The 142,768-nt window shown below is 49.1% G+C and overlaps 5 protein-coding genes, 1 long non-coding RNA gene and 2 pseudogenes across 8 annotated transcripts; 5 read left to right on the forward strand and 3 right to left on the reverse strand.

Annotated features, from left to right (window-relative positions):
* Positions 1-1,922: 1,922 nt before the first annotated feature.
* Positions 1,923-13,701, reverse strand: LOC149366472 (BTB/POZ domain-containing protein 6-like). The gene is made up of 5 exons (XM_089559780.1): positions 13,593-13,701; positions 7,791-7,970; positions 5,249-5,337; positions 3,494-3,711; positions 1,923-2,711 (listed from the first exon to the last, which is right to left on the reverse strand). The coding sequence occupies exons 2-5, from the start codon at positions 7,927-7,929 to the stop codon at positions 2,018-2,020; spliced, it is 1,140 nt and encodes a 379-aa protein (XP_089415906.1). The 5' UTR covers positions 7,930-7,970; positions 13,593-13,701; the 3' UTR covers positions 1,923-2,017.
* Positions 13,702-25,435: 11,734 nt separating this feature from the next.
* LOC149366473 (uncharacterized) lies at positions 25,436-26,209 on the forward strand. The gene is made up of 2 exons (XR_016285503.1): positions 25,436-25,686; positions 26,082-26,209. It is a non-coding gene; the product is annotated as an uncharacterized LOC149366473 (long non-coding RNA).
* A 7,176-nt stretch (positions 26,210-33,385) lies between these two features.
* Positions 33,386-49,534, forward strand: LOC149366474 (uncharacterized). Its single transcript, XM_089570973.1, has 9 exons — positions 33,386-33,764; positions 35,924-36,270; positions 37,206-38,204; positions 39,397-39,816; positions 40,800-41,059; positions 41,730-42,128; positions 43,973-44,249; positions 47,850-48,124; positions 49,141-49,534. Exons 1-9 carry the CDS (start codon positions 33,386-33,388, stop codon positions 49,532-49,534), a joined length of 3,750 nt encoding a protein of 1,249 aa, XP_089427099.1.
* A 6,989-nt stretch (positions 49,535-56,523) lies between these two features.
* LOC149366475 (uncharacterized) lies at positions 56,524-58,038 on the forward strand (annotated as a pseudogene).
* A 2,202-nt stretch (positions 58,039-60,240) lies between these two features.
* LOC149366476 (BTB/POZ domain-containing protein 6-B-like) lies at positions 60,241-72,945 on the reverse strand. Of its 2 annotated transcripts, none has more exons than XM_089560018.1 (4): positions 72,898-72,945; positions 63,562-63,650; positions 61,812-62,029; positions 60,241-61,027 (listed from the first exon to the last, which is right to left on the reverse strand). In XM_089560018.1, the coding sequence occupies exons 2-4, from the start codon at positions 63,571-63,573 to the stop codon at positions 60,334-60,336; spliced, it is 924 nt and encodes a 307-aa protein (XP_089416144.1). In that variant the 5' UTR covers positions 63,574-63,650; positions 72,898-72,945; the 3' UTR covers positions 60,241-60,333. The 2 variants fall into 2 exon arrangements, with proteins under 2 accessions (XP_089416144.1, XP_089416079.1); XM_089559953.1 differs by lacking the exon at positions 72,898-72,945 and adding an exon at positions 66,105-66,243.
* Positions 72,946-93,066: 20,121 nt separating this feature from the next.
* On the forward strand, positions 93,067-116,895 carry LOC149366477 (uncharacterized). The gene is made up of 9 exons (XM_089570997.1): positions 93,067-93,445; positions 96,217-96,563; positions 98,037-99,035; positions 100,659-101,078; positions 107,581-107,837; positions 108,574-108,972; positions 112,446-112,722; positions 114,254-114,528; positions 116,502-116,895. Exons 1-9 carry the CDS (start codon positions 93,067-93,069, stop codon positions 116,893-116,895), a joined length of 3,747 nt encoding a protein of 1,248 aa, XP_089427123.1.
* Positions 116,896-125,280: 8,385 nt separating this feature from the next.
* Positions 125,281-126,760, forward strand: LOC149366478 (uncharacterized; annotated as a pseudogene).
* Positions 126,761-128,597: 1,837 nt separating this feature from the next.
* Positions 128,598-141,605, reverse strand: LOC149366479 (BTB/POZ domain-containing protein 6-like). 2 transcript variants are annotated; one of them, XM_089560114.1, is made up of 5 exons: positions 141,552-141,605; positions 134,756-134,935; positions 132,213-132,301; positions 130,466-130,683; positions 128,598-129,683 (listed from the first exon to the last, which is right to left on the reverse strand). In XM_089560114.1, the coding sequence occupies exons 2-5, from the start codon at positions 134,892-134,894 to the stop codon at positions 128,990-128,992; spliced, it is 1,140 nt and encodes a 379-aa protein (XP_089416240.1). In that variant the 5' UTR covers positions 134,895-134,935; positions 141,552-141,605; the 3' UTR covers positions 128,598-128,989. The 2 variants fall into 2 exon arrangements, with proteins under 2 accessions (XP_089416240.1, XP_089416306.1); XM_089560180.1 differs by lacking the exon at positions 141,552-141,605 and adding an exon at positions 140,555-140,639.
* Between the last annotated feature and the right edge of the window lie 1,163 nt (positions 141,606-142,768).

A 142,768-nucleotide genomic window follows, 5' to 3' on the forward strand; every position in this document is an offset into this window, starting at 1 on the left:
ATTTTCACTCCCTTTGAGCGTGTAAGAGCTCCATTTTCGGTGAACAGAACTGCTTTGGAATTAAAATGGAGTAATCCATCAAGGTCAACTGCAACAATTTTTCTTCAGTTTTACAGTATGTTGCTGATGTGTGCACCACGGCATTTCAGCTGAGCTTTGAGAAATAAACTCTGCGACGTGCAGCATTAGCATGAGCAGCTTTTTCGATTGCAACTTGCTAGCGTCGGACTTATTTCTTCCTGTTTAAGTATCTTGCTTTGCTGTTGGTTCGTGGCATTTAAATGTGCGCTAAAGAAGTCAACTGTACGAAATGTCAATGCAGTTGAAAATGCTGTTCCTTTGTTACCAGGACAATCCAAGGAACTTGCTTTTTACTGCTGTTTAGTGCCACACTTAATAGAAAATGCATTGCAGTCTCTGTTGTACAACAGAACTGCAGAACACATTAAATGGTACTGAATGGCTCCATACAACCTCTGCACGTAAGAAGAAAAAAAAAACCGACAGATGCACATAGTTGGGCATGCTGGATGAGTGGTTTGGAATCATTGTGCCCTAAATACAGATTATATAAGCACACCTGATTACAATAGCAATGTATCTGTTAATGGAACAAGCCCCTGATATGCTATTATGCAAGATTGGTAGTTTCTTAGGCTGCTTGTGTTTTAAGTATATTGATTTTTAGCGTTTAGACGTGTAGTCGGATGAAAGTGCTCTGTTACTTATTGTGGCAGGCAGAATCTGAAGTGTGAAGGGTTATCGAGTGACCCGAGGGACGTTGCGATGCTCAAATTTCAGTTTTGGAAAAATTTCAACAGGAAAAATCAGCATTTACAGCAGTTGCTCTTGCATCATGCTCTGCAGTAATTTAGACCATAGTGCAGTTTTAGCAAATTTAATAGCTGGTTTAGTGCAACTGTTTAGTAATAAACAGGCAGCTAGCACAGATGGAATCATGCCCGCAGAGGAAGGGAATGGTGTGTAGCGTGGTGTTTTGAATGACTTGTGAGAAAAGCTGAACTATAAGCAGTGACAGCACAGGTGTATGACAGTTCATGAAGCAATGACAAACTGTCAAAAAGGAATGTGTTGTGATTTGTGCAGTATTAGCATGATTTTGTAGATCTTTGTAGAGGTGTTCCATTTCGTAGTGGCATGCTAGGTTACTATATTATTATGTAATCATCATCATCAGCCTGACTACGCTCACTGCAAGGCAAAGGCCTCTCCCATGTCTCTCCAATTAACCCTGTCCTTTGCCAGTTGCAGCCACCATATCCCCGGGAACTTCTTAATCTCATCCGCCCACCGAACTTTCTGCCGCCCACTGCCTGGAACCAGTCAGAAGGTCACGACACATACAGCCTCCTGACTGGTCAGTCAGTCAGTCATGAAAAATCGGCATTTTCAGCTGTTGATCTTGAAACGCCATTTTGTGCAAAAAATGTACGTTGAAGCGGCCAGCTGGTGCGCTCTTCGTACTCAGACATCGACGTGCACCCTCCGTCCACAGAGCCGCCATTTTCCTGTTTTCTTGTGTTTCATGGCACGCATGGCTGTCATACTTCGCAAAACTGCGCGTAGCCACCTAAACTACGCACCTGGTTTGCAGCCTTTTTAAATCCGTTCAAATTTACCATATTTAACTTGTAATTCCGTGTCTAACACTGCCAGACGGAGGACAAACACAGTGAAGGAAAGGAACACACACTACAGTGAATATTGTACGTGCTAATAAACGGCAATCTTAACGCTCACTTCACTTCTGTCAGGATTGAACGCTGTCTGAGCAAGTGTTTCTTTTGTTGCCTTTTTTTCCGCCGATGTAAAGTGCAAATAACCTAGCATCAATCTAACTTGGAGGTAAGTATCAACATCACCATCAGGTCCACCTTGAACCATTGTTTTGAACTCCACAGTTAGTTACAAAACTTTACCACATGTTTAATGCACACTGGATTGAGCCTTGTTTCACAAAATGCTTTCTCATCCTGTGCGGTAATAACTAGGGTAATCATTGCTTTTTGTCTCCACTTTCTTCTAAAGCCCGGCCTGCTGTTTCCACCTCCTTCGACAGTGAACCGGTCGTCGGAAGCGGCTTCAACGCAACAAGCTGCCGGAACTGGCCGCGAGCAGTGTCATCAGTGCACACCCACGACGGCAGGGGCACCGAACCGCGCACGATGATGTTCCTGAGTATGGCAAAGTCTTCGTTACTCTTGAGCAGGTTCCAGGAACCGGGTCCTTTCACGTACTCCAGCGGCGTCAGCGCGAGGAACCGCAGCTTGGGCAGGAACGGCCGCAGAACAGCATCCACCTCCACGGGCGTTTCGCCACTGGACAGAGACTTGCGGCACTTCTCCTCCGCCCACCTCCGGATGGCCAGGAAGACGCAGCTCTCGGGCACTCCGCAAACGACGTTTAGGACGGCCTCCACGGTGGTGTCGTGTGAGTCGACGAACGACTCCGCGTTGAGCACTGCTAGGGCGTCGTTCCTGAGCATGCGCAGTGCGGCGGCGTCAATCCTCTCCGTGTCCGTGGTCGCCAGGCAGTCGATGAGCGGGCACACCCGGTCGGGAGTCAAGTGTTCCGCGATGTACTTGGAGCACACCGTTACCAGCTCCGGCACGAGGTACTTGTCTGCGGCTTCGCGGATGTAAATGGCCTCTTCGAAAGAGTCGGGCAAGCAGGCTCCACAGTAGATGTATCTGCGGGAGAACAGGCGAGGAATAAAGAAAACACCATCTTGTATTAGCAGAAAAATGCATCTTGACAACTGATTTCACATCTGCGTCCTCCTGAGCTTCAAAAGGCAGTAAGCACAATATGAACTGGACGATACGTAAGGTGAAAGCCATAAAAGCATCAAAAGCCAATCCTAATGACATCTATGTATGTATAGCCCCTCTTTCAATGGTGACATAAAGACTACAGCATCAGACAATACGTTGGTATTCTCTATGTTAATGCTGCCAGCACCAGCTCAATGCAGCTTAGTGCAAACACTGCTTAGACATTCACTAGTTATTCAATATGTCAGGCTGGGAAAAACCATCAGGCCATTGCAGAGAACAGGCATGTAGTTCTAAGCTGCAGCTGCAATGCACTTCAAATTAGGCTGTCTTAATACCCGGCATTACCATCCAGGATTGAGACATACCGTTTTGGGGCAGAAACTATGTTATTACACCGCAATATCACTCTGGAAAGCAGTATTTCAGCTCTTTGGGATAAGAGACAATGCACTACTGCTGCTACACATTGTAGTTTTGTTCAGGTAGGAATTTGGGGTCGATTTTACGTCCACAGCAGAAGCTCATGCAATCTTTGCGACCCTGGCCCAAAGTTACGACAAATGATAGAAAATTTAGCACCACACCCCCCCTGAATGGCAGTAAAGGCATCGAGAAATTTTACTTCAGCCCACATTCTACTTACTTCCAAAGCCATTATTGAAATTATTTATAGACACACATGGACAGATACTCACTTGAGTAGTCCAAAAAAGCCACACGGATGCAGGTCTGTGATATGGACCTTGTCCTTTTCAGGCAGGCTGCCAAAGAACATTGTGCCAAAAACTTCGTTCCTCATGGCCAGAAACTGCTTGTGAGCTCTGAAGCTCCTTGACACCGAGTACTTCTCCGACTGAACCACAAACTCCACATTCGAAAACACAGCACTGTCCAGGTACTTCTCCAGGTTGATCTGCAGATTCAGTTGTGCGCAACAAAAAATGTGTATTTGCCCTGTTAGCAACCTTTGCAACAGAGGAGAGCAGCGAGAGGAGAACAGTGAGGCTGCAGCAACTAACCAGGCTGTGATAGTTGAGGGTAAAGCAATAGGGGATATTCAAAATTCCGCAAGTGCGCTTTCCCGCATAACAATGTTGCCCCAAACAAGATGGCCGACTTCGCTATAAAGGAACTACGTGGGCTTCAGGACAGGCGCTAAAGGTGTGGATAGAATGTAAAAAACGTATTTTGGAAGAATCAAACAAAACATCAGTCTTTCTTGCTTTTTTTCAACTGGAAACGCATTGTCAGCCATCTTGTTTGGGGCAACATTGTTATGCGGGAAAGCGCACTTGCGGAATTTTGAATATCCCTTATTCACCTCCCACTTGACACATTAATTCCCTCACTAGAACACAGATTCAGCTCCTACTTTGCTACCCTTGCACTCGCCTTGTCGTTTACATGAAAAGGAGTTACTACATAATGTTAAAGTAGATACTCAAGCATGACAGGTGAAGCAGTGTCATATACAGGGTGTGTCAACTATGAGAACAAATAATAACTGCGCAAAAAGGACAGGACAAAAGAAAAAGAACCACACGGGACAAACGCATGCGTTTGTCCCATGTGGTTGTCTTTCTCTTGTCCTGTCCTTTTTGCGCAGTTATTATTTGTTCTCATAATGTCGTACCAACTAGCCCCTCACCGCACTCTTCTAGATGTGTCAACTAACTCGTGCAAGCATTCTTGCACACAAAAATAAACCAAAATCCGAAATGCGTGAATAACCATTGAAGTGTCACATGCATTTCACTCACAAATATGATAGCATTTTTATTTATTAATCAACTAATTAGTCCAGATGGCTCATTAAAAATCTTGACTACATCAAAGAGTATACATGGGAAAGCTGCCATCCTGATGCCAACAACATTGATGCATTTGTGCTACTTCGCACCTCCTTAGATAATTCTAGGGCGTAAATCCCTTAACATGTCTTGTGTTACATGCAGGAAACCATTAATGAAAACTACAGCATGCAACAGTGAGGGTACAACTCTGAAAACAAAAAAGAAAACCACGAGCCTTTTTTGTGAGCAACAAGATCCTTTCTTTGCTATCCGTTTCTTCACTATCAAAATTTCTACAGAGACCGCATACTGAGGCCTGCTCAGCGAAGAAATGAATTTTGTACCAGTACACACACGGTTTGTGCGCAGGGAATTAAAGCTTCTTAGTGGCTATGAACCACTGAAAGACCAATGAAGAAAAGTAGCAAAAGTAGACCGATGTTTTCATCTGTCAGAAAAATTTGCCCTATACTACGTCCATTCTATTCCCGCTGCAATGACAACCATTGTACAACCCAATTATACTCTAATCCTCGTGAAGACTATTCCTGATTCAGGACACAGCTCCCGAACCCTGCAGGTGACTAAATGCATTGTCTACTGTAACCAACAGAAGTAAAGCACAGTAGACCAAGAATTTACAGCATATTTTCTTACCAACTGAGGCATAGGAGGTGGCTTTGGTGGACTGGTACTCTCGGAAGGCGGCGCATTAAACCTGAAAGGCACTTTGGGATCAAGAGATCCTGGGTGAGAAAATGAGAGAGGAAGAACATTGGAAAACTAGAATTTATACTTTAACTCCACAAGTAGGTTGTGCTATTCCTAGACCAATGAGCATCTGAGTAAGAAGTGTGCACTACATTCACCTAAACACAAACTCTTCTCCGGCCGCGGCGGTCGAATTTCTATGGAGGCGAAATTCTAGAGGCCCGTGTACTGTGTGATGTCAGTGCACGTTAAAGAACCCCCGATGGTTTAAATTTCCAGAGCCCTCCACTACGGTGGCTCTCATAGCCTGAGTCGCTTTGGGACGTTAAACCCCATAAACCAAACCGAACCATTTTCCTACTCCACTTCACATGGTAAAAAATAAGGAGGGGGATCCTTGGAACTAAGTCACTCTCAGCAACAATACTGTCCAATAAGAAAAGCAGTAAGTGGGGCAAACTGCCATCATAATGAGAAACGCACAACCAATGAGCATGGAAGACAAGGACACCGCAAGCACAAAGTCACGAATGAGGTTTCAGTGAAATCCAGTCAATCAGTGCTAACAAATATGAATGCACACGCCACGTAAACTTTCTCACTGGGGTGGCAATGATATGCCAAAGTAGTACAGCACTCAGAAATTGAAGGTCTTTTGCGTCAACAGCTAAGGCTGGTGACCTAATAAAAGAGCCATTCACTTCATGAATCTAAAAAGCATCGACAGCTCAGGTTACACTCATGACAACCACTTCATAGTGTGCAGAACTGTACATGATGCGACTCAGTGCGGCTCCGGTTAGCTTAGCTCAACGCATTTGTGTAACACAATAAATGCTGCCGCACACAACCACTGACGTTGCAGGTTCTGGAATGCCCGATGAGCAAAACACCAGCAGGGGCATCAAGCGTGCTTCATTACTTTGCCTGCCAAGCAAGGAGTGGCAGGAGCATGATGCATGGTTAACAAGCATGGGAGAAAGCAGTCTCCATCTTGCACTTTCCCATCATGCCTGCACTGGGCACGAGTCGAAAAACCTGCCAGCCTCCCGGGCAGTCCTGCTCATAAGCTCACAAGTGTGTAGCCATTTGGCTCAGACCCAACAAAGAGCTAATGCTGAATCCTGTGCTTGGGCTTGGCCTCTACAAGAAAACACTGACAAGAAATAACCTACCAGTGCAGCCTGACTACACGTTTCCATTCATGTCCCTTTAAAGGGCCCGTGAAACAGTTTTGAACTAGCTATAAAATGAGTGCATTACGTAGAGTAAAGACCACTGAGTACTAATACACAGGTCCTCAAAAGCACAGCAAGAATTTACAATTAAATTTTGTAAGTTCTAATCCCCGTGCCTTGTGCTGACGTCCGCTGACAATCTTTTGCACAAATCCTGCAATGCGACATCGTGAGAGAGGTGGTCATTGGCTAGCCAAAAAATTTGCTGGTGGTTTAGCTCCGTTAAACCTAGAGTGTACACAATAGCTTCATACACATACACTTCGCACCCTTTGTTTATAAAGTGGCCAAGCAACGATGTGCACCTGCAGCTACTGCGCATGCGTAATGCGTGCAGCAAGGCTGCACAGTCGGCAGCCGTGCAGCGGAGAAGCCGGCGGCAGAAGACCTGTTGTGGGTCGCATGCGCAGTAGTGGCTTCAGCTCGGCCCGGTGATTTTGGCTTTACATGACGCAGTGAAGCTGTCGCTTCAATACCGCGATGATGTTCATATACGAAGCAGGCAAACCATGCGTTCAGCAGTAGCTGCTGTAGACGGCAGCCTGTCACTCCTTTCCAGGCTTGTACCGCGACAGGGAAGCGAGTGGCCAGAAAAAGTAAACCACCAAGCCAGGCAACGCTTTCGTGGGCAGAACGTGATCCCCACCCGTTAATTTTTTTTTTCTGGCTTGCTCGGGTATATGAGTTCAGAGGGGAAAAAAAAGCAGGGTTATTGTTAATCACTATCGTCCTTAGTCGCCGACATCTCTGGAGCTACATAAGCTAGGCTGAAAAATTTTGCAAGATGATAATGGCCAATCACACATCTATCAGTGTTTCGCTTTTCTTGCTCCTGATGCCAAGTGTTTCAAGGGTCATTTAAAACCCACCAGCCTTGTTCAGTTTGCACTCTCACACTTCAAAAGGCACAAACTGGTAACATCAATGCACAGTACCTAAAGTAAGCGGCCAAAAAAGGTTCATCAGCATGAACCCCCAACCCTACATGCAGGTTCAACTGTACCCACGATTTCATCTACTTTATGAATCAACCTCATGGCAGACCCCTGTGACAGCTTGTCTTTAATGCCTCGAGCTTCATCAATTTATCACACGCTTTTTGTTTTTCTCTTCCAGTGAAATTTATCGCTTGAAACCTGAAAGCAGGAGAACGGGCTGCTTCCGGAAGAAATGGCAGCTGGCCAAAAGACACCTGTCGTGACAGCCTGGCAAAAAAAACAAGCCCCCATTCCAACCCCACTTCGTCTTACCTGAGGATGCAAAGTGAAAGTTCGCAGATACGAATGAGGGCAATGCAATGATACGGCCACTATCCCTTGCGTTCGGCTTAGTAGGTGGCATTTCAGAAGCAGGATGTCGTGCTTTCAAAACGAAGTGTTCCCGAGTCATTCAAATCTTGCTCTTGTGCTTGGCTGCTAACGCAGATGGACCTGCACATAAAGTATCAACACAAAATATTAAACTGCATTGTCTCACCTGATAGGATCTGGCATGCGGCTTGGCCCCTTCCGCTTCAGGCTACATCAATTTCCGGCCTCAAACTGGCTTTGCCAGATCCCTCCCAGGCTGACCCATCGACGCCTCGGGGCTCCCAACACCCCACCCGCTTCACTTTGATGCCCTTTTGATGGTTTATGGGGGTTTAACGTCCCAAAGCGACTGAGGCTATGAGGGATGCCGTAGCGGAGGGCTCCGGAAATTTCGATCGCCAGGGGTTCTTTAATGTGCACTGACATCGCACAGTACACGGGCCTCTAGAAATCCGCCTCCATCGAAATTCGACCGCCGCGGTCGGGATCGAAACCACATCTTTCGGGTCAGCAGCCGAGCACCATAACCACCGAGCCACCGCAGCGGGTCTGACGCACTTTTGAGGTTACGTGAGTCTTTCTAAGGCACTGTCACATCTCGGTCTATCCCCTGCTTGTGCAGCGACTCTGCTGCGACTCCCAAGCGAAGTAAGTCGTTTACACGGCTTTGACAAGAGATAAAATTAGCAGACAAGTATGTTTCTCGGTAATGCGATTATTGAGGGCAGCTACTGAGGTACTCGAACTGTAAGCGAACGCGTACGAAACATGCAGTGCCGAACGAGGGCGGCTCTGGGTTTCAACTTGCTCAGCGCGCACAGCATTTTGCTGCCGATGAGACTCGACTTGGGCGAACGGCCGGCGCGCTTGCAGCGTCCGTTACTCTGGCGCCATCTCTGGCGAAAGATGCATACCTTACCGAATCGGCGAATAGACTACGTCACGCTCTGTTTGGTGCCGCGGGTCGACATCTCATCGCAAAGAGGGCGCATAAATTGCAGTTGCGTCGGAGAGAGCAGCACAAGAAAGAGGCACCAGCACTGTAGAGAAAGGCGGAACGCCTGTGTCCTCTGAGACGACCACAGTAGCGGCTGCAGCACCGGGTATGTCCAAGGGTCCGTCACTGAAGGGCGATAACTCAAGCTGAGCACAGGCGCAGTCAATGACGGCGTGATGTGTGGAGAGGCAAGACATATCGGTCTAACGCTATCAGTTAGGTCGGCTCTTGAGGACCACATAAGATGCTGCGAGGGATTCGTTTTTGTAAGCGCGTCAATCCCCCCCCCCCCACCACCACTACCTCCCCCTTCCTCTGACCTCCTCTTGTCCGTCAAGAGCGGCTACCAACGATGGAAAGCGCTCGGGCTTGAAGAAGCACGCGTGCCAAAGTAAATAGCGAGATGGCGGAGCGCCCGCTGTTGGTTGCACGCCCCAGTGACCACGCTGCGGCTCAAGCACATGGCGACAGGAAAAAGTCTTAACCAGGGATGACGTCGCGAGATGAGCGGGCGACGACGATGAACGTCTGGAACGTGTATGGAACGTCCTCGATAAGCGGGCGGGTGGTGCAGGCGGCTAATGGTCGAATGTCCTGAGCGCTGGCGGTGCGAACAGAAACGGCAGGAAGGGGCGTCGTCACTTTTTTGAGTCTGTGACAGAGGGTGTGACTGAGAACGGAAACGGCTAGTATCAACAAGTGCTTTGATGGCGACTCCCTCAACGAACACGGTAATGGCGGGCACGGAAACAGGCAGGTCTTGAGTCGCTGGCGGTGCAGTTCTTGCCTCCGGAACTGCGGCCGTTAGTTTTCCGCGTGGAAGGCGGGTTGGCGGCGGAGCATCGGAGAGCGGGAACGGAGGCCAGGAGACGGAGAGCGGTGGAAGCAGAGACGGTAACTAGGAGAAGAGGAATCCGGAGGCGGCCCATGTGACGCAAGCAAGCGGGAATGCTTCCCCCAGACTCGTCCCGTCCGGCCTCAGGAGTTTCTCCCCTGCCCTAGAGTGGGCGAACATTCGCTCGTAACCCTGCTGGTGAGTTGGGTTACGGCTCCCCAGCAGTACCAGCGGCAATAAATGCCTTTTGGTGCCAGCCAGTGTCGCTCCTTTGTTCCCATAGAGCACGGCCCGCCGTGCTCCGCTCCGTAGCACGCGCGATCACGGGGTGGGGTCGGCAATTTGAATGGCCAGCCGCCAATAAGCGGGAAAAACGCATTTATCCCCGTATCGCAATCCTACAGCTTATACAAATTGTTTGGCAAGTCATCAGAACCCCAAGCCTTGGCAACATTCCGATTCTGCAACAAAGACAGTATACTACTGGTGCTTCCATAACGCTAAACTCGGCCTGGAAATCTAAGCTATTCATACATCCTGTAACACTGCAGAGTTTAAAACAGAACTAACAATCATTAAAGAGCCGAGTTTTTTCGGCAACATCATCAACAAAACTAATGCAAGACACAAGGGGTGGTATAGCTACTGTTTTTGGTGTAGCTACTTCTGTTTTACATGCTTCCAGAATTCCTTTAGATCATCTTTTAACCTCTACTTCACTGAAACACTGCATGACTGTTTCACTGCTGTCACAGATACTTTCATTTTGTCTGATTTCTTAAAGCTCCAACTAATTTTCCTTTCTCCGTCTGTTTTCATTTAAATGCACCTTAAACTCAGTGCCTTTTGCACGGAAGACTACAAGCTCCCGAGTAAACTAAGGTTTGCTTTTACTTCTCCTTTTTGTCAATATCCATGACAGAGCAAGGTGTTGCTTCAGTTCAAACATCTTTTCCTCGAATATAAAGTTGCTCTGGGCATATGTTTCAAAAACCATTAGGTACTCACTCATTCACCTCCTCATTTATCAAGCTCACAGGTGCTCTCTTGCAGTTATATACTTATCTGCTTATGGTTCTGATGCTTCTCAAGTGTTCAACCTTCATTTCAGAAAGTACTGCATTGTGATCGCTTATTCCAGGGAGCACAAGTGAAGCGGACGAATTCAGGTTGATCAGTGAAAAACAAATCTGAAATCCAATTTCCACGTGTCAGCTCCAAGGAGGTTTGACACAACGCAAAAAGTTCAGCCAAGCTGATCAATTCTTGGCTTTACTGGCCCATGGTAGAAAAAAACGAAGTCCAATCAATACGAGGCAGACTGAAGTCCCCTCCAATCACCATGACGTCTGTTTCGCATTGCGTCAACTGTCACTGCCAACTGCATCAGCACATCAACAGATGAATCAGTTGTACAACATGAACTGGTGGGCGAGTTGGTCTGACATACCTATTGAAGCAGCGCAATGGCACAGGGCCAAGAGTTATTATTCAGCATCGGTCTACGTCATACAACTTCACACTGGCTGGCGTCAGCATTTATCTTTTAAGAAGAAATCCTAGTATTCTCAAGAGTGAATATACCTCCAGGCAAGTATCTATTCTTACTGCAACTTTTAAAGTGGTCTCAGAATACCTCACCACTGACAACATCATTAGCTAAGTATGGTAAGGTACCAAGAATAATGGACAGCTTACCATTATCAACTAGCGCTCCAAACTCATCAACCTTGTTTGTGATGCTACATCAACTCCAGACAGCCCCTGCAGCAGATACATTAGAGTTTTCTATTCTTCAACAAATCGGGAGATACCCTCTTGGAAGTACGGCCGCACAGATCTTGTGTCCGGATCACAACGGAAACTGACCATGCAGGACCACCATAAACAGTGGAGGCCGGTCAGCATAATAAAGTCAAATGGAAGCCTATAGTCATTTCAATCACTAAGTCCTGTCCTGTTATTTGTTACTGCCTTTGAATATAAGGGGCTTTACTTGAAAATTAATTATAGTGCCACTTGGCACGACACTGCAAAATCAAAAAGGTGCGGCGACTACTGCGTTTGGCACAGTGGGGCGCTGCTCGCACCGAAGCACAGCACACTGTCAACTGCGTTCGCCTGTTGCAATCGTAGACGCTCCTCTAATGGTGGTTCGTACTTTATCATCATGACACTTTAGTGCGTTTCAACCAGGTTTCAAGGAACATCCAGAGAGAGGTTTCAAGGAACAGCCAGATAAAACTAACTAACAAAGCGGCAAACATCCATCAAAGGAGGCCCTTCAGCCAGTGGTGTCGATTGGTTGTCATGACTCATGACAAAGCAGTTAGTCCTATTTCACGAAGGCGCCTGCCATTCACCTGCGATGTGCTAGCAGATTAACTGCGATGTCATGACAAACTGTCATGACAGGCAGTTCACTGCTTTGTTCTTGAGCTGTATCTAACTACTGCTAACAGAGAGTTAGCCTAGCAAGCTCATTTATTAAGGTGAATTGCCATTACACCTATATGTTACATGGAGTTCACAAATACACATGCTTCAATGGAGGCCAACATTTGAAACTGGTTTGCTTTGGTTTGGTTTATGGGGTTTAACGTCCCAAAGCGACTAAGGCTATGAGAGACACCGTAGTGGAGTGCTCCGGAAATTTCGACCACCTGGGGTTCTTTAACGTGCACTGACATCGCACAGTACACGGGCCTCTAGAATTTCTCCTCCAAAGAAATTCTAGAGGCCCGTGTACTGTGCGATGTCAGTGCACGTTAAAGAACCCCAGTGAACTCCATAATATCACAGAATTGCACTTTAGAAAGTCTTGTAAGTTGCATTAGTCTCGAATCAACACACGTCTTCAAAACTGCAACTGCAACATGCAGTATAAAGTGAATAATTAACAAATTTTGGTTAATTAGTCACATTACCCCAACCATTATCTCGTTTTCTTGTGTCCACCGAGCCCAAAACATACTCAGTGAAGGCAGCTGCATCCATACGACAATAAACATAATTTTATAAAGCTGTAAAGATTTTAAAAAATCACCCTGTATATACTAAAGAGCCCCTCATCAAAGCTTGTCAAAGCGATGTTGCCCAGCATAGAAATCTTGTCAACTTCCACCTCAAAATAAAATAACGAATTAAAATTTAAAATCACTGCGCTCATCAAGTACTGTGTCCACAAATGTGTAGTACATTAAGTTGGCACTCACAATTCATGTGCTGACATTCCGGAAACACTTCACATGCACTGACCACATTTACAGATGCCACTTATGAAACCTGTGGTCCACTCTCTATGTGGTCCACGGTGAATAATCCTAAAAAATGCGCATAAGATATACAGTGTTTGCCAAAAATATACAGCCCACAGGATTTGCTTCTGAGCAGAGTAGCGGGCCTCTCTCGCACATTTGGCACTCCTCAGCTTTGGAGGTGTGAAGATGAGTTCCCCTCACAATGCAAAAGGAGAAACACAACAAAGCTCCGAAGCAAACATGGTGGGCTGTGTATTTTGGGCAAAGATTGTATGTGTCGATGTTTTATGGAGCGGCCAATTACTTTTGTCATTCTCTGTGAACAATGCTATGCAGGTTTCTACAATGCATGTATTTGTCTGCATTCGGCGTTCAACACCCTGCAAGCACTGCAGTGGATTTCAATGTCCTTGCTGGCACAAAAGCATATTACTGAGGCATGCCAATTCCTGCATTGCATAAGGTGTGAAATTGAGTTCATTGCTTGATTCCTGAAAAAAATAAAATAAACAAAACAGCCCGCTTTCTCTCTTGGGGGGGGGGGGATGACTCGCGAGGATACACCGGCACTGGCGTCGTGCACTTTCTCGGGGCCACGTACGTTTGTTACCGCATTTTGGGGCAAGCTTTTAGAGCGAACTTCCACTCACCACTTTTCCCAGCTGTGAAGCAGCATGTAAGGTAACAATGAAGACGCCCAAGGACTCTGGTTACGAGTTGCAAACAGCGGTGTTTCACACGTGGGCTTCTTATGACGTTGAATCCAACAACTTCGGTGCGGAAACGCAGTAATACAGAACTTTTATTCCCTCTTTAGGGTCAAATAACTTCACAGTAGTCATGTTGATTTCTGACAGTAACATCGTCCACCCACGGCGACAGCTCTACAAGTTGAAAGCGTACCATTTTGAAAGCCTTTGCATAATCGGTCAGTCAACAAGTACAGTTCATATGTTAAACAAGCCCGGGTTTGGTTTGGTTTATTAGGGTTTAACGTCCCAAACGACTCAGGCTATGAGGGGCGCCGTAGTGAAGGGCTCCGGAAATTTCGACCACCTGGGGTTCTTCAACGTGCATTGACATCGCACAGCACACGGACCTCTAGAATTTCACCTTCATCGAAATTCAGCCACCGCGGCCGGGATCGAACCCGCGTCTTTCGAGTCAGCAGCCCAGCGCCGTAACCACTGAGCCACCGCGGCGGGGCTAAACAAGCCCGTGTGAACGATTGCTACACAGTACAAAGGCAGGCCTAATGCAAGGAGGATAAAGAAGTTTTGAACTAGTTGATAATCCATTTCTATTTCTAAAAGATCAAGACCACAAAACACGGTAAAATCGCAAGAAAGTTGGCAGACAAACGAAATATCCGCAGCGTTTGCATTCGTCTGCATTCTCGCGTTTCCGACCTTGTTTAGCGCAGTATACCGTTCGTAAAAAAAAAAAAAAAAAAAACGAGAAAAAAAAAGCTGACATTCCGTAGTTTGACTTACAACAACAAACCTAGCGCCTAGACTTATTTTGGAGCGCCCTCATGGAAGGCAGTTTTCCTTATTTTGTGCGAGTTGCTAGGAGCAGCGCTTTCGAAAGATAGCGGAGCCTCTATTTTAACTCCGGTAAAAGGCACTAAACTCTTACCAGCTGCTGACAGCGTCTGGACCTTCAGGACCTCGTGCACGAGAATTCCCTTTGAACGAAACACGGCCTATGTCAACAACAACGCGCGCTTCTATCGGATTTGGCTTTTTCAAGTTTTGGCTACCGGCGACTTCGTGCATTCTACTGATGTCTACACCGATCAATTTTCTTGCTCTACAATGACGGTTAACTTTCGGTTTCGGCATTAACCACACCGTTATATTCGCAAGAATTTGTTTTGCACAAGTAGGCGAAGCGTACGTATTCACCACAACAGATACGATTACTTGCAGAGGCAAGCACCACAAAAAGACGTTTTAGAGTTTTTCATGTTTCTTTCGTTCCGTAGCCGCAACGTTTTTACAGCTGCACATGTGAACTTTCTATTCATCCGACAAACAAATGTGAAACTCTACACGGCTTTAGCAAGGAAATGTGCTATAATTAATTCAAGATACGTCTGTAAGAGCGCCAGCCATATTTCGCTCATAATAGTTTATATATTAAAAACCTGTGCGTCCTGTGCGTCTAAAACACGGATCATGATCTATTTCACTCATTTGTTGACACACGTTTACACTGGTAGCACCAAAACGATATAATAATGCCACTTTTTGTTTTGGTAAAACGTTAATGCATTGTTATTTGACGTTGAATTAACGTGATCGTAACTTTATTTAGAGGTTTAATAATGCAACTTTCGATAACTCTGCAGGACTGCGCCCGTCAGTTGTCAGAGCACAGAACTTCACTCAACGCATCGCAAGGAGCAAGTGCTGCAATACAGCACGACACATGCAACTCTTGCACTCACCTTCGACAGGGTACCACGGTCTCAAGCTCATATATACCCAGTCGTGAAGTGTATTCCGTAATTAATGATTACGGTGAATGGGTAATAATTATAAGAAAAGTCTTCAACTAAATTTTGCAGCTGTGCAAGCAAGCTGCGGCAGGCACCGTCTAAGATAATTAAAGAAAACCGTCATAACTGTACGAACAGTGGGAAAAGTTCCTGGACCCAATGCTTTCATTTGAATGTAACATAACACTTGAATATTGCATATCCTCTCACAACTGGTAGCTCTTGCTTTGTACTACAGTAACGTCACTTCAACATTGAAATATTTAATAGTTTCTTGAATGCTCCAGTAATGTTAGAAAACCGCTGCATAAACATTTATGTGCAACATTTCATAAATGCTAAAAACGACATTAAGAATGTTGTACTAATACGTCCCAAACAAAAGTTAGACTGCTTCGGTGCTAGCTGGGAAACAAATGGACCGCAACAGAACTTGCATATTCCGACACATGTGTAATTTTTGTTGTTCTGAAAATTGTGCATATGATGCCGATGTTAAATTAAAAAAAAAACTGGCGGGGGCTTGGCTTTGGTTAAGCCTGGTAGGTTGCGAAAGCAAAAGCGCAGCGCCTCCAACTGAAGGAACGCAGTGCGCCGCGTCTACAAGTCACGCGTGGCTACCAGCCGCCGTTGCGCGACGACTCAAAGCGTGTTCAGTAATTTTTGTTATATATGTTGTTTTTGATGTTGTTTGCGACTGAAAGAAAACAATCTACAGCTGGTATGACGTCACAGCGCCAGTAGCGCCACCGGTGCGCAGCGCGGCAAACACACACCGTAACTGCAGCCGGGCTCTCTGAAGGAGCGACTTGGTCGCCCATAATCTACAGCCATAATCTACAGCAGTAGCGCCACAGGTGCGCGGCGTAACTGCAGCCGGGCTATCTGAAGGAGCGAGTTGGTCGCCCATATTCACTCCGCTAAAGGTTAAACGTAACTGCGGCCGGGTCACGCGAAGGCTTGAAAGTGCGAGTAGTATTGCTTTCGCAATAAAAAAATTATGGGGGCACTTTGGCAGCCCAAAGTGCCTTTCGCCGGCGCTACTTCGACTGCCTGTTTGTTACGGCTGCACCGCTCGGGAGCCATCCTCCTCCACTAGCTGCCGCACACCGACTGACGACGGAGCAGCGCTCGACGCCGCCGCGCCGACAGCTCCACCTGTCGACGAAGATGACGTCACCTTTTGGCAGCTGCGCTCGTCGATGAGTCACCCCACGCGCTGGATGTAACGCCTGACGGTAGAATGAGCCATTAAAGGCTTTCACCTTAAAACTGCCATAGCTGTTGAGCTCAAGGTTGCAGGTTCAACCTCCACCGGGCAGCAGCACTTCGATGGAAGTGAAATGAAAAAATACCAGAGTTCCAATATTTTTGAACGCCCTACCTGCAGCCTAGATAGAGTAAAAAGGGAGTGCCTCTAGCAGAATGCGCTAGAAGACAGCTTGCTCCCATGTGGGCGTATTAGTGTTTAGAGAATATATGTTATGGCTTAAAGTGCTGCTTTGGCATACAAGACTGTTCAATATAGTACAACAGCTGCCCAGTAAAAGCTTGGCCACCAGTATAGCCAGGTTTATTCATAGTTTTGATGCTTTACTCTGCTCACTGTGATTGGCTAAGCGTGGAGGGGAAGTCTTGTGACAAAAGAAAGAACCAGTAGAAGCTGTGGACTGCATTTGTGACCTTTATTCGGATATTCAGTTTACATATCACAACACTATGGATGTTTTTTTTTTTTTGCTTTAAGTCTAGTACACCGTTCTCAAGACGTGTCACTTTCAATTGTTCCATTTTTCACGTTTTCCTTTTTGCTCTTTTTTTTTTACCTGCAGGTTTGAAAAAACCTGATCGCAACAAAGAAACGTGTGGTGAGAGATTTCTCTTCTGGTAAAAAAAAACACGAAGTACAAAAGTAAAACAAAGATGGTTTACACAAGAAATAAAGCACATAAATCAGAGGCAGTTTTTGTTTACTAACACTATCATCGTTCGTCAAACGAAGATGACACACCATGCGCACCAGTTTTCCCAAGTCCCAGCCAAGTCCTGTTTTTGGATGACTAGCATTGCAATGGGTTTGCAGAGACAAGCCCAACTTGATACAAGAAAAAACCTTTTCGTGCCTGTTTTCTTTCTTACTTGTTTTCAGGGGAAAAAAAGAACCTAGCAACACACACGCATACAAAACACGGAGACACTGTTAAAAGTGAGAAAAAAAAAACAAGATCACAGTTGGAAAATGTGCAGGTCATGAAAAATGCTGTGAAGGTTTCGGAGGACAACAACGCACAAGACTCAGAGATGACTGTTCAGTTTTGTTGTTTTTTCCCCTCTTTTGCTTGATTCATGTTCGACGAGACAGACAGTTTTGTTGCCCAAGGGGGAACACGCGTGATAAAAAAAAAAATGAGGTATTGGTAACAGGGTACCAGCTTTCTCAACCGTTTGCAGCAACATCTCAATCTCAACAACAAATGCCTCGTTATACACAGCTGCCCACTTGCTCAGATTAAAAACGAAAACTAGCTGCACCACTGAGATTTGATAGAAACAATGGCACCAAATGCCTTTGCATGAGCTGGCAACTGGGGCTGGCTACTCTGTTGGCTTGACCAATGTGAGCGTCACATGGGCTTGGCCAATGTGACGCTCACAATGGCCAAGCCAATGTCACATGACAGCTTTCCCGTGCTTCACGCAATCAAGAGAACAGGCTTTCACAAAGCTTTACCGACAGTCTTCATGGCAAAGATGGAGCCAGTGTTTCCAAACAGACCCCAGTGACAATCCACACAGTGCCCCCAGAAAGCTTTTAGTGGGAAACATGACTCACGGTGCTACAATGTGCTGCCCATCATTAGGCATTTGCTGCAGTCATAATTCCTGCACTCCTTGAGAAACAATGTCCCGCAGGAGGACTCCATTATCGAACGTACAGGAAAGCAACCAACCTTGATGGGTCAGAGTGATGGCCACAGCCGAGGCATGAGACCAACGTGGGTGTCAGCACAAGTTTGTTTGGTTAACAGCTGATTGGCCACGCATTTAGAGCATCCCAGCTAAGTCGCCACTTTTGCTCACAAGCTCAGCTTCACACTGGAATTCGAAGCTAAAAAACAGTTGCCCAAAATCCAGAACATTTCCTCGGCATCAACACAACTGCGCAGCCCATTACGAATCATGCAACCTACTGGCAAGACAACCCTTAACAACCTGCTTTCAGAACAAGACAAGCCGGTGGCTCTTTTTAAAACTCTGATGCCACCTTTTCTTGCAATTTTATGAACGGTAAGCGGGTGCTCTTGGCCTGCGCCACCCACATAATTCATGATTAATTCCGATACGAAAAAACAGCACACACTCTTGCTGGTCACATGCCTCACCTATGAAACAAGTCCTCCGCACGCATCCGCGTCAATGCGAGCACGCCGGAGACCTCACCCACAATGTTAGTCCCCACGCGACAACACCATGTCGAGTGCTGGTCACGGTGATGGATAAAAAGAACTACCAAAAAAGGAAACGGAGGGGTGAGCCAATAGATGGGAAGGGGGGTACTGCCATTGGGACGGTTGTCAGAGTCTCTGCTCTCAAAAACAGGTAAGGATGCTCACGAAATATCTTACTCGAAACACGAGGAGTGAACGCACGAGAACAGAAAAACCGGGTGGACACAAAAAGCACGACAGGACTGACAAATAATAATAATAATAATAATAACCATAAGAAACAAAGGGAGAGAACAAAACTCCACCCCTTTTTCCCATCTGCTCGCATATATACATATATATACATATGGCTATGTACAGTCTTTGTCAAAAGTTTAGAGCCCAGGGGGTTTGCTTCTAAGCCTTGTAGTGGGACTCCTGAAGTATTCGTGGCAGCCCTACCCATTGGAGGGGGCAGGACCAGAAATGTTCTTACCTTCAGGAAACTTGGAGCGCTGGAGATGCATTACGAACCACAGAGTGTGGCTCAGAAGCAAACCCCCTGGGCTCCAAACTTTTGACAAAGGCTGTACATATATATATGTATATATACAGAGAATGACCCCCCTGCAAAAGGGAGGGGCCACAGATAGCTTGCCGGGACGGACGTTTTGAAACAAAATGCTGTCTAAAAATGAGAACAAAGCGACTACAGAGAGTGTCAGCGGAAAAGAAACAGCCAAGACGGATCAAAAGACGAAAAGCGAAGGCTCTGCCACCACCCACCCACAGGACCGGGCGAGACAGAATGGGACGTCGTCCGGCGAGCATGCACCAGAAGCATGAATTGGTTATGGAATGTGCTTTCCCCCTGTCTTGCCCCGTCAGGCTGTGGCGGTGGTGAAGGAAGGGTATGTTGCACTGCCAACCGACCCTAGAACGGACTGCAGAAGGCATGGTGGAATACTAACCTCACAAAGAGAGCAGAATTCATGAAGAGTCATGAATCACGTTACCAACGCAACAGAAAGGGAAAGGAACGAGACAGCAGGAGGCTACACACAACGCTTTTCGGTGTGTATACCGCACCCTGAGAGAACGACCTCTCTCCAAGAGGGTGCCACCAACAAGAACCAATACGAGGTGGGGGGTAACGTCGGTTAGGGCAGTGGAGGGTATAAGAGACAACCTCAATTAAAAAAAAAAAAGGCGGACACACGACGACGGGAGAGGAAACTTCACAGCATCTTACATCGTCTGCATTTTTTTTTCTTTTTCATGTTGTCGGTCACGCCCGGGCCGGCTCCCGAATCGTACATGCCTCTGAAGTGGTGCAGTAGGTCGAGAAGTAGTTGCAAAGCCCAAACACATCCTTCCACTGCTTCGCACCAAAGAAGCATGCAGGATGTGAAATGAAGTCGTCCGTAACGGATACGGAGGGGCCGTCCGTAACGGATACGGAGGGGCCCTGAGTGCCGACAACAGCGTGTGCAGTGGTGTGCCCGCCACGGAATGTGGACTGCATATACCAGTGTCTCGCGAGAGAGAAAAAAAAGCAGAGTTTGGTTCCGACCACGCCTACACGACTCCTGTTGGGAAGATATGTAAACGGGGAGGTCGGCAGCACGGTTCGGACGCGGGCACTGTGTCTCGTGAGTCGGGCAGTAGGCAGTCGTCTTTGGACGTGCTCCGATTCTCCGAATGAAAGGCAGAGAGAGCTATGTCGACACTAGCTGGCATGAAATTGCGAACCTACATTACCCCACATGAGCAGCTGATGACACTACGACGACTGTCAACTAGTAAACCTGAGAGATCAGGCGGCAGAAGGAACATTACGACAAGAGATGCCAATACTGAAGACAGTGATTTCAATTACAAACAAGCGAAATTTCCACTTTCCACTAGCTAAGCCTACTTTCCTGAGCTATCTGCAGCATAACCTCAGCTCAGCTTGGACGATGTTCCAAATGAGAGGGTTCAATGCGGTCTACAACTTATTAATAACACAAGTCTGCCTTTCACTCAAGAAAGAATTGGAGCACGACATCCCGGCGCCGCTTGTTGTGGCTGCCGACGGCTTCTCGAAGTCGGGAAGGTGTGACTCCGTTCCTTCACTCACTCTTGGCGCACATGTCGCCACTGCACAGCACAATGACAGCTGTGCAGCGTGCATGTGCAGCAAGTGTGCGCGCGTGCGCTACTTCACGCCTCTTCGTGTTCTTGATTCGCCAGGTCGACTGCGGGTAACAAGAAAAAAAAATGGCATGCCGGAGACTGCCAAGGGTGCCCGACTGCCCCTGCGTGCGGACCCGTCTCCCAACCTTCCGCTGCTCAAAAACCAAGAAGAAGCAGAGACAGCTGTAGAAAGACTGCGAAATGGGTGAAGGGAACGAATGCCGCAGAAGGCAGCACGACGAAACGAAAGCTAGCGGCGGAAAATGCGGACGCCGGAAGGAAACCAAGGAAAAACAATACCAACCAAACGTTTAGACGACGATGCCGAAACCAAGTTCTTCGTTTTACGCTTTCAGTGGTTTTGTCTCCCTTTTTCGTAATTTTTTCTTTCTCTTCCGAGCAAGAGTGTACACGCGCAGTAAGACGCACAAAAGCACAGACAAGACGAGAAGACAGTGAACCTTGTTTCCTAAATCGCGCTTTCGCTAGGTTACAACGACGCGACGATCTACCGCCGGTGTCCGCAACTACACGGGGGTCGCGGACGTCGGCCCTAGGTCGGCTTAGGTTCGAGCACTAACACTCACGAGATTGGATTACTTCACAAGCTACAATGAAAAATGACGGAACTACCAAGAAAGATACATAGAGTGAGAACAAGTTAAGTTAGGAGGGGCAAGAATAAAGAGTCCCCAAACCAGCAGCAGGCCACTACCGGGCTTCGCACGAGGGAAAGCCCTGCCAGACCCCCGGAAACTGCAAAGCAACGCACTGCCCTGGCCTGAGCCAAACCAAGGGCAGCAGCTCCGCTGTTTGCGCTACATGCCTGGCACCCCGCAAGCAGACAGTGCGGGGCAAAGCGCCGACAGTTCTCACAGAAGGGAAACGGCGCCCCTTCGTGTGTGACGAAGCACGGAGGCCACAATCAGAGAAATCCAAGATGGCAACGCCCACCACTGCAGAACAGCAATGGCAGCGTGCCCGGGCAGGGCTAACGAACCAGCAGCTGCTTGCTCAAAAAAATATATATATACAAATTAAACAAACTGGTAGAAAGATATCGGAAGTAGAATACAGTGAGGGGCACTACAAGCTTACGTTGGTGCGTTATTATGCCTACGAAGTGGGCCCCAGTAGAAGGGGGGGGCCGCACACTACACATGCAACTAACGAGCAGGTTAAATAGAGCCAAAGCATGCATGTGTGCCTGCCTAAGCGCACACGTACCAGCAACACGAGAGCGGCGTTCACAAACATCACGTGCACATGACACAGAAGAGACGGGGAACAGAGAGAGAGAGAGAAAGAGAGATGCTCGAGCCTTCCAGCAGAGATGGCTGCTGCCTCGGAGAAGGGGCTGCGCTACGCTGTTTAAATATGTCCGCTCCAGACCCGCCTGCGCTCCGCACCGACGACTCAGTCACAGCCAATCCGCTGCTGTCCGACCGTTTTCATGTGCACGGGGTGCATGCGACGGAAAAAAAGAAAGGCGCGTGTGCAGTGGGGCAGACGCCCCGACGTGCGTGCTATGCTCGTACGATCGCTCGTACCTTCGGCTTACGCGCCCGGCCGGACGACCATGCCACGCGAGTGGACCGCGGCGCTGGTGGTCCGGCGGCCTCGGTTCTCGATCTCTGCGATCCACCGGACACGGCAGCGGAGGAGGAGAGGGTGCAGGGAGGGGAGGGGGGGGGGGGGGCTGCCAGCAACCGTCCGAGACAAGCGGCACACACGACCGCGCGCCATGTGCCATTCCCCGCTTGCACATGTGACGTCGCGGCGGTGCGCCGTTCTTCCGCGTGGGCGACGATAGCGGCCCACAGGTCGTCCGCCATCAAAGACACCCGTGACTCGACAGAGCGAGTGAGTGAGTGAGTGAAGAAACTTTATTTCCGCCAGAAGAAGACCCGTGCCCCTCCGGGTCCGCACGCAGGCGTCCGGGGAGGGGCGGCGTCGCAGCTGGAAGACTAGCAACGGTATAGTCGCGCAGCTTCTGCTGCCAGGCGGGTAGCCTATCGTTGTATGCTAAGGTCGGCACTTCTGAGTATGGTCTCCCATTCCTCTGCATTATTGATTCTGCCATATCCTGGGGCACTGGGGCATCTCCATAGTATGTGTTCGAGTGTAGCGGTATGCCCGCAGAACTCGCACACCTCCGCATCCTCCCTCGTGTCACCTTCTGTCCAGCTCCTCCAGAGCGGGGATGCGAAGTTTCTAGCTTGGAGTCTTCTCCAGTCATAGGCCTCAGCCGAGCTAAGCGATCTATCCGGAGGAGGATAGATCCTTTTGTTCTTTTTCTGAATGTCTGTGATGCTATTAAAGGTATTGGTTTCCTCTTTAGTGCTGAATTCGTATGAGGTGTCCACCCACTAATCCACGCACGCGCACACGCCTCCCTCCCCCTGGTCCGCTCCGGTGGTGCACGCGACTGAAACGAAGGAGACGCGCCGTGACCCTGCAGGTCACCTCCCCCATTCCTCCTTTCTCCTCCCCTTCTTCGCGCACCCAGGTATGAGAAACACTATCATGAAATGTAAGAGCTCTAGCAACTCTGCTCGTGGTAGTGACGGCAGCTTTTTCATGTGGTCGCCACCAGGTGCAGTCTTCCGGCTGCAGTCATCGAGCGCTAGATAAGAAGGCAGCATTTGCATTTGAGAAGGGCGAACTCTTTCAGCGCACAGTATGCCAAGTTATCGGGTCAACTTGTAATTAACCAGTATTAAATAATCCCAGTTAAGCTTCGAGCGCAGCTACTACGCGTTCATTGAAGGCTATGCATCAAACACGGCGGTTCTGATCAAGGGGTGTCTGACGTTCACAGGAAAACGGAAGACCAACTCGGTGTAGCTGCAGTCGGAATGCGAAGTACTTACGTAGTAAAGGCTGAATATTAGAATGACGTCACTCAGTGCATTCGTGGAGTGGGCTATGTCCAGGATTACCCTCATGGCCAAGTGATCTAAAAAAAACAAAGAGAAAGTTCTTTTGAGAAGAGTCAAATAACTTTCGGAAGCGATGATGAAGGGAGAGGGGGGTGCCTATAGGTGCGTAACTACCCAGCAAACCACAAACCTCCCATAGATGTCCAGATTAAGTCTGAACGTCTATGTACGAAACCAAAATCTCTCAGACGTCTTATCTACCAACCTTTTTTCGTGGAAAAGCTGCAGACGTACCCACGACATCATATCTGCCTTAACCTAGACTTCTCGTAGATATTACTTGTCACGTCCTGGGTATGTAAGCGAGATATATAATTTAAGAATTCCATATTTTTCAATCGTTCGATATTTCGTGTTGCCTTACTGCATTTAAAGTTTGAAATCGCTGTTGACTACAAATTGGAGGCATGACCAGCGCTGCCTGTGTTTTTGTGCTTTTTCGTGCTCGCTTCACGGCAACATTATCCTGCCTAGAAAGAAGAAAAATACGGGAAGTAGTAAAGACAAATCTGAATGCACACGCATCAGGTTTCTGACTCAACTGTACGCAGTTGGTTTGAAATGCCAGTCACTTTGGTCAGGATTCGCATTGTTATTTCATTACTATTCTTACATTCAATTTATACCTTGTGCTAAAGCCTGCAAGCTATCTCAACCACACTGAAAAGTGAGGACACACTAAAAAACTTGTTTGTTATTTAGCAGCCAGGACTATATAATAACCATTTTTTCTGATTAAGCATATGTTTTATTCAACTTATCCAACTATTTAAAATACAAGAATTGGTTCAGTTCAATTTTTGGGAGTTATTTTTTTTTTCAAAAATGTCTTAAATCTGCTAATCGCGCTAGCAATGATAACTATTGGAATGTTGAGCTGAGGAAAGCTTAGGCATTTGTGTTGCTGAATGTGTGACCTCATATTTCTTGAGAATAAACTTCTTGAGTCCCGCTTTTTATCATCTTGTCAACACTGTAATCATGTCCACTGCCGGCCAAAAATTTCTCCAGTTAACCCTGTGCCAGCGGCGGCCCCCTTATCCCAGCAAACTTCCGAACCTCATCTGCCCACCTGCCCTGATCCTCTCTGCTGTGTTTGCATTCTCTCTGAATCCAGCCCGTTACCCTAATGATAATTGGTCATCTTGCCTTCATGCTACATGCGCTGCCCATATGCCTGTTCTATGCTGCGGACAGGCGGCGGCGGCGGCGGGGAAAGTGCGGTGAATTGTCTAAGCCGCCATCGCGTTGTAGTTCGTATCGTATTTTATCAATAATAGCGCAAACTGCGCATGGCGATTGCAGCTGTGAAAAAAGTGATATGCTACAATTTAAAAATAATTAACTTATTTTTCATGCCACACCAAGCCTGCTACTAAGTACAAAAAAAGACGATACAAAATATGTGACAGTTTCGCACATCCGCACGAGGCTAGGTTCAGCCATGGCGGCAGTGGTAGAGCGCAGCGCGTGTGTGATTTCAATCGTGTTCCGTGGGAACATTGTGTTTGAAGAACCTCGACACAGAATTAATTATTCCCTTATTATTGCTGGCGAGATTGTTCAACCGTTCTTTCCTTGATGGAGCTGAAGGAAGACAGTTTGCTTGCTTTTACTACTCGGCGAAGTGGACCCGTCAGTACGAATTAGGACTACAAGTCGTTTTCACCGGCTGGGATCGTTACCTTTCTTGGTGCGTACTCAGTCTCAGTTTACTCATTGAAGTGTATTTTATGCTATTTTTGCGTTCGTAATGAAGAAATTCTAACGCATTTATCGGCACGTTATATTTTTACGCTCACTCGTTTGGCTGTTTTGCCAAACTCGCTGTGTATTGAAACAAAGGCTGGTGATGTATGCAACTGGCCTCTACTACCGAAATGTGGGCATGCGTTCGGATGGTGGCCGAAGTGCGTGTGCAAGCACACTCCGCTCGGCACGACTGCCTTTTGTGCTGCAAGGGCAACCTTTCACGCTTCATAGACTTGCGTCGGTAAAAGTGGCGTAAATTACTGGGTTTGTTTGTTGTGGTTGCTGTGCCATTCTCTTGTCACCTGTAAAAGTGAACAATTATGCTTTCTTTTGCAGCAACCCTGGCCTATTGGGCTCGGCTGAAGAGTATTGATGCCACCGCAGCTGTTAACCTGACGGTTATGCTCAACGAGAAGATTCAGTGAAAGCGCCGAGCGCAATAAAATACTGACGCACTAGGAAGTCATCTGCAGTGTTTTGGGCTCCCATGATGGCCATGTACTCGCTTACTCAACTGTATTTGAGCTAGCTGGAGTGCTTGGACGTCCCGACGACTCCATAGGGAAGTCTGTGGCTGGGCTGCAGTAGGTCTCCATTCCATCTGGAATTGTAACAGGTGTCAGCTGCATCTCGTATTGCAGCTGGTTCCAGTCTGGAAATGTGTCTCTTAAAACAGTAGGACTGGAACCAGTTAGAAATTTTCACCTGGATATTGATCTATGTATAGTCATATTCTCTTTATATAGACGTCTAGGCCACGTAGACTGGGCGTACTTACATGTTCACAAATATCTGATAAATGTAGAGCGTGATGTCTGCAGTACGTACCTACAACGTGAACTGGACCCCAATTTTCATGTTGTAGGTACGTAGATTTTTCGTAAACGGTACTAATATGGATGTCTAATGGAGGTGTCTAATGTCCAGCGTAAATATCTTGCTGATGTCTATGGTACGTTTTATGGTTTACTGGGTAGAGGCACCGGTTGGGAAACTGACGCTTGGCCCATGTCCTTGGCTGTGCTTGACAGTAATAGCTGCTCCACCTTGGTTTATTTGGCATTTTAGAGTGTGTAATTAATTATTTACTTGCCCGCTCTGGGACATTCTAATTCTTCAAACTGGCTGCATCTTGTTATGATATAATTTCATGGCATCGACGCTATCTTTTTTTATTTACTCCTGGCGTCTGAATATAACTTCTGCTAAATTCTGGTGTGCACGGTAGACTGATCGATTGAACCCAGTCTGCACACCTAACTGGTCCCATACACTGCCATGAACCTTCTTGATTTGTGTGACTTACGACCTCTGTGACGACAGGACACGCCCGAATCTTTTTCCACTGTGCTGTTGAAACTCCATACGGCCTTGAGAATTTTTGCATATGGCCGGCCCTCTGCAGAGTAACTTGAGCACGAATGCTGCACAAGGCTTCGATATACAGGAATCACTACGTGGAATTTGCACTCCGGGATAAATAACTATTATTTGAAAATTTTTTCTCATGTTGTTTCGGTTTATGTTTGAACAGCCGATGGGTGGCTTACCAAAACGTTCGAATTCTATTCCTGTGAGGGATAAAAACCGCCAGTTAACTGCTGCGTTTTATTTCAATCCTAATCTTAAGTGAATGCCCGGCAAGATACGAAATAACAAATTAGCAAGCTAAAAATATATTTCATTGTTATGAATCCAGTGAACTGAAATTAAAATGTACTTTATAGCCACCAATAGGCTGTTGAAATCGAAACCGAAGCTGTATGAGAAAAGGAATTCAATTACAAAGTATTTACCAGAGGAAAACAAAATCCATGGCAATTTAGGTTAATAATGTCTTGTGCACAATTAGATGACAGGGCACACAACAAAAATGGCTTCTCTGAAAACATCTAGCGCAAGAAGCGGGACGCCAGAAAGAGCTACAGCTCGTGGTGTATCCTTCTTTTTCTGTCATGTCGTTTCTTGCAATGGCTGCATGTTTTCATATAATGACCAACAGGCCCAGATTCACGCCTTAACGAATGGCTCCTCTCTTTGAGAAGAAACAACTTAAGTCACAAAAACACCTTACGTGACATATGTAAGGCAAACCACTGCAGGACCATTCTCTGGGAATAAGAACACAAACTGTTTCTTTATCTCTCCGAAGGTGGGCATGTACTGGCAGTCACGCATTGATACGGTGAAAAACCATTCAACGAAACTACATTCATGCATTGATGTCAAACTTCACCCGGTAGTGAAAACCCACAAGGTGATGTAGCTCTTCAAATCAGTTCTGCCGCTGCGGTTGCTCGGTGGCTACGGTGTTCGGCAGCTGACCCGAAAGACCCGCGTTCGATTCTGGCCGCGGTGGTCGAATTTCGATGGAGGCGAAATTCTATCGGCCCGTGTACTGTGCGGTTTTAGTGCACGTTCAAAGAACCCCAGGTGCCGGAAATTTCCGGAGCCTTTCACCACGGCGTCCACCATAGCCTGGGTCGCTTTGTGACGTTAAACACCCATAAACTGCAAACTAAACTCATATCTGTTCTGTTGATATTTCATGGCACTAAAAGGATGCAACTGCGGAGTATATGCGCAAACAGCAAAAATCTCGCAGTCTACGCAGCCTTTTTGTTGTTGTTGTTTTTGGACATTGACGACACGCGTCTGTCTGCACTAGGTCCTCTCACTTACGTGACGGTCCTGGCAAGCCTAGGAGCCTCGAAAGCCACGAGTCCGACGACCTTGCAAGCACCGAGGCGCAGTTCCAACCCTGCAAGGAGAGTCAGCGGATCTCGCGTGCGTCGTCCACAGCCAGTACAAAGACGCAGACAAATGGCACTGGCAAGCCGGCAAAAACATTCTCGACATTTGACAAGGCATACGGGGCTAATTACTCATTGGCATCCAAACAAGCATCGCCATACGGCTACAAAGAAAAGCAGAAGCAGGACGAATTTTTCTTTAACTACGAATTTTAACTACGGCTACGAGCTAAGCTGCATTACTTTGCTCTGTAGCCGTACGTCTTTGTCACGCTTCAACCCCGGTAAGTAGGGTCGTAACCAGGTTCATCTGTATAATGTAGCCTTTTCCACGGAGCCCAGTGGACGCATCGCCTGTAATCCGGCTGAACATACTCTCTGATTAGATTAAAAAAGAACAGAAAAGATTAAAAAAGTAGTAAAGCTGTCCCTTTAAAAAAGTGAGTGCTCTAGACAACATCTTACTCCCTTAATACTCCCATATAGGTGTATTTGTGTTTGGAGTGCACAGTATTATCGGTGCGGGCCGATGTTAAATGGGGTGGTTCCCCGTAAGATCGAACAAATGTTGGGTGGCCGACCTATTAAACTTGTTTGAAATTTTCATACATTGCTGCCTTATAGAATAGAATAGATCCGCAATTGGTTTTGCGACAAACTTTTCTCGAATCATCGAGAATTATAAATTAAGAAGATGTGGAATTACCCGCTAATATGGTCTGCTGTTATGGTCAAATTTGGCTGTGAATTACATGAAGTATATTAAAAGATTGTATAAGTAAACATATAGATGCTTTATTTGTGCTCAGTTATTTTCGTCGCTCCGGCAGGTCGCTCTGGGAGTCCTCACACCACCCCTTGCGTAATAGTGCAGCAATTAAGGAATTCGAGACTGCCCAGAGATGGCAAGTGCTGCCACCGGTCGGGCTTGCGCTACATAGATTGCTCTTTTCCACAGACCAATCATTAGCTGCCGCCTGCCACGGTGGGCAGTTTACTCACTTCCGATGGGCAGGTTTCTCTCGGGACCACCTGCCAGAGCCGTGCTCGTGATTTTGTAGCGAAAGCTACATTGGCCACGAACGAATTGGCCACGAGTAGGGACAGAGACCGACCTAGAGCCACCGCCTAGCAACAGCTGGCGGACTCCGCGCGCTAGCCGCGCCATCTGGCATGACGTCACACCGCGCGCCTCGCCGCGGAGCCGCCGCCGCCGTTTGGTATGACGTCACACCGCTTGCCTCGCCGTTGCGCTCGCTTACGCTGCGTATATCCTGGCATAGCCGAGCTAAGTTCCTGCCAACTTTTTCGCTCACTGCGCAGACACCGGGAACGGGGCCTTTAACGCTGTCGACTTAATAGAATAATTTAGCATACCGGAAACGTACCAGCGGAAAAGTATACAAGTATACCCAGCCACGCCCCTCCACTGCACATGCCCTGCTCCCGTACTAAAACCGGTATACGCCTCCGTTAGTACTTCTGCGGTATGCTAAGCCTATTATTCCGTTCAGCCTGGACTACAGGAGATGTGTGCGCGCCCTCTATATCTCGGATAGCTTGGAAACTATACAAGTAGTAAACAGGAGAAAGCAAAACTTTTCGGTTCAAGTATCTAGGGCGCCATAATCCTGGAAGAAGACCCAAATCAGACGCCATTAATGCCGGTAATCCCGGATTAATCCCCATTTATCCCTCATGGACCTATCGCAGTAGGAAAGAAGCAAGGACTGCAAATTCGGCACTCACGAAGCAGGCTGTGGTCACCAGGGCAACCTTGAGCTGCTCGCGGAAGTGTTCCAGCATCTCACGGCGCGCCTCGTCCGATGGCCGTCTGATGCGGTCGCCGGAACGCCGGTGGTGCCTCCGGGCGACGTCGGTCAACGTCGAGGTCGACTGGTCCGGTCCGGGCATGCGTTGCTGCTGGCCGGACTGCAGGCTGCCCAGCTGGTCTCGGTGGCGGCCGGATTTCCACATGATTGAGACGCAGAATTCAAGGCTTTTCGGGGCGTAATCTGCAGGTCGTGTAGCCTCTGCTGCCGTTCTTCTTCCTCTTCTTCTTCTTATGCTCCGCACGTGGTCCCCGTGGACCAGGATTCTTTTTCTCTTTCGTCGCCTTATTGAAATGGTTTCATGGAAATGGAACAAATATTTGAATACATAACACAATATTGTTCCTGTTGCTTGTATTCACCCACATACTTTAGTTAATAGGCAGGACCGTACTTGTTTCCTTCATGAAAGTTGCCTGTATGTAATTTTTTTTAGCCATAACTAGCCAACGGTGGTGGTAGCGGTGATAAAAATTTTATTCTCCTAGAGAATTCTACGCACGCAGGCCCCCTGGAGTCCCCGCACGACCCCATTCACGGTCTAAATGTCACGTGGTGTTGGTCCTTGACGTATGCCGCCCGATGGACGGCGATCTTCTGCCAGGCCAGGGCCACTGACCGCAGTGAGGTCTCCCAGTCCTCCTAAGTTTGGAGAGGCACCATCACCGACTACGTTTCAGTGGTGTCCGCGCATTGCACAACGATGACTGCGGTGCCCTCCAGCTCGCGTTGGCGCGATCGCATGAAGGGTCAAGAGTGGCGAAGTTGCGAAGAGGTAGTGGTGGTACACCAATTTACCACGACGCCAGGTCTTATTAAATGGGTAATTCAGCACCGTCTTGGGCACCGTGCAAGACTCGTTAAGAGCGGAAGAGTACTAGTCCGTTGTCCCATCCATCTCGTTCGCAACACGATACACAAACTTGACGGCACACTTAAGCATCGCATTAAGTGTATTACAAGATATTGTTAAAGGAACCCTTCAGTGGCCCGTATCACTTCGCTGAGGCTGACACTGTCCTTTCTTTCACCGTAAAATAATATTAAATCTAATAATATTAAATCTGCCCATATGTACAGTCTGCGTCACCCTTAAGTAGAGCTCTGGAGCGGTACAATTACCTCCACAAAACTCGACATCTCATCCTCGTTTCTAGATTTTACAGCCTACAGTTGAGCGCAAGTAGAGCCACATAGGCATGCAAGCAAGATGGGAGGAGCACTTTGCCTGGAAACAATGAGCTGCTTTCTAATTTATTTCATGCTGCACACTGCTTGGGCGCTCTACGCAAGGGTGACGTATACTGTACATACATGCGTAATTGACCATTACCTACTTTACATTCATATATCCCAGGAAGTCCTCATACCACTTGGCGCAGTGGTGGGGCGGTTAAACGATGCTCCACTGCCCGGGGAATTGGTTCTTTCAAATACAGCCACAATTGAGGCTTGTGAGCCTCAGGTTGCTCTTCTCAAGCAACCTTTCACGCCCAATCATTAATTTGACTGCTACCTGACACAGTAAGCAGGATGTAATGAAGTGGCAAGATCACGAAACCTAGGTGACAGGTGGGCCATTTACTTTTCTTGAACCGCCGACGACGCCCAGGTTCCCACTGAATGGGACATTTAACGTTATCTCATTAAGCGACAGATCGGGTTCTGCTGGAGGAGATCTCGGAGCCAACCTCGTGTTCTCTAACTCTAAGCTTGTGGCCGGGATTCGGTATGCAGCCACCTCAAGCATGTCGCAAGTAGGCGACAACTGAGTCCTCCAGTACAGCGGTCCATCAGACCCGTTTAGATCTTCATCTGTGGATTGAAGATCTGTGGTGTCCGCACAGGCATCACTAACAGATAGCATGAAAATGCAGCTTGGTTCGCACCTAATCTTCGTCATATTAACGATGAGACAAAACATTTCTAGAATCAAGCAGTCAAGACCGATCTCCTGATCGTCTAGCCGGTGACACGAACAGAATAACTTATGATGGTTCCGACGTAATCTTCATGGAACTGGCTCCTTTTTATCTTTCGGTGCGTGAATAAGATGGCCCGGCCGAAACTGAGCAGCTGTTTTAATCAAAATTACCGTGGACAATTGAGGAACTTACGTGCCAGTAAAGTGAAAGCTTTGAAATTCTATAACAATTTCATTTAATTTATATTGCAATTGCATTCCAGTTCTCTTCTAATCACATTCTCTTTTTTTGTAGTCAGTCGTGCTGTAAGTACTAGTGCTGACTATTACTGGTCAACATTTCGTGTCTTCCCACCTTTAATGACGTCACATCGATTCTACAATTAGTGAGTTTGTAATGCCGCCAAATTATAGGCGACGCCGGTTTTTAGTGTTGATGAGCCGCCTAATGCTTCCGAATCAAAAAATGCGCGAGTTTTAACGTATCGAAGCGACACATTGGCTTTGCGAAACGCCGTACAGGACGTATGCAGAACACTTTATTCAATCTACGTTCTTCTATATGCCGTAAGGCTGCGCAGCACATGAATGCCTTTTGCCTTTCGCCTTCATAGAAACGCTGCCACCGCGGTCGGAGTTGAACCCGTGTCTTAAATCTTAACCCTAGCGCGCCAACCACTGCAACAGGGCAGCTTTTTTTTTTTAAGCGAATAGAGTGTTGATGATTCTGAGAAAACTCCTCAAACCTATTTCCTTCTCCAGGTGAGAATAAGCAACACTGACAGCTACAACGCGTCCTACATCATGCGCAGTGTGTCCGCCTCCATTGCCCTACGCTAATGGTCGCCAATAACGCGTCTGGTAATCCTATTACAAATCATTTGAGGCAGTTGGCGACGGTTCCAGCCACTGCAGCGCCACCACTGGCAGCCGTCAGCAGCTTTGAAAGTGCGACCATATGCGCTGAAGACGTGTGGACCCGTAGCATGTGCCCTGCGTGGAAAATGCGTATGTTGCGGACCTTTAGCCTTAGCTTGCATTGCCCTTGTCCTTGACATGCTGAGGCACGCGGCTACTAAGAATTCAAGCAGTGAAGAAGAAGCCCACGTGAGGCGCGTTCTTCTGCGAACGATGCGCACGCGCCTCGCGCTTGCGCAGAAGAAGAAAGACACCGAACTTTGCGGACGCCCGATGGCCTCGAAGAAGGAACGCGGCTCACCCAGCGAGACCTCCGAGGCCTCCCTCGCGGAGAGCCCCTCCGTCAGCACCGCTGTGACGGCGCCTCCTGCAGGGGAGGTCGACAACCATCAGGGCTCCAGGAAAGCGCCGGTGGATGCGGCTGATTTGAAACTTGGCGGCAGTGCAGTGAACGCCACCGTGCGAGAAGGTCCAGGACCCACTCCTGCCAAAGGCCCCGTCCAGGGCGTCGAAGACACCGAAGGGCAGACAACGTCGGACGGGGAGAGTAGCGAAGAGAGCCTTCAACAGGATTCGCCGACTGGTGGTCAAGGTAAGTACGGCTCGATTCGAGACTCATAGCTTTCTTCAGTCTTGGAGGACTGGCTCTCCGGTTAGCAGGAAGAACAGGACGAACTGCATAAGAAACACTGCTCTCCCTGGTGACGTAAACGCCTTTCAAGAGATTTGCACGCAGATGTAACATGGACATGGAGCTCCAAACGTTTACCTTATCCTAACCTTATATCGCAGGTCCCGTGGCCTATAAAGCCTAGCATGCAGCTTAAAGAGCAGTACGCCATGAGCGGTTAGACGCAGTTTTGCCTAAAATGTCGTGTATATCAGGATTAAGTGCCGCATCTAAATACGGAGGAAGCTTGGCTTGAATTCTCCTTCCCTACCATTTATCGCATTTTCTCATGCTGTCCGTGGCGAGAAGGCACACTCCACGCACTTCAATTCTGCTCATGGCCTCTATTGACCCGTCGGGAACCGTCAGTGGCTGTTGTAACCTAATGGCGAGCCGAAGTGCACAGAACAAAAACTTGCCCAAGATGACCGCATTTCAACGCCCATGACTGTCATGGAGAGAAATAAAGTTGTGCGCCGGTAGAAACCAGTGCACCTAAGCACGCCATCAAAGGAGTCCATATGTGGGCATAAATGACTTCTTTGGTTGGGATCTCAGTGTTGCCACTCGCCGTAGGTATGTACAGTTAAGACGCCCCTTCCATGTAATGTGTTGTCATGCTTTGTCTAACGTAGGGCAATGGAAGCATTTCGGGCGCTACATAGTTACGACAGACACGGGTTGAGAAATGACAAAAAAGGACTAGTTACACGGTTAATCACACTCTACCAAATGAAGGTTTATTCCTGATTTGAGAAAAAATGAAAAATGGGGAGGACACTTGATCTACACCTTAAGGGTATGACGGGATAACTTTAATGGGTTAGCGCCCATGTAGGCAGAGTTGGTCATTCGCTACTTCGCTAGCAAGCGTCAGCCTCGGATCTGTCCTTACTTGCAAAGCATCGCACGCGTTCTCGTGCTTCGTTTGCCACTCGTAAAATCAGCTCTCTGACTGCGCGACGTATGAAATTCCGCTTGAAAGGACCGTCTTGTTAACCGCATCCACAAATCTTGTCTCATATCGCACGCCTCACCCTTCCTTTGGCTTAATCGTTGCGTTGATCTTCCGGCACAGGCCCTGGCGCTTATTCTGGGCTGACAACATGACATGCTCATTTAATTTGTTGACGATTCTAATGAACATATGTGAGATCCCATCAATGTGAGGCAGCGCAACGAACGGTCGCTTCTTTCCTACCTTGGTCGTTCCCTCGCTCCTTTGAGGACGCAGGCTAATCAGTTTTCGGCTGCACACACTGGAAGGCCCCTTAGGAATCCACATTTGCGCAGATTTACTATCTGCATGATTGAGGTCTCGCAGTCAGAAGCTCGCACCAGTTTTTCAAGCGCCTGTTTTGTGCACAAATTGTGAAGTGTGCGGCAGCTGGTCTGGGCACAGACACGAGACATTCCAATGTCATAGTCATGTATGAAGTCATCACAATGCGATCAATGTGCTTTTAGTTTCGCCGATGTTTGTCTCTCCGAAGCTTCTCTTCGTGACCTTGAGGTTAGCAACCTTGGTCTCACAAGCCCCAGCGGTGGCAGAACCTACCATCGCAGAAATGTTGGGAATCGCCTAACCGCTGCACCACTGCGCCACACGTGGTATGAGAACTCTCAGCGGTCTATGAATGTGAAGTAGAGGATTACTAATTCCTCATATATGGACATCGTCCCATTGACGCTTTCGCTTAAGTCTGATTTCACCGATCTTTGTCTGAACCCTGCTTGGTCTCAAAAACAGAGCCTCGAACTAAAGCCAAAGTGAAAACCGAAGTCAAGCAAATTCGCTTTTGGCCAAACACGCCCAATCGTCCGCCAATATTTGCCTTCCGAATCTACCACTGCTTATGTATGTGCTCTTATACCTTCTTTCTTTCTACTGAAGAATAATTCTCCACTTGGTAGTGTGCGCTTAAACGTGTGATATATGTGTTTTTCCAGTCGCTCCTTAACCTGTGTTTGTCGTAGCTTCGCAGCCCGCTCAAATGCTACCATTCGTGAATCAACCTGCTGCCCGAACACAAGCAATGCTAAGACAGATATCAAGTATCGTGGATGCCATGCAAACGCAGGTTCATCAGGAGATGAACGGAAGCGAGTTCAACCCCACACCGAACTCGACCTCCCGAAGACAGCGACCAATCCTGCCCCGTCAACGACCGAGCAACGACCCGACTCTTCTGAGCGGGCAGTTCCAAGACGATCCGCAAAGGACCACGACAACATCGTCAGCATTCTCGAAAATAATGCTCGCCCGACCGTTCTTGGAACCACGCGCCCTGGGCAGTCGCCACTTCCACCTGGAAATGATGGACGCAGTGTGAACGAAGGGGAAGCCCGGGGCATGCCGTCATCAAAGCGACTCGAATCATACCACACCGCGACGCCGCCTTCGGAGCAACGCAGGCCTGAATTGAAGGTTGGTGTTATCCGCTTGGTTGAGTTAGTGCACGAATGCAAAGTAGAGTTACAAAAGATAGCACAGTTAGACACAAAGAGCCTTCACACCCCAAGCGGCACAGGAAATCGGCCCAATATTGGAAATGTATGGCGTCACTGTGTTCCTTTGTAGGACCAGCGTTTGTCAATACGTTGCCAATATTGGGCCCATTACCTGTGCTGATTACGACGGTACCTTAGAAGGGGCATTAGCAAAACGATATTCAATGCCTAGTGTAAAAAAATGCGTTAAATGAGCTAAGAAAAACTGGTTCATGGGAGTAAAATATAGAACTTAACGCACCACCACAGACACCTACGTGTATTTATCTATTCATCTACGAAGAACATATCGATAGTTCTGCTTTGTAATCAAGAACGAACTCCCGAAAGAAAGTTCAGTTGGCATCTCTTCCTTCAGAAGCGGGCTTTTCTCTTCCTCAGTGTTCCTCTGATTAATGGTTAGGCTTTGTCTCTGTCTTTCTTAGTTGCCCATTGTCTCTCTTTTTTTGTGTTTAGAACTAAAGGAACGGCTCAAACTATTCTTCATCTTGTGTAAGAAAAAAAGCTTTGAGAATTTTAATCTATACGTACTATCGCGGACAAAAGTGGTATACTCCACGCGGCGGGAGCCGGAGAAACGGGAAAATGCGTTGCAACGCCATCTACAGACGGCATCTTTGATCCAGACAGCCAATGCGTGACCTTTATTATCAGCAGGCATGTAGCTTGGCTCGTTTCAATGTTTCATGCTTTAGCTCGCCAAAATGCTGCAGTTTTCCGTTGCTCCGGCTCCCGCCGCTTGGTGTATACCACTTCTGTCCCCGATAGTACCTTGCTGGAAAGCGGCGAAAGTATTTGCAAGGACTGGCTTTCTTAGAGCATATTTTTCTTGTTCTTTACTATTTTTTGCAGGTTTACAGAATATCGGTACCACGGTTTGCGGGAGAGAACAGATGCCTTGCAGGGATGGAATTCCAGCCAAGCGTTACGCGAATGTCAAAAGAATGCCGCCCTGCTTCGGGGACGCCGCCAGACTCGACTGCTGTTGAGGCTTCGGGTGCATCGAAAAGACCAATAAACTCCGGAGGTGGACCACAGCCTCAGAGTCGCGCTTCGCCCCGATCGGTCTCAGCGTCTTCGAGTTTTACCTCAATTGCAGCAGGTGTAAATCGGACGCTATCCATCTCAGAGCGCGACCAGCAGCTGCAAGAACTGCAACAGCCACCCGAACCTCCCGAACGTCTGGCCACCAGCTCAGGAAGGGAAGCGCTCAGTACGGATGCGCAACGGTTCCGCTCGTCTCCAACCTCATCCTCCCCAGAAAGTTCTCACCGTTGCTCCATTGAAGACAATACTCGCGAACGCGATGAGAACAAGAGGATTGGTCGGCCTTACGGCAGTCTGTCAGGCTCGCAGCATTCGTCCCGATCAGGCGTGGGCATTCGTGACGAGCCCGCAGTGTCGGAAGATGATAAAGCTTCTTACGTGAAAACGTCCTTATCCGGGAGGTCGTTGTCTTCCTCCTCAATACGGCGCCGTGAGACGCTCGAACCGAGCAGGGCGTCCGAGCTGAGTTACGGGACACACTCGCCTCGACGACCGTCACCGCCCATGTCTGTCGACTCACCCGAGTGGACAGACTGTCGTCGGCAACACCAGTCGCACAATTTCGGGCCCGCTTGGAAGAAGAACCCACGAAAGGTCGTGCCGTCCCATTCCGTTATCAGCGAGAGCCACAAGACACCCTCGCAGGCGTCCCCAATGTGGACCAGACCAGACTCGCCTCTTTACCAGGCTGGGCATCGGCAGAGCATCCATCCGGCGTGCGTGGAGGCATCGCGAAACGTGATGAGCCCGCCGCAGTTCGCGTCGACCACAACGCAGGGCTTCTCCGCCAACAAAGGCGTCAAGGTCTGGTGATCCGGCTGTCAACGCAAGCGGCGCAGATAACGGTCCAATACTGGAAACGTATTGGCAAATTCTGGTCCTACAAAGGACCAGAGTGAACGCATCCAATTCCAATATTGGGCCTATTACCTGTATTCCTTGAGAAATGATTACCGATAACTACCCAACGCACTGTTGGTTGCACCGTTAGCGTTTACTGGTGGCTAGCGTTTAGGTGGCTAGTTTACTTTCGCATGGCGTACTTATTTCATTTGTTTATTTGTATAATTATGGGAGCTGCTTTGAGGCCTTCATCACAGCTTACATGCAAACAACACAGTGGCGCCTGTATGCGCTATATTCGCACATATAGTGACATGAAGGTGGAGCTGCAATAATTTTTTTCGCATCATGGTGAAATAATATAGAAGTTCGACTTTCTTTCTACTGAGAAGCACAGTAAGGAACTAGAACGTTCTTGTAGAGCTGAGTGCGCGCAGGGTTTGCTCAAGAGTATTAGGACGCTGTAAATAAGACATTGACGTTCTGTATGAAAGGAAGCTGTTATTGAACCCTGACTGAAAACTGAATAAGCTTCTATTAGGGCTTCAGCCATGTGAAACCGCGTTATTTATGCTGGAATGCATTTAGCGGCTACAATCTCCACTCTTACTGTACGCTGACCTTTCATGGTCTGTCCGAAGCGATGCAGGTCCTATCTCTAATTTACCATGACAGGTTGCTGGGAGACCACACACCACTCTTGGCTCAGTGTGCAGCATTTATGCGATGCGCCACAGCCCTGCGATGGCAGCAACCAGCGTGACCAGACAGAGCTGAAATCGCTGAATGAAAGGTAGTAGATTCCACAGTATGCTTAAATGCGCCAACGTTGCCTTCCTTGTCATGTTGGCACCAGTGCGGTGGTTCCGACTCCGGAGCCTCAGGCTTGAAACTTAACGTTGACCTTTTATTATAGGGGTCGACGACACTAAAATAGAGCATGCATAGAAAGCTCGGAACCATTTCCAACACCCGTGAGCCGCGAGAATTATCGCAAATCTATAAAGGCAGTTAAAAAGCTAAGGGTACAGAAAAGCTCCTCGAGAGTGCCTACCCTATGTGAGCTCTAATCTCTGAGTACGAGTGTGAAAGAGTGTCAACACTTCGTCCGGTACCGGAAGCCCCTCTCAAAGCGCCAACGATGTCACCGCAGGCCTTCTTCAAGAACCAGCCCCCGGCAGCCAGCATCTTGTGCGTGGTGCTCCTGGTAGCTGCGCTCGTCCTGTCCCTCTTCCTGCTGGGGTTCTTCCGCCCCGAGGTCGGAACGCGTCACGGCACCCTTCGCGTGTGCCGCAGCGAGCCGTGCCGGGAATACGCACGCCGCCTGCGCGCTACGTTGAACACGTCGCTGAACCCGTGCGAGGGCTTCACCCGCTTCGTGTGCGACGGCTGGCGGCGCCGCAGTCAGCTCTCGGTGCGCGAGGAGGTCTTCCTGGGGGTGCTTCGCGAGCTGTCGTCCCTGCTGGGCTCGGTGCCCGTTCCGACCGCGGGCCAGAGTTCCCTGCAGAGGGCGGCCGCCTTCTACCGCAGCTGCGACGACGTGCTTCAGGGCAGGAGCGACGAGCTGCGAAAGGTGAGCTGCACGCGTTGACTTGGCCACTGGCTGCCATTGCCCGCGATATGCAGCCAACGGCGAGGTCCGGTGGCCAGCCATCCAACGGCCGGGTCGTTTCCCACAGAAGCTGGAAAGCCGTGGGTGTATCTGAGTGACCAGTGACGGAGGACGACACGGACGCGTAATGGCCATTTTAAAGTGGACAGCTTATGCAGCTATGTACTGCCATACAGACAGGTTGTAGTGGGATGGATATCCGCAGAAATGCAGGCCATTGGCTGCTCTTCTTTTACTAGTGGAATGTTCCGAATATGTCATGAGATGTTTAAAGAATTTCCTTTCGCCCTTTATGCAGAGTAGAGAGAGTTTTTTTTTTTGCTTATATTTGTCAATCAGTACTCTTTGCCCAAAATCCGAAGCTGCCTTCTCTGTGCCCAACCAGCACAGCTTATCGACCACTCTTGAAAATTTATTGGCACAGGTCGGTCCTATACAAAACCAAATAGAGTAAGCGCATCTGTTCCCAATATTGGGCTAATTATATGGTTTGGTTTGGTTTGGTTTACTGGGTTTAACGTCCCAAAGCGACTCAGGCTATGAGGGATGGCGTAGTGAAGAAGTCCGGAAATTTCGACCGCCTGGGGTACTTTAACGGGCACGGACATGGCAAAGTACACGGGCCTCTAGCATATCGCCTCTACCGAAATTCGAACGCCGCAGCCGGGTTGGAACTCGGGCCTTTCGTGTCAGCAGCCGAGCGCCATAACCCCTGAGCCACCGTCAATTATATGTGCTCCTTGGGAGGAGTCACTATAGCCTGACTCACTTCGGGACGTTACATCTCTTTTTTGAGCCACACAAGATTGGATATGCTACACCAGACCGCTCATTTGATATCTGTCGTTACCATCCGTGGAAGATGAAACCAAGCCAAACACCATTCGCAGTTTTCCAAAACACACTCCTGAGGGTTAACCTTCCCGTCTTCATGGTGATCACAGGTCAAAAGAGCGCTGCTGGACGCGGGCATTGTGTGGCCTCTCCTACCAAAAGACTCCAACACGGTGGACCTTCTTCGTACATGGTTGCACGCGTCCATCAGGCTGCACTGGAGCCCCCTTCTCCACGTTGTGCTGCAACGCGCCCCCAACGTCACCACGATCGTACTTGAGCCGCTGAGTGATTTTGAGCGCATTCTCCGAAAGCACAAAGCCTTGGAGGGCACTGAACATGAGGCGAAGGTCTACTTTGAGGAGCTCAGGTAAGCAATCGGTCGTGCGCGCGTCTTCTCCTTGTTTCCGACCATGGCCATCCCACGCGCCCGGCCTTAACATATGTTAACTTGTAAATAGATTACTGTATACAGTAGCTCTCTGCCCCTTATCCTCTCTGGCTCTCCCGTCACATCATTCATTTCATTTCTCTAGTCTGCTTGCTATCCCTCTATTTCCGCTGCGCCAGCTCAGGTGCTTCCCGTAGCGATGGCAGATGCCGTAGCAAGCAGAAATCTTATTCCTCCTCTAGTATTATTTTTTAAATAAGTCACTACTACCTGCCGCGGTGGCTCAGTGGCTAAGGCGCTCCTCTACTGTGCCGGAGAACCCGGGTTCGAACCCGACCGCGGCGGCTGCGTTTTGATGGAGACGAAACACAAAAGGCGCCCGCATGCTGTGCAATGTCAATGCACGTTAATGATCCCCAGGTGGTCGAAATTATCCCGCAGACCTCTACTGCAGCACCTTTCTTCTTTCACTCCTTCCTTTATCCCTTTCTTTACGGCGCGGTTCGCGTGTCCACCGAGATATGTGAGACAGTTACTTCCTGATTTCCTTTCAATAAAACTAATTTTCACTACTGCCACTACTACTCTAGAAACTGTTGTCAACGGAAGCACTTTTGGCGCGTCTGACGGTATCATTTTCACACCGCAGGCGGGAGTTTGGAGGGAACCGTGAATACGGGGACGGGGACAGGGACAACACCACCGTGAGCTTCGCGATCACCAAGAAGCTCACCAGAAGCCTCCTGGCTCCTCTGCGACGTGCCTTCGAGGACGCACATCATGTCTCCGCCGGCCTCGACGCAGCCTTCATGTTTGGAAAGGTGCCAGGACTGAACCGGCAGCGCTGGTTCCAGGAGCTCGAGCCGTACGTGGGAACCTCGGGACGCGACGTCGTCTTCGTGTCGGAGAAGCCAGGCTTCGTGCGCGAGTTCCTCGATCTGTGGGGGCGCTACGGAGAGGACCAGATGCACCTCGTCTTCTCCTGGTGCGTCGTGCAGACGGCGGCGCTGTTCGCTAACCAGAAGCTACTATTCAACTTCTACACCCGGTGAGGGGACGCGGAGTAGTCAAGGGCGATTCGATGGTTATCACGTTCATTCCAACTAAAACTAAAGCGGGACCGTCAGCTAGCTAAGCTCACGTATCCGTCGCAGCCTTTTTATGACAATAAACCGTGTTATGGAAGTTCATTCTGAATAGGTTGAGCTTGAAGTGGTCACCTTCGAATCGTGTCAGACTGTACCGCGTAATCTGGGGACCTATTTTAAGTGGCTTTGCGCGCTATACTGCAACTTATAGCCAGAAAAAAGGCAAGTTTTTCGTGGTCTGAGACAATGATTTCTGGAAAAATTGATCGAGTAAATGAGATTGAGGGAATTCTGGAATCAAGTCAAGTTTTGATTTCTGGAAAAATTGAGTCAATGACACTGATGTAATTCTGGAATCAAATCAAGTTTGTGCACGACCGTACATGATTCCGACATTAGTGATAAAAGGTCAGTCAGTTCAGCTTCACGGGGCTTTCTGTCCCTTAGAGATTTCTATACACAGACTTTGCAATAATAGCAAAAACGAAAGTGGCCATACACCATCTAACCGCGATAGGAATTTACTTTGGGTGTACTTATAATGCAACAAATCAATCAAAGGAATGCAATGCAAAAGAGATCTTTTAGTTGGCGTTAGGAATGACCGAACCAACATTATTAATAGTTATGATCTGTTGAGCTGAACAACGATGGTTATGCGAGCGATGGTATACTTAGTTTTCAAAATCGGTGGGCACACGTCGGACGAGTCTGATGTCATTGTCAGTCGTCGTATAGTTTTTATTGCATCGATGAAACAAAGTGATCAGTAAGAGCGATCAGATATCTGATCCGACAATTCTTCGCGACGAAGCGGCAACAGCGGAGACGGGAGCAGTGGGTGATTGTTATGCTACGAGGAGGGAAAAATTAAGGAAAAAATGGTTGAAAAACGAGTGTGGCATTTTACACCCTGGCGAACATTGTTATAGCAAGCTTGCAGTTCAAGGTGTTTCCTGTTTGTTAAATTACTTTATGATTACAAAACTGTAATTGTACTGTTCAAAACTGAGTATTTTCAACACACTTGGACATGCAAAAATACTGTGATGTGTTGTCTTCGGAAATTGTAGACACGTCATGTCAGTATAACACGCTCACCAAAGCTTCTCAACACAGTGCTTCACAGCCAGAGCCAGAGAGGGATTCACAGGGGTAGAAAAGTGCTATCGTACATACAGCGCGTTTAGAAACCAGCTTAAATCGTCAATAATATATTTATGTAAGTTTACGAAATGTTATCATTTTTTGCCTGCTTTTCTGTGCAGTCCAGTGTGCCTTCACGAAATCTTTAAACTTTTCACTCGAAGTGCTTGGCGCGGAGCGTGTCAGCCCGGACACTGACGCGCCCGTGCGAACCTTCCTGACTAGACTTCGGTGTCCTCTAGAACAAAATGACAAACTTAGATTCACACTAATGACTATGTAGAGAAGATGATATTCTTGACGGCACGAAATGAACAACCATCATCATAATCATCAGTCTAACTACTCCCACTGCAAGGCAAAGGCCTCTCCCATGTCTCTCTAACTAACCCCGTCCTTTGGCAGTTGCGACCACCATATCCCCGCAAACTTCTCAATCTCATCTGCCCACCTAACTTTCAGCCGCCCCCTGCTAGGCTTGCCTTCTCTTGGAATCCATTCCTTTACCCTTGGGGACCAGCGGTTATCTTGCCCTCTCATTGCATGCCCTGCCCAAGAACTTCATGCCGCTAGGTCTGAGGCCTTCCGCTTGCCTCTATTTTCATGTTTTGTTAAATTTAGTAGACCACCTCTATATTTCGGTGTGATCTTCGCGCAGGGAACTGAGAGCCGAACTGTACCACGGCGCAATGTGCCTTAGCAAGGCGTACCTGCTGAGCGGCAGCGAGATCTTCCGCGATTACTACGACCAGGTCTTATCCGGCCAGGCCAAGCACTACGCGCAGGATCTGGTCGCCGACATCCGCGGGACCTTTGCTACCCGTCTCGAGCAGTGGCCACATTCGGACGCACACCGCAAGGTCGTCAAGGACTGGAACAGCACTGACGTCGTCCTTGGCTACTTCGACCCGCGCTCCGACCAGCGGTGGCTCGAGGTTGGACGAGAAACAGTTGAAAAGCGTTTATTACCTTTAAGCGTTTTCAAGCTAATGGTATAGGTTCAGTGAACCTCCGGGAGTACGTTGTAAAGATTGACGTTGGATTCTAACCAAGAGAAGCCGAGAATGCTTGTGCAGAGTAGCGATAATTAGCATGGCCATTTTTTCTGGAGATTATGTTTTCTGATTTCAGTTTTTTAGTAACGACTCATAATCAGCCTTTCATTGCTTGAATGTGCCCGCTCTCGCCTTTAGGTGCAGCATACCTCCATATGTTAGTGTGGCAGGCGGATACTTTTTTAAACCCCCTAGCGGACTTGGACGTACCAGGCTCGTCACATGCCGACCGTCATTTGTGAATCATGACGAGTCCAGCTTGTCGCGTTTTTTTTCTGGCACTCTGTATCCGGTTAAAGGCGAGTACAAAGAACCTTTTGGTTTTCCGACAGAGGGCAGCACAATTAATAAATGGCCATTTTGGTAGCACTTTCAAAAAACTCTGTTAGGGGGTGAAAGGATGTTTTACAGGAATAATTTACGCTAGCGTGCAAAGGCTACCCCCACCTTAACCTGCCTTCAAAGACTTCTGGTTTTACTCCAATACTGCGGTGTCACTAGTACACCCCCAGTTGTGATCTTCCTTCCCTCTCTTGGTGTTTCTGAGAGAGGAAAAATCTTGATGATGGTAATAGTATGCAGAATGTCTTTCAGGTTCGAACCTGCTCGACCATATTACTCGAAGACAACTTCGGGAGAGGTTAACCGTTTATTTACAAACAGAATGGAAGAACAAGAAGAAAACTATTTACAGAGAAAGACCTGACGAAACCAGCCCCCGGTTCACCGGTTCACCCTATGCCCCAGCTCTCTGTGGGGACAACAACCACTTGGGTAATTTCTAAACGGAGTGTCTAGCGTTCCGTCCAGACGGAACATTTGCTGCTGCTGCAGTTCCGTCCAGACGGAATATTTACTGCAGCTAGAGTTCCGTCCATACAATAGACAGTTTTAGTTTCACGTACACAGAAGCTTCACGTAAGTAGAGCGCTTACGGGTCATCAGTGCGCATGCGCAGAACGTGAAGTGTCTGTGTGGGTCACACGGACGTACAGCCTTTGTCAAAAGTTTAGAGCCCAGGGGGTTTGCTTCTGGGCCACATTGCTTTGCTCGTAATGTGTCCTCAGCGTCCCAAATCTCCTGAAGGTAAGAAGATTTTTGGTCCTGCTCCCTCCGATGCGTAGGACTTCCACAAGTGCTGCAGGAGAGCCACAGTAGTGCTTAGAAGCAAACCCCCTGGGCTCTAAACTTTTGACAAAGGCTGTACGTGAGATTCGGATCTTTGCGTTGCGGTCGTCACGTTGCTTGCGTACGTGGCGTTGGCAAGATGGCGGCGCCCTGCCCGCCCGCTTCACGATAACAGCTTCGTCGCTAATCCCACGACGTGGTATCGTGCTGTAAGCTGCTGTATTTGCCTTCAGTTGGTCCATTCTTGCTCTCGCATGACGTTTTAGGTGAGAACTAGCTTTTGTTTTCCAGATAGAAATCCGTTTCAGCAGCTTCTAAGCCTGACGGAGAAGGGTTTGTGGTCGTCATAGCAACGAGTGTGCCGACGGTCTCGCGAGACCACGCGAAGCTCAAAACCTAGCGGGATATCGCGAGACCCTCGGCACAGTCAGCGGGAATGCAAAACGGTGCACGTTTTGGCTCCATACGGAGACGTCGTCAACATGAGTGGGACACCAGCGCGCCTTCGCTTCTCGAAAAGCGATGATTTAAATATGATGCGGGGCGTGAAAGAATGCAATCCCTTTGAAGATAACATGCAACATACAGTTCGGTGGAATAAAATCGCTCAAAGTTTGTCAGAAGATAGGGGGAAAGTGTTTGCCGCCCGCACTGCGGCTTGGCCTGGCTGCGCTCCAAGCAGCTCGACTAGGCAAAATTAGTTTTATTTGTACTAGATGGCGCGGCTCCACATGATAGCGCATTTTTAGGTTCTACGGCAAATCTACACAGTTTGCGTCCCGTACGCAAACTGTACAAAGCGACACGAGCGTACGCTACGTAGACTGCTCACGTTTACGTGCGTGAAGGTTCTACGTACGTAAAACTAAAACTGTCTAATGTCCGTACGGCCCATACTATTCAAAATCGGCGATTTCTACCCACATAAAGCATTTCTTTGCGTCTGGAATAACCAGTTGACCAAGCTGTATCCAGATGTTCTCTCTACGCATGTATACGGCACCAAAATATCTGTCCGCGTACTGCGTTTAGTTACATCCTCGAAGGTATAACTTCCGTGCATGCATGCAGGATCGGGAAAATGACACTGTTAGAAGCAGAGTGCAGAAACTCTTCGCGAAGTGATGTGAAGCCCTGTCGCTATTTGAGCTGCAAGATGACGTAGCGCGAAGAAGACTAAGACGTACACAAACGGTCAACAAGCATCATGCGAACGCTCCAACAAACGCAAGCCAAAACTCGATCTATTGCCATTGCTCACTGACTGCTTGGAAAATAAAATGATGCAGCAGAATATCCTGTCACACATTAGGCGGAACAGGATTGCCACTTTTTTAAATGGACATGCAAAAGTATGCAAGCAAACTGGTTTCACAATCCCTAACGCCAGCTTCAATTCCGTCTTGACATAACTCTTGTGGCAGATAATGCTGGACAGAACTGTATGGTGTCAGATACAGTTCCGTCTGGACGGAACCCCATCGCTACATGCAGTTCCGTCTGGACGGAACTTTGGCGCAAGTTGTAGTTCCGTCTAGACGGAACTCTAGCGTAAATTGTAGTTCCGTCTGGACGGAACTCTAGCCACAGCCATTTCTAAAACAGTCGTTGAATCAAAGCTTGGGAAAAGGACGACACAGCAAATCAAACACATGGAAAAAAAATCGTCTTCTCCATCCAGTACTACACAATTAATGCCACTCTCCGCTAGCTCGACAAACACACTCGCTTTGCCACGCTTCGGAGCATTTACAGACTCGTAAGAGACAACCATAGTATATACATAAGTTCGTCTCCATACGGAATCGTTGTAGCGGCCCGACTAGATAGTCTAGTACCGCTGGCTTCCAATGTGAGGTACTTGTGGAGAAGTATAATATGATGCCTCGCGTTGTCAAATAAGGGCGGCGTTGTCGCTTCCAACAACGGCGCCTGGAGAGGAACGTTCACAGGTCTACTTTCGAATCTTCCTCTTTACTTTCTGACCCTGAAACTCCTTTAGCCCAAAAGTCTGACTTATTCCATGTTTCTCGTAAATGAGGTCCCATTCCACGTTCCTCTGTGCGACAGGAAGGAAACGGAGTGCCAGTAAAGCTAAGGGAACATAATCGATGGTCCCTTAGGGCCTGGTGGCGTATAGATAGGCAATTAGAGCACGGGGAGACAAGGAAGCAGGTGGGCGTATGAGATTAGTAATTTTCTGGTATAAACAGGCCGGCAATGGACGTACTGTCTAATGACTATTATTCCTCTTCATGTTCCTTCAAACACTGCTTAGAATATTTTTCTCGCCTTCGAGAACTATTTCTGAACTAATACCAACATCGCGCCCATTCCATTACCGCCATCCAGCCGAAGCCAACCGAGCGCAGCTTTCCTGACATGAACGCTTCGCTCGTGGACAACTGGCAGGCGGTCAACCTGGACCATGTGAACGCAAACGACCGCACGGCCTCGGCGCAAATCGAGTTCGCCGAGTGGTTCGCACTTCTTCCCGGCCGCGACGTTGCGCTATTGCCGTACGCGTTCTCCTTTCCCTGGGTTGACGAGAGCGCCACGCCAGCCATGAATCACGGAGGCCTCGGATACCGTGCCGCCTCGGCGCTCAGCCAACTGTTCACCGACAGGTATCCGTCTTTGAAGCAATGAAACTTCGGTTGGGGCTAGTTGGTGCATGGCATCCTTATGGTGAATGATTAGTGCAAACTCTAGACCAACCATGAAGAAGCGAGAAACGCAAGTAAAGCTGCTACCTGTCCTTGTGTTCCTCTCTTCTTTCTGGTTTTGACTAGTTTTTGCGCTCATCGTTCACGTTAAGAATGTCTTTGAAGCAACTCTGCAGAAAAGCGTGCTCAGCATGATTCGCGAATTGAAAGCTCGCGCTGCTGCGAACTATACTTGAAAGGCTGTGCACTAAAAGGATGTTCACAGGGCAAAGGACAGAGACGACAGGAAAGAAGCGCAACTTTCAACTTTAAGCCTGGCTTCTTTTGTCGTCATTAAAGTTGAAAGTTGCGCTTCTTTCCTGTCGTCTCTATCCTTTTTCCTTTGAACGTCTACTAGCGCACAGTCTTTCAAATATGAATATGTACCAACTAGCCCGTCCAAAAGCCTTACTTTTGAACTATGGTTGGTTGGTTTATGGGGTTTAACGTCCCAAAGCGACTAAGGCTATGAGAGACGCCGTAGTGGAGGGCTCCGGAACTTTCGACCACCTGGGGTTCTCTAACGTGCACTGACATCGCACAGTACACGGGCCTCGAATTTCTCCTCCAAAGAAATTCAACCGCCGCGGCCGGGATCGAACCCGCGTCTTTCGGGACAGCAGCCGAGGACCATAGCCACTGAGCCACCGCGGCGGCACTTTTGAACTATACATACAAGTTTCATATGCCTTTCGACCACGACCTTCACGTTGTGAGGCCAAAATGTGGCCCTTTCATACAGCTGGTATTTGGGTATTGTGCTTAAGTAGCTAGTCATGTTCAAAGGGCCTGGCCTTAAGGTTGCTCTCATCGAAGTGTAAAGAAACAGTCCATGCATGAGAACTCTTCACCACAGCCCAGCATGTCTGCTCTACGCCTGACATGCTATCACTCAGTTTCTTCCCTACATGCGCTCCCGACGCATCATTTCTTCGCAGCTACATCGCTTCGCCTGAAGCCTTGGCCTCCATCCAGAGGGCGCTGGAGTGCGCCGCGAACGGGAGCAGTGCACGCGGCGACGACAGCGCCGTGCTGCGGCAGCTTGAGGCCGCTCTGGCCCTCGAGGTGTCGCTGCAAGCGTACCTACGACACAGCGCCGCCTTGGAGAGCTACGACGAACTTCTCGAAGGGTTCGAGGGCTACGGTGGCGCCGCGCTGTTGTTCATCGCGGCGTGCTACTCAGCCTGCCTGGGCAGCGAGAACATGTCGCCTTCGGCCGGCGGCTACGAGTGCGACGACATTTTCCGAAACGTCGAAGGGTTCTTCGACGCTTTCAGCTGCGCGCCCGGCAGCGTAATGAACCCTTCCGTCAAGTGTGGCATCTTGATGTGAAATCATGCGTATCGCTGCATATTTCACCTGACTCACTCCGCTTCTTTAAAAAAGTGACCAATAGGATGAATTTTAAGTGCCCATTTCCTACTTCGGATTCATGATATTTGCGAGTTATACTGCACAAAACTCCGTAACGCATTCTTTGTTTGAAAACTGTACAGTAGGCATGAAAGAGCCCGAGCACTGAAGTTTTCTTTACTACGTTGGTACGGTTAATAGTTTGTTTTTTATTGCACCACATCGCATCTTTTTTGTATCATTGCTTCTACAAACTTCAAGTTCCTATAGTTTACATTTGTTGCGCGAAGGTCATGTTTTGGTTGTTGCTTTCCGCATATCATTACGTGTCTTGTTCACTGCCCAGACGAAACCGAATGTTTTGCAAGAACATTCAACGATCTGCTGAGAAATATGCCTGAAATGTCGTGCTCGGTGCCATATCTATGCGCTCGAGAAAATCGCCGGGAGCGAGAATGTCTAGCGACAACGCGTAAATGTTTTGTTTACACGTTCTTGCTCCTTTACGAGGGGATGAACTATATATTGAATATTGACTAGCGGCTGACTGGCTGTCAAAGCGGGGAACGAATGCGACATACGTTGTGGCTTTTTCTTCATTTCGAATGTACAGTTTTCCTATATTTCTGCGTGTATGCGAGTGGTCATGTGGACGCAGTTACGACAGAATGAGACATCGATACTTTGTAACCTTGGAGCATCATGCAGTGTTGTTATCGCCACGGATGTGACGCGATGACTTTTGTACTGAGTACACATGCAGGGACTGTTCACGACCGATGAATATTAGAAGGAACTCTTTCATCACTGGTTTTATTTCATATTTATGCTGAACGTCGGCATCATTATGTGCACTTTAGCTCTCGGTGTCCAAAAATTAGCCGTGCTCTCGTTATTTCAGCGGCTCTTCTCAGAAAACATAAGATACACAGTATCAACACAGTATTGTGTATTTCATCGCGTTACTTGCCTGCACCAAATGAATTTCCCAGTTGTGCTCGCCCTCCGTACACAATAAAGCCAACAAACTCGCCCAATAGCGAAAGTGGTCGGGTAGAGTTTTTTTCAGGATCCCAAACCATTTCAGCCAGTGGCAGCACAGTTAAGCGCTTTTGCCGGTAAAAGGAGGTGAATGCTGCTCCAAGGCGAATTACAATAATGCAATGACACACCAAAACAAGCGCAAGCATACTGCGAATTCATGCATGTGCTAAGCATGCGTAAAGTACTGACTGCTTGCTGCTGTCGCACGGCACTTTTCCGTATATTAAGGCGAAAGCCTTTAATGGCTCACATTGTCGTCCGTTAGCAAAGCGTGTCACACGCGTTTAACTCGGGAACTAAAAAGGATAGAAGGAAACCAATGGCTGCTTCAGATAGACGAGGAAAAAATGAACCTAGAAGTAAAGTTTGATGTCTGTAGATTGATTAATTATATACAAAAATGTCGAAATTGCGTCGAAATAGCGCGGACGTCGATATAGCCACGGGAACAGTGTGACGTCACATTCACCGGAAGTAGTCACGGCATAGTGAAAATTGTCACATTGGTCGGAAAAACGTCGGATTTGTGTCAAATTAGATGGAAAAATTTGTAATTAAGCGTAATTAACACAAGATCCCCGAAAGATGTATAATTTGGGTATCGATGCAGCCACAGGAACGGTGTGACGTCACATCCACCGGAAGTAGTCACGGCATAGTGTCATCGGCTTTCGCCTCTCAACACTTTAGTTGCCAAAGTGTCCTCGCAATTTTCTTTTATATGTAAAGCTGTGGAAGGTGTGGATGTGATCCGGTTGAAAAAATAAAGGGAGGCGTGTTACTCCGTGCTGGTTTTGTGGCCGAGTGGTCTCGGACAGGTTCATTGGGTCAACGCGTCGTCAGCAGTGAGAGTGCATTCAATCAGACTGATGGCAAATTAGCATGCAATACCCCTGTACGCAAAGTATTTTCGCTCACAAGTAACGCTCTACTTTTCGATCGCGGATGGAACCGACAGCGTTATTGAATAGCCTTCGACAGCGTTATTCACAGGGTTATTCAGAGGATTTGTAGGGCATACTGACCACATTGGATGTAGAAGATGGAGTAATCAATATATTACAAATATCTATAAAAGGAACAAATTGCTTATAAAATGGGGAAGAAAATGTATCACAGCCGTTAGAGGTACAGCGGGGGCTTACGCAAGGATGTCCTCTGTCACCTTTTTTGTTCATGTTGTACCTACACGGGTTAGAGACCAAACTAGAGAAGATCGGACTAGGCTTCAACCTTTCTTTAATCAAGCAAGGCGAATTAATTAAACAATCATCACCGGGACTTATGTATACGCGGATGATATAGTGCTAATGGCTGACAACAAGGAAGATTTCCAGAAGTTGATATTTACGGTACAGAGGGAGACGGATTAGGTTCCAAGTTTAGTAAGGAAAAATCTGCAGTCGTGACATTTAATGATGAGGGCGGCGAGCATAGAATACAGGAGATAACGCTAGAGGTAGAGGATAAGTACAAGTATCTTGGGGTGTGGATAAATAGAGGTGTTGAGTATATGACACAGTAAGAAAAAAAATGGGGGAGGGGGGGGGGCACTTCGTCTAAAGTGCGTAGAGGCAAAGCGTTTTCCGCGCCACTTTGACCGCCTCTGTGGAACTGGTGACGTCACCACTGGGTGACGTCACACATAATGACTAATTCCTGAGTAATGCCAAATTACTAATTAATAGCTAACTACTGATTAATCACTACATACTAATTAACTGCTAATAAATGACGCTTAAGCTTGGCCTTCAGGAGTGGAACGCAACAGCGTGTTGTAGCGCTGCCATGGAGTCCATGGAACGCCACCATTCGTTCGGCGCGATGCCGTGCCCTTTGAACGCAACGCTTTTTAAGGAAAGGAAATCGCAGTAGTTCCCTGTCATCTCAGTGGACACCTGAACAGCACCTATAGGAAAGCAAGAAATGGGAGTGAAAGACCATAATGAAGAAAATGAAAATTGTATTTGAGGAAAGGAGATTACGGAGCAACTGTCTCACATATCTCGATGGACACCCGTCATCCAGGCGCTGGATGTAACACTGGACGAACGGGAGAATGAGCCATTAAAGCCTTTCGCCTAAGTTGAAGCTAGAAGGAATGCAGCTGTCATGAAAAAAGTTTGACTTGGTTTGGTTCATTTGGGTTTAACGTCCCGAAGCAACTCAGGCTATGAGGGACGCCGTAGTGAAGGACTCCGGAAATTTCGAGCACCTGGGGTTCTTTAACGTGCACTGACATCGCACAGTACACGGGCCTCTAGAATTTCGCCCGCCGCGGCCGGAATCGAACCCGCGTCTTTCGGGTCAGCAGCCGAGCGCCTTAGGGCCTGGGACAGTGGATTTCTTAGTCGCGCTTTATAAGCTACGAAACCGATGAAGCGGCAACTTTGAAAGCAAAGGAAAGGTGCATAAATGGCCTCCTGGGACAGTGGATTCCTTAGTCGCGCTTTATGGTGGTGGAAAACGTTTATTTTGCTCTATTTTACAATATTTTTTTGTGGCTTAAGAAGGAGTCTTCCATCTTATCATCAGGGTCGGTTCCCCTAGTCCAGGGCTCCGCTGAGGGTAGCTGCCTTGCGTGCACGCCTTACTAGTCCTTGTTGGACTTTCAGGATGTCGCTGTATAGCATCCTCTCCCACTGTTCCGCACTCGGGTTTTCTATTATGGGTAGCTCGTCTATTTTCTGGCAAGCCCATGTGGTATGGTATAGAGTTGCTTTGTCTCCACGTCCCTGAAACCGATGAAAAGTGGCAGCTTCGAAAGCAAAGGAAAGGCGCATAACTGGCCCCCTGGGACAGTGGACAACTCAGCCGTGGTTTAAATTACGTGGCGGTAGTGACAGATGTGCGTTGCATGCGTTGGCATTGAAAACGCTGTGACAGAAACGCGGCACTGAAGCCATAGACCTCCACTACGGCACCTCTTTCTCTCGTTCTTCTTTCACTCCCACCTTTCTCCCTTCCCTTACTGCGCGGTTCAGGTGTCCACCGAGGTATGCGAGACGGATACTGCGGTTTCCTTTCCTCAAAAACCAATTTACTGAAGCCATGGAGTTTCTTACTATTACCTAGAGGGAAAGCTGGCAGCCCGTCTATGGGAGTTTGCATGGCGACCCCTGGAGACCACTTCAGCCACCATGAGCGCTCAAAGCATCATGGGGCGGTGAGCTACTTGTTGCGGAACTGCAACTTTTGGCCCAAAAATAATAGAAAAATAAAGCTGTTTGATAACTACAGACGTCCTAATATTCAATATCTTGTCTAATGATTGCAACAAACGAGCAGAAAAGCATTTAAGTGCAAAGTTTGCTCAAAATAAAAGACGACTCGCTCTCCTATTGGCCTAGTAATGAACACTATAAAAACTAATATTTCGTACTTAACAGGCGCACCGTTAAAAGTAAATATGTTTTCAAAAAAGATGTTGTTGCTTAGATACTATAAGAGGTTTTTTAATGGCATTTCGGAAAAGTGAAACCTTTTATTGGCGTCGTGTGTCGTCGCGTTTTCACTACTATGGTTTGTACACTCTGCATTCGCGCGAAAGTCGTCTGCGCACACACGAACAGCGTTTTCGGAATGAAAAATCTTAGTAGTGCCACTCCGTGTTCCCGAAAAACTACGACTGTGCCGCAACAAGTAGCTCACCGCCCCATGATGCTTTGGGCGTCCATGGTGGCTGAAGTGCAGCGCCGCCAGCTTTCCCTCTAGGTAATAGTAAGAAACTCTATGACTGAAGCCATAGGCCGTCGGATGATGATGATGATGAAAACTTTATTTTGAACAAGGGAGTTTTGGACACGTCGGTCCTTGGGCCCCCGCACGCCCCCACTGCACTCATTCATGTCCCGGAGGCTCATGACGCTGGCAGCCCGGCATGTGGCTGTCGGCGTTCATTGTGTTCATTGGCGCTTATAAGTACGTGGGGTGATGAAAGAGAGAGAGAGAGAGATGTGGGCTCCGGCTCATGCAGACGGCCCCTGGGGCGCCCGCCTGCTAAACCGCTTACACCTCCAACACGACTGCACTCCAGAGGAGGCGGAGCGTACCCCAGTACTGTGGCGCCATATGCTCTGGGTCTCCCCGCTCCCCCGTAACATGGACACCGACATGCACGAAAACAGACGACAAGCGCGGGCTCGGGCTCTTGAGAGACAACACGGCTCCCGACCCGGTGTATATTATGTAGACGTAGCAGGGCCATCGCCCACGGGATTTTACACGCGCGCTGTCGTTCACCAGGAAATGCACGTTGATGGACTCTCTTTTCGAGCCCCGAATTCAATGCGAGCCAAGGAAGTAGCGATAGCGCTTGCTGCCGCCCACGCCAATTCGGGAATCATCATTACGGACACCCGAAAAGCATGTGATCATTACTTGGCAGGGGAGATCTCCCCCTTAGCTGCTTGCATTCTAAGACGGACTGCCACTGATCCAACACCGAAAAGAATCATTTGGGCTCCTGGCCATCAGGGCTTACAAGGTAATGAGGCCGCTGACGCGGCTGCCCGAGCGCTTATTCACCGTGCTCCTCATCCCAGCTCTTCTGGCTCGGAGACTAACCAGCCGCTGCTGCGATTCAGGGAAATAATAACGCATTATAGCGACAACCACCGCCTTTTCCCGGCCCCTGCAAAGGGGCTAAGTAAGACGGAGGAGCGAACTTTAAGGCGCCTGCAGACAGGTACTCTACTCTGTCCTGCAATCTTAAAGCATTACGATACTAACACGGATGGGCGATGCCCGCACTGTGGGGAGACCTGTGATATCTTCCACATGGTGTGGGCATGTACTCAAAATCCCCACCTCCCCCCCTTCCCCTACCCCTTCCAGAGAGGCATGGGAGACTGCCCTCCTCTACTGCTCCTCGTTTGAGTCCCAAAGGGCTCTGGTGAAACGGGCGAGAGACGGGGCATTGTCATGCGGTGTCCCGGACTAGGGACGCCGACCATGTAGCGGGGCCACTCTGTGGCTCCCAAACTCTATTTCAGCAATTAAAGTTTTCACCACCACCACCGTGCGTTAGCGCTGACAACGTTGTGGCCGACACGCGGCACTGCTGCAATAGGCCGCAGCGTTCATTGGATGAGCAAACTCGCGATCAACCGTTAACTGCCACCTGCTATAGGGTGGCAGGATGGGTGCGCTGCCTATCCAGTGTGGAACGCACTCAACCTTACAGACGCCAAGTTGCTCGATACGCCATAGCTTACGCTCTCCAACCAGGTTCAGCAGTAGTTGAACCGCACCTAATTTTTTTTTAGTACGTGGAATTGAGGAGAGACCTGAAGCAGCCGCCGCGGTGTCTCAGTGGTTATGGTGCTCAGCTGCTGACCCGAAAGACGCGGGTTCAATCCCGGCCGCGGCGGTCGAATTTCGATGGAGGCGAAATTCTAGAGGCCCGTGTTCTGTGCGATGTCAGTGCACGTCAAAGAACCCCAGGTGGTCGAAATTTCCGGAGCCCTTCACTACGGCGTCGCTCATAGCTTGAGTCGCTTTGGGACGTTAAACCCCATAGCATAGACCAAACCAAAGCTTTTTTTTTTTTTTGAAGCCAGCTCCCCACTGCTCCCTCCCCCCTCTACTTGGCCGCTGTCGCGGCGCGCTTGCGCATGCGCAGCAGACATTGCAGCAGACGACGCCGCTGCGCCCGGCGTTGCTATTGGCTGCGCCGTCGGCCAAACACTCCCAGCAGCCCTTGCGAAATCGCGTGTTTTCCGGAACACTTTCTGGCTCCATGTTGGAAAGCAACGTTCTGGCACCGGTCTGCGTCCAACATTTTTGTTTACGCTGGTCACTGCTCTAGCTCTGTGTTTATTGTCGCCTCCTAAGTGCACTCCTCGACTCGACGATCTCAATTTTGTTCATCGGTTCCGTAAAGCTGCAAATTCTCGAGAGCTGCTTTGACTTTGGAGGGGCCACCCTGGCGTGACAAAAGCCAGACCGACCAATGTTCGCGGGACTGAAAGAAAAAATCCATCGCTTCTTCTCGCCGTCTCGCAGCACGCCAGAGGACAGCACGCCAGAGGAGCGTCGGAGCGCATCGAAGAAGCGCAAACGTGACGGCAGCATGGATGGTGAAACCGACGATGAAGACGGTGTCATTGTTGTGGCTAGTGAGAAGGACGATGACGACGGTGTCACTGTTCAGGCCAGCAACAGCCGGAAACATCTTCGCTCCGACGAGACTCGTGTGCCGAGCGTTGGAAGATCGGAAAATGACGACAATTGGTTGTGGTGGGCATTCCGTAAGCCGATGCAGAACTTCGTCAGTCAGGCTGAAAGCTGCCTTAGCCCGACCGCCACTGAACCTTCCTTGAAGCCTGCCTTGCCTGAAGAGCAGTCTTCAGGCCATGCGTCGAGAGAGTCGCTGCAGTCGGTGGAATGCCTGGAACAAGGTGGGCCCGGTGAGAACCAAAACGACCGCGATATGCCGGTGCGAGAAAGTGACCGTGCAGTGAAACCCGAAGAGTCGCCGGTCAAGAGCCCCGGCTCCAACTCTTCGAGCTCGACCGAGGGTAAAAAGGAGCTTTCCGTGCGCAATGGTGATTGGTGCTTCACGTCGAGCTGCATGCGACTTCAAGAAAAGCGCGAGTACCAGTTGATGCTGCGTCAGCGCTGTACCGCTCCGTGCCCACAGCCAAATCCTCGTCCGCAAAATTCCCCGTCCTCTTCCCTTAGTTCCACCGAGACTGGCAGCACCGAAGAAAAACCCCAGTGGCCTCCGTCGGAACAGCGGTCTTCAGGCAGTACAGTGGCTTTGGATGTGCCGGCATTATCTTCACTTTTCGCGAACCCCGCTTATGTGACAAAACGCTCAGTGGCCTTGAAACAACCCGCTGCATCGAGAAAGTCCTCGTTATCCACATCTTCATCATCGACGGCGTCGCCAAAATTGCCGCAACTCCCCTCGAGTCACTTTTTCTCGCCAGTATGGATGGAAGACCTAAAAGAAAGGCTGGCACAGGCAGACCAATCAGCTCAAGCGCGCATATTCTTCAAGGAGAAGATTCTCAAAGAGAATAAGGCACACGTACCCCAATCCTGGGACAAAAGAGCCCTCTCTTAAGGAAATCCCAATAGAGGTCGCCAAAAAGGAAGTGTTCCCAGAGCTGACACCCGAGATGGAAGCTGCTGCGAATGACGCTCTCAAGAGGGCACCATCTGACGACATAATTGCCAGAGGCTTCACACTGACTGACATGCAAGGACGTGGAGACGCAGGTCTGAACTGGCTTAATGATGAAGTCATCAACTTCTAGATGAGCATGCTCATGGAGCGCAGCCGCACACACTCAGCCCTGCCATCGGTCTATGCTTTCAACACCTTCTTTTACCCAACGCTGCGTGCCAGTGGCTACAGTGCTCAGCCATTTGCGACTGCATCGACGCTTGAAGTTGAAACATTTTTTCCGCACTACTCTTCAAACTTTTGACATATGTGACGATGTCAGGTGATGTGGCCTTGCCTTCAGTTTCCGTATTTAGTTCTTGAGATAAAATTTTGTGATAAAATTTTATTGTGATATTGTGATAAAATTGTTGATATTGTGATAAAATTGTTGCGATAAAATTTTATTGTGATAGTGATAAAATTGTTGTGATAAAATTTATTGTGATAAAATTGCACTGTGTATTCGTGCGCACAGTCCTTTGTTTTCTGTTCTATTCAAGAAAGCTTGCCTAGTCTCACTTCTGACAATGAAAACCTTGCCTGATAATTTTCGCTCCCTTTGAGCGTGTAAGAGCTCCATTTTCGGTGAACAGAACTGCTTTGGAATTAAAAAGGAGTAATCCATCAAGGTCAACTGCAACAATTTTTGTTCAGTGTTCCAGTATGTTGCCGATGTGTGCACCACGGCATTTCAGCCGAGCTTTGAGAAATAAACTCTGCGACGTGCAGCATTAGCATGAGCAGCTTTTTCGATTGCAACTTGCTAGCGTCGGACTTATTTCTTCCTGTTTAAGTATCTTGCTTTGCTGTTGGTTCGTGGCATTTAAATGTGCGCTAAAGAAGTCAACTGTACGAAATGTCAATGCAGTTGAAAATACTGTTCCTTTGTTACCAGGACAATCCAAGGAACTTGCTTTTTACTGCTGTTTAGTGCCACACAGATAATTTTTGCCACACTTAATAGAAAATGCATTGCAGTCTCTGTTGTACAACAGAACTGCAGAACACATTAAATGGTACTGAATGGCTCCATACAACCTTTGCACGTAAGAAGAAAAAAAAAAGCCGACAGATGCACATAGTTGGGCATGCTGGAAGAGTGGTTTGGAATCATTGTGCCCTAAATACAGATTATATAAGCACACGTGATTACAATAATAATGTATCTGTTAATGGAACAAGCCCCTGATATGCTATTATGCAAGATTGGTAGTTTCTTAGGCTGCTTGTGTTTTAAGTATTGATTTTTAGCGTTTAGACGTGTAGTCGGATGAAAGTGCTCTGTTACTTATTGTGGCAGGCAGAATCTGAAGTGTGAAGGGTTATCGAGTGACCCGAGGGACGTTGCGATGCTCAAATTTCACTTTTGGAAAAATTTCAACAGGAAAAATCGGCATTTACAGCAGTTGCTCTTGCATCATGCTCTGCAGTAATTTAGACCATAGTGCAGTTTTAGCAAATTTAATAGCTGGTTTAGTGCCACTGTTTAGTAATAAACAGGCAGATAGCACAGATGGAATCATGCCCGCAGAGGAAGGGAATGGTGTGTAGGGTGGTATTTTGAATGACCTGTGGGAATAGCTGAACTATAAGCAGTGACAGCACAGGTATATGACAGTTCATGAAGCCATGACAAACTTAAAAAGGAATGTGGTACGATTTGTGCAGTAATGGCATGATTTTGTAGATCCCTGTAAAAGAGTTCCTTTTCGTGATGGCATGCTAGGTTACTATATTGTTGTGTAATCATCATCATCAGCCTGATTACGCCCACTGCAGGGCAAAGGCCTCTCTCTCCCATGTCTCTCCAATTAACCCTGTCCTTTGCCAGTTGCGGCCACCATATACCCGAAAACAATCTTATCCGCCCACCGACCTTTCTGCCGCCCACTGCCTGGAACCAGTCAGGAGGTCGCGATACATACAGCGTCCTGACTGGTCAGTCATAAAAATCGGCATTTTTATGTGTTGCTCTTGTAACGCCATTTTGTGCGAAAAACGTACGTTGAAGCGGCCAGCTGGTACGCTCTTCATACTGAGACATCGACGTGCACCCTCCTTCGTAGCCGCCATTTTCCTGTTTTCTTGTGTTTCATGGCATGCATGGCTGTAATACTTAGCAAAACTGTGCGTAGCCACCTTAACTACACACCTGGTTTGCAGCCTTTTTAAATCCGTTCAAATTTCCCATATTTAACTTGTAATTCCGTGTCTGGCACTACCAGACGGAGGACAAACACAGTGAAGGAACACATACTACATTGAACATTGTACGTGCTATACAAACAGTATTCTTAACGCTCACTTCACTTCTGTCAGGATTGAACCCTGTCTGAGCAAGTGTGTCTTTTGTTGCCTTTTTTTTCGCCGATGTAAAGTGCAAATAACCTAGCATCAATCTAACTTGGAGGTAAGCATCAACATCACCATCAGGTCCACCTTGAACCATTGTTTTGAACTCCACAGTTAGAAAACTTTACCACATGTTTAATGCACACTGGATTGAGCCTTGTTTCACAAAATGCTTTCTCATCCTGTGCAGTAATAACCAGGGTAATCATTGCTTTTTGTCCCCACTTTCTTCTAAAGCCCGGCCTGTTGTTTCGGCCTCCTTCGACAGTGAACCGGTCGTCGGAAGCGGCTTCGACGCAAAAAGCTCCCGGAACTGGCTGCGAGCAGTATCATCAGTGCACACCCACGACGGCAGGGGCACCGAACCGCGCACAATGATGTTCCTGAGTATGGCAAAGTCTTCGTTACTCTTGAGCAGGTTCCAGGAACCGGGTCCTTTCACGTACTCCAGCGGCGTCAGCGCGAGGAACCGCAGCTTGGGCAGGAACGGCCGCAGAACAGCATCCACCTCCACGGGCGTTTCGCCGCTGGACAGAGACTTGCGGCACTTCTCCTTCGCCCACCTCCGGATGGCCAGGAAGACGCAGCTCTCAGGCACTCCGCAAACGACGTTCAGGACAGCCTCCACGGTGGTGTCGTGTGAGTCGACGAACGACTCCGCGTTGAGCACCGCTAGGGCGTCGTTCCTGAGCATGCGCAGTGCGGCGTCGTCAATCCTCTCTGTGTCCGTGGTCGCCAGGCAGTCGATGAGCGGGCACACCCGGTTGGGAGTCAAGTGTTCCGCGATGTACTTGGAGCACACCGTTACCAGCTCCAGCACGAGGTACTTGTCTGCGGCTTCGCGGATGTAAATGGCCTCTTCGAAAGAGTCGGGCAAGCAGGCTCCACAGTAGATGTATCTGCGGAAGAACAGGCGAGGAATAAACAAAAAACACCATCTTGTATTAGCAGAAAAATACATCTTGACAACTGATTTCACATCTGTGTCCTCCTGTGCTTCAAAAGGCAGTAAGCGCAATATGAACTGGACGATACGTAAGGTGAAAGCCACAAAAGTATCGGAAGCCAATCCTGATGGCATCTATGTATGTATAGCCCCTCTTTCAATGGTGACAGAAAGACCGCAGCATCAGACAATACGTTGGTATTCTCTATGTTAATGCTGCCAGCACCAGCTCAATGCAGCTTAGTGCAAACACTGCTTAGACATTCACTAGTTATTCAATATGTCAGGCTGGGAAAAACCATCAGGCCATTGCAGAGAACAGGCATGTAGTTCTAAGCTGCAGCTGCAATGCACTTCAAATTAGGCTGTCTTAATACCCGGCATTACCATCCAGGATTGAGACATACCGTTTTGGGGCAGAAACTATGTTATTACACCGCAATATCACTCTGGAAAGCAGTATTTCAGCTCTTTGGGATAAGAGACAATGCACTACTGCTGCTACACATTGTAGTTTTGTTCAGGTAGGAATTTGGGGTCGATTTTACGTCCACAGCAGAAGCTCATGCAATCTTTGCGACCCTGGCCCAAAGTTACGACCCATGATAGAAAAATTAGCACCACACCCCCCCTGAATGGCAGTAAAGGCATCGAGAAATTTTACTTCAGCCCACATTCTACTTACTTCCAAAGCCATTATTGAAATTATTTATAGACACACATGGACAGATACTCACTTGAGTAGTCCAAAAAAGCCACACGGATGCAGGTCTGTGATATGGACCTTGTCCTTTTCAGGCAGGCTGCCAAAGAACATTGTGCCAAAAACTTCGTTCCTCATGGCCAGAAACTGCTTGTGAGCTCTGAAGCTCCTTGACACCGAGTACTTCTCCGACTGAACCACAAACTCCACATTCGAAAACACAGCACTGTCCAGGTACTTCTCCAGGTTGATCTGCAGATTCAGTTGTGCGCAACAAAAAACGTGTATTTGCCCTGTTAGCAACCTTTGCAACAGAGGAGAGCAGCGAGAAAAGTGAGGCTGCAGCAACTAACCAGGCTGTGATAGTTGAGGGTAAAGCAATAGGGGATATTCAAAATTCCGCAAGTGCGCTTTCCCGCATAACAATGTTGCCCCAAACAAGATGGCCGACTTCGCTATAAAGGAACTACGTGGGCTTCAGGACAGGCGCTAAAGGTGTGGATAGAATGTAAAAAACGTATTTTGGAAAAATCAAACAAAACATCAGTCTTTCTTGCTTTGTTTCAACTGGAAACGCATTGTCAGCCATCTTGTTTGGGGCAACATTGTTATGCGGGAAAGCGCACTTGCGGAATTTTGAATATCCCCTATTCACCTCCCACTTGACACATTAATTCCCTCACTAGAACACAGATTCAGCTCCTACTTTGCTACCCTTGCACTCGCCTTGTCGTTTACATGAAAAGGAGTTACTACATAATGTTAAAGTAGATACTCAAGCATGACAGGTGAAGCAGTGTCATATACAGGGTGTGTCAACTATGAGAACAAATAATAACTGCGCAAAAAGGACAGGACAAAAGAAAAAGAACCACACGGGACAAACGCATGCGTTTGTCCCATGTGGTTGTCTTTCTCTTGTCCTGTCCTTTTTGCGCAGTTATTATTTGTTCTCATAATGTCGTACCAACTAGCCCCTCACCGCACTCTTCTAGATGTGTCAACTAACTCGTGCAAGCATTCTTGCACACAAAAATAAACCAATATCCGAAATGCGTGAATAACCATTGAAGTGTCACATGCATTTCACTCACAAATATGATAGCATTTTTATTTATTAATCAACTAATTAGTCCAGATGCCTCATTAAAAATCTTGACTACATCAAAGAGTATACATGGTAAAGCTGCCATCCTGATGCCAACAACATTGATGCATTTGTGCTACTTCGCACCTCCTTAGATAATTCTAGGGCGTAAATCCCTTAACATGTCTTGTGTTACATGCAGGAAACCATTAATGAAAACTACAGCATGCAACAGTGAGGGTACAACTCTGAAAATAAAAAAGAAAACCACGAGCCTTTTTTGTGAGCAACAAGATCCTTTCTTTGCTATCCGTTTCTTCACTATCAAAATTTCTACAGAGACCGCATACTGAGGCCTGCTCAGCGAAGAAATGAATTTTGTACCAGTACACACACGGTTTGTGCGCAGGGAATTAAAGCTTCTTAGTGGCTATGAACCACTGAAAGACCAATGAAGAAAAGTAGCAAAAGTAGACCGATGTTTTCATCTGTCAGAAAAATTTGCCCTATACTACGTCCATTCTATTCCCGCTGCGATGACAACCATTGTACAACCCAATTATACTCTAATCCTCGTGAAGACTATTCCTGATTCAGGACACAGCTCCCGAACCCTGCAGGTGACTAAATGCATTGTCTACTGTAACCAACATAAGTAAAGCACAGTAGACCAAGAATTTACAGCATATTTTCTTACCAACTGAGGCATAGGAGGTGGCTTTGGTGGACTGGTACTCTCGGAAGGCGGCGCATTAAACCTGAAAGGCACTTTGGGATCAAGAGATCCTGGGTGAGAAAATGAGAGAGGAAGAACATTGGAAAACTAGAATTTATACTTTAACTCCACAAGTAGGTTGTGCTATTCCTAGACCAATGAGCATCTGAGTAAGCAGTGTGCACTATATTCACCTAAACACAAACTCTTCTCCGGCCGTGGCGGTCGAATTTCTATGGAGGCGAAATTCTAGAGGCCCGTGTACTGTGCGATGTCAGTGCACGTTAAAGAACCCCCGATGGTTTAAATTTCCAGAGCCCTCCACTACGGTGGCTCTCATAGCCTGAGTCGCTTTGGGACGTTAAACCCCATAAACCAAACCGAACCATTTTCCTACTCCACTTCACATGGTAAAAAATAAGGAGGGGGATCCTTGGAACTAAGTCACTCTCAGCAACAATACTGTCCAATAAGAAAAGCAGTAAGTGGGGCAAACTGCCATCATAATGAGAAACGCACAACCAATGAGCATGGAAGACAAGGACACCGCAAGCACAAAGTCACGAATGAGGTTTCAGTGAAATCCAGTCAATCAGTGCTAACAAATATGAATGCACACGCCACGTAAACTTTCTCACTGGGGTGGCAATGATATGCCAAAGTAGTACAGCACTCAGAAATTGAAGGTCTTTTGCGTCAACAGCTAAGGCTGGTGACCTAATAAAAGAGCCATTCACTTCATGAATCTAAAAAGCATCAACAGCTCAGGTTACACTCATGACAACCACTTCATAGTGTGCAGAACTGTACATGATGCGACTCAGTGCGGCTCCGGTTAGCTTAGCTCAACGCATTTGTGTAACACAATAAATGCTGCCGCACACAACCACTGACGTTGCAGGTTCTGGAATGCCCGATGAGCAAAACACCAGCAGGGGCATCAAGCGTGCTTCATTACTTTGCCTGCCAAGCAAGGAGTGGCAGGAGCATGATGCATGGTTAACAAGCATGGGAGAAAGCAGTCTCCATCTTGCACTTTCCCATCATGCCTGCACTGGGCACGAGTCGAAAAACCTGCCAGCCTCCCGGGCAGTCCTGCTCATAAGCTCACAAGTGTGTAGCCATTTGGCTCAGACCCAACAAAGAGCTAATGCTGAATCCTGTGCTTGGGCTTGGCCTCTACAAGAAAACACTGACAAGAAATAACCTACCAGTGCAGCCTGACTACACGTTTCCATTCATGTCCCTTTAAAGGGCCCGTGAAACAGTTTTGAACTAGCTATAAAATGAGTGCATTACGTAGAGTAAAGACCACTGAGTACTAATACACAGGTCCTCAAAAGCACAGCAAGAATTTACAATTAAATTTTGTAAGTTCTAATCCCCGTGCCTTGTGCTGACGTCCGCTGACAATCTTTTGCACAAATCCTGCAATGCGACATCGTGAGAGAGGTGGTCATTGGATAGCCAAAAAATTTGCTGGTGGTTTAGCTCCGGTTAAACCTAGAGTGTACACAATAGCTTCATACACATACACTTCGCACCCTTTGTTTATAAAGTGGCCAAGCAACGATGTGCACCTGCAGCTACTGCGCATGCGTAATGCGTGCAGCAAGGCTGCACAGTCGGCAGCCGTGCAGCGGAGAAGCCGGCGGCAGAAGACCTGTTGTGGGTCGCATGCGCAGTAGTGGCTTCAGCTCGGCCCGGTGATTTTGGCTTTACATGACGCAGTGAAGCTGTCGCTTCAATACTGCGATGATGTTCATAGACGAAGCAGGCAAACGAGGCGTGGAGCAGTAGCTGCTGTAGACAGCAGCCTGTCACTCCTTTCCAGGCTTGTACCGCGACAGGGAAGCGAGTCGCCAGAAAAAGTAAACTACCAAGCCAGGCAACGCTTTCGTGGGCAGAACGTGATCCCCACCCGTTAATTTTTTTTTTCTGGCTTGCTCGGGTATATGAGTTCAGAGGGGAAAAAAAAGGAGGGTTATTGTTAATCACTATCGTCCTTAGTCGCCGACATCTCTGGAGCTACATAAGCTAGGCTGAAAAATTTTGCAAGATGATAATGGCCAATCACACATCTATCAGTATTTCGCTTTTCTTGCTCCTGATGCCAAGTGTTTCAAGGGTCATTTAAAACCCACCAGCCTTGTTCAGTTTGCACTCTCACACTTCAAAAGGCACAAACTGGTAACATCAATGCACAGTACCTAAAGTAAGCGGCCAAAAAAGGTTCATCAGCATGAACCCCCAACCCTACATGCAGGTTCAACTGTACCCACGATTTCATCTACTTTATGAATCAACCTCATGGCAGACCCCTGTGACAGCTTGTCTTTAATGCCTCGAGCTTCATCAATTTATCACACGCTTTTTGTTTTTCTCTTCCAGTGAAATTTATCGCTTGAAACCTGAAAGCAGGAGAACGGGCTGCTTCCGGAAGAAATGGCAGCTGGCCAAAAGACACCTGTCGTGACAGCCTGGCAAAAAAAACAAGCCCCCATTCCAACCCCACTTCGTCTTACCTGAGGATGCAAAGTGAAAGTTCGCAGATACGAATGAGGGCAATGCAATGATACGGCCACTATCCCTTGCGTTCGGCTTAGTAGGTGGCATTTCAGAAGCAGGATGTCGTGCTTTCAAAACGAAGTGTTCCCGAGTCATTCAAATCTTGCTGTTGTGCTTGGCTGCTAACGCAGATGGACCTACACATAAAATATCAACACAAAATATTAAACTGCATTGTCTCACCTGATAGGATCTGGCATGCGGCTTGGCCCCTTCCGCTTCAGGCTACATCAATTTCCGGCCTCAAACTGGCTTTGCCAGATCCCTCCCAGGCTGACCCATCGACGCCTCGGGGCTCCCAACACCCCACCCGCTTCACTTTGATGCCCTTTTGATGGTTTATGGGGGTTTAACGTCCCAAAGCGACTGAGGCTATGAGGGATGCCGTAGCGGAGGGCTCCGGAAATTTCGATCGCCAGGGGTTCTTTAATGTGCACTGACATCGCACAGTACACGGGCCTCTAGAAATCCGCCTCCATCGAAATTCGACCGCCGCGGTCGGGATCGAAACCACATCTTTCGGGTCAGCAGCCGAGCACCATAACCACCGAGCCACCGCAGCGGGTCTGACGCACTTTTGAGGTTACGTGAGTCTTTCTAAGGCACTGTCACATCTCGGTCTATCCCCTGCTTGTGCAGCGACTCTGCTGCGACTCCCAAGCGAAGTAAGTCGTTTACACGGCTTTGACAAGAGATAAAATTAGCAGACAAGTATGTTTCTCGGTAATGCGATTTTTGAGGGCAGCTACTGAGGTACTCGAACTGTAAGCGAACGCGTACGAAACATGCAGTGCCGAACGAGGGCGGCTCTGGGTTTCAACTTGGTCAGCGCGCACAGCATTTTGCTGCCGATGAGACTCGACTTGGGCGAACGGCCGGCGCGCTTGCAGCGTGCGTTACTCTGGCGCCATCTCTGGCGAAAGATGCATACCTTACCGAATCGGCGAATAGACTACGTCACGCTCTGTTTGGTGCCGCGGGTCGACATCGCATCGCAAAGAGGGCGCATAAATTGCAGTTGCGTCGGAGAGAGCAGCACAAGAAAGAGGCACCAGCACTGTAGAGAAAGGCGGAACGCCTGTGTCCTCTGAGACGACCACAGTAGCGGCAGCAGCACCGGGTATGTCCAAGGGTCCGTCACTGAAGGGCGATAACTCAAGCTGAGCACAGGCGCAGTCAATGACGGCGTGATGTGTGGAGAGGCAAGACATATCGGTCTAACGCTATCAGTTAGGTCGGCTCTTGAGGACCACATAAGATGCTGCGAGGGATTCGTTTTTGTAAGCGCGTCAATCCCCCCCCCCACCACCACTACCTCCCCCTTCCTCTGACCTCCTCTTGTCCGTCAAGAGCGGCTACAAACGATGGAAAGCGCTCGGGCTTGAAGAAGCACGCGTGCCAAAGTAAATAGCGAGATGGCGGAGCGCCCGCTGTTGGTTGCACGCCCCAGTGACCACGCTGCGGCTCAAGCACATGGCGACAGGAAAAAGTCTCAACCAGGGATGACGTCGTGAGATGAGCGGGCGAGGACGATGAACGTCTGGAACGTGTATGGAACGTCCTCGATAAGCGGGCGGGTGGTGCAGGCGGCTAATGGTCGAATGTCCTGAGCGCTGGCGGTGCGAACAGAAACGGCAGGAAGGGGCGTCGTCACTTTTTTGAGTCTGTGACAGAGGGTGTGCCTGAGAACGGAAACGGCTAGTATCAACAAGTGCTTCGATGGCGACTCCCTCAACGAACACGGTAATGGCGGGCACGGAAACAGGCAGGTCTTGAGTCGCTGGCGGTGCAGTTCTTGCCTCCGGAACTGCGGCCGTTAGTTTTCCGCGTGGAAGGCGGGTTGGCGGCGGAGCATCGGAGAACGGGAACGGAGGCCAGGAGACGGAGAGCGGTGGAAGCAGAGACGGTAACTAGGAGAAGAGGAATCCGGAGGCGGCCCATGTGACGCAAGCAAGCGGGAATGCTTCCCCCAGACTCGTCCCGTCCGGCCTCAGGAGTTTCTCCCCTGCCCTAGAGTGGGCGAACATTCGCTCGTAACCCTGCTGGTGAGTTGGGTTACGGCTCCCCAGCAGTACCAGCGGCAATAAATGCCTTTTGGTGCCAGCCAGTGTCGCTCCTTTGTTCCCATAGAGCACGGCCCGCCGTGCTCCGCTCCGTAGCACGCGCGATCACGGGGTGGGGTCGGCAATTTGAATGGCCAGCCGCCAATAAGCGGGAAAAACGCATTTATCCCCGTATCGCAATCCTACAGCTTATACAAATTGTTTGGCAAGTCATCAGAACCCCAAGCCTTGGCAACATTCCGATTCTGCAACAAAGACAGTATACTACTGGTGCTTCCATAACGCTAAACTCGGCCTGGAAATCTAAGCTATTCATACATCCTGTAACACTGCAGAGTTTAAAACAGAACTAACAATCATTAAAGAGCCGAGTTTTTTCGGCAACATCATCAACAAAACTAATGCAAGACACAAGGGGTGGTATAGCTACTGTTTTTGGTGTAGCTACTTCTGTTTTACATGCTTCCAGAATTCCTTTAGATCATCTTTTAACCTCTACTTCACTGAAACACTGCATGACTGTTTCACTGCTGTCACAGATACTTTCATTTTGTCTGATTTCTTAAAGCTCCAACTAATTTTCCTTTCTCCGTCTGTTTTCATTTAAATGCACCTTAAACTCAGTGCCTTTTGCACGGAAGACTACAAGCTCCCGAGTAAACTAAGGTTTGCTTTTACTTCTCCTTTTTGTCAATATCCATGACAGAGCAAGGTGTTGCTTCAGTTCAAACATCTTTTCCTCGAATATAAAGTTGCTCTGGGCATATGTTTCAAAAACCATTAGGTACTCACTCATTCACCTCCTCATTTATCAAGCTCACAGGTGCTCTCTTGCAGTTATATACTTATCTGCTTATGGTTCTGATGCTTCTCAAGTGTTCAACCTTCATTTCAGAAAGTACTGCATTGTGATCGCTTATTCCAGGGAGCACAAGTGAAGCGGACGAATTCAGGTTGATCAGTGAAAAACAAATCTGAAATCCAATTTCCACGTGTCAGCTCCAAGGAGGTTTGACACAACGCAAAAAGTTCAGCCAAGCTGATCAATTCTTGGCTTTACTGGCCCATGGTAGAAAAAAACGAAGTCCAATCAATACGAGGCAGACTGAAGTCCCCTCCAATCACCATGACGTCTGTTTCGCATTGCATCAACTGTCACTGCCAACTGCATCAGCACATCAACAGATGAATCAGTTGTACAACATGAACTGGTGGGCGAGTTGGTCTGACATACCTAGTGAAGCAGCGCAATGGCACAGGGCCAAGAGTTATTATTCAGCATCGGTCTACGTCATACAACTTCACACTGGCTGGCGTCAGCATTTATCTTTTAAGAAGAAATCCTAGTATTCTCAAGAGTGAATATACCTCCAGGCAAGTATCTATTCTTACTGCAACTTTTAAAGTGGTCTCAGAATACCTCACCACTGACAACATCATTAGCTAAGTATGGTAAGGTACCAAGAATAATGGACAGCTTACCATTATCAACTAGCACTCCAAACTCATCAACCTTGTTTGTGATGCTACATCAACTCCAGACAGCCCCTGCAGCAGATACATTAGAGTTTTCTATTCTTCAACAAATCGGGAGATACCCTCTTGGAAGTACGGCCGCACAGATCTTGTGTCCGGATCACAACGGAAACTGACCATGCAGGACCACCATAAACAGTGGAGGCCGGTCAGCATAATAAAGTCAAATGGAAGCCTATAGTCATTTCAATCACTAAGTCCTGTCCTGTTATTTGTTACTGCCTTTGAATAAAAGGGGCTTTACTTGAAAATTAATTATAGTGCCACTTGGCACGACACTGCAAAATCAAAAAGGTGAGGCGACTACTGCGTTTGGCACAGTGGGGCGCTGCTTGCACCGAAGCACAGCACACTGTCAACTGCGTTCGCCTGTTGCAATCGTAGACGCTCCTCTAATGGTGGTTCGTACTTTATCATCATGACACTTTAGTGCGTTTCAACCAGGTTTCAAGGAACATCCAGAGAGAGGTTTCAAGGAACAGCCAGATAAAACTAACTAACAAAGCGGCAAACATCCATCAAAGGAGGCCCTTCAGCCAGTGGTGTCGATTGGTTGTCATGACTCATGACAAAGCAGTTAGTCCTATTTCACGAAGGCGCCTGCCATTCACCTGCGATGTGCTAGCAGATTAACTGCGATGTCATGACAAACTGTCATGACAGGCAGTTCACTGCTTTGTTCTTGAGCTGTATCTAACTACTGCTAACAGAGAGTTAGCCTAGCAAGCTCATTTATTAAGGTGAATTGCCATTACACCTATATGTTACATGGAGTTCACAAATACACATGCTTCAATGGAGGGCAACATTTGAAACTGGTTTGGTTTGGTTTGGTTTATGGAGTTTAACGTCCCAAAGCGACTAAGGCTATGAGAGACACCGTAGTGGAGTGCTCCGGAAATTTCGACCACCTGGGGTTCTTTAACGTGCACTGACATCGCACAGTACACGGGCCTCTAGAATTTCTCCTCCAAAGAAATTCTAGAGGCCCGTGTACTGTGCGATGTCAGTGCACGTTAAAGAACCCCAGTGAACTCCATAATATCACAGAATTGCACTTTAGAAAGTCTTGTAAGTTGCATTAGTCTCGAATCAACACACGTCTTCAAAACTGCAACTGCAACATGCAGTATAAAGTGAATAATTAACAAATTTTGGTTAATTAGTCACATTACCCCAACCATTATCTCGTTTTCTTGTGTCCACCGAGCCCAAAACATACTCAGTGAAGGTAGCTGCATCCATACGACAATAAACATAATTTTATAAAGCTGTAAAGATTTTAAAAAATCACCCTGTATATACTAAAGAGCCCCTCATCAAAGCTTGTCAAAGCGATGTTGCCCAGCATAGAAATCTTGTCAACTTCCACCTCAAAATAAAATAACGAATTAAAATTTAAAATCACTGCGCTCATCAAGTACTGTGTCCACAAATGTGTAGTACATTAAGTTGGCACTCACAATTCATGTGCTGACATTCCGGAAACACTTCACATGCACTGACCACATTTACAGATGCCACTTATGAAACCTGTGGTCCACTCTCTATGTGGTCCACGGTGAATAATCCTAAAAAATGCGCATAAGATATACAGTGTTTGCCAAAAATATACAGCCCACAGGATTTGCTTCTGAGCAGAGTAGCGGGCCTCTCTCGCACATTTGGCACTCCTCAGCTTTGGAGGTGTGAAGATGAGTTCCCCTCACAATGCAAAAGGAGAAACACAACAAAGCTCCGAAGCAAACATGGTGGGCTGTGTATTTTGGGCAAAGATTGTATGTGTCGATGTTTTATGGAGCGGCCAATTACTTTTGTCATTCTCTGTGAACAATGCTATGCAGGTTTCTACAATGCATGTATTTGTCTGCATTCGGCGTTCAACACCCTGCAAGCACTGCAGTGGATTTCAATGTCCTTGCTGGCACAAAAGCATATTACTGAGGCATGCCAATTCCTGCATTGCATAAGGTGTGAAATTGAGTTCATTGCTTGATTCCTGAAAAAAATAAAATAAACAAAACAGCCCGCTTTCTCTCTTGGGGGGGGGGGGGGGAATGACTCGCGAGGATACACCGGCACTGGCGTCGTGCACTTTCTCGGGGCCACGTACGTTTGTTACCGCATTTTGGGGCAAGCTTTTAGAGCGAACTTCCACTCACCACTTTTCCCAGCTGTGAAGCAGCATGTAAGGTAACAATGAAGACGCCCAAGGACTCTGGTTACGAGTTGCAAACAGCGGTGTTTCACACGTGGGCTTCTTATGACGTTGAATCCAACAACTTCGGTGCGGAAACGCAGTAAGTACAGAACTTTTATTCCCTCTTTAGGGTCAAATAACTTCACAGTAGTCATGTTGATTTCTGACAGTAACATCGTCCACCCACAGCGACAGCTCTACAAGTTGAAAGCGTACCATTTTGAAAGCCTTTGCATAATTGGTCAGTCAACAAGTACAGTTCATATGTTAAACAAGCCCGTGTTTGGTTTGGTTTATTAGGGTTTAACGTCCCAAACGACTCAGGCTATGAGGGGCGCCGTAGTGAAGGGCTCCGGAAATTTCGACCACCTGGGGTTCTTCAACGTGCATTGACATCGCACAGCACACGGACCTCTAGAATTTCACCTTCATCGAAATTCAGCCACCGCGGCCGGGATCGAACCCGCGTCTTTCGAGTCAGCAGCCCAGCGCCGTAACCACTGAGCCACCGCGGCGGGGCTAAACAAGCCCGTGTGAACGATTGCTACACAGTACAAAGGCAGGCCTAATGCAAGGAGGATAAAGAAGTTTTGAACTAGTTGATAATCCATTTCTATTTCTAAAAGATCAAGACCACAAAACACGGTAAAATCGCAAGAAAGTTGGCAGACAAACGAAATATCCGCAGCGTTTGCATTCGTCTGCATTCTCGCGTTTCCGACCTTGTTTAGCGCAGTATACCGTTCGTAAAAAAAAATAAAAAAAAAACGAGAAAATAAAAGCTGACATTTCGTAGTTTGACTTACAACAACAAACCTAGCGCCTAGACTTATTTTGGAGCGCCCTCATGGAAGGTAGTTTTCCTTATTTTGTGTGAGTTGCTAGGAGCAGCGCTTTCGAAAGATAGCGGAGCCTCTATTTTAACTCCGGTAAAAGGCACTAAACTCTTACCAGTTGCTGACAGCGTCTGGACCTTCAGGACCTCGTGCACGAGAATTCCCTTTGAACGAAACACGGCCTATGTCAACAACAACGCGCGCTTCTATCGGATTTGGCTTTTTCAAGTTTTGGCTACCGGCGACTTCGTGCATTCTACTGATGTCTACACCGATCAATTTTCTTGCTCTACAATGACGGTTAACTTTCGGTTTCGGCATTAACCACACCGTTATATTCGCAAGAATTTGTTTTGCACAAGTAGGCGAAGCGTACGTATTCACCACAACAGATACGATTACTTGCAAAGGCAAGCACCACAAAAAGACGTTTTAGAGTTTTTCATGTTTCTTTCGTTCCGTAGCCGCAACGTTTTTACAGCTGCACATGCGAACTTTCTATTCATCCGACAAACAAATGTGAAACTCTACACGGCTTTAGCAAGGAAATGTGCTATAATTATTTCAAGATACGTCTGTAAGAGCGCCAGCCATATTTCGCTCATAATAGTGATGCGGGTAGACGACGACGACAAAGAGCGATGGCACGAGTGCGCAGAGTAGAAGACGACAACGAAGTTCGGACTGTGTTCTCGGTGGTGCCGCTCGCAGCTGTTCTTGTCTATTTGTAAATATCTGTAAATATATTCTTTTCCGCAACACATTTGGTGGAGGTGCGGATTTCCCCTACGTCTACCGACGACGGAGCTCCGCAGCGGCCGCCAATTGCCTTCACTCATCATGACCCAAGACGCCGCCCAGCAAACGTCAGCCCCGGCCATGACATCACTCGTTCTTTCTCCCCCTCGTGATCCTGGGACATTTTCTGGTACCGACAACACTGACATCGACGACTGGATCAACATGTACGAGCGAGTGAGTACCTACAACCGCTGGGATCCGACCCTTATGCTCGCAAATGTATTATTCTATCTAAAAGACACCGCCCGGGTCTGGTATGAGACGCACGAAGACCATCTGACCAGCTGGGACGTGTGCAAAGAGAAACTCCGCGAATTGTTTGGACGGCCGCTCGGCCGAACGCTTGCCGCTAAGAAGGACCTCGCCTCCCGAGCCCAAATATCTACGGAGTCCTATGTGTCGTACATTCAAGATGTGCTGGCCCTCTGTCACAAAGTCGACGCCACCATGCCCGAGTCTGACAAAGTCGGCCACGTGTTGAAGGGAATCGCCGACGATGCCTTCAACTTGCTCGTATACAAGAACTGCACTACAGTCGACGGAATTAAGGAATGTCGACGCTTCGAGGAAGCCAAAAGCAGGCGTATTAGCCAGCCGTACACACGCCTCCCTAACACGGCTGCGACTTCTTCATGTGAAGACCTGCGACACCGGGAAACTCCAGCGCCCTCAGAAAATGTGACCCGCATTATCCGACGCGAGCTCGAAGCTATGTCCCCTGCCCCCCAGCATCTACGTGATGGCGACACCCGCTTACCTACCATCTCTCTGGTACAAGCTGTCGTCCGCCAAGAGCTTGCCAACCTTGGTTTCCAGCCCGTCAGCCCTGTACGGTCTTCACCACCACCCGAAATCACTGCGATTGCTCCTGGACGACCTTCGTACTTCACTCCACGTCGCCGAAACCCTAACGACTGGCGGACAACCGACGACAGGCCCATTTGTTTCCATTGCCACCGCATTGGCCACATCTCCCGCCACTGTCGAAATTATTGGTCCCGTCGCAGCACATACCGTCCTCTCAGCTCCCACCGCGACGACGAACAGCCCAGCCACTACACGCCCCCTCCAGCCCAGCACAGTGCTACAGTTGACGGCCAGATTCCCCGCTCCAGCCGCTCCCCGTCCCCCCTGCGTCGCCAGTCTCGTTCGCCCCAACGCCGTCGCTCCTCTCCTGGCCCCTACGGACGCTCGCAAGCGGAAAACTAGACGCTGCAGTGTCTGGAGGTGATGCTGCAGTACAGCCCCGGTCCCAAAATCCTCGATTAGCCCTTCGCGCACACCATAATTTGCTCGCCATTCATGTCGATGGAGTGCCTGTGAGAGCCCTGATCGATACAGGCGCGTACGTATCCGTCATGAGTTCAGCCCTACGACGCCGCCTCCGAAAAGTACTGACCCCTGCACCCAAAGCTGTTCTCCGCGTTGCCGACGGCGGAACTGCTCATGTTGTTGGACTATGCACAGCCCGTGTGACCATATCCGGCCGCCATACGTCCGTTCTGTTCTCTGTTCTGGACCAGTGCCCTCATGAAGTCATTCTTGGCCTCGACTTCCTGTCTGAGCATTCAGCCCTCATTGACTGCGCCACTAATGTCGTTCAGCTTGACCTTCCTCTTTCTGCTGAGTCGCCGTCCCCAGTTATACACCGTCTTTGTGCTGTCGACTTTGTCCGTCTACCGCCTCAAGCCGCAACTTACATTTCTTTCTCATCTGTTCCCCCTGTACCTGATGGTCACTACGTAGTCACTCCGGAACTTGACGTCGCCCTGACGCGCAGCATTGCGCTTCCACACATTGTATTTACAATGTCGGCCAACCGAGCGTGCCTTCCGGTCCTGAACTTCTGTTCATCCATCCAACCGCTCCCGCAAGGTATCTCACTCGCCACGCTGTGCCCTGCTGCCGAATGTGTGATATCAGTGGTGGACAGCTGCTTGCCTTCCACTCAGCAATGCCGGTTGCCTGCGGCCCCATCAACAGCGAACCCAACGGACGACTACGCCGACATGATCGCTTCTGACCTACCGCCGATGCAAGCTCGCGATCTTAGGTGCCTCTTATCATCTTTCCGCGACATATTCGACTTTGATAGCCGTGTTTTGGCTCGGACCTCTGTGGTGACGCATCACATCAACACCGGTGATTCCGCTCCTCTCCGAAGACGTCCGTGCCGAGTGTCCAGCGCCGAACGCACCGTCATAAATCAAGAGGTGGACAAGATGCTCGCAAAAGACATCATCGAGCCCTCGTCAAGTCCTTGGGCTTCACCAGTAGTCCTGGTGAAAAAGAAGGATGGCAGCTGGCGCTTCTGCGTTGATTATCGGCACCTCAACCGCATCACAAAAAAAGACGTATATCCACTCCCAAGGATCGATGATGCCTTAGATGGCCTCCACGGCGCCAAATATTTCTCTTCAATTGATCTTCGATCGGGGTACTGGCAAATTGCCGTTGATGAAAAGGACCGCGAGAAGACCGCCTTCGTGACGCCTGATGGCTTATACCAGTTTAAAGTCATGCCGTTCGGCCTCTGTAACGCCCCGGCTACCTTCGAACGAATGATGGACTCCCTTCTTCGTGGCTTTAAATGGTCCACCTGCCTCTGTTACCTAGACGATGTTGTGGTTTTCTCGCCTACTTTTGCCACGCACCTCGAGCGCCTCTCTAATATTCTGACAGTGTTTCGTAACGCCGGACTTCAGCTGAACTCATCGAAATGCAAGTTCGGTCGTCGCCAACTCACTATTCTCGGACACCTCGTTGACGCTTCTGGTGTACGCCCAGATCCCATCAAAATTCAAGCTGTGAAGGACTTTCCTCTTCCAAGGTCGTCGAAAGATGTACGCAGCTTTGTCGGCTTGTGCTCATATTTTCGCCGTTTTATCAAAGATTTCGCCGGCATCGCTCGTCCCCTCACCGATCTTCTGAAGAACGACACCCCCTTTACCTGGGGCCCTGCTCAAGAGAACTCATTTTCATCTCTCGTCCATTTGCTGACCACTCCGCCCATCTTAGCACATTTTGACCCGTCGTCTCCCACAGAGGTTCGCACCGACGCCTCCGGATATGGCATCGGCGCCGTCCTAGCCCAACGTCAACAGGGTCAAGATCGAGTCATCGCTTATGCCAGCCGCCTACTTTCAGCCGCAGAGCAAAATTACACCATTACTGAGCGCGAGTGTCTTGCCCTTGTCTGGGCAGTAGCTAAATTCAGACCCTACCTGTTCGGCCGTTCATTCGCTGTTGTCACTGATCACCACGCTCTCTGTTGGTTGTCTTCACTAAAAGATCCCACCGGTCGCCTTGGTCGCTGGGCATTGCGCCTCCAAGAATACTCATACTCCGTCGTGTACAAGTCAGGGCGCCATCACCAGGACGCTGACTGCTTATCCCGATACCCTGTGGAACCACCTGACCTAGAGGACGCAGAGACCCTGCCCTGCCTCTTAGCTATCTCCGATCTTGCTGATATTGCTAACGAACAGCGTCACGACTCATCTTTACGACCTATCTTTGATGGCATCCGTTCTGCAAACCGATCTCCGTCTCTGAACCTTTATGTGCTCCAGAACGGCATTTTGTATCGCCGAAACCTACGCTCCGATGGCCCTCCGCTCCTGCTCGTGATACCCCAACGTCTACGCTCTTCTGTCCTTGCAGAACTGCACGATCTGCCGACAGCCGGTCACCTTGGCGTGTCCCGCACGTACGCTCGGGTGCGGCATCGCTTCTTTTGGCCTGGTCTCTATCGTTCCGTCAAGCGTTACGTGGCCGCTTGCGACCTGTGTCAACGTCGGAAACGGCCCTCCACTCTGCCTGCCGGTCTTCTGCAACCCATCGACATACCTCCTGAACCTTTTCACCGTGTTGGCCTCGACCTTCTTGGCCCTTTTCCGACGTCCCTCTCCGGCAACAAGTGGATCGCTGTCGCAACTGATTATACGACTCGGTACGCCATCACGCGTGCTTTGCCGTCCAGCTGCGCTACCGATGTTGCCGATTTTCTTCTGCAAGACGTCATCCTTCACCACGGCGCCCCTCGTCAACTGCTCACCGACCGCGGTCGTTATTTTCTATCCAGAGTAGTTCACGACATTCTTCGTTCGTGTGACACACAGCACCAGCTCGCGACAGCTTACCACCCACAAACCAATGGGCTTACGGAAAGGTTCAACCGCACGCTCACCGACATGTTAGCCATGTACGTATCGCCAGACCACCGAGATTGGGACGCAGCCTTGCCTTATGTGACATTTGCATATAACTCTTCCCTTCATGACAGAACAGGCTATTCTCCTTTCTACCTTTTGTTTGGTAGGCATCCCACCTTGCCTTTGGACACACTCATGCCGCCTTCTTCAGCCCCCACCACTGCTTACGCTCGGGACGCCATCTCCCAGGCCACGCTGGCGCGCCAAATAGCACGTAGTAGGCTCCAAGCCTCTCAAGTTTCCCAGAAGTCAGCCTACGACCGCCGTCACCAGGCCGTCGAATATACCCCAGGATCACTCGTCCTTCTCTGGACGCCCTCTCGCAGCGTCGGTCTATCCGAGAAGCTCCTTTCGCACTACCGTGGCCCTTACCGTGTCGTGCGCCGTGTTACCGACGTGAACTATGAAATTGCTCCCCTTGAAACCTCGCCCTCGTCATCTGGCGCCACCACCGACATCGTCCACGTCTGTCGCCTTAAACCTTACCACGACGCTCATACGTCGCCGCCCTAACGCCGAGACGGCGTTTCAGCAGCCGGGGGTCCTGATGCGGGTAGACGACGACGACAAAGAGCGATGGCACGAGTGCGCAGAGTAGAAGACGACAACGAAGTTCGGACTGTGTTCTCGGTGGTGCCGCTCGCAGCTGTTCTTGTCTATTTGTAAATATCTGTAAATATATTCTTTTCCGCAACAATAGTTTATATATTAAAAACCTGTGCGTCTAAAACACGGATCATGATCTATTTCACTCATTTGTTGACACACGTTTACACTGGTAGCACCAAAACGATATAATAATGCCACTTTTTGTTTTGGTAAAACGTTAATGCATTGTTATTTGACGTTGAATTAACGTGATCGTAACTTTATTTAGAGGTTTAATAATGCAACTTTCGATAACTCTGCAGGACTGCGCCCGTCAGTTGTCAGAGCACAGAACTTCACTCAACGCATCGCAAGGAGCAAGTGCTGCAATACAGCACGACACATGCAACTCTTGCACTCACCTTCGACAGGGTACCACGGTCTCAAGCTCATATATACCCAGTCGTGAAGTGTATTCCGTAATTAATGATTACGGTGAATGGGTAATAATTATAAGAAAAGTTTTCAACTAAATTTTGCAGCTGTGCAAGCAAGCTGCGGCAGGCACCGTCTAAGATAATTAAAGAAAACCGTCATAACTCTACGAACAGTGGGAAAAGTTCCTGGACCCAATGCTTTCATTTGAATGTAACATAACACTTGAATATTGCATATCCTCTCACAACTGGTAGCTCTTGCTTTGTACTACAGTAACGTCACTTCAACATTGAAATATTTAATAGTTTCTTGAATGTTCCAGTAATGTTAGCAAACCGCTGCATAAACATTTATGTGCAACATTTCATAAATGCTAAAAACGACATTAAGAATGTTGTACTAATACGTCCCAAACAAAAGTTAGACTGCTTCGGTGCTAGCTGGGAAACAAATGGACCGCAACAGAACTTGCATATTCCGACACATGTCTAATTTTTGTTGTTCTGAAAATTGTGCATATGATGCCGATGTTAAATTAAAAAAAAAACTGGCGGGGGCTTGGCTTTGGTTAAGCCTGGTAGGTTGCGAAAGCAAAAGCGCAGCGCCTCCAACTGAAGGAACGCAGTGCGCCGCGTCTACAAGTCACGCGTGGCTACCAGCCGCCGCTGCGCGACGACTCAAAGCGTGTTCAGTAATTTTTGTTATATATGTTGTTTTTGATGTTGCGACTGAAAGAAAACAATCTACAGCTGGTATGACGTCACAGCGCCAGTAGCGCCACCGGTGCGCAGCGCGGCAAACACACACCGTAACTGCAGCCGGGCTCTCTGAAGGAGCGACTTGGTCGCCCATAATCTACAGCCATAATCTACAGCAGTAGCGCCACAGGTGCGCGGCGTAACTGCAGCCGGGCTACTGAAGGAGCGAGTTGGTCGCCCATATTCACTCCGCTAAAGGTCAAACGTAACTGCGGCCGGGTCACGCGAAGGCTTGAAAGTGCGAGTAGTATTGCTTTCGCAATAAAAAAATTATGGGGGCACTTTGGCAGCCCAAAGTGCCTTTCGCCGGCGCTACTTCGACTGCCTGTTTGTTACGGCTGCACCGCTCGGGAGCCATCCTCCTCCACTAGCTGCCGCACACCGACTGACGACGGAGCAGCGCTCCACGCCGCCGCGCCGACAGCTCCACCTGTCGACGAAGATGACGTCACCTTTTGGCAGCTGCGCTCGTCGATGAGTCACCCCACGCGCTGGATGTAACGCCTGACGGTAGATTGAGCCATTAAAGGCTTTCACCTTAAAACTGCCATAGCTGTTGAGCTCAAGGTTGCAGGTTCAACCTCCACCGGGCAGCAGCACTTCGATGGAAGTGAAATGAAAAATACCAGAGTTCCAATATTTTTGAACGCCCTACCTGCAGCCTAGATAGAGTAAAAAGGGAGTGCCTCTAGCAGAATGCGCTAGATGACAGCTTGCTCCCATGTGGGCGTATTAGTGTTTAGAGAATATATGTTATGGCTTAAAGTGCTGCTTTGGCATACAAGACTGTTCAATATAGTACAACAGCTGCCCAGTAAAAGCTTGGCCACCAGTATAGCCAGGTTTATTCATAGTTTTGATGCTTTACTCTGCTCACTGTGATTGGCTAAGCGTGGAGGGGAAGTCTTGTGACAAAAGAAAGAACCAGTAGAAGCTGTGGACTGCATTTGTGACCTTTATTCGGATATTCAGTTTACATATCACAACACTATGGATGTTTTTTTTTTTTTGCTTTAAGTCTAGTACACCGTTCTCAAGACGTGTCACTTTCAATTGTTCCATTTTTCACGTTTTCCTTTTTGCTCTTTTTTTTTTACCTGCAGGTTTGAAAAAACCTGATCGCAACAAAGAAACGTGTGGTGAGAGATTTCTCTTCTGGTAAAAAAAAACACGAAGTACAAAAGTAAAACAAAGATGGTTTACACAAGAAATAAAGCACATAAATCAGAGGCAGTTTTTGTTTACTAACACTATCATCGTTCGTCAAACGAAGATGACACACCATGCGCACCAGTTTTCCCAAGTCCCAGCCAAGTCCTGTTTTTGGATGACTAGCATTGCAATGGGTTTGCAGAGACAAGCCCAACTTGATACAAGAAAAAACCTTTTCGTGCCTGTTTTCTTTCTTACTTGTTTTCAGGGAAAAAAGAACCTAGCAACACACACGCATACAAAACACGGAGACACTGTTAAAAGTGAGAAAAAAAAAACAAGATCACAGTTGGAAAATGTGCAGGTCATGAAAAATGCTGTGAAGGTTTCGGAGGACAACAACGCACAAGACTCAGAGATGACTGTTCAGTTTTGTTGTTTTTTCCCCTCTTTTGCTTGATTTATGTTCGACGAGACAGACAGTTTTGTTGCCCAAGGGGGAACACGCGTGATAAAAAAAAATGAGGTATTGGTAACAGGGTACCAGCTTTCTCAACCGTTTGCAGCAACATCTCAATCTCAACAACAAATGCCTCGTTATACACAGCTGCCCACTTGCTCAGATTAAAAACGAAAACTAGCTGCACCACTGAGATTTGATAGAAACAATGGCACCAAATGCCTTTGCATGAGCTGGCAACTGGGGCTGGCTACTCTGTTGGCTTGACCAATGTGAGCGTCACATGGGCTTGGCCAATGTGACGCTCACAATGGCCAAGCCAATGTCACATGACAGCTTTCCCGTGCTTCACGCAATCAAGAGAACAGGCTTTCACAAAGCTTTACCGACAGTCTTCATGGCAAAGATGGAGCCAGTGTTTCCAAACAGACCCCAGTGACAATCCACACAGTGCCCCCAGAAAGCTTTTAGTGGGAAACATGACTCACGGTGCTACAATGTGCTGCCCATCATTAGGCATTTGCTGCAGTCATAATTCCTGCACTCCTTGAGAAACAATGTCCCGCAGGAGGACTCCATTATCGAACGTACAGGAAAGCAACCAACCTTGATGGGTCAGAGTGATGGCCACAGCCGAGGCATGAGACCAACGTGGGTGTCAGCACAAGTTTGTTTGGTTAACACACCTTCCACAGTTGCTTTATATGGACAGCTGATTGGCCACGCATTTAGAGCATCCCAGCTAAGTCGCCACTTTTGCTCACAAGCTCAGCTTCACACTGGAATTAGAAGCTAAAAAACAGTTGCCCAAAATCCAGAACATTTCCTCGGCATCAACACAACTGCGCAGCCCATTACGAATCATGCAACCTACTGGCAAGACAACCCTTAACAACCTGCTTTCAGAACAAGACAAGCCGGTGGCTCTTTTTAAAACTCTGATGCCACCTTTTCTTGCAATTTTATGAACGGTAAGCGGGTGCTCTTGGCCTGCGCCACCCACATAATTCATGATTAATTCCGATACGAAAAAACAGCACACACTCTTGCTGGTCACATGCCTCACCTATGAAACAAGTCCTCCGCACGCATCCGCGTCAATGCGAGCACGCCGGAGACCTCACCCACAATGTTAGTCCCCACGCGACAACACCACGTCGAGTGCTGGTCACAGTGATGGATAAAAAGAACTACCAAAAAAGGAAACGGAGGGGTGAGCCAATAGATGGGAAGGGGGGTACTGCCATTGGGACGGTTGTCAGAGTCTCTGCTCTCAAAAACAGGTAAGGATGCTCACGAAATATCTTACTCGAAACACGAGGAGTGAACGCACGAGAACAGAAAAACCGGGTGGACACAAAAAGCACGACAGGACTGACAAATAATAATAATAATAATAATAATAACCATAAGAAACAAAGGGAGAGAACAAAACTCCACCCCTTTTTCCCATCTGCTCGCATATATACATATATATACATATGGCTATGTACAGTCTTTGTCAAAAGTTTAGAGCCCAGGGGGTTTGCTTCTAAGCCTTGTAGTGGGACTCCTGAAGTATTCGTGGCAGCCCTACCCATTGGAGGGGGCAGGACCAGAAATGTTCTTACCTTCAGGAAACTTGGAGCGCTGGAGATGCATTACGAACCAGAGTGTGGCTCAGAAGCAAACCCCCTGGGCTCCAAACTTTTGACAAAGGCTGTACATATATATATGTATATATACAGAGAATGACCCCCCTGCAAAAGGGAGGGGTCACAGATAGCTTGCCGGGACGGACGTTTTGAAACAAAATGCTGTCTAAAAATGAGAACAAAGCGACTACAGAGAGTGTCAGCGGAAAAGAAACAGCCAAGACGGATCAAAAGACGAAAAGCGAAGGCTCTGCCACCACCCACCCACAGGACCGGGCGAGACAGAATGGGACGTCGTCCGGCGAGCATGCACCAGAAGCATGAATTGGTTATGGAATGTGCTTTCCCCCTGTCTTGCCCCGTCAGGCTGTGGCGGTGGTGAAGGAAGGGTATGTTGCACTGCCAACAGACCCTAGAACGGACTGCAGAAGGCATGGTGGAATACTAACCTCACAAAGAGAGCAGAATTCATGAAGAGTCATGAATCACGTTACCAACGCAACAGAAATGGAAAGGAACGAGACAGCAGGAGGCTACACACAACGCTTTTCGGTGTGTATACCGCACCCTGAGAGAACGACCTCTCTCCAAGAGGGTGCCACCAGCAAGAACCAATACGAGGTGGGGGGTAACGTCGGGTAGGGCAGTGGAGGGTATAAGAGACAACCTCAATTAAAAAAAAAAAAGGCGGACACACGACGACAGGAGAGGAAACTTCACAGCATCTTACATCGTCTGCATTTTTTTTTCTTTTTCATGTTGTCGGTCACGCCCGGGCCGGCTCCCGAATCGTACATGCCTCTGAAGTGGTGCAGTAGGTCGAGAAGTAGTTGCAAAGCCCAAACACATCCTTCCACTGCTTCGCACCAAAGAAGCATGCAGGATGTGAAATGAAGTCGTCCGTAACGGATACGGAGGGGCCCTGAGTGCCGACAACAGCGTGTGCAGTGGTGTGCCCGCCACGGAATGTGGACTGCATATACCAGTGTCTCGCGAGAGAGAAAAAAAAGCAGAGTTTGGTTCCGACCACGCCTACACGACTCCTGTTGGGAAGATATGTAAACGGGGAGGTCGGCAGCACGGTTCGGACGCGGGCACTGTGTCTCGTGAGTCGGGCAGTAGGCAGTCGTCTTTGGACGTGCTCCGATTCTCCGAATGAAAGGCAGAGAGAGCTATGTCGAGACTAGCTGGCATGAAATTGCGAACCTACATTACCCCACATGAGCAGCTGATGACACTACGACGACTGTCAACTAGTAAACCTGAGAGATCAGGCGGCAGAAGGAACATTACGACAAGAGATGCCAATACTGAAGACAGTGATTTCAATTACAAACAAGCGAAATTTCCACTTTCCACTAGCTAAGCCTACTTTCCTGAGCTATCTGCAGCATAACCTCAGCTCAGCTTGGACGATGTTCCAAATGAGAGGGTTCAATGCAGTCTACAACTTATTAATAACACAAGTCTGCCTTTCACTCAAGAAAGAATTGGAGCACGACATCCCGACGCCGCTTGTTGTGGCTGCCGACGGCTTCTCGAAGTCGGGAAGGTGTGACTCCGTTCCTTCACTCACTCTTGGCGCACATGTCGCCACTGCACAACACAATGACAGCTGTGCAGCGTGCATGTGCAGCAAGTGTGCGCGCGTGCGCTACTTCACGCCTCTTCGTGTTCTTGATTCGCCAGGTCGACTGCGGGTAACAAGAAAAAAAAAATGGCATGCCGGAGACTGCCAAGGGTGCCCGACTGCCCCTGCGTGCGGACCCGTCTCCCAACCTTCCGCTGCTCAAAAACCAAGAAGAAGCAGAGACAGCTGTAGAAAGACTGCGAAATGGGTGAAGGGAACGAATGCCGCAGAAGGCAGCACGACGAAACGAAAGCTAGCGGCGGAAAATGCGGACGCCGGAAGGAAACCAAGGAAAAACAATACCAACCAAACGTTTAGACGACGATGCCGAAACCAAGTTCTTCGTTTTACGCTTTCAGTGGTTTTGTCTCCCTTTTTCGTAATTTTTTCTTTCTCTTCCGAGCAAGAGTGTACACGCGCAGTAAGACGCACAAAAGCACAGACAAGACGAGAAGACAGTGAACCTTGTTTCCTAAATCGCGCTTTCGCTAGGTTACAACGACGCGACGATCTACCGCCGGTGTCCGCAACTACACGGGGGTCGCGGACGTCGGCCCTAGGTCGGCTTAGGTTCGAGCACTAACACTCACGAGATTGGATTACTTCACAAGCTACAATGAAAAATGACGGAACTACCAAGAAAGATAGATAGAGTGAAAACAAGTTAAGTTAGGAGGGGCAAGAATAAAGAGTCCCCAAACCAGCAGCAGGCCACTACCGGGCTTCGCACGAGGGAAAGCCCTGCCAGACCCCCGGAAACTGCAAAGCAACGCACTGCCCTGGTCTGAGCCAAAGCAAGGGCAGCAGCTCCGTTGTTTGCGCTACATGCCTGGCACCCCGCAAGCAGACAGTGCGGGGCAAAGCGCCGACAGTTCTCACAGAAGGGAAACGGCGCCCCTTCGTGTGTGACGAAGCACGGAGGCCACAATCAGAGAAATCCAAGATGGCAACGCCCACCACTGCAGAACAGCAATGGCAGCGTGCCCGGGCAGGGCTAACGAACCAGCAGCTGCTTGCTCAAAAAAAAAAAGAATACAAATTAAACAAACTGGTAGAAAGATATCGGAAGTAGAATACAGTGAGGGGCACTACAAGCTTACGTTGGTGCGTTATTATGCCTACGAAGTGGGCCCCAGTAGAAGGGGGGGGGGGGGGGGGGGGGGGGGCGCACACTGCACATGCATCTAACGAGCAGGTTAAATAGAGCCAAAGCATGCATGTGTGCCTGCCTAAGCGCACACGTACCAGCAACACGAGAGCGGCGTTCACAAACATCACGTGCACATGACACAGAAGAGACGGGGAACAGAGAGAGAGAAAGAGAGATGCTCGAGCCTTCCAGCAGAGATGGCTGCTGCCTCGGAGAAGGGGCTGCGCTATGCTGTTTATATATGTCCGCTCCAGACCCGCCTGCGTTCCGCACCGACGACTCAGTCACAGCCAATCCGCTGCTGTCCGACCGTTTTCATGTGCACGGGGTGCATGCGACGGAAAAAAAGAAAGGTGCGTGTGCAGTGGGGCAGACGCCCCGACGTGCGTGCTATGCTCGTACGATCGCTCGTACCTTCGGCTTACGCGCCCGGCCGGACGACCATGCCACGCGAGTGGTCCGCGGCGCTGGTGGTCCGGCGGCCTCGGTTCTCGATCTCTGCGATCCACCGGACACGGCAGCGGAGGAGAAGAGGGTGCAGGGAGGGGGGGCTGCCAGCAACCGTCCGAGACAAGCGGCACACACGACCGCGCGCCATGTGCCATTCCCCGCTTGCACATGTGACGTCGCGGCGGTGCGCCGTTCTTCCGCGTGGGCGACGATAGCGGCCCACAGTAGTCCGCCATCAAAGACACCCGTGACTCGACAGAGCGATGCTGCTTCACCCACTAATCCACGCACGCGCACACGCCTCCCTCCCCCTGGTCCGCTCCGGCGGTGCACGCGATTGAAACGAAGGAGACGCGCCGTGACCCTGCAGGTCACCTCCCCCATTCCTCCTTTCTCCTGCCCTTCTTCGCGCACCCAGGTATGAGAAACACTATCATGAAAAGTAAGAGCTCTAGCAACTCTGCTCGTGGTAGTGACGGCAGCTTTTTCATGTGGTCGCCACCAGGTGCAGTCTTCCGGCTGCAGTCATCGAGCGCTAGATAAGAAGGCAGCATTTGCATTTGAGAAGGGCGAACTCTTTCAGCGCACAGTATGCCAAGTTATCGGGTCAACTTGTAATTAACCAGTATTAAATAATCCCAGTTAAGCTTCGAGCGCAGCTACTACGCGTTCATTGAAGGCTATGCATCAAACACGGCGGTTCTGATCAAGGGGTGTCTGACGTTCACAGGAAAACGGAAGACCAACTCGGTGTAGCTGCAGTCGGAATGCGAAGTACTTACGTAGTAAAGGCTGAATATTAGAATGACGTCACTCAGTGCATTCGTGGAGTGGGCTATGTCCAGGATTACCCTCATGGCCAAGTGATCTAAAAAAAACAAAGAAGAGAAAGTTCTTTTGAGAAGAGTCAAATAACTTTCGGAAGCGATGATGAAGGGAGAGGGGGGTGCCTATAGGTGCGTAACTAGAGGCACCGGTTGGGAAACTGACGCTTGGCCCATGTCCTTGGCTGTGCTTGACAGTAATAGCTGCTCCACCTTGGTTTATTTGGCATTTTAGAGTGTGTAATTAATTATTTACTTGCCCGCTCTGGGACATTCTAATTCTTCAAACTGGCTGCATCTTGTTATGATATAATTTCATGGCATCGACGCTATCTTTTTTTATTTACTCCTGGCGTCTGAATATAACTTCTGCTAAATTCTGGTGTGCACGGTAGACTGATCGATTGAGCCCAGTCTGCACACCTAACTGATCTTATACACTGCCATGCGCCTTCCTGATTTGTGTGTGTTACGACCTCTGTGACGACAGGACACGCCCGAATCTTTTTCCACTGTGCTGTTGAAACTCCATACGGCCTTGAGAGTTTTTGCATATGGCCGGCCCTCTACAGAGTAACTTGAGCACGAATGCTGCACAAGGCTTCGATATACAGGAATCACTACGTGGAATTTGCACTACGGTATAAATAACTGTTATTTGAAATTTTTTTCTCATGTTGTTTCGGTTTATGTTTGAACAGCCGATGGGTGGCTTACCAAAACGTTCGAATTCTATTCCTGTGAGGGATAAAAACCGCCAGTTAACTGCTGCGTTTTATTTCAATCCTAATCTTAAGTGAGTGCCCGGCAAGATACGAAATAACAAATTAGCAAGCTAAAAATATATTTCATTGTTATGAATCCAGTGAACTGAAATTAAAATGTACTTTATAGCCACCAATAGGCTGTTGAAATCGAAACCGAAGCTGTATGAGAAAAGGAATTCAATTACAAAGTATTTACCAGAGGAAAACAAAATCCATGGCAATTTAGGTTAATAATGTCTTGTGCACAATTAGATGACAGGGCACACAACAAAAATGGCTTCTCTGAAAACATCTAGCGCAAGAAGCGGGACGCCAGAAAGAGCTACAGCTCGTGGTGTATCCTTCTTTTTCTGTCATGTCGTTTCTTGCAATGGCTGCATGTTTTCATATAATGACCAACAGGCCCAGATTCACGCCTTAACGAATGGCTCCTCTCTTTGAGCAGAAACAATTAAGTCACAAAAACACCTTACGTGACATATGTAAGGCAAACCACTGCAGGACCATTCTCTGGGAATAAGAACACAAACTGTTTCTCTATCTCTCCGAAGGTGGGCATGTACTGGCAGTCACGCATTGATACGGTGAAAAACCATTCAACGAAACTACATTCATGCATTGATGTCGAACTTCACCCGGTAGTGAAAACCCACAAGGTGATGTAGCTCTTCAAATCAGTTCTGCCGCTGCGGTTGCTCGGAGGCTACGGTGTTCGGCAGCTGACCCGAAAGACCCGCGTTCGATTCTGGCCGCGGCGGTCGAATTTCGATGGAGGCGAAATTCTATCGGCCCGTGTACTGTGCGGTGTTAGTGCACGTTCAAAGAACCCCAGGTGCCGGAAATTTCCGGAGCCTTTCACCACGGCGTCCACCATAGCCTGGGTCGCTTTGTGACGTTAAACACCCATAAACTGCATACTAAACTCATATCTGTTCTGTTGATATTTCATGGCACTAAAAGGATGCAACTGCGGAGTATATGCGCAAACAGCAAAAATCTCGCAGTCTACGCAGCCTTTTTGTTGTTGTTGTTTTTGGACATTGACGACACGCGTCTGTCTGCACTAGGTCCTCTCACTTACGTGACGGTCCTGGAAAGCCTAGGAGCCTCGAAAGCCACGAGTCCGACGACCTTGCAAGCACCGAGGCGCAGTTCCAACCCTGCAAGGAGAGTCAGCGGATCTCGCGTGCGTCGTCCACAACCAGTGCAAAGACGCAGACAAATGGCACTGGCAAGCCGGCAAAAACATTCTCGACATTTGACAAGGCATACGGGGCTAATTACTCATTGGCATCCAAACAAGCATCGCCATACGGCTACAAAGAAAAGCAGAAGCAGGACGAATTTTTCTTTAACTACGAATTTTAACTACGGCTACGAGCTAAGCTGCATTACTTTGCTCTGTAGCCGTACGTCTTTGTCACGCTTCAACCCCGGTAAGTAGGGTCGTAACCAGGTTCATCTGTATAATGTAGCCTTTTCCACGGAGCCCAGTGGACGCATCGCCTGTAATCCGGCTGAACATAATCTCTAAACAGAAAAGATTAAAAAAGGAGTAAAGTTATCCCTTTAAAAAAATGAGTGCTCTAGAGAACATCTAACGCCCTTTTTACTCCCATATAGGTGTATTCGTGTTTGGAGTGCACAGTATTATCGGTTTAAAGGCGGTGGGTCCACGTAAGATCGAACAAATGTTGGGTGGCCGACCTCTTAAACTTGTTTAAAATTTTCATACATTGCTGCCTTATAGAATAGAATAGATCCGCAATTGGTTTTGCGACAAACTTTTCTCGAAGCATCGGGAATTATAAATTAAGAAGATGTGGAATTACGCGCTAATATGGTCTTCTGTTATGGTCAAATTTGGCTGTGAATTACATGAAGTATATTAAAAGATTGTATAAGTAAACCTATAGATGCTTTATTCATGCTCAGTTATTTTCGTCGCTCCGGCAGGTCGCTCTGGGAGTCCTCACACCACCCCTTACGTAATAGTGCAGCAATTAAGGAATTCGAGACTGCCCAGAGATGGCAGGTTCTGCCACCGGTCGGGCTTGCGCTACATGGGTTGCTGTTTTCGATAGACCAATCATTAGCTGCCGCCTGCCACGGTGGGCAGTTTACTCACTATCCGGTGGGCAGGTTTCTCTCGGGACCACCTGCCAGAGCCGTGCTCTTGATTTTGTAGCGAAAGCTACATTGGCCACGAACGAATTGGCCACGGGGAGGCACAGAGACCGACCTGTTGCCTCTGCCTAGCAATCGCAGCAGCTGGCGGACGCCGCGCGCTCGCCGCGCCATCTGGCATGACGTCACACCGCGCGTCTCGCCGCGGAGCCGCCGTTCGGTATGACGTCACACCGCTTGCCTCGTCGTTGCGCTCGCTTACGCTACGTATATCCTGGCATAGCCGAGCTAAGCCCCTGCCCATTTTTTTCGCTCACTGCGCAGACACCGGGAACGGGGCCTTTAACGCTATCGACTTAATAGAATAATTTAGCATACCGGAAACGTACTAGCGGAAAAGTATACAAGTATACCCAGCCACGCACCTCCAGTGCACATGCCCTGCTGCCGTACTAAAACCGGTACACGCCTTCGTTAGTACTTCTCCGGTATGATAAACCTCTCTATAATACCGTTCAGCCTGGACTACAGGAGATGTGTGCGCGCCCGCTATATCTCCGGCTCGCTTGGAAACTATACAAGTGGTAAACATAAGAAAGGAAAACATTTCGGTTCAAGTATCTAGGGGCAGGGCAGAATGTTGGGCCTGTTGATAAGGCATGTCAAGGAAGAAAACCAGCCAAAAAAGACGGAAACACAAGAAGAGAACGACACGGGACAACGGCTGGACTAACAACTGAATTTTTCATTGAGTACAGACCGCCAGGTAATCACCACCTTAATCACCTTGGCGCATGCGTGGTGATTACCTGGCGGTCTGTACTCAATGAAAAATTCAGTTGTTAGTCCAGCCGTTGTCCTGTGTCGTTCTCTTCTTGTGTTTCCGTCTTTTTTGGCTGGTTTTCTCCCTTGACAAGTATCTAGGGAGCCATAATCCTGGAAGAAGACCCAAATCAGACGCCATTAATGCCGGTAATCCCGGATTAATCCCAATTAATCCCTCACAGAATTATCGCAGTAGGAAAGAAGCAAGGACTGCAGATTCGGCACTCACGAAGCAGGCTGTGGTCACCAGGGCAACCTTGAGCTGCTCGCGGAAGCGTTCCAGCATCTCCCGGCGCCCCTCGTCCGATGGCCGCCTGATGCGGTCGCCGGAACGGCGGCGGTGCCTCCGGGCGACGTCGGTCAAAGTCGAGGTCGACTGGTCCGGTCCGGGCATGCGTTGCTGCTGGCCAAGCTGCAGGCTGCCCAGCTGGTCTCGGTGGCGGCCGGATTTCCACATGACTGAGATGCAGAATTCAAGGTTTTTCGCGGCGTGATCTGCAGGTCGTGTAGCCTCTGCTGCCGTTCTTCTTTCTCTTCTTCTTCTGATGCTCCGCACGTGGTCCCCGTGGACCAGGATTCTTTTTCTCTTTCGCCGTTTTATTGAAATGGTTTCAGCAAAATGGAACAAATATTTTAATATATATAAAACAATATTGTTCATGTTGCTTGTATTGACACCCATACTTTAGTTAATAAGCAGGGCCGTACTTGTTTCCTTCATGAAAGTTGCCTGTATGCAATTTTTTTTTAGGCATAACTAGCCAACGGTGGTGGTGGTGGCGGCGGTGTTGGTGAAACTTTATTCTGCAAGAGAATTCCAGGCGCGCAGGCCCCCTGGAGTCCCAGCACGACCCCACTCAAGGTCTAAATGTCACGTGGTGTTGGTCCTTGACCTATGCCGCCCGACGGACGGCGATTTTCTGTCAGGCGAGGTCCACTGACCGCAGTGAGGTCTCCCAGTCCTCCTAAGTTTGGAGAGGCACCACCACCGACTACGTTTCAGTGGTGTCCGCGCATTGCACAACGATGACTGCGGGGCACTCCAGTTCGCGTTGGCGCGAGCGCATAAAGGGGCAAGAGTAGCGAAGTTGCGAAGAGGTAGTGGTGGTACAAAAATTTACCGCAACGCCAGGTCGCATTGAATGGGTAATTCAGCGCCGTCTTGGGCGCCGTGCAAGGCTCGTTAAGAGCGGAAGAGTACTAGTCCGTTGTCCCATCCATCCCATTTGCAAGACGATACACAAACTTGACGGGACACTTTAACATCGCCTTAAGGGTGCTACAAGATATTGTTAAATGGTCCCTTCAGTGGCCCGGCCTCTTTTTTGCGTATCATTTCGCAGATGAAGAAACTGTTCTTTCTTTCGCCGCCAAATAACGCTTAAATCTGCCCTCAAGAGTTCAGTGCGGTAGATTTGAGCTCCCTGCCGCGCAAGTACTCTTTCTCTCTCGCCTAGGTTCTGCCCACATGTACAGTCTGCGTCACCGTTAAGTTGAGCGCTGGAGCGGTGCACGTCACTGCGCAAAAGTCCACACCTCATCGTTGTTTCTACCTTTTAGAACGTATAGTTCAGCGGAAGTAGAGCCACATAGACCCGCAAGCAAGATGTGCATGAGCATTTTCCTGGAAACAATGCGCTGCTTTCTGATCTCACTTTATGTTTCGTGCTGCACACTGCTTGAGCGCTCTACGCAAGGGTGATGCAGAGTGTTCATATATGCACGATTCGCCATTATCTACTTTACATTCATAGATCGCGGGGAGTCCTACAGCTTGGCGCAGTGGTTGAACGGCTAAGTGATGTGGGGTTTAACGCATCGAAATGCCACATGGGCTTTCAGAAGCGCCGAGAGGAGGGCTGCGCGTGATTTTACACAATCTGACGTTTTTCACGTGTGCTAAGGTTGCACAGCACACGAATGCCTTTTTCGTTTCGCCTTCATCGAAACGCTGCCGCCGCGGTCGGCGTCGAAGCCATGTCTTACAATCTTAACCATAACGCGCTAACCACTGCAACAGGGCAGCTTTTTTTTTTCAAGCGAATAGAGTTTTGAAGATACCGACAAAACTTCCCGAACCTTTTGACTACTCCAGAGTGAGTATAAGGGACACTGACAGCACTAACGCGCCCGATGCCATGCGCAGTGTGCGAGCCTCCGCCGCCCTAAACTAATGGTCGAAAATCATGCGTCTCGCAATCTGATTACAAACCATTTCAGGAAGTTGGCGACCGATCTGGCGACTGCAGCGCCACCAGTAGCAACCGTCATCAACTTTAAAACTGCAACCATATGCAACGAAGATGTGTGGACTCCGTAGTATGTGCCCTGCTTGGAATTTTCATGTGTTACTGAGCTTTAGCGTTAGCTTTCGTTGTCTACGTCCATGACATGCTGAGGCACGCGGCTACTAAAAATTCAAGCAGTGAAGAAGTAGCCCACGTGAAGCGCGTTCTTCTGCAAGCGATGCGCACGCGCCTCGCGCTTGCGCAGAAGAAGAAAGACACCGAACGTACCGGACGTCCGATGGCCTCGAAGAAGGAACGCGGCTCACCCAGCGACACCTCCGAGGCCTCCCTCGCGGAGAACCCTTCCGTCAGCCCCGTTGTGACGGCGTCTTCTGCTGGGGAGGTCGACGACCATCAGGACTCCAGGAAAGCACCGGTGGATGCGGCTGATTTGAATCCTGGCGACAATGCAGTGAACGCCACCGTGCGAGAAGGTCCAGGACCCACTGCTTCCAAAGTCTCTGTCCAGGGTGTCGAAGACACCGAAGGGCAGACGACGTCGGACGGGGAGAGTAGCGAGGAGAGCCTTCAACAGGATTCGCCGACGGGAGGTCATGGTACGTACGGCTCGATTTGAGACTGCTATAGCTTCCTTCAGGCTTGCACCTCATAGGACTGGCTCTCAGGCTAGCAGGTAGAAGTGGACAAACGGCACAAGAAACGTTTCTCTCTCAGGAGACGTAAACCTTTTTCCAGAGGTTTGCGCGCAGATCTCGCAGATATATATGCATGAAGCCTCCGAACGTTTACTTTATCAATGTCTGCTATATCTGGTCCCGTAGCCTATACAGTCTAAAATGCATCTTTAGAAACAGTATGCCACCGACGAGAACCATCAGTTTGCCTCAAAATGTTGCGTATATCAGAATTAAGTGCCGCATCTAAATATGGAGGAGCCCTATAAAGAAATACAGAGGAAATGTTCTTTTCCTCGGATTTTTCCTTGCTTGCAAATCATCGCATGCATTCTCGTGCTGCCCTAGCCGATCGTAAAGGCAGCGCCCTGACTGCCCGACGTACTACATCCCTCTTGAAAGGGGCGCCTTGTTTACCAGATCCACCGAGCAATCCACGAGCCTTTTCTTGTGTCGCACGCCTCCCACCTCCTTTGGCTTATTCGTTGCATTGGTCTTCCGGCATAGGCCCTGACGTTTATTCTGGGCTGACAACACAACATCCACGTTGAATCTGTTGGCGGCTCTTATGAATATACGTGAGATCCTATCACTGTAAGGCAGCGCGACGAACTCTCGTTTGTTTCCTCCCTTGGTCGTTCCCTCGCTCCCTTGAGGACGCAGGCTAACGAGTTTTCGGCTGCAGACACTGGAAGGCCCCTTAGGAATTCTCACTTTCGCAGATTTCCGATCTGCATGATTGAGGTCTCAAGTCAGAAGCACGCACGCTTTTTTCAGCGCTTCTTTTGTGCACAAATTGTGGAGTGCGCGGCAGCTGGTCTGGGTATAGACACCAGACATTCTGTCATTCAATCATGCATAAAGTCATCACACTGCGATCAATATGCTTTTAGTTTCGCTGACGTTTGTCTCTCCGAAGCCTCTCTCCGTGACCTGGAGGTTCCTCAAGAAGAGCAACCTGGGACTGAAAAGCCCCACCGATGGCAGCACCTGCCATCGCAGAACCATCGTTTAATATATATATATATATATATATATATATATATATATATATATATATATATGCTCTTATACCTTCTTTCATGGAGGAAGAAAAACTAGGAGGGAGCATGACGTAACAATCTTGAAGCCTAGTCATAAAAAATATAATGGAAAGAATCATGGGAAATAGGCCCTCACGTGACAAGGCAGTGGTAGCTCTTAGCCGGATATCGGTTTCGGTTTCGTTCTTTCGTTCTACGAGCAACTGCGCGACCATCTGCTTGTGTGAACTGACGGCTCCGTGGTGAGCGCAAACTGCTCGCTCGCCGCAGCGGCCACCGTCCCCGAGCGACGCGTGCGCTGACTGCGGCGCAGTAGAGACATTGGAGCACATGCTCCTTCGCTGTGCCGCTTCTGCAGTGCCGCGTCGCGAGATTCTCGCGGCCTGCAGGGCGCTGGGAATCATCCCGGACAGTCTCGAAGCGCTCCTGTGGCCGCGCGGCAGTGCGCGCACCCGTGACAGAACAATGGTGAGCCTCTGTGCGTTCATCGAGCAGGCGGGCTTGACTTCCCGCTTGCTCTTCGCCAGGTAGTGCACCCGTGACACGAACGCTCCGTGGGTGCTACCTCGGACGGTTATACGCGGCCGGGCACCCCACTCCGGCCGCTAGTGCAGTGTGCCGCGCGCGCGATTAGTCCGAGACAGGACGCTACGAGCGCGCGGCTATGTATACATACAGTTTACTTCTTTTTGTAAGTGATTGTGCGCAGTGGCCGGGAGACCCCGCGCAGGGGCAGACGTAAAGCCGCCGGCACTCTCTCTCGACAGCGAGAGAGAGAGAAATACTTCACTGCTGCATTTCACGTCGGAACCGCGTATGTGCGCGAGCGTATTCGGCACGACTTGTGCCGGGCCCATGGGCGGGCCGAAGTCCGCCTGAGAAATAGAATCTTGCGCAGCGCGCCGAAGCGCTCGTCAAAACACGTCCGTCCGCCGTGAGTGCTCTGGAAGCCGCTGCGCCCTTTTTTAGAGGCTCGTTTCTTCGTCTACTCTCGAGTTCTCCGCTTATAGCATGCGCTGAAATAAACGCTCCGTATGTGAGTATAACGACGAAAGGAATTCCTCTCCATTCTCTTTGTGAACCACAGTTGAACAGTGACGAGGTCGCGGCCGCACCCTTTGATGAAAAGTTTACCTGCAGTTTTCTACAGTGCACACAAAAACTCAAGAGTGTAATCAACAGAAGTGTTGAGACGCGGAGCCTTCAGACAACCTCGAGCTCGGTACGCATTCCGCCAAAGCTGCAACACAGGCGCTGCGCTTCTGCGCTACATCGGAGCACGGACGTTCACTAAAAAGCACCGCTGGTTGGCAGTCTGGTAACTGTGGAGGATGGCCTATTTCCCATGATTCAGTGCGCAAAAGGGCCCTCGGCAGCGGCGTCAGAGGAGGATGGCTTGCAGAGGCTGAGCGCACTCTCTCCTAGTTTTTTTTACCTCCATGCCTTCTTTCTTTCAACTGAAGAATACTCCTCCACTTGGTAGTGTGCGCTTAACCGCGTGATATGCGTCCTATTCCAGTCCCTTCTTAACCTGTGTTTTTCGTAACTTCGCGACCCCCGCAAATGCTACCATTCTTCATGAGTCAACCTGCCCGAACACAAGCAATACTAAGACACATATCAAGTATCGTGGATGCCATGCAAACGCAGGTTCATCAGGAGATGAACGGAAGCGAGTTCAACCCCACACCGAACTCGACCTCCCGAAGACAGCGACCAATCCTCCCCTGTCAACGACCGAGCAACAACCCGACTCTTCTGAGCGGGCAGTTCCAAGACGATCCGCAAAGGACCACAACAACATCGTCAGCATTCTCGAAAATAATGCTCGCCCGACCGTTCTTGGAACTACGCGCCCTGGGAAGTCGCCACTTCCACCTGGAACTGATGGACACATAGTGAACGAAGGGGAAGTCCGGGGCATGCCGTCATCAAAGCGACTCGAATCATACCACAACGCGACGCCGCCTTTGGGGCAACGCAGGCCTGGATTGAAGGTTGGTGTTCTATGCTTGGTTGAGTTAGTGCGCGATTGCAAAGTAGAGTAACAAAAGACAGCACAGTTAGACACAAAGAGCCTTCACACGTCCCAAGCGGCACAGGAAATCGGCCCAATATTGGAAACGTATGGCGTCACTGTGTTCCTTTGTAGGACCAGCGTTTGCCAATACGTTGCCAATATTGGGCCAATATTGGTTGAGTTAGTGCACGATTGCAAAGTAGAGTTACAAAAGATAGCACAGTTGGACACAAAGCGCCTTCACACCCCAAGCGGCACAGGAAATCGGCCCAATATTGGAAATGTATGGCGTCACTGTTCCTTTGTAGGACCAGCGTTTGCCAATACGTTGTCAATATTGGGCCAATATTGGTTGAGTTAGTGCACGATTGCAAAGTAGAGTTACAAAAGATAGCACAGTTAGACACAAAGATCCTTCACACCCCTAGCGGCACAGGAAATCGGCCCATTATTGGAAATGTATGACCGTCACTGTATTCCTTTGTAGGACCAGCGTTTGCCAATACGTTGCCAATATTGGGTCAATATTGGTTGAGTTACTGCACGATTGCAAGGTAGAGTTACAAAAGATAGCACAGTTAGACACAAAGCGCCTTCACACCCCAAGCGGCACAGGAAATCGGCCCATTATTGGAAATGTATGGCCTCACTGTTCCTTTGTAGGACCAGCGTTTGCCAATACGTTGCCAATATTGGGCCCATTACCTGTTCTGATTACGACGGTACCTTAGAAGGGGCATTAGCAAAACGATATTTAATGCCTACTGTAAAAAAATGTGTTAAATGAGCTCAGAAAAACTGGTTCATGGGAGTAAAATATAGAACTCAACGCACCACCACAGACACCTACGTGTATTTATCAATTCATCTACGAACAACATATCGATAGTTCTGCTTTGTGATCAAGAACGAACTCCCGAAAGAAAGTTCAGTTGGCATATCTTCCTTCAGAAGCGGGCCTTTCTCTTTGTGTTCCAAGTGTTCTTCTTATTAATGGTTAGGCTTTGTCTCTGCCTTTCTTAGTTGCCCATTGTCTCTCTTTTTTGTGTTTAGGACTAAAGGAACGGCTCAAACTATTCTTCATCTTGTGTAAGAAAAAAAGCTTTGAGAATTTTTATCTATACGTACTATCGCGGACAAAAGTGGTATACTCCACGCGGCGGGAGCCGGAGAAACGGAAAACTGCGTTGCAACGCCATCTACAGACGGCATCTTTGATCGAGAAAGCCAATGCGTGACCTTTATTATCAGCAGGCATGTAGCTTGGCTCGTTTCAATGTTTCGTGCTTTAGCTCGCCAAAATGCCGCATTTTTCCGTTGCTCCGGCTCCCGCCGCTTGGTGTATACCACTTCTGATTCCGATAGTACCTTGCTGGAAAGCGGCGAAAGTATTTTCAAGGACTGCTTTTCTTAGAGCATTTTTTTTCTTGTGCTTTAATATTTTTTGCAGGTTTACAGAATATCGGTACCACGGTTTGCGGGAGAGAGCAGATGCCTTGCAGGGATGGAATTCGAGCCAAGCGCAACGCGGATGACAAAACACTGCCGCCCCGCTTCGGGAACGCCGCCAGACACGACTGCTGTTGAGGCTTCGGGTGCATCGAAAAGACCAATAAACTCCGGAGGTGGACTCCAGCCTCAGAGTCGAGCTTCGCCCCGATCGGTCTCAGCGTCTTCGAGTTTGACCTCAATTGCAGGCGGTGGAAATCGGATGCTGTGCATCTCAGAGCGCGGCCAGCAACTGCAAGAACTGCAACAGCCACCCGAACTTCCCGAACGTCTGGCCACCAGCTCTGGAAGGGACGCGCTCAGTACGGATGCGCAACGGTTCCGCTCGTCTCCAACCTCATCCTCCCCAGAGAGGTCTCACCGTTGCTCCATTGAAGACACTACGCGCGAACGCGATGAGAACAAGAGGACTGGTCGGCCTTACGGCAGTCTGTCAGGCTCGCAGCATTCGTCTCGATCAGGCGTTGGAATTTATGACGAGCCTGCAGTGTCAGAAGATGACAAAGCTTCTCACGTGAAAACGTCCTTATCCGGGAGGTCGTTGTCTTCCTCCTCAATACGGCGCCGTGAGACCCTCGAACCGAGCAGGGCGTCCGAGCTGAGTTACGGGACACACTCGCCTCGACGACCGTCACCGCCCATGTCTGTCGCCTCACCCGAGTGTACAGATTGTCGCCGGCAACACCAGTCGCCCAATTTCGGGCCCGCTTGGAAGAATAACCCACGGAAGGTCGTGCCGTCCCGCTCGGTTAGCAGCGACAGCCACAAGGCATCCTCGCAGGCGTCCCCAATGTGGACCAGACCAGACTCGCCTCTTTACCAGGCTGGTCACCGGCAGAGCATCCATCCGGCGTGCGTGGAGGCATCGCGAAACGTGATGAGCGCGCCGCAGTTCGCGTCGACCACAACGCAGGGCTTCTCCGCCAACAAAGGCGTCAAGGTCTGGTGATCCGGCTCTCAACACAAGCGGCGCAGATAACGGCCCAACACTGGCAACGTATTGGCAAATTCTGGTCCTACAAAGGACCAGAGTGAAAGCATCCAGTTCCAATATTGGGCCTATTACCTGTGTTGCTTGAGAAATGATTACCGATAAATACCCAACGCACTTTTGGTTGCACTGTTAACGTTACGTGACTTGCATCTTAGCGTGAATTTCATCTTAGTGCTTGTAGAGGTGGCTAGTTTACTTTCGCATGGCTTACTGATTTCATTTGTTTATTTGTGTAATTATGGGAGCTGCTTTGAGGCCTTCATCACAGCTTACATGTAAACAACACAGTGGCGCCTGTATGCGCTATATTCGCACATATAGTGACATGAAGGTGGAGCTGCAATAAATTTTTGGGCATCATGGTGAAATAATATAGAAGTTCGACTTTCTTTCTACTGAGAAGCCCAGTAAGGAACTAGAACGTTCTTGTAGCGCTGAGTGCGCGCAGGGTTTGCTCAAGAGTATTACGACGCTGTAAATATAAGACATTGACGTTCTGTATGAAAGAAAGCTGTTATTGAACCCTGACTGAAGACTGAATAAGCTTCTATTAGGTCCTCGGCCATGTGAAACCGCATTATTTATGCTGGAATGCATTTAGCGGCTACAATCTCCACTCTTACTGTCCGCTGACTTTTGCTGGTCTGTACGAAGCGATGCAGGTCCTATCTGTAATTTACAATGATAGATTGCTGAGAGGCCACACACCACTCCTGGCCCAGTGTGCAGCATTTATGCGATGCGCCACTGCCCTGCGATGGCAGCAACCAGCGTAGCCAGACAGAGGAGAAATCGCTGAATGAAAGGCAATAGATTGCACAGTACGCTTAAACGCACCCCCGTCGGCTTGCCTTTCATGCTGGAACAAGTGCGGTGGTTCTGATCTCCCTCAGGCTTGACACTTAAGGGGGTCATTTTATTAGATGGGCCTACTTATGGTAGAAAATAGGGCCAGTCATGCATGGGTAGGCATGCATAGGCATGCATATGATAGGCATGCATATAAAAGGCATGCATATAAATATGAGAAAGAAGCCAACAGCCACAGAAACCAACGGACACAGGGGATTTCTTTTTTTATTTTTTTGTGGTGTTGATCAATTTAGAATAACACTGAATATGTTACCGCTTAAAGCCAATGGATAAGAAAAGCAGAAGAAAAAACAACCACATGCCGCCGGTGGGATCCGAACCCATGACCTCCGAATTTCGCGTCCGGTGCTCTACCTCTGAGATACGGCGACGGCTTCAAGTCTTCTGCTTTCGGGGGTATTTATGTTTTACAAATAACCTAACTTGAGAGTGTTCATCAGCGCCACCCGCGTTCGTAAGCGGCGGACGTAGCACGTCCTGAGGTACCGCTGGTGTGACGTAGAACGTCATATAACGGCGAGAGTGGAAGCTGTGTGAGAACCCTTTTATGCTTCCTATGGCATCATGGCTGCCAGAACCGAGACCCTCGCTACCTACCCTACTTGATCTCTAACCTCTGAGTACGAGTGTGAAAGAGTGTCAACACTTCGTCCGGTACCGGAAGCCCCTCTCAAAGCGCCAACGACGTCATCGCAGGCCTTCTTCAAGAACCAACCCCCGGCAGCCAGCATCTTGTGCGTGGTGCTCCTGGTAGCCGCGCTCGTCTTGTCCCTCTTCCTGTTGGGGTTCTTCCGCCCCGAGGTCGGAACGCGGCACGGCACCCTTCGCGTGTGCCGCAGCGAGCCGTGCCGGGAGTACGCACGCCGCCTGCGCGCTACGCTGAACACGTCGCTGAACCCGTGCGAGGGCTTCACCCGCTTCGTGTGCGACGGCTGGCGGCGCCGCAGTCAGCTCTCGGTGCGCGAGGAGTCTTTCCTGGGGGTGCTTCGCGAGCTGTCCTCCCTGCTGGGCTCGGTGCCCGTGCCGACCACGGGCCAGACATCGGTGCAGAGGGCGGCCGCCTTCTACCGCAGCTGCGACGACGTGCTTCAGGGCAGGAGCGACGAGCTGCAAAAGGTGGGCTGCACGCGTTGGCTTGGCCACTGGCTGCTATTGCCCGCGAGAGAGAGAGATAACTTTTATTTTTCAGCTCAAGTCCGAGCCTTCTTAGTTGCCCGTTTGGTGGGCGCTATTTATCGGCGGTGGCAGAGTAGGGCCACGTGTCCCTTGGATGCGTCGGATGTGGGCGGCGAGGAGCGGCCAGAAGGTGGGCTGCAGAGAGGTTGGTGGAGCGGTCCATCGGGCCCACGTGAGGTGAAAGGGGGGAGGCAAGGTGTGCGAGGAAGGTATGGTGGGAGAGTTAGTTGCGCGGGGGCATAACCAATATGTATGAATTTTGGAGGGATGCTCTCCGCACACGAGACAGGCGGGTTTGCCAGGTTTATGAAGGATATAGTGGGAATACAGTTCGCAGGGAAGGGAGTTAGTCTGTGCCTGTCGAATTAGAGAGGCGTCAGCACGGCAAAGGAAATGGGAGGGTGACGGAAGGGTTCGTCGCATGTGCCGCAAATTGCGAAGGTGTTCGCGGCGGTCCTGTCGGTGTGTAGCGCGGTCTGCCTTGGGATTATAATGGGCTGGCCAGGCAGTCGGAGGGCCCGGTGGTATTTTTTCACGGGCCAGAGCATGAGCAAGCTCATTCTCCGGTATACCTTGATGACCAGGAATCCATTCAAGGCGGACATGGAGCGTAGGGTGGGCTGTTAGGTATTGCAGCAAAGTGTCTATGATATGGGGAGGGAGTTTTTGAGATTCGAATGAGCGTATGGCAGCCTGAGAGTCTGCACGTATGGTGATGGTGGAGGACAGGTGGTCGTGAAGCGTAATCGCCTCTGCTATGGCCAGAGTTTCTGCGTCGGTTGAGGAGGGCACTCCTGTGTGGAGATGTGTGGAGGTGCTTCGAGGGCCGACTACTGCAGTAACTACTTGGTGCTCGAGGATATGGGCATCGGTATAGTAAGTGTCGTGGCCCAGTACGGGTAAATGGTTCGCCAGTGCTTCACGCCGCCCGGGATTTATCGTTGGAGACATGTGGCGTGGAATGGGTTTTACAGTAAGACGCGGGAGGCTTTTCCACGGGGGAGCAGATGGTTGAAGCGGGGGTAGTTGGGAAATGGTGTGTCCGAAAAGGCTGAGGAGGTCTCTGCCTTGCTCGGAGGTAGAGAGACGGTGTATCTGGGCTCGGTGGTGTGCTGCTGCGCGTTCTTCGAGGGAGTTGAAAATGGCGGCGTCTGCGATCAGAGCATTTGCGGCGTAGATGGGAACTCCCATGGCTAATCGAGTGAAGCGACGCAGAGAGGCTTCCAGTTTGCTTACTTGAGAGGATGTGAGGCGTTGATAGGGGTAGGCGTACATGACCCTCGAATAAACGAGTGCTTCTATAACTCGACGGAGTTCGTGTTCTCTGAGTCCATGCTTTTGACGAGATATGCGGGACAGCATGTGGCGAATTTGGTTCAGTTGTTGCAGGAGTTGGCTAAGCCACACGTTGCACTTGCCATCTTGTTGAAAAGTGAAGCCAAGGATCTTGATGTGGCTCCGTCGGGGAATAGGGGTTTGCGCGAGAGAGAGTTGAATGAGTTCGCGGTAGGAAGAAGCGGTTTTTTGAGGAGCGTTAGAAACCACGATGTATTCCGACTTTTTGGCGGAACAACTCATACCTATGCGGCGTGCATGCTCCTGAACGACGTCGAGGCCTTGCTGCAAAGTGGATTCTAGTTCCCCGGCGTTTCCTGTGGTAGACCAGAGAGAGATATCATCCGCATATATAGCGTGGCGTAGGCCAGGAATTTCAGCGAGTTTTCGGGGCAGTTCTTTCATTGCCAAGTTGAAAAGCATAGGTGAAAGAATGGATCCCTGTGGTGTACCTGCGGTGAGGGGAAAGGGGGCGGAAGGTGTGCCGTCGGGGCCAATGATTCGGAGGGTCCTGTCTGTAAGAAAGTCTTTGATGTAGTTGAACATGCGGACCCCAGGGCGAGTGTCTGCCAGGTTGGTGAGAATTGCGGAGTGGGCGACATTATCAAAAGCCTTTTTGATATCCACGCCGGTCAAAACTCGAAGCTGTGCGCTGCTTGGGAAGACGTACAAATCCTCATAGATTTGCCGTCCAATGTCTTGTGTGCATACGTGGGCGCGGAATCCGACCATAGTGGGAGCAAGACAGCGATTGGTATGCAGGTGCCATTCGAGGCGGGTAAGGGCCATCTTCTCCATCAGCTTCCCTAGGCAAGAAGTCATGGATATAGGTCGGAGGTTAGTGATGAGCGCAGAGGATTTTCCTGGTTTCGGAATCATAATTACGTGTGCCTCTTTCCATGCAGCGGGAATTTTCCCGGAGCGCCAAACAGTATTAATAATCTGAATAAGTTCGTCTAGTTTTGAATTGGGGAGATTACGGAGTATACCATAGGTAACTTTATCTGGGCCGGGTGCTGTGTTTCGCTTAAGGGAGCGTAGAGCAGCCTGAAGTTCGGCGAATGTAAAGTCGGAATTCATTCCTTGTTCGTCTGCTTCTTCTTCGGTGTAAGGGTATGACGGGGAGCTGGCAGGAGAAGTAGAGGATGGGTAAAATTGATTTCGGATTTGCTCAACCAGCTCTTCTTGTGAGACGGAGAGGGCCAGCTGTAGCTTTTGAAGTGTGTTACGAGGTTTACCCTGTCCAAGTAGGGTGCGCATAATGTGCCAGACTTTTGGAGTGTGGAGTCTCTCGACCATATCATCACAGAGCTGAAGCCAGTTGTTCGTGGCTAGTTGGTCAGCGTATTCTTGGGCTGCTTGCGTTAGTTCAGCAACTTTTCTTTTCAATGCGTGGCTAGATCTACAGTTGCGCCAAGCTTTTATGGCCCGGCGACGTTGTTTCCATAGCCCAAGTAGGTGTGTGTCAATGTATGGATAGTCGGGAGATCGGTGGATATGTTTGGTGTGTTGGGAGACGGTCTCCATAATGGCGCTACACCATTTTTCGGGGTCCTCGAGTGAGACTGATAAGGAGTCGAGGGCCGGCCGAGCCTTTGGCCAGTCTACGAGCATAGTGGGAGGTAGATGTGTTCCGGGTGGTCTGGAGGGTCGCTGGGACGTGAGCGTTATCTGAAGAATACAGTGATCACTCCCCATCGTGTCACCCGTATTACTCCAAGAAGCGCGGAGATCGCTGCGAATCCATGCGAGGTCGGGGTTTGTGTCGGATTGTGCTCCACATCCTAGACGTGTAGGCATGAACGTGTCATTCAGGAGGGTGAGGTGATGAATACTGGCGAAGCGGTCGAGTTTTCGTCCGGAGGCTGAAGTACGGTCGTATCCCCATGCAGGGTGTGGGCAGTTGAAGTCACCAAGAAGGACGAAAGTAGTAGGGACATTAGAGGCAGGAAGGGCCGTATGCAAAGGTGGGATGCTGGTTTTGGAGTCGGAGGGAGTCCAGTAGCAGTTTAAAATCGTGATACGGTGACCCTGATAGGTGGAGTGTGTCAGGACATGCTCTTTCGTCCCGGAGTTGAGGTGGGATGTATCTTCCTGAATGGTGGGTATCGTGCGCCGTATGTATGTAACCGTCAAAGTCGGCGGAGGAGGGGGCGTTTGATGTCCTTTTCTCTTCATGACTATACTTGGCTGAGTAAAATGGTCGTAACCTGGCAGAGAAAAGGCACCGTGCGTTTCCTGCAGTGCGATGACGTCTGGGTTAACGCTAGTAATCTGCATGTGTTGCAAGAGGGCATTTTTCTTGCGACGAAAACCGCGGCAGTTCCACTGCCAAATAATTAGAGGGTTTTGGGGTGGGGATGTGTGTCGCATGATATCACTCATCATGCCGGTCTTCCTCCATTGTGTCGAGGTTAGGCACTAGAGGGGCGCTTGCGCGCTTTCGAGGGGGAGCATTGGAGTCTGCGTCGGGAGAGGGTGGGGCAGAGCACGCGAGGGAGAGGAGATGGTGCTCTAGTTGCTCGACGCGAGCCGTCAGTTGTTGTAAGGCCAATAGGACGGGAGCAAGGGATTGCTGTATGAGAGCAATAGCGTTGTCGGTAGGGAGGGGTGAAAGTGGAGTAGGAGTGGAGGGGCGTGAGTAAAACCGGTTTTGGAAGGACGGGGGAGGGGGTGCGATGGATGTGGGAGATGGACCGCTCACCTGGTGACTTGGTGGAGTCTGTGACTGCATCACGGAAGCTTGCGGTTTAGTAGAGGAGGTGGAGGTGCTGGTTGCCGCACCAGAAGTGGTGGACGGTGGCCGCTTGGCAGAGGGCTTGGTTCGAGATTGACTTCTTTGCGCGGTCTCGTGCCCCGGGCTATTGCTGCTGCTGCTGCAGGAGAGCTGAAGGGCCTCGTAGCGGTTCGAGGTAGGCAGGGGCTGCCAGATGGTCGCGTCGGCTTTAGGGGGTGGAGGGGCGGCGCGGGCGCGATGGCGTCGTTGGGCGCGGTGCCACTTTAGGACTGCAGCGTCGGGGTCTTTCCTTGCGGGGCATTCAGGATGAGACGGTGTGTGGTCGCCCTTGCAGTTCCAGCAGTGTGGTTCACATTCGTGTGGGATAGTCGTTGGGTCTTGGTCAGGAGGAAACGGTTGGCTGCAAATCGAGCACCGAACAAGGCTAGGCTTGTTAGGACAGACGTCGGCACGGTGTCCTATGGCGTGACAATGCGTGCATTGTTTGCTGTGCGGCTTTTGCGGGTAGACGCGGTACACTCCGCTGTAGAAGACGGCATAGCGTGGTAGACGGGGCCCTTCGACGGTGAGCAGAAGTGTGTTGGTACGTCCGAGACGGCGGGCGCTTAGGAGTCGGGTGCCGTCAACACGAAGGTTAGCGGCAAAGTCGTCTTCGGTAAAGTCCATGGTGATGCCGTGTATAACACCACGGGCGTTAAGGGGGTCGTTAGCTACGTACGAGGTGACTTCGTACTGTATGTTGTTCAGTGAAACTTGCTTGAGTTGGAGCAGCTTGTCCGCAGCGGCTGGGCGGTGGGTATCGATGGCCAGGATGTTTTGCGAGGTGCGGAGTTTGATGTAGGTATTGTCACGTTCAGTCTTGGTTAGGCGGGCGGAATCCATGACGGACCGACAGAGCACAGGGAATAAAGTGTTGCCGAGGTTAAGGTGGTTCGCAAATTTCATGACGATCGTGGCTGCGGTGGCTTGCCGGGGCGCCGCGGGAGCACAGTGCTTGTGATTCAGCGCCTGGGCTGCTGACTGGCTAGGCGAGCTCCCCGCCGTTCCGGCTGCGAGCATGCTGGCGAGCGCGGGGGGCGTTGCCCCGGCGGTGCAGATGTAGGCTTGGCTTAGCGCGCCCGGCGTGGGCGGCCAGCCAGATGCTGATGTGCCAAAAAACGGCGCAGAACGCTTGGAATTTTGGTTACCAGGCGTACAGGCGATGAAGTAGCGCTCCTGTAGAACGGTTGGTGGCGATCCGAGGTCAGGAACCTGGACGTAGACGTGATTTTGCTGGAGCTCGGTGTGCGCACAGCCGATCACGGTGGCGCTGGTGGCGCCCTCTTGCCCGCGATGCGCAGCCAACGGCGAGGTCCGGTCGGCAGCCATCCAACGGCCGGGTCGTTTCCCACAGACGCTTGAATGCCGCGGGTATATCTGAGTAACCAATAACAGAGGACGACACGGACGCGTAAAGGTTATTTTAAAAAGGACAGCTTATGCAGTCATTCATATTACAGCGCAAAGACGGCACAGAACAAGAAGGGGACACAACAGCGCTGTTGTGTCCCCTTCTTGTTCTGTGCCGTCTTTGCGCTGTAATAATGAATGTAGGTAACCAACTCGCCCAAAATGTTGTATTATGGAGCTTATGCAGTTATGCACTGGCAGACCAGCTGGGTGTAGTACGATGGAGCTCCGCAGAAATACAAGCCATTGGCTGCTCTTCCTTTTCGAGTGGAATACTCCGAATATGTCCTGAAATGTTTAGAAGCGCGCTCCTCTCCCCCGTGATGCTGAGTACACATACCCCTTTTTTGCTTTTATTGTCAGAGTTCTGTGACAGAAATTTGACGCTGCATTTACTACGCCCCAGCAGCACAGCTGATTGGTCAATGTATAGAGGACGGAGTAAACCCATCTGTCCCCAATATTGGGCTAATCATGTGGTTTGGTTTGGTTTATGGGGTTTAACGTCCCAAAGCGACTCAGGCTGAGGGATGCCATAGTGAAGGGCTCCGGAGATTTCAACCACCTGGGGTTCTTTAACACGCACGGACATCGCACACCACACGGACGTCTAGCATATCGCCTCCATCGAAGTTCGGTGGCCACGGCACCGGGAACGAACCCGCGTGTTTCGGGTCAGCGCCATAACAACTGAGCCAGCGCCAGTATATGTGCCGCTCGGGAGGACTCCTTCATAGCCTGAGTCAATTCGGGACGTCAAATACCCTATACCATATTCGTGGAAATATTTTACCTTTCCCCGAGGCTTTTAATTTTTCGCTCAAGATTTTGCAGCAATAAAAGTTTGGATATGCGACACCATTCGCGCTTTCCAAAACACACTCCTGCGGGTGATCTCTCCCGCCCTCACGGTGATCACAGGTCAAACGAGCGCTGTTGGACGCGGGCATCGTGTGGCCTCTCCTGCCCAATGACTCCAACAGGGTGGACCTTCTTCGCACGTGGTTTCACGCGTCCATTAGGCTGCACTGGAGCCCCCTTCTCCACGTTGTGCTGCAACGCGCCCCCAACGTCACCACGGTCGTACTTGAGCCGCTGAGTGATTTTGAGCGCATCCTCCGAAAGCAGGTCTTGGAGGGCACTGAACATGAAGCGAAGATCTACTTTGAGGAGCTCAGGTGAGCAATCGGTCGACCGCGCACGCTCTCCTTCGTTTTCGACCGTGGTCATCCCACGCGCCCGACCTGTACGTATGTTAATTTGCAAATAGAATACTTACCTCTCTACCCCTTATCCTTTCTGGCTGTCCCCTTACCTCTTTCATTTCATCTCTCCAGTCTGCCTGCTATACCTCTATTTCCGTTGCCCCAGCTCAGGTGCTTCCCGTAGCGATGGCAGATGCCGGGGCTAGCAAAAATCTTTTCCTTCGTCTTATTATTATTTTTTTAGTAAACCAGCCCCAGGCCGCCGCGGTGGCTCAGTGGTTATGGTGCTCGGCTGCTGAGCCAAAAGAGGCGGGTTCGATCCTGGCCGCGGCGGCTGGAATTTCTTTGGAGGAGAAATTCTAGAGGCCCGTGTACTGTGCGACGTCAGTGCACGCTAAAGAGCCCCAGGTGGTCGAAATTTCCGGAGCCCTCCACTACGGCGTCTCTCATAGAGATAGAGAGTCGCTTTGGGACGTTAAACCCCATAAACCAACCAACCAACCAAACCACCCCCAGCAGCACAGCTTATCTGCCCAATGTTATAAATTTATTGAAGAAGGCGGGTCCTGCAAAGGGCCAGAGTGAAACCATCCATTTCCAATATTGGGGCGATTCCATGTGCTGCTTGGTAGTTACTACTACTACCCCAGAAACCGTTGCCAACGGAAGCACTTTTGGCGCGACTGACGGTAGCACATTCACCCCGCAGGCGGGAGTTTGGAGGGAACCGTGAATACGAGGGCGGTGAGAGGGACAACACCACCGTGAGCTTCGCGATCACCAAGCAGCTCACCAGAAGCTTCCTGGCTCCTCTGCGACGTGCCTTCGAGGACGCACGTCATGTCTCCAACGGCCTCGACGCAGCCTTCATGTTTGGAAAGGTGCCAGGACTGGACCGGCAGCGCTGGCTCCAGGAGCTCGAGCCGTACGTGGGAACCACGGGGCGCGACGTCGTCTTCGTGTCGGAGAAGCCAGGCTTCGTGCGCGAGTTCCTCGATCTGTGGAGGCGCTACGGAGAGGACCAGATGCACCTCGTCTTCTCCTGGTGCGTCGTGCAGACGGCGGCGCTGTTCGCTAACCAGAAGCTACTATTCAACTTCTACACCCGGTGAGGGGACGCGGAGTGGTCGAGCGCGATTCGATGGTTATCACTAGAGACCGGATTTTAGGCAGATGCCTATTTTTTTTAACGCTTCATAGGCGCACCATTTTTACATATGAGCACGAATTAGGTGTTGACAATATGTTTAATACTCTTTTTATAGTGCCTATAAATGCCTATTTTGGGTGTCAGTGCCTATAAATGCCTATTTCCGACATCGGTGCCTAAAAATGTTCTATTTTACAGAAAAGGGGCCTGGAATACGCTGTGGTAGTGCTTTCAGATTCTGTTTGCTTTCGAATCCATTTCGGTTTTGAGTAGAACACACACGTGGCAACATTAGATGACCTCGTCAGTTGGCTGTGGTGAACACTGCACCTACGCCGGCTGTGTACACAATACCAACCACGACAGCCGAAAATATCGAAGCAACCTTTTTCCTATTTTCTGCCATTTTATCGTGGCAGCTTGTTGATGACTTTGGCTGTTAAAGTGGTAGTTGACCAGATGGCACCACATTTCAGAAAATATACGGAGTAAGTTATGGGTTCGTCCAAATAATTCCGAGTTGGTTCCAACTGAAACCAACTGTAAAATGTTCCACAAACCTGCTGGAAACAGTTTAACTGATTAAAATTTCCACCTGGGTAACCTGCCTTATTTTCGTTTCTTGTGCCCCAGATGGTGCTTGTCTGCTACTGCTTCCATAGCTTTAACAGTGATTTCTAGATGGATGATGTTTATTTTACCATGGATCCTTGTGAATGTATGTAGGCCCGTGCAGAACTATGATTCTTTTCGGCATTTTCCGCATCAAGCAGCACTGTGTGTAACATTTTCTAGCATCTCGAATTTATGGTTTCCAGAACCTTCTAATGGCAAGCACCATTTGATAGTCGCGTGGCTCCAGACACGTGAAGCCACAAACTATAAAACTCTGTTTACACAAATGACAACATATTTATTAATGTTGAAGCATCGTGTATATGCCTGCAATAAATAAGTTCAATTTCTGTGTGAGCGAAGACTGAACTCATTTGTCAGATGCTTTAAATTGACAATGTTTCTATCAATTTCTAAATGCATGGCCTCCTGTTAAGGAGTTCATTGTTTCTACTTTTGTACACGACAAGCGAATTGTTTGTTTCGAGGTATACCAAAGTGTTTTAAAAGGGTTGCTATACCGTCCCTTTTGCTCTGCTGAAGCATGTGTATTGTACGAAAAGTTGCGCGGCAGCCTTAAAAAAAACGGCTTCTAATGTTCGCACCTTGCTTAAGGTCCCAAATCATTCCTGCTGTGTTTTTGTTTTATTTTACGGCAGATATTGCGCGCTGAAGTTCGGAACTGTGTGCACTTTTGATAAAGTTTATAGTGCCTATTTTGCTCCATTAGGTGCCTAAAATGCAATTTTAGCCGCCTATTTATGGCGCCTAAAACGTGCTTTTTAGTGCCTAAAAATCCGGCCTCTAGTTATCACTTTCACAGCCACCCGAGCGTCTCTTCCCCGGAGTTCCACTGAACTTCCAGACTCTGCCGAGACTCCTGTACCTGATTCGCTTACGACTTAGGCGTACATCACAGCATATCTGCGCCTCAGTAGGCAGACTTTCCCACCGCCCACCAAAGGCCTGGATCGATATTACTGAGGAAAGACACCTCAGAAGGCTGCAAACGGGGTCATTTTTAAGCCCCGCGATTGTAAAACACGTACATTCGACTTTTTCGGGGTAGTGTAAGTATTGTGAGATGTTGGCAGATGCATATCTTGAGGTATAGGCCCACCAGAAAAATCCGGGAGTAAAGAGCATAAATCAGCCAACTGGAGAGGGCTGGGATGCGACCCTGTCCGCCTGCTTGGGCCTGGAGTACCAGAGGGCTCTGGTTCAAAGATCGCGGGCAGTAGATATCGCCAATGGTGTCCCGGAATAAGGACTACCACCCAGGCTCTCTCAGATCATGAATGGCAGTTTGCCAATATCCCTCAAGAGAAAAGTCTACAACAGCTGTATCTTACACTTGCTCACCTATGGGGAAGAAACGTGGAGGCTAACATAAAGGGTCCAGCTTAAGTTAAGGACAACGCAGCGAGCTGTGGAAAAAAAATGATAGGTGTAACGTTAAGAGGTCGGAAACGTGTAGAGTGGGTGAGGGAATAAACGCGGGTTTTTAACTTACTAGTCGAATTCAAGAGGAAGAAATGGGCTTGGGTAAGGTATGTAATGCGAAGGCAAGATAACCGCTGGTCCTTAAGGGTAACGGAGTGGATTCCAAGAGAAGGCAAGCATAGCAGGGGGCAGCAGGAAATAAGCTGGGCGGATGAGATTGAGAAGTTTGCGGGGACACGGTAGCCGCAACTGGCAAAGAACAGGGTTAATTCGAGGAACAAGGGAGAGGCCTTTGCCTTGCATTGGGTGTAGTCAGGATGATGAGGGTGATGATGACCCAGGAAAGGGAACGGTGAACCCTCCACTCTCCCCTAAAACACACCCCTGTGCATATAATAAAGTTTTTACCACCACCACGTTCGTTCCGACTAAAACTAAAGCGTGACGGTCAGCTAGCTAAGCTCACGTATGCCCCGCAACCTTTTTACGAAAAAAAAACAGTGTTATAAAAGGTCATTCTCAATAGGTTGAGCCTGAAGTGATCACCTTCGAATCGTGTCAGACTGTACCGCGCTGTCTGGGGACATATTTGAATTGACATTGCACACTATACTGAAGTGTTACGTGGCCACCAAATGTTACGTGGCAGCCAGCCGAAGAGTTAGGCGTGATCAACAATGGAGAAGAGGTGATTTAATGGCCGCTGGCCTAGCGCGAGCGCTGCGTCCCACGTCACTGCCAGCTTCGTCTTCTTCGTAACAATATGTTTATGTAAGTTTACGAAATGTCATCATCCTTTCGTTCTGCTATTCTGAGCAGTGCAGTGTGCCTTCATGAAATCTTTAAACTTATCACTCGAACTGCTTGGCGCAGAGCGTGTCAGCCCAGATCGATATCGACGCGTCCATGCGAATCTCCCTGGCAGTCAAGACTTTGGTGTCTTCGAACAAAATGACATATCTTAGAAGATGCACAGAAATGACTGTGCAGAGAAAATGAGATTGATGATGGCACGAAATAAACAACCATCACCATCATCAGCCTGACTATGCCCACTGCAAGGCAGAGGCCTCTCCCATGTCTCTCCAATTAACCCTGTCCTTTGCCAGCTGCGGTACCCATATCCCCGCAGACTTCTTAATCTCCTCCGCCCAACTAACCTTCTGCCGCCCCTTGCTAGGCTTGCCTCTTGAAATCCACTCCGTTACCCTTAGGGACCAGCGGTCATCTTGCCTTCGCATTACATGTCCTGCCCAAGCCCATCGGAATGGAAACTTCATGCCGCTAGGTCTGAGGCCTTCCGCTTGGCTCTATTTTCATGTTTTGCTAAATTTAGTAGACCCCCACTACATTTCGGCGTGATCTTCGCGCAGGGAACTGAGAGCCGAACTGTACCACCGCGTCATGTGCCTCAGCAAGGCGTACCTGCTGAGCGGCAGCGAGATCTTCCGCGATTACTACGACCAGGTCCTATCCGGCCAGGCCAAGCACTACGCGCAGGATCTGGTCACCGAGATCCGCGGTACCTTTGCTTCCCGTCTGGAGCAGTGGCCACACTCGGACGCCCACCGCAAGGTCGTCAAGGACTGGAACAGCACTGACGTCGTCCTTGGGTACTTCGACCCGCGCTCCGACCAGCGGTCGCTCAAGGTTGGACGAGAGACAGTTGAAGCGTTTATCCTTTAAAGGGACACTGAGGAGAAATTGAAGTTGGCTTGTATCGACAGAATACCAGCTCCTGATTACAAAAACGCCACTCATACTGACAACAAAGCTCTTGTAACGTAGAAAAGAGCAAGAACCAAAATACAGGTATCGCCGCCACAGGCCAAACTCGCAAGTACAAGCGTCATGACGTCATATAACAAAACAGTGTTGCTGGAACCAATGGTTCTAGCAACGCTAGGACACGAGAAGCACAAATCACTGAGGGGCAGCCAATGCATGCGCAAATCTCCTTGACGTCACCAGATGGCGCCACGTGCCGGGCAGCTACGCGCTCGCCTGAAGCATCGGGACCAATCAGCGCCTGCTCGCCGGCGTTAGGCGGGCTCCCGGTATTCCGCTAGCGGTATCAAGGTACACGGTATGCTAAAGGTGTGTATTTGCGAGAACTTCGTTGACGACTTCGAGAACGAGATCCATCGTAACGCTCGCAAAACGCCGGTGCAAACGTAAGCGAAGCGACTGTAGCGACGGCCGCAATAGCCGATAGATGCCTTCAACGTGCGGCCGGCGGTAGCTTTCTTTTCGGCTGCTGATAGGCCGCACTGCTGGCAGCCAGAAATCACGGAGTCTGCATCACGTCATGTTTCACGTCACTTAGTCCTCTGTCGTCATAGCCGAATCCCAAGTTTGAATCACAGCGGCGGGAAAAACCTTTTCAACTTCGAATCCAAATTTCTTAGAAATAAATGCATTTTTCGCTGCCGGCCAAGTGGCAACAAAGCCATGACATGCCGAACTATCGGATTTTGCTATAAAAAATATATTAATAGTGCTCTCCTCAGTGTCCCTTTAAGCGTTTTCAAGGCTAATGCGATAGGTTCAGTGAATCTCCGAGAGTACGTTGTAAAGACTGACGTTGGATTCTACATAACAGAAGCTGGGAATGCTTATGCAGAGTAGCGATATTTAGCATGTCTCCCTTGTGCGGCGGCAATCAGAGCGCCGGATCGGTGGTGGCGGATCTCGATACGTGAACCGCCCCGAGCCGAAACGCATAGCCGCCGCTGTTCGCCACTGCGAAACGCCTGCAAATAGTTTATTCTCTACCAGTTCTTTCTGAGCCATGAGAGAGGCAACCGGTAGAAGTCCTTTGTGAAAACCTCGCGAAATACTTGCATAGACCTAGTCTTTGAGGACCAGGCATTGGTGCAGCAAGTCGAGCATGTATTCATCTATTTCTCCCGACTACAACGCTTTCTTCACTGCAGTCATGAACTGTTAGTGGAGTGTTTCTTCAAGAAGGAATATGTGTGAAAAATAACAAGTCTGTAATTGTACATACATGTCTTGCTTGAATTCTTTGGCTCGATCTATCGAAAAGCTGAAACAGCTGACGAGCTGCGCTGAAATTTCTCATTAGGAAGTGACTTAATCGTCGGCAATTTTTTATCGCCTTCAAGTACTACTTCTGAACAAATACCAGCATGGCGCCCACTCCTTTATCGCCATCCAGCCGAAGCCAACCGAACGCAGCTTTCCTGACATGAATGCTTCGCTCGTGGACAACTGGCAGGCGGTCAACCTCGACCACGTGGACGCTAACGACCGCGCGGCCTCGGCGCAAATCGAGTTCGCCGAGTGGTTCGCACTTCTTCCCGGCCGCGACGTGGCACTGTTGCCGTACGCGTTCTCTTTTCCCTGGGTTGACGAGAGCGCCACGCCAGCCATGAATCACGGAGGCCTCGGATACCGTGCCGCCTCGGCGCTCAGCCAACTGTTCACCGACAGGTATCCGTCTTTGAAGCAATGAAACTTCGGTTGGGGATAGTTGGTGCATGCTATCCATGGAGGAAGAAAAACTAGGAGAGAGCATGACGTCACAATCTTGAAGCCTAGTCATAAAAAATATAATGGAAAGAATCATGGGAAATAGGCCCTCACGTGACAAGGCAGTGGTAGCTCTTAGCCGGATTTCGGTTTCGGTTTCGCTCTCTCGCTGTACGAGCAACTGCGCGACCGTCTGCTTGTGTTCACTGACGGCTCCGTGGTGAGCGCAAACTGCTCGCTCGCCACAGCGGCCACCGTCCCCGAGCGACGCGTGCGCTGACTGCGGCGCAGTGGAGACATTGGAGCACATGCTCCTTCGCTGTGCCGCTTCTGCAGTGCCGCGTCGCGAGATTCTCGCGGCCTGCAGGGCGCTGGGAATCATCCCGGACAGTCTCGAAGCGCTCCTGTGGCCGTGCGGCAGTGCGCGCACCCGTGACAGAATAATGGTGAGCCTCTGTGCGTTCATCGAGCAGGCGGGCTTGACTTCGCGCTCACTCTTCGCCAGGTAGTGCACGCGTGACACGAACGCTCCGTGGGTGCTACCTCGGACGGTATACGCGGCCGGGCGCCCCACCCCGGCCGCTAGTGCAGTGTGCCGCGCGCGCGATTAGTCCGAGACAGGACGCTGCGTGCGCGCGGCTATGTACATACAGTTTGCTTTTTGTAAGTGATTGTGCGCAGTGGCCGGGAGACCCCGCGCAGGGGCAGACGCAAAGCCGCCGGCACTCTCTCTCGACAGCGAGAGAGAGAAATACTTCACTGCTGCATTTCACGTCGGAACCGCGTATGTGCGCTAGCGTATTCGGCGCGACTTGTGCCTTGAGAATAGCGGAGAACGGCGGGCCCATGGGCGGGCCGAAGTCCGCCTGCCCGAGAAATGGAATCTTGCGCAGCGCGCCGGAGCGCTCGTTCAACACGTCCGTTCGCCGTGAGTGCTCTGGAAGCCGCTGCGCCCTTTTTTAGAGGCTCGTTTCTTCGCCTACTCTCGAGTTCTCCGCTTATAGCATGAGCTGAAATAAACGCTCCGTATGTGTGTATAACGACGAAAGGAATTCCTCTCCATTCTCTTTATGAACCACAGTTGAACAGTGACGAGGTCGGGGCCGCACCCTTTGATGAAAAGTTTACCTGCAGTTTTCTACAGTGCACCCAAAAGCTCAAGAGTGTAATCAACAGAAGTGTTGAGACGCGGAGCCTTCAGACAACCTCGAGCTCGGTACGCATTCCACCAAAGCTGCAACACAGGCGCTGCGCTTCTGCGCTACATCGGAGCACGGACGTTCGCTAAAAAGCACCGCTGGTTGGCAGTCTGGTAACTGTGGAGGAGGGCCTATTTCCCAAGAGTCAGTGCGAAAGAGGGCCCTCGGCAGCGGCGTCAGAGGAGGATGGCTTGCAGAGGCTGAGCGCACTCTCTCCTAGTTTTTTTTTACCTCCATGATGCTATCATTACGGTGAACGATGATCGCAAATACCACACCAACCACGAAGAAGCGAGAAACGCAAGGAGAGGCGCTACCTGTCCTTGTGTTTCTCTCTTCTTCGTGGTTTTCGTCCAGTTTTTGCGCTCATCGTTCACTACAAGAATGTCTTTGAAGCAACTATGTAGACATACGTGTTCAATATGTTTCGCGAATTGAAAGCTTGCGTTGTCGTGTGTACCACACCATACCATACAAGTTTCATATGCCTGTCGACCACGACCTTCACATTGTGAGGCCAAAATGTGGCCCTTTCATTACAGCCTGTATTTAGGTGTTCTGTTTAAGTAGCGAGTCCTGTTCGAAGGGCCTGGCCTTAGGGTTACTCTCATCGAAGTGTAAAGAAACAGTCCATGAGAACTCCTTGGACACAGCCCAATATGTCTGCTCTACGCCTGACATGCTATCACTCAGTTTCTTCCCTACATACGCTCCCGACGCATCATTTCTTCGCAGCTACATCGCTTCGCCTGAAGCCTTGGCCCCCATCCAGAGGGCTCTGGAGTGCGCCGCGAACGGGAGCAGTGCACGCGGCGACGACAGCGCCGTGCTGCGGCAGCTTGAGGGCGCTCTGGCCCTCGAGGTGTCGCTGCAAGCGTACAGGCAACGCAGCGCCGCCTTGGAGAGCTACGACGAACTTCTTGAAGGGTTCGAGGGCTACGGCGGCGCCGCCCTGTTGTTCATCGCAGCGTGCTACTCAGCCTGCCTGGGCATCGAGAACATGTTGCCTTCGGCCGGCGGCGACGAATGCGACAACATTTTCCGAAACGTCGAAGGGTTCTCCGACGCCTTCGGCTGCGCTCCCGGCAGCGTAATGAACCCTTCTGTCAAGTGTGGCATCTTGATGTGAAATCATGCGTATCGCTGCATATTTCACCTGACTCACTCCGCTTCTTTAAAAAAGTGACCAATAGGATGAATTTTAAGTGCCCATTTCCTAATTCGGATTCATGATATTTGCGAGTTATACGCACAAAACTCCGTAACGCATTCTTTGTTTGAAAACTGTACAGTAGGCATGAAAGAGCCCGAGCACTGAAGTTTTCTTTACTACGTTGGTACGGTTAATAGTTTGTTTTGTATTGCACCACATCGCATCTTTTTTGTATCATTGCTTCTACAAACTTCAAGTTCCTATAGTTTACATTTGTTGCGCGAAGGTCATGTTTTGGTTGTTGCTTTCCGCATATCATTACGTGTCTTGTTCACTGCCCAGACGAAACCGAATGTGTTGCACGAACATTCAACGATCTGCTGGGAAATATGCCTGAAATGTCGGGCTCGGTGCCATGTCTACGCGCTTGAGAAAATCGCCGGGAGCGACAATGTCTACCGACAACGCGCAAACGTTTTGTTTACACGTTCTTGCTCCTTTACGAAGGGATGGACTATGTTTAATTTTTTCCATATTTCCTACACTGACTGGCTCTCGCTGGCTGCCAAAGCGGGGAACGAATGCGGCATACGTTGTGGATTTTTTTTCATCTTGTATGCACAGTTTTCCTATATTTCTGCGTGTATGCGAGTGGTCATGTGGACGCAGTTACGACAGAATGAGACCTGCGATACTTTGTAACCTTGGGACATCATGAAGTGTTGTTATTGCCACGGATGTGACACAATGTCTTTTGTACTGAGGACTGATGCAGGGATTGTTCATGACTGATGAATATTAGAAGGAACTCTCTCATCATCGCAGGTTTTATTTCATATCTATGTTGAGCGTCGGCATCAGTGTGCGCACTTTCTCGTTGTCCAAAAATAAGCCGTGCTCTCGTTATTTCAGCGGCTGTTCTAATAAATATAAGATTTACAGCGTCAACATGGACAAGCCTATTGTGTTTTTGCGTTATTTGCCTGCACCAAATGCATTTGCCAATTGTGCCCGCCCTCCCTACCCAATACAGCCGAACCCCGCCGCGGTGGTTCAGTGGTTACGGCGCTCGGCTGCTGGCCCGAAAGACGCGGGTTCGATCCCGGCCGCGGTGGCCGAATTTCGATGGAGGCGAAACTAGAGGCCCGTGTACTGTGCGATGTCAGTGCTTGTTACAGATCCCCAGGTGGTGGAAATTTCCGGAGCCCTTCACTACGGCGTCCATCATAGCCTGATCGCTTTGGGACGTTAAACCCCAATAAACCAATAAATACAGCCAAAAAACTCGCACAATAGCGAAAGTGGTCGGGCGGAGTTTTCTCATGATCCCAAACCATTTCAGCGAGTGGCAGCACAGTTGAGCGCTTTCGCCCGCAAAAGGAGGTAAATGCTGCTCCAAGATTAAGTACAATAGTGCAATGACGCACCAAAACCAACGCAAATTTAAAATTTTTACTTGACATACTGCGGATTCATTCATGTGCTAATCATGCGTAAAGTACTGGCTGCTTGCCGCTGTCGGACGGCACTTGTTCGTATACTAAGGCGAAATGGCTCATACTGTCGTCTGTCCGTTAACAAAGCGTGCCACACGCGTTTAACTCGAGAACTAAAAACAATAGAAAACCAATATTTGCTTCATAAGCTAAGTTTGATGACTAGAGTAGGTTGGTTTATGGTTGGTTTGTGGGGTTTAACGTCCCAAAGCAACTAAGGCTATGAGAGACGCCGTAGTGGAGGGCTCCGGAAATTTCGACCACCTGGGGTTTTTTAACGTGCACTGACATCGCACAGTACACGGGCCTCTAGAATTTCTCCTCCAAAGAAATTCAACCGCCGCGGCCGGGATCGAACCTGCGTCTTTCGGGTCAGCAGCCGAGCGATGACTGTAGAGTAATTATAGAATGATGACTGTAGAGTAATTATAGAAAATGTCGAAATTGCGTCGAAATAGCGCGGACGTCGAACGTGCGGAACGTGGCGGAAGTCGTCACGGCATAGTGAAAACTGTCACGGAATGGTCGGGAAAACGTCGGATTTCTGTCAGAGTAGATAGAAAAATTTGTAATTAAGCGTAATTAACACTTACGATCCCCGAAAGATGTATAATTATTGTATCGATATAGCCACGGGAACGGTGTGACGTTACATCCACCGGAAGTCGTCGCGGCATAGTGTCCTCGGCTTTCCTCTGCACACTTCAGTTGCCAAAGTGTCCTCGCAATTTCCTTTTATGTATAAAGTGGTGGAAGGTGTGGATGTGATCCGGCTGAAAAAATCAAGGAATGCGTGTGTGCTTGTTTTGTGGCCGAGCGGTCTCGGGCAGGTTCATTGGGTCAACGCGTCGTCAGCAGTGAGAGTGCATTCAATCAGGCTGATGGCAAATAAGCATGCAATGCGCCCGTACGCAAAGTATTTTCGCTCACAGGTAACGCACAACTTTTCGATTGCGGATGGATCCGACAGCGTTATTTAAGAGCCTTCGACAGCGTTATTCACAAGGTTATTCAGAGGATTTGAAGGGCATACTGACCACATTGGATGTAGAAGATGGAGTAAACAATATTTTATGCGAAGCATACTGAAATAGCCCAACCCAGCTCCTCGAGCGCGGCGGTGTCGTTACCATTGACCTTTCGTGACCTCCATGTCATACCACGTGATGCGTGACGTCACAGCAGATGAAAAACGGGGGCCCAACTCGCGCCGTCGCGCGAGGCGTCGTGACCAAGGATGACCACGTGGTGCGTGACGTCACAGCAGATGAGAAACGGGGGCCCAGCTCGCGCCGTCGCGCGAGACGTCGCGACCAGGAGGACCACGTGATGCGTGACGTAACGACATAGGAGAGCCCCAGCTCGCGCGAGGCGTCGCGACCAATGTGTTTCCTGCTTCTGCCGCTAGGTGCGCTGTAGTGAACACGTGATGCTGGAGAGGGGGTGCGCCTGCCTCTGCTAGGCGTATCTGTTCTCGCTTTGGCGAGCGCGGCTTCGGCCGCTAATCTGTTTTTTGAGCAGCGTCCGCTCCGGCGGACGCAGTTGTTGCTGCGACGCGCGTCTTTCCTATCTCTCCTTCCTCTGATCTTTTAACTCTCCTCTATCTGCATGTGGCAGCGGTGGTGGCTTGGCTCGAGCCAGTGGCAGGCCCGTGCAATTTCCTTTTCATCCTTCTCTCAGTCACAACAACAACAACTGCTAGGCGTACACGGGATAGAGATGCCTCCTGGAGACAGGGCTGCTCGTTGGAATGATAAGCAAAAGTTGCGGCGTGCTACAGAGAGTGATGAAGAGCGTGAAGAACGTCTAGCCGAGCGGCGTGCTCGATATGCAATTCGGCAACATTATGCTTCGCATCTGACTAGGCTTAATCTAAGCTAAGCCTCAGCCATTTTTTAAAAGAATCTATAAAAGGAACAAACTGCTTATAAAATGGGGAAGAAAATGTATCAAAGCCATTAGAGATACAGCGGGGGCTTACGCAAGGATGTCCTCTGTCACCTTTGTTGTTCATGTTGTACCTACACGTGCTAGAGACCAAACTAGAGAAGAGCGGACTAGGCTTCAACCTTTCTTTTTTCAAGCAAGGCGGATTAATTAAACAGTCATCACCGGTACTTACGTATACGCGGATGATATAGTGCTAACGGCTGACAAGAAGAGAGATTTGCAGAAGTTGATATTTGCGGTACAGAGGGAGACGGATTAGGTTTAGTAAGGAAAAAATGGCTGAGGCTTAGCTAAGGTTAAGCCTAGTCAGATGCGAAGCATATTGATGGCTAGGCTTGGTAATACATGGCTTTCCTTGGTTTACGTTCATCCCGCTCTTCATCGGTCTCTGTGGCACGCTGAAGCTTTCGCTTCTCGTTCAAATCAGCCCTGCTTCTAGGCGGCATCCCAACACCTGGCCGCCTCGTAAGTGCCCGGAGAGTGTTGTTGTTGTGACTGAGAGAAGGATGAAGAGGAAATTGCACGGGCCTGCTACTGGCTCGTGCCAAGCCACCACCGCTGCCACGTGCAGACAGAGGAGAGTTAAAAGATCAGAGGAAAGAGAAAAAGGAAAGAAAAGACGCGCGTCGCAGCAACAACTGCGTCCGCCGGAGCGGACGCTGCTCAAAAAGAAGCGGCCGAAGCCGCGCTCGCCGAAGCGAGAACAGATACTCCTCTCTGACTGAGAGCCGTTTTTTTTTTTTTTGCCCGGAGAGCGAGGCAAGCTCAGCTTTATACCGCTGCTGTAGCGTCACGTGGTCAGCTGCAGCGCCTCTGATGTGGAGCCTCCACCGCCACGGCCGACCGCGCGAGCAGGCAGCCCATCTCTCCTCTGCTGTGACGTCATGTTGTCACGTGGTCAGCCGCCGCGCCTCTGTTGTGGAGCCTCCACTGCCGCGGCCGACCGCGCGAGCCGGCAGCCCATCTCTCCTCTGCTGTGACGTCATGTTGTCACGTGGTGTCACGTGGTCACGCTAAAGGTTAATGGTAGCTCCACTGCCGCGCTCAACGGGCTGTAGTGTAGCTCTAGTAATATGCTTCGCATAAAATCTGCAGTCGTGGCATTTAATGATGAGGGCGGCGAGCATAGAACATGGGAGATAACGCTAGGGGTAGCGGATAAGTATCTTGATGTGTGGATAAATCGAGGTGCTGAGTATATGACAAAATATGAAAAAAAAAATTGGGGGGGGGGGAGGCACTTTGACTGTCTATAGTGCGTAGAGGAGAAAGCGCTTTCCGCACTACTTTGCCTCTGTGGCGCTGGATGACGTCACCACTGGGTGACGTCACACATAATTAACGAATAATTAGTAAGTAATGACAAATTCCTAATGGCTAATCACTGAATAATGACTAAATGCTAATTAACTGCTAATTAATGACGCTTAAGCTTTGCCTTTAGGAGTGGAACGCGACAGCGTGTTGTAGCGCTGCCATGGAGTCCAGGGAACACCACCACTCGTTCGGCGCGATGCCTTGCCCTTTGAACGCAACGCTTTTTCTCTCTGTCACCTCAGTGGACACCTGAACAGCACCTACAGGAAGGGAAGAAATGGGAGTGAAAGACCATAATGAAGAAAATGAAAATTGTGTTTGAGGAAAGGAGATTACGCAGTAACTGTCCCACATATCTCGATGGACACCCGTCATCTAGGCGCTAGATGTAACACTGGACGAACGGGAGAATGAGCGATTAAAGGCTTTCGCCTAAAGCTAGAAGGAATGCAGCTGTCATGAAAAAAGTAAGTTTGACTTGGTTTGGTTCATTTGGGTTTAACGTCCCGAAGCAACCCAGGCTATGAGAGACGCCGTAGTGAAGGACTCCGGAAATTTCGACCACCTGGGGTTCTTTAACGTGCACTGACATCGCACAGCACACGGGCCTCTAGAATTTCGCCCGCCGCGGCCGGAATCGAACCCGCGCCTTTCGGGTCAGCAGCCGAGCGCCTTACGGCCTGGGATAGTGGATTCCTTAGTCGCGCTTTATGGTGGTGGAAAACGTTTATTTTGCTCTATTTTACGATATTTTTTGTGGCTTAAGAAGGAGTCTTCCATCTCATCATCAGGGTCGGTTCCCCTAGTCCAGGGCTCCGCTGAGGGTAGCTGCCCTGCGTGCACGCCTTACTAGTCCTTGTTGGACTTTCAGGATGTCGCTGTATAGCATCCTCTCCCACTGTTCCGCACTCGGGTTTTATATTATGGGTAGCTCGTCTATTTTCTGGCAAGCCCATGTGGTATGGTATAGAGTTGCTTTGTCTCCACGTCCCTGAAACCGATGAAAAGTGGCAGCTTCGAAAGCAAAGGAAAGGCGCATAACTGGCCCCTTGGGACAGTGGACAACTCAGCCGTGGTTTAAATTACGTGGCGGTAGTGACAGATGTGCGTTGCATGCGTTGGCATTGAAAACGCTGTGACAGAAACGCGGCACTGAAGCCATAGACCTCCACTACGGCACCTCTTTCTCTCGTTCTTCTTTCACTCCCACCTTTCTCGCTTCCCTTACTGTGCGGTTCAGGTGTCCACTGAGGTATGCGAGACAGATACTGCGGTTTCCTTTCCTCAAAAACCAATTTACTGAAGCCATAGGCTGTCGGATGATGATGATGATGAAAACTTTATTTTGAACAAGGGAGTTTTGGACACGTCGGTACTTGGGCCCCCGCACGGCCCCACTGCACTCATTCATGTCCCGGAGGCTCATGACGCTGGCAGCCCGGCATGTGGCTGTCGGCGTTCATTGTGTTCATTGGCGTTGACAGCGTTTTACACTCCGATGATTTTAAGGAAAGGAAGTCGCATAACTGGCTTCCTTGGTCAGTGGACGCCTGAATCGTGCTTATAGGTACGTGGGGTGATGAAAGAGAGAGAGAGAGAGAGATGTGGGCTCCGGCTCATGCAGACGGCCCCTGGGCGCCGCCTGCTAAACCGCTTACACCTCCAACACGACTGCACTCCAGAGGAGGCGGAGCGTATCCCAGTACTGTGGCGCCATATGCTCTGGGTCTCCCCGCTCCCCCGTAACATGGACACCGACATGCACGAAAACAGACGACAAGCGCGGGCTCGGGCTCTTGAGAGACAACACGGCTCCCGACCCGGTGTATATTATGTAGACGTAGCAGGGCCATCGCCCACGGGATTTTACACGGCCGCTGTCGTTCACCAGGAAATGCACGTTGATGGACTCTCTTTTCGAGCCCCGAATTCAATGCGAGCCAAGGAAGTAGCGATAGCGCTTGCTGCCGCCCACGCCAATTCGGGAATCATCATTACGGACACCCGAAAAGCATGTGATCATTACTTGGCAGGGGAGATCTCCCCCTTAGCTGCTTGCATTCTAAGACGGACTGCCACTGATCCAACACCGAAAAGAATCATTTGGGCTCCTGGCCATCAGGGCTTACGAGGTAATGAGGCCGCTGACGCGGCTGCCCGAGCGCTTATTCGCCGTGCTCCTCATCCCAGCTCTTCTGGCTCGGCGACTAACCAGCCGCTGCTGCGATTCAGGGAAATAATAACGCATTATAGCGACAACCACCGCCTTTTCCCGGCCCCTGCAAAGGGGCTAAGTAAGACGGAGGAGCGAACTTTAAGGCGCCTGCAGACAGGTACTCTACTCTGTCCTGCAATCTTAAAGCATTACGATCCTAACACGGATGGCGATGCCCGCACTGTGGGGAGACCTGTGATATCTTCCACATGGTGTGGGCATGTACTCAAAATCCCCACCTCCCCCCTTCCCCTACCCCTTCCAGAGAGGCATGGGAGACTGCCCTCCTCAACTGCTCCTCGCTTGAGTCCTAAAGGGCTCTGGTGAAACGGGCGAGAGACGGGGCATTGTCATGCGGTGTCCCGGACTAGGGACGCCGACCATGTAGCGGGGCCACTCTGTGGCTCCCAAACTCTATTTCAGCAATTAAAGTTTTCACCACCACCACCGTGCGCTAGCGCTGACAACGTTGTGGCCGACACGCGGCACTGCTGCAATAGGCCGCAGCGTTCATTGGATGAGCAAACTCGCGATCAACCGTTAACTGCCACCTGCTATAGGGTGGCAGGATGGGTGCGCTGCCTATCCAGTGTCTGGAACGCACTCAACCTTACAGACGCCAAGTTGCTCGATACGCCATAGCTTACGCTCTCCAACCAGGTTCAGCAGTAGTTGAACCGCACCTAATTTTTTTTAGTACGTGGAATTGAGGAGAGACCTGAAGCAGCCGCCGCGGTGGCTCAGTGGTTATGGTGCTCAGCTGCTGACCCGAAAGACGCGGGTTCAATCCCGGCCGCGGAGGTCGAATTTCGATGGAGGCGAAATTCTAGAGGCCCGTGTTCTGTGCGATGTCAGTGCACGTCAAAGAACCCCAGGTGGTCGAAATTTCCGGAGCCCTTCACTACAGCGTCTCTCATAGCTTGAGTCGCTTTGGGACGTTAAACCCCATAGCATAGACCAAACCAAAGCTTTTTTTTTTTTTTGAAGCCAGCTCCCCACTGCTCCCTCCCCCCTCTACTTAGCCGCTGTCGCGGCGCGCTTGCGCATGCGCAGCAGGCATTGCAGCAGACGACGCCGCTGTGCCCGGCGTTGCTATTGGCTGCGCCGTCAGCCAAACACTCCCAGCAGCCCTTGCAAAATCGCGTGTTTTCCGGAACACTTTCTGGCTCCATGTTGGAAAGCAACGTTCTGGCACCGGTCTGCGTCCGCCATTTTTGTTTGCGCTGGTCACTGCGCTAGCTCTGTGTTTATTGCCGCATCCTGAGTGCACTCCTCGACTCGACGATACCAATTTTGTTCATCGGTTCCGTAAAGCTGCAAATTCTCGAGAACTGCTTTGACTTTGGAGGGGCCACCCTGGCGTGACAAAAGCCAGACCGACCAATGTTCGCGGGACTGAAAGAAAAAATCCATGGCTTCTTCTCGCCGTCTCGCAGCGACAGCACGCCAGAGGAGCGTCAGAGCGCATCGAAGAAGCGCAAACGTGACGGCAGCATGGATGGTGAGACCGACAATGACGACGGTGTCATTGTTGTGGCTAGTGAGAAGGACGATGACGACGGTGTCACTGTTCAGGCCAGCAACAGCCGGAAACATTTCCGCTACGACGAAGCTCGTATGCCGAGCGTTGGAAGATCGGAAAATCACGACAATTGGTTGTGGTGGGTATTCCGTAAGCCGATGCAGAACTTCTTCGTCAGTCAGGCTGTAAGCTGCCTTAGCCCGACCGCCACTGAACCTTCCTTGAAGCCTGCCTTGCCTCAAGAGCAGTCTTCAGGCCATGCGTGGAGAGAGTCGCTGCAGTCGGTGGAATGCCTGGAACAAGGTGGGCCCGGTGAGAACCAAAACGACCGCGATATGCCGGTGCGAGAAAGTGACCGTGCAGTGAAACCCGAAGAGTCGCCGGTCAAGAGCCCCGGCTCCAACTCTTCGAGCTCGACCGAGGGTAAAAAGGAGCTTTCCGTGCGCAATGGTGATTGGTGCTTCACGTCGAGCTGCATGCGACTTCAAGAAAAGCGCGAGTACCAGTTGATGCTGCGTCAGCGATGTACCGCTCCGTACCCACAGCCAAATCCTCGTCCGCAAAATTCCCCGTCCTCTTCTCTTAGTTCCACCGACACTGGCAGCACCGAAGAAAAACCCCAGTGGTCTCCGTCGGAACAGCGGTCTTCAGGCAGTACAGTGGCTTTGGATGTGCCGGCATTATCTTCACTTTTCGCGAACTCCGCTTCTGTGACAAAGCGCTCAGTGGCCTTGAAACAGCCAGCTGCATCGAGAAAGTCCTCGTTATCCACATCTTCATCATCGGCGGCGTCGCCAAAATTGCCGCAACTCCCCTCGAGTCACTTTTTCTCGCCAGTATGGATGGAAGACCTAAAAGAAAGGCTGGCACAGGCAGACCAATCAGCTCAAGCGCGCATATTCTTCAAGGAGAAGATTCTCAAAGAGAATAAGGCACACGTACCCCAATCCTGGGACAAAAGAGCCCTCTCTTAAGGAAATCCCAATAGAGGTCGCCAAAAAGGAAGTGTTCCCAGAGCTGACACCCGAGATGGAAGCTGCTGCGAATGACGCTCTCGAGAGGGCACCATCTGACGACATAATTGCCAGAGGCTTCACACTGACTGACATGCAAGGACGTGGAGACGCAGGTCTGAACTGGCTTAACGATGAAGTTATCAACTTCTACATGAACATGCTCATGGAGCGCAGCCGCACGCACTCAGCCCTGCCATCGGTCAATGCTTTCAACACCTTCTTTTACCCAAAGCTGCGTGCCAGTGGCTGCAGTGCTCAGCCATTTGCGACTCCGTCGACGCTTGAAGCTGAAACATTCTTTCCGCACCACTCTTCAAACTTTTGACATATGTTACGATGTCAGGTGATGTGGCCTTGCCTTCAGTTTCCATATTTAGTTCTTGTGATAAAATTTTGTGATAAAATTTTATTGTGATATTGTTATAAATTTATTGTGATAAAATTGCACTGTGTATTCGTGCGCACAGTCCTTTGTTTTCTGTTCTATTCAAGAAAGCTTGCCTCGTCTCACTTCTGACAATGAAAACCTTGCCTGATAATTTTCACTCCCTTTGAGCGCGTAAGAGCTCCATTTTCGGTGAACAGAACTGCTTTGGAATTAAAATGGAGTAATTCATCAAGGTCAACTGCAACAATTTTTCTTCAGTTTTACAGTATGTTGCTGATGTGTGCACCACGGCATTTCAGCTGAGCTTTGAGAAATAAACTCTGCGACGTGCAGCATTAGCATGAGCAGCTTTTTCGATTGCAACTTGCTAGCGTCGGACTTATTTCTTCCTGTTTAAGTATCTTGCTTTGCTGTTGGTTCGTGGCATTTAAATGTGCGCTAAAGAAGTCAACTGTACGAAATGTCAATGCAGTTGAAAATGCTGTTCCTTTGTTACCAGGACAATCCAAGGAACTTGCTTTTTACTGCTGTTTAGTGCCACACTTAATAGAAAATGCATTGCAGTCTCTGTTGTACAACAGAACTGCAGAACACATTAAATGGTACTGAATGGCTCCATACAACCTCTGCACGTAATAAGAAAAAAAAAACCGACAGATGCACATAGTTGGGCATGCTGGAAGAGTGGTTTGGAATCATTGTGCCCTAAATACAGATTATATAAGCACACCTGATTACAATAGCAATGTATCTGTTAATGGAACAAGCCCCTGATATGCTATTATGCAAGATTGGTAGTTTCTTAGGCTGCTTGTGTTTTAAGTATATTGATTTTTAGCGTTTAGACGTGTAGTCGGATGAAAGTGCTCTGTTACTTATTGTGGCAGGCAGAATCTGAAGTGTGAAGGGTTATCGAGTGACCCGAGGGACGTTGCGATGCTCAAATTTCACTTTTGGAAAAATTTCAACAGGAAAAATCAGCATTTACAGCAGTTGCTCTTGCATCATGCTCTGCAGTAATTTAGACCATAGTGCAGTTTTAGCAAATTTAATAGCTGGTTTAGTGCAACTGTTTAGTAATAAACAGGCAGCTAGCACAGATGGAATCATGCCCGCAGAGGAAGGGAATGGTGTGTAGCGTGGTGTTTTGAATGACTTGTGAGAAAAGCTGAACTATAAGCAGTGACAGCACAGGTGTATGACAGTTCATGAAGCAATGACAAACTGTCAAAAAGGAATGTGTTGTGATTTGTGCAGTATTACCATGATTTTGTAGATCTTTGTAGAGGTGTTCCATTTCGTAGTGGCATGCTAGGTTACTATATTATTATGTATCATCATCATCAGCCTGACTACGCTCACTGCAAGGCAAAGGCCTCTCCCATGTCTCTCCAATTAACCCTGTCCTTTGCCAGTTGCAGCCACCATATCCCCGGGAACTTCTTAATCTCATCCGCCCACCGACCTTTCTGCCGCCCACTGCCTGGAACCAGTCAGAAGGTCACGACACATACAGCCTCCTGACTGGTCAGTCAGTCAGTCATGAAAAATCGGCATTTTCAGCTGTTGATCTTGAAACGCCATTTTGTGCAAAAAATGTACGTTGAAGCGGCCAGCTGGTGCGCTCTTCGTACTCAGACATCGACGTGCACCCTCCGTCCACAGAGCCACCATTTTCCTGTTTTCTTGTGTTTCATGGCACGCATGGCTGTGATACTTCGCAAAACTGCGCGTAGCCACCTAAACTACGCACCTGGTTTGCAGCCTTTTTAAATCCGTTCAAATTTACCATATTTAACTTGTAATTCCGTGTCTGACACTGCCAGACGGAGGACAAACACAGTGAAGGAAAGGAACACACACTACAGTGAATATTGTACGTGCTAATAAACGGCATTCTTAACGCTCACTTCACTTCTGTCAGGATTGAACGCTGTCTGAGCAAGTGTGTCTTTTGTTGCCTTTTTTTCCGCCGATGTAAAGTGCAAATAACCTAGCATCAATCTAACTTGGAGGTAAGTATCAACATCACCATCAGGTCCACCTTGAACCATTGTTTTGAACTCCACAGTTAGTTACAAAACTTTACCACATGTTTAATGCACACTGGATTGAGCCTTGTTTCACAAAATGCTTTCTCATCCTGTGCGGTAATAACTAGGGTAATCATTGCTTTTTGTCTCCACTTTCTTCTAAAGCCCGGCCTGCTGTTTCCACCTCCTTCGACAGTGAACCGGTCGTCGGAAGCGGCTTCAACGCAACAAGCTGCCGGAACTGGCCGCGAGCAGTGTCATCAGTGCACACCCACGACGGCAGGGGCACCGAACCGCGCACGATGATGTTCCTGAGTATTGCAAAGTCTTCGTTACTCTTGAGCAGGTTCCAGGAACCGGGTCCTTTCACGTACTCCAGCGGCGTCAGCGCGAGGAACCGCAGCTTGGGCAGGAACGGCCGCAGAGCAGCATCCACCTCCACGGGCGTTTCGCCACTGGACAGAGACTTGCGGCACTTCTCCTCCGCCCACCTCCGGATGGCCAGGAAGACGCAGCTCTCGGGCACTCCGCAAACGACGTTTAGGACGGCCTCCACGGTGGTGTCGTGTGAGTCGACGAACGACTCCGCGTTGAGCACTGCTAGGGCGTCGGTCCTGAGCATGCGCAGTGCGGCGGCGTCAATCCTCTCCGTGTCCGTGGTCGCCAGGCAGTCGATGAGCGGGCACACCCGGTCGGGAGTCAAGTGTTCCGCGATGTACTTGGAGCACACCGTTACCAGCTCCGGCACGAGGTACTTGTCTGCGGCTTCGCGGATGTAAATGGCCTCTTCGAAAGAGTCGGGCAAGCAGGCTCCACAGTAGATGTATCTGCGGAAGAACAGGCGAGGAATACAGAAAACACCATCTTGTATTAGCAGAAAAATGCATCTTGACAACTGATTTCACATCTGTGTCCTCCTGTGCTTCAAAAGGCAGTAAGCGCAATATGAACTGGACGATACGTAAGGTGAAAGCCACAAAAGCATCGGAAGACAATCCTAATGACATCTATGTATGGATAGCCCCTCTTTCAATGGTGACCGAAAGACTGCAGCATCAGACAATACGTTGGTATTCTCTATGTTAACGCTGCCAGCACCACCTCAATGCAGCTTAGTGCAAACACTGCTTAGACATTCACTAGTTATTCAATATGTCAGGCTGGGAAAAACCATCAGGCCATTGCAGAGAACAGGCATGTAGTTCTAAGCTGCAGCTGCAATGCACTTCAAATTAGGCTGTCTTAATACCCGGCATTGCCATCCAGGATTGAGACATACCGTTTTGGGGCAGAGACTATGTTATTACACCGCAATATCACTCTGGAAAGCAGTATTTCAGCTCTTTGGGATAAGAGACAATGCACTACTGCTGCTACACATTGTAGTTTTGTTCAGGTAGGAATTTGGGGTCGATTTTACGTCCACAGCAGAAGCTCATGCAATCTTTGCGACCCTGGCCCAAAGTTACGACCCATGATAGAAAAATTAGCACCACACCCCCCCTGAATGGCAGTAAAGGCATCGAGAAATTTTACTTCAGCCCACATTCTACTTACTTCCAAAGCCATTATTGAAATTATTTATAGACACACATGGACAGATACTCACTTGAGTAGTCCAAAAAAGCCACACGGATGCAGGTCTGTGATATGGACCTTGTCCTTTTCAGGCAGGCTGCCAAAGAACATTGTGCCAAAAACTTCGTTCCTCATGGCCAGAAACTGCTTGTGAGCTCTGAAGCTCCTTGACACCGAGTACTTCTCCGACTGAACCACAAACTCCACATTCGAAAACACAGCACTGTCCAGGTACTTCTCCAGGTTGATCTGCAGATTCAGTTGTGCGCAACAAAAAATGTGTATTTGCCCTGTTAGCAACCTTTGCAACAGAGGAGAGCAGCGAGAAAAGTGAGGCTGCAGCAACTAACCAGGCTGTGATAGTTGAGGGTAAAGCAATAGGGGATATTCAAAATTCCGCAAGTGCGCTTTCCCGCATAACAATGTTGCCCCAAACAAGATGGCCGACTTCGCTATAAAGGAACTACGTGGGCTTCAGGACAGGCGCTAAAGGTGTGGATAGAATGTAAAAAACGTATTTTGGAAGAATCAAACAAAACATCAGTCTTTCTTGCTTTGTTTCAACTGGAAACGCATTGTCAGCCATCTTGTTTGGGGCAACATTGTTATGCGAAAAAGCGCACTTGCGGAATTTTGAATATCCCCTATTCACCTCCCACTTGACACATTAATTCCCTCACTAGAACACAGATTCAGCTCCTACTTTGCTACCCTTGCACTCGCCTTGTCGTTTACATGAAAAGGAGTTACTACATAATGTTAAAGTAGATACTCAAGCATGACAGGTGAAGCAGTGTCATATACAGGGTGTGTCAACTATGAGAACAAATAATAACTGCGCAAAAAGGACAGGACAAAAGAAAAAAAACCACACGGGACAAACGCATGCGTTTGTCCCATGTGGTTGTCTTTCTCTTGTCCTGTCCTTTTTGCGCAGTTATTTGTTCTCATAATGTCGTACCAACTAGCCCCTCACCGCACTCTTCTAGATGTGTCAACTAACTCGTGCAAGCATTCTTGCACACAAAAATAAACCAAAATCCGAAATGCGTGAATAACCATTGAAGTGTCACATGCATTTCACTCACAAATATGATAGCATTTTTATTTATTAATCAACTAATTAGTCCAGATGGCTCATTAAAAATCTTGACTACATCAAAGAGTATACATGGGAAAGCTGCCATCCTGATGCCAACAACATTGATGCATTTGTGCTACTTCGCACCTCCTTAGATAATTCTAGGGCGTAAATCCCTTAACATGTCTTGTGTTACATGCAGGAAACCATTAATGAAAACTACAGCATGCAACAGTGAGGGTACAACTCTGAAAATAAAAAAGAAAACCACGACCCTTTTTTGTGAGCAACAAGATCCTTTCTTTGCTATCCGTTTCTTCACTATCAAAATTTCTACAGAGACCGCATACTGAGGCCTGCTCAGCGAAGAAATGAATTTTGTACCAGTACACACACGGTTTGTGCGCAGGGAATTAAAGCTTCTTAGTGGCTATGAACCACTGAAAGACCAATGAAGAAAAGTAGCAAAAGTAGACCGATGTTTTCATCTGTCAGAAAAATTTGCCCTATACTACGTCCATTCTATTCCCGCTGCAATGACAACCATTGTACAACCCAATTATACTCTAATCCTCGTGAAGACTATTCCTGATTCAGGACACAGCTCCCGAACCCTGCAGGTGACTAAATGCATTGTCTACTGTAACCAACAGAAGTAAAGCACAGTAGACCAAGAATTTACAGCATATTTTCTTACCAACTGAGGCATAGGAGGTGGCTTTGGTGGACTGGTACTCTCGGAAGGCGGCGCATTAAACCTGAAAGGCACTTTGGGATCAAGAGATCCTGGGTGAGAAAATGAGAGAGGAAGAACATTGGAAAACTAGAATTTATACTTTAACTCCACAAGTAGGTTGTGCTATTCCTAGACCAATGAGCATCTGAGTAAGCAGTGTGCACTACATTCACCTAAACACAAACTCTTCTCCGGCCGCGGCGGTCGAATTTCTATGGAGGCGAAATTCTAGAGGCCCGTGTACTGTGCGATGTCAGTGCACGTTAAAGAACCCCCGATGGTTTAAATTTCCAGAGCCCTCCACTACGGTGGCTCTCATAGCCTGAGTCGCTTTGGGACGTTAAACCCCATAAACCAAACCGAACCATTTTCCTACTCCACTTCACATGGTAAAAAATAAGGAGGGGGATCCTTGGAACTAAGTCACTCTCAGCAACAATACTGTCCAATAAGAAAAGCAGTAAGTGGGGCAAACTGCCATCATAATGAGAAACGCACAACCAATGAGCATGGAAGACAAGGACACCGCAAGCACAAAGTCACGAATGAGGTTTCAGTGAAATCCAGTCAATCAGTGCTAACAAATATGAATGCACACGCCACGTAAACTTTCTCACTGGGGTGGCAATGATATGCCAAAGTAGTACAGCACTCAGAAATTGAAGGTCTTTTGCGTCAACAGCTAAGGCTGGTGACCTAATAAAAGAGCCATTCACTTCATGAATCTAAAAAGCATCGACAGCTCAGGTTACACTCATGACAACCACTTCATAGTGTGCAGAACTGTACATGATGCGACTCAGTGCGGCTCCGGTTAGCTTAGCTCAACGCATTTGTGTAACACAATAAATGCTGCCGCACACAACCACTGACGTTGCAGGTTCTGGAATGCCCGATGAGCAAAACACCAGCAGGGGCATCAAGCGTGCTTCATTACTTTGCCTGCCAAGCAAGGAGTGGCAGGAGCATGATGCATGGTTAACAAGCATGGGAGAAAGCAGTCTCCATCTTGCACTTTCCCATCATGCCTGCACTGGGCACGAGTCGAAAAACCTGCCAGCCTCCCGGGCAGTCCTGCTCATAAGCTCACAAGTGTGTAGCCATTTGGCTCAGACCCAACAAAGAGCTAATGCTGAATCCTGTGCTTGGGCTTGGCCTCTACAAGAAAACACTGACAAGAAATAACCTACCAGTGCAGCCTGACTACACGTTTCCATTCATGTCCCTTTAAAGGGCCCGTGAAACAGTTTTGAACTAGCTATAAAATGAGTGCATTACGTAGAGTAAAGACCACTGAGTACTAATACACAGGTCCTCAAAAGCACAGCAAGAATTTACAATTAAATTTTGTAAGTTCTAATCCCCGTGCCTTGTGCTGACGTCCGCTGACAATCTTTTGCACAAATCCTGCAATGCGACATCGTGAGAGAGGTGGTCATTGGCTAGCCAAAAAATTTGCTGGTGGTTTAGCTCCGGTTAAACCTAGAGTGTACACAATAGCTTCATATACATACACTTCGCACCCTTTGTTTATAAAGTGGCCAAGCAACGATGTGCACCTGCAGCTACTGCGCATGCGTAATGCGTGCAGCAAGGCTGCACAGTCGGCAGCCGTGCAGCGGAGAAGCCGGCGGCAGAAGACCTGTTGTGGGTCGCATGCGCAGTAGTGGCTTCAGCTCGGCCCGGTGATTTTGGCTTTACATGACGCAGTGAAGCTGTCGCTTCAATACTGCGATGATGTTCATAGACGAAGCAGGCAAACGAGGCGTGGAGCAGTAGCTGCTGTAGACGGCAGCCTGTCACTCCTTTCCAGGCTTGTACCGCGACAGGGAAGCGAGTGGCCAGAAAAAGTAAACTACCAAGCCAGGCAACGCTTTCGTGGGCAGAACGTGATCCCCACCCGTTAATTTTTTTTTTCTGGCTTGCTCGGGTATATGAGTTCAGAGGGGAAAAAAAAGCAGGGTTATTGTTAATCACTATCGTCCTTAGTCGCCGACATCTCTGGAGCTACATAAGCTAGGCTGAAAAATTTTGCAAGATGATAATGGCCAATCACACATATATCAGTATTTCGCTTTTCTTGCTCCTGATGCCAAGTGTTTCAAGGGTCATTTAAAACCCACCAGCCTTGTTCAGTTTGCACTCTCACACTTCAAAAGGCACAAACTGGTAACATCAATGCACAGTACCTAAAGTAAGCGGCCAAAAAAGGTTCATCAGCATGAACCCCCAACCCTACATGCAGGTTCAACTGTACCCACGATTTCATCTACTTTATGAATCAACCTCATGGCAGACCCCTGTGACAGCTTGTCTTTAATGCCTCGAGCTTCATCAATTTATCACACGCTTTTTGTTTTTCTCTTCCAGTGAAATTTATCGCTTGAAACCTGAAAGCAGGAGAACGGGCTGCTTCCGGAAGAAATGGCAGCTGGCCAAAAGACACCTGTCGTGACAGCCTGGCAAAAAAAACAAGCCCCCATTCCAACCCCACTTCGTCTTACCTGAGGATGCAAAGTGAAAGTTCGCAGATACGAATGAGGGCAATGCAATGATACGGCCACTATCCCTTGCGTTCGGCTTAGTAGGTGGCATTTCAGAAGCAGGATGTCGTGCTTTCAAAACGAAGTGTTCCCGAGTCATTCAAATCTTGCTCTTGTGCTTGGCTGCTAACGCAGATGGACCTGCACATAAAGTATCAACACAAAATATTAAACTGCATTGTCTCACCTGATAGGATCTGGCATGCGGCTTGGCACCTTCCGCTTCAGGCTACATCAATTTCCGGCCTCAAACTGGCTTTGCCAGATCCCTCCCAGGCTGACCCATCGACGCCTCGGGGCTCCCAACACCCCACCCGCTTCACTTTGATGCCCTTTTGATGGTTTATGGGGGTTTAACGTCCCAAAGCGACTGAGGCTATGAGGGATGTCGTAGCGGAGGGCTCCGGAAATTTCGATCGCCAGGGGTTCTTTAATGTGCACTGACATCGCACAGTACACGGGCCTCTAGAAATCCGCCTCCATCGAAATTCGACCGCCGCGGTCGGGATCGAAACCACATCTTTCGGGTCAGCAGCCGAGCACCATAACCACCGAGCCACCGCAGCGGGTCTGACGCACTTTTGAGGTTACGTGAGTCTTTCTAAGGCACTGTCACATCTCGGTCTATCCCCTGCTTGTGCAGCGACTCTGCTGCGACTCCCAAGCGAAGTAAGTCGTTTACACGGCTTTGACAAGAGATAAAATTAGCAGACAAGTATGTTTCTCGGTAATGCGATTTTTGAGGGCAGCTACTGAGGTACTCGAACTGTAAGCGAACGCGTACGAAACATGCAGTGCCGAACGAGGGCGGCTCTGGGTTTCAACTTGGTCAGCGCGCACAGCATTTTGCTGCCGATGAGACTCGACTTGGGCGAACGGCCGGCGCGCTTGCAGCGTGCGTTACTCTGGCGCCATCTCTGGCGAAAGATGCATACCTTACCGAATCGGCGAATAGACTACGTCACGCTCTGTTTGGTGCCGCGGGTCGACATCGCATCGCAAAGAGGGCGCATAAATTGCAGTTGCGTCGGAGAGAGCAGCACAAGAAAGAGGCACCAGCACTGTAGAGAAAGGCGGAACGCCTGTGTCCTCTGAGACGACCACAGTAGCGGCAGCAGCACCAGGTATGTCCAAGGGTCCGTCACTGAAGGGCGATAACTCAAGCTGAGCACAGGCGCAGTCAATGACGGCGTGATGTGTGGAGAGGCAAGACATATCGGTCTAACGCTATCAGTTAGGTCGGCTCTTGAGGACCACATAAGATGCTGCGAGGGATTCGTTTTTGTAAGCGCGTCAATCCCCCCCCCCCCACCACCACTACCTCCCCCTTCCTCTGACCTCCTCTTGTCCGTCAAGAGCGGCTACCAACGATAGAAAGCTCTCGGGCTTGAAGAAGCACGCGTGCCAAAGTAAACAGCGAGATGGCGGAGCGCCCGCTGTTGGTTGCACGCCCCAGTGACCACGCTGCGGCTCAAGCACATGGCGACAGGAAAAAGTCTCAACCAGGGATGACGTCGTGAGATGAGCGGGCGAGGACGATGAACGTCTGGAACGTGTATGGAACGTCCTCGATAAGCGGGCGGGTGGTGCAGGCGGCTAATGGTCGAATGTCCTGAGCGCTGGCGGTGCGAACAGAAACGGCAGGAAGGGGCGTCGTCACTTTTTTGAGTCTGTGACAGAGGGTGTGACTGAGAACGGAAACGGCTAGTATCAACAAGTGCTTCGATGGCGACTCCCTCAACGAACACGGTAATGGCGGGCACGGAAACAGGCAGGTCTTGAGTCGCTGGCGGTGCAGTTCTTGCCTCCGGAACTGCGGCCGTTAGTTTTCCGCGTGGAAGGCGGGTTGGCGGCGGAGCATCGGAGAACGGGAACGGAGGCCAGGAGACGGAGAGCGGTGGAAGCAGAGACGGTAACTAGGAGAAGAGGAATCCGGAGGCGGCCCATGTGACGCAAGCAAGCGGGAATGCTTCCCCCAGACTCGTCCCGTCCGGCCTCAGGAGTTTCTCCCCTGCCCTAGAGTGGGCGAACATTCGCTCGTAACCCTGCTGGTGAGTTGGGTTACGGCTCCCCAGCAGTACCAGCGGCAATAAATGCCTTTTGGTGCCAGCCAGTGTCGCTCCTTTGTTCCCATAGAGCACGGCCCGCCGTGCTCCGCTCCGTAGCACGCGCGATCACGGGGTGGGGTCGGCAATTTGAATGGCCAGCCGCCAATAAGCAGGAAAAACGCATTTATCCCCGTATCGCAATCCTACAGCTTATACAAATTGTTTGGCAAGTCATCAGAACCCCAAGCCTTGGCAACATTCCAATTCTGCAACAAAGACAGTATACTACTGGTGCTTCCATAACGCTAAACTCGGCCTGGAAATCTAAGCTATTCATACATCCTGTAACACTGCAGAGTTTAAAACAGAACTAACAATCATTAAAGAGCCGAGTTTTTTCGGCAACATCATCAACAAAACTAATGCAAGACACAAGGGGTGGTATAGCTACTGTTTTTGGTGTAGCTACTTCTGTTTTACATGCTTCCAGAATTCCTTCAGATCATCTTTTAACCTCTACTTCACTGAAACACTGCATGACTGTTTCACTGCTGTCACAGATACTTTCATTTTGTCTGATTTCTTAAAGCTCCAACTAATTTTCCTTTCTCCGTCTGTTTTCATTTAAATGCACCTTAAACTCAGTGCCTTTTGCACGGAAGACTACAAGCTCCCGAGTAAACTAAGGTTTGCTTTTACTTCTCCTTTTTGTCAATATCCATGACAGAGCAAGGTGTTGCTTCAGTTCAAACATCTTTTCCTCGAATATAAAGTTGCTCTGGGCATATGTTTCAAAAACCATTAGGTACTCACTCATTCACCTCCTCATTCATCAAGCTCACAGGTGCTCTCTTGCAGTTATATACTTATCTGCTTATGGTTCTGATGCTTCTCAAGTGTTCAACCTTCATTTCAGAAAGTACTGCATTGTGATCGCTTATTCCAGGGAGCACAAGTGAAGCGGACGAATTCAGGTTGATCAGTGAAAAACAAATCTGAAATCCAATTTCCACGTGTCAGCTCCAAGGAGGTTTGACACAACGCAAAAAGTTCAGCCAAGCTGATCAATTCTTGGCTTTACTGGCCCATGGTAGAAAAAAACGAAGTCCAATCAATACGAGGCAGACTGAAGTCCCCTCCAATCACCATGACGTCTGTTTCGCATTGCGTCAACTGTCACTGCCAACTGCATCAGCACATCAACAAATGAATCAGTTGTACAACATGAACTGGTGGGCGAGTTGGTCTGACATACCTAGTGAAGCAGCGCAATGGCACAGGGCCAAGAGTTATTATTCAGCATCGGTCTACGTCATACAACTTCACACTGGCTGGCGTCAGCATTTATCTTTTAAGAAGAAATCCTAGTATTCTCAAGAGTGAATATACCTCCAGGCAAGTATCTATTCTTACTGCAACTTTTAAAGTGGTCTAAGAATACCTCACCACTGACAACATCATTAGCTAAGTATGGTAAGGTACCAAGAATAATGGACAGCTTACCATTATCAACTAGCGCTCCAAACTCATCAACCTTGTTTGTGATGCTACATCAACTCCAGACAGCCCCTGCAGCAGATACATTAGAGTTTTCTATTCTTCAACAAATCGGGAGATACCCTCTTGGAAGTACGGCCGCACAGATCTTGTGTCCGGATCACAACGGAAACTGACCATGCAGGACCACCATAAACAGTGGAGGCCGGTCAGCATAACAAAGTCAAATGGAAGCCTATAGTCATTTCAATCACTAAGTCCTGTCCTGTTATTTGTTACTGCCTTTGAATATAAGGGGCTTTACTTGAAAATTAATTATAGTGCCACTTGGCACGACACTGCAAAATCAAAAAGGTGCGGCGACTACTGCGTTTGGCACAGTGGGGCGCTGCTCGCACCGAAGCACAGCACACTGTCAACTGCGTTCGCCTGTTGCAATCGTAGACGCTCCTCTAATGGTGGTTCGTACTTTATCATCATGATACTTTAGTGCGTTTCAACCAAGTTTCAAGGAACATCCAGAGAGAGGTTTCAAGGAACAGCCAGATAAAACTAACTAACAAAGCGGCAAACATCCATCAAAGGAGGCCCTTCAGCCAGTGGTGTCGATTGGTTGTCATGACTCATGACAAAGCAGTTAGTCCTATTTCACGAAGGCGCCTGCCATTCACCTGCGATGTGCTAGCAGATTAACTGCGATGTCATGACAAACTGTCATGACAGGCAGTTCACTGCTTTGTTCTTGAGCTGTATCTAACTACTGCTAACAGAGAGTTAGCCTAGCAAGCTCATTTATTAAGGTGAATTGCCATTACACCTATATGTTACATGGAGTTCACAAATACACATGCTTCAATGGAGGGCAACATTTGAAACTGGTTTGGTTTGGTTTATGGGGTTTAACGTCCCAAAGCGACTAAGGCTATGAGAGACACCGTAGTGGAGTGCTCCGGAAATTTCGACCACCTGGGGTTCTTTAACGTGCACTGACATCGCACAGTACACGGGCCTCTAGAATTTCTCCTCCAAAGAAATTCTAGAGGCCCGTGTACTGTGCGATGTCAGTGCACGTTAAAGAACCCCAGTGAACTCCATAATATCACAGAATTGCACTTTAGAAAGTCTTGTAAGTTGCATTAGTCTCGAATCAACACACGTCTTCAAAACTGCAACTGCAACATGCAGTATAAAGAGAATAATTAACAAATTTTGGTTAATTAGTCACATTACCCCAACCATTATCTCGTTTTCTTGTGTCCACCGAGCCCAAAACATACTCAGTGAAGGCAGCTGCATCCATACGACAATAAACATAATTTTATAAAGCTGTAAAGATTTTAAAAAATCACCCTGTATATACTAAAGAGCCCCTCATCAAAGCTTGTCAAAGCGATGCTGCCCAGCATAGAAATCTTGTCAACTTCCACCTCAAAATAAAATAACGAATTAAAATTTAAAATCACTGCGCTCATCAAGTACTGTATCCACAAATGTGTAGTACATTAAGTTGGCACTCACAATTCATGTGCTGACATTCCGGAAACACTTCACATGCACTGACCACATTTACAGATGCCACTTATGAAACCTGTGGTCCACTCTCTATGTGGTCCACGGTGAATAATCCTAAAAAGTGCGCATAAGATATACAGTGTTTGCCAAAAATATACAGCCCACAGGATTTGCTTCTGAGCAGAGTAGCGGGCCTCTCTCGCACATTTGGCACTCCTCAGCTTTGGAGGTGTGAAGATGAGTTCCCCTCACAATGCAAAAGGAGAAACACAACAAAGCTCCGAAGCAAACATGGTGGGCTGTGTATTTTGGGCAAAGATTGTATGTGTCGATGTTTTATGGAGCGGCCAATTACTTTTGTCATTCTCTGTGAACAATGCTATGCAGGTTTCTACAATGCATGTATTTGTCTGCATTCGGCGTTCAACACCCTGCAAGCACTGCAGTGGATTTCAATGTCCTTGCTGGCACAAAAGCATATTACTGAGGCATGCCAATTCCTGCATTGCATAAGGTGAAAAATTGAGTTCATTGCTTGATTCCTGAAAAAAATAAAATAAACAAAACAGCCCGCTTTCTCTCTTGGGGGGGGGGGGGAATGACTCGCGAGGATACACCGGCACTGGCGTCGTGCACTTTCTCGGGGCCACGTACGTTTGTTACCGCATTTTGGGGCAAGCTTTTAGAGCGAACTTCCACTCACCACTTTTCCCAGCTGTGAAGCAGCATGTAAGGTAACAATGAAGACGCCCAAGGACTCTGGTTACGAGTTGCAAACAGCGGTGTTTCACACGTGGGCTTCTTATGACGTTGAATCCAACAACTTCGGTGCGGAAACGCAGTAAGTACAGAACTTTTATTCCCTCTTTAGGGTCAAATAACTTCACAGTAGTCATGTTGATTTCTGACAGTAACATCGTCCACCCACGGCGACAGCTCTACAAGTTGAAAGCGTACCATTTTGAAAGCCTTTGCATAATTGGTCAGTCAACAAGTACAGTTCATATGTTAAACAAGCCCGTGTTTGGTTTGGTTTATTAGGGTTTAACGTCCCAAACGACTCAGGCTATGAGGGGCGCCGTAGTGAAGGGCTCCGGAAATTTCGACCACCTGGGGTTCTTCAACGTGCATTGACATCGCACAGCACACGGACCTCTAGAATTTCACCTTCATCGAAATTCAGCCACCGCGGCCGGGATCGAACCCGCGTCTTTCGAGTCAGCAGCCCAGCGCCGTAACCACTGAGCCACCGCGGCGGGGCTAAACAAGCCCGTGTGAACGATTGCTACACAGTACAAAGGCAGGCCTAATGCAAGAAGGATAAAGAAGTTTTGAACTAGTTGATAATCCATTTCTATTTCTAAAAGATCAAGACCACAAAACACGGTAAAATCGCAAGAAAGTTGGCAGACAAACGAAATATCCGCAGCGTTTGCATTCGTCTGCATTCTCGCGTTTCCGACCTTGTTTAGCGCAGTATACCGTTCGTAAAAAAAAAAAAAAAAAAAAAAAAAAACGAGAAAAAAAAAAGCTGACATTCCGTAGTTTGACTTACAATAACAAACCTAGCGCCTAGACTTATTTTGGAGCGCCCTCATGGAAGGCAGTTTTCCTTATTTTGTGCGAGTTGCTAGGAGCAGCGCTTTCGAAAGATAGCGGAGCCTCTATTTTAACTCCGGTAAAAGGCACTAAACTCTTACCAGTTGCTGACAGCGTCTGGACCTTCAGGACCTCGTGCACGAGAATTCCCTTTGAACGAAACACGGCCTATGTCAACAACAACGCGCGCTTCTATCGGATTTGGCTTTTTCAAGTTTTGGCTACCGGCGACTTCGTGCATTCTACTGATGTCTACACCGATCAATTTTCTTCCTCTACAATGACGGTTAACTTTCGGTTTCGGCATTAACCACACCGTTATATTCGCAAGAATTTGTTTTGCACAAGTAGGCGAAGCGTACGTATTCACCACAACAGATACGATTACTTGCAAAGGCAAGCACCACAAAAAGACGTTTTAGAGTTTTTCATGTTTCTTTCGTTCCGTAGCCGCAACGTTTTTACAGCTGCACATGTGAACTTTCTATTCATCCGACAAACAAATGTGAAACTCTACACGGCTTTAGCAAGGAAATGTGCTATAATTATTTCAAGATACGTCTGTAAGAGCGCCAGCCATATTTCGCTCATAATAGTTTATATATTAAAAACCTGTGCGTCCTGTGCGTCTAAAACACGGATCATGATCTATTTCACTCATTTGTTGACACACGTTTACACTGGTAGCACCAAAACGATATAATAATGCCACTTTTTGTTTTGGTAAAACGTTAATGCATTGTTATTTGACGTTGAATTAACGTGATCGTAACTTTATTTAGAGGTTTAATAATGCAACTTTCGATAACTCTGCAGGACTGCGCCCGTCAGTTGTCAGAGCACAGAACTTCACTCAACGCATCGCAAGGAGCAAGTGCTGCAATACAGCACGACACATACAACTGTTGCACTCACCTTCGACAGGGTACCACGGTCTCAAGCTCATATATACCCAGTCGTGAAGTGTATTCCGTAATTAATGATTACGGTGAATGGGTAATAATTATAAGAAAAGTTTTCAACTAAATTTTGCAGCTGTGCAAGCAAGCTGCGGCAGGCACCGTCTAAGATAATTAAAGAAAACCGTCATAACTGTACGAACAGTGGGAAAAGTTCCTGGACCCAATGCTTTCATTTGAATGTAACATAACACTTGAATATTGCATATCCTCTCACAGCTGGTAGCTCTTGCTTTGTACTACAGTAACGTCACTTCAACATTGAAATATTTAATAGTTTCTTGAATGTTCCAGTAATGTTAGCAAACCGCTGCATAAACATTTATGTGCAACATTTCATAAATGCTAAAAACGACATT

Source organism: Amblyomma mixtum, chromosome 1, assembly GCF_055824585.1.
Source record: "Amblyomma mixtum isolate Tamu chromosome 1, ASM5582458v1, whole genome shotgun sequence".
NCBI lineage: Eukaryota > Metazoa > Arthropoda > Arachnida > Ixodida > Ixodidae > Amblyomma > Amblyomma mixtum.

Excerpts from the sequence above, each read along its gene's own strand:
- LOC149366472 (XM_089559780.1), bottom strand. The coding sequence starts at position 7,929 with ATGACTCGGGAACACTTCGTTTTGAAAGCACGACATCCTGCTTCTGAA. Across the intron at positions 5,338-7,790 it reads CTTTCACTTTGCATCCTCAG|GATCTCTTGATCCCAAAGTG; the intron begins GTAAGACGAAGT and ends TTTCTCACCCAG. Across the intron at positions 3,712-5,248 it reads CACCTCCTATGCCTCAGTTG|ATCAACCTGGAGAAGTACCT; the intron begins GTAAGAAAATAT and ends CTGAATCTGCAG.
- LOC149366474 (XM_089570973.1), top strand. The coding sequence starts at position 33,386 with ATGCGCACGCGCCTCGCGCTTGCGCAGAAGAAGAAAGACACCGAACTT. Across the intron at positions 33,765-35,923 it reads TTCGCCGACTGGTGGTCAAG|GTTCATCAGGAGATGAACGG; the intron begins GTAAGTACGGCT and ends ATGCAAACGCAG. Across the intron at positions 39,817-40,799 it reads GGAGCGACGAGCTGCGAAAG|GTCAAAAGAGCGCTGCTGGA; the intron begins GTGAGCTGCACG and ends TGGTGATCACAG.
- LOC149366476 (XM_089559953.1), bottom strand. The coding sequence starts at position 66,243 with ATGACTCGGGAACACTTCGTTTTGAAAGCACGACATCCTGCTTCTGAA. Across the intron at positions 62,030-63,561 it reads CACCTCCTATGCCTCAGTTG|ATCAACCTGGAGAAGTACCT; the intron begins GTAAGAAAATAT and ends CTGAATCTGCAG. Across the intron at positions 61,028-61,811 it reads GGCTTTTTTGGACTACTCAA|ATACATCTACTGTGGAGCCT; the intron begins GTGAGTATCTGT and ends GTTCTTCCGCAG.
- LOC149366477 (XM_089570997.1), top strand. The coding sequence starts at position 93,067 with ATGCGCACGCGCCTCGCGCTTGCGCAGAAGAAGAAAGACACCGAACGT. Across the intron at positions 99,036-100,658 it reads CCGCCAACAAAGGCGTCAAG|GCCTTCTTCAAGAACCAACC; the intron begins GTCTGGTGATCC and ends ACGTCATCGCAG. Across the intron at positions 101,079-107,580 it reads GGAGCGACGAGCTGCAAAAG|GTCAAACGAGCGCTGTTGGA; the intron begins GTGGGCTGCACG and ends CGGTGATCACAG.
- LOC149366479 (XM_089560114.1), bottom strand. The coding sequence starts at position 134,894 with ATGACTCGGGAACACTTCGTTTTGAAAGCACGACATCCTGCTTCTGAA. Across the intron at positions 132,302-134,755 it reads CTTTCACTTTGCATCCTCAG|GATCTCTTGATCCCAAAGTG; the intron begins GTAAGACGAAGT and ends TTTCTCACCCAG. Across the intron at positions 130,684-132,212 it reads CACCTCCTATGCCTCAGTTG|ATCAACCTGGAGAAGTACCT; the intron begins GTAAGAAAATAT and ends CTGAATCTGCAG.